A 121,896-nucleotide genomic window follows, 5' to 3' on the forward strand; every position below is an offset into this window, starting at 1 on the left:
TCCTTCACTGCTCATATAAACACTGTGGATAAAAACATAAAGGTCACCAGGGAAGACAAAGGATAACTGTAGCTGACCTGCATTGGCTACCCATAAAATACCGCATCCAATTTAAAATACTGCTGCTTACGTTTAAAATTACCAACAACACAGCACCGAGCTACCTTAAGGAACTCCTTAAATCGTATGTTCCTGCCAGAGCATTAAGATCATCTACTCAGTTACTCTTGGTGCAGCCTAGATCTCGGCTGAAGTCTAGAGGTGACCGGGCGTTTGCCCTGGCTGCACCAGAGTTGTGGAATAACCTTCCGATTGTGATCCGGGCGTCCGATTCCATCCAATCTTTTAAATCACGGTTAAAAACCTATTTGTTTAATCTCGCCTTTCCTGCTTGTTAATGCTCGCACCTGACTCTTAAACCTACTCTATTTTTCCTTATACATATTTTTTTATGGCTTGTGCTTTTATTATGTTTTTATTTTATATTACCCCTGTGTATTAGTGGCATTGACCTGTGAGTATATTTGATACTTTGCTAAGGCCTTATAATACTAATAATAATTACTTCTCTGTCTCTTATGTTAAGCACTTTGGTATACCGCTGGTTTTTAAATGTGCTCTATAAATAAAGTTTGTTGTTGTTGTTTGCCATTCCTGGACTGTGCCGTGGGCATTGAAGGGAATGGAAATGTCAACCCTGAAGTTTACTGGAACCCCACACACACGGATCACACACTAGTTTCAAAATGAGTTTACTCGAAACCTTGGCTGATTATGACCTACACCAGTTTTCACACCTTGGCTCATGTGATCAGGTAGAGGATCATTAGGACGTCCATTGTGCCTCTGTGGGGGTGGGGGGTGGGGGGGTACACTCGCATAGTTGACCCTTTACAACTGAAGAAGCTTCTCGGATGAGAGGTGAAACTTCAAGCAACTTAAAGAAGTCCGGACACTTTTCTTTCCAAGCTCCTTAGACAACGTGTCTAAATTAAAATTAGCTCAAGATCACTGCATTTTTCTTTGCCATTCTTCAAATTTGATCCTGTGTTTGTGGGAGCTATGAGATTTATTTATTTATTTTTTACGTTTTTCTAATCCATGTATTGCAGGGGTGGGTAACTCCAGGTCCCAAAGGCCTGTGTCCGGCAGGTATTAGTCATCACCCTGGGTCAACACACCTGAATCAAATGATTAGTTCATTACCAGGCCTCTGGAGAACTTCGAGACATGTTGAGGAGGTAATTTAGCCATTTAAAATCAGCTGTCTTGGAACAAGGACACATCTAAAACCTGCAGGACAGCGGCCCTTGAAGCCTGGAGTTGCCCATCCCTGACATCCTGGTTTCCAGAACCAGATCTTGTCTGTTTTAATTGCTGTGCTGCCTAAGCACCCAAAGATTGCACCTCTTCAATACCTTTATTTTTAAGGATTTTAACTAAAATAAATAGTTGAGAACTATTTATTTCATTGGTGAATTATTCACCTATGCAGTCTTCTACAGAGTAGGGGGCCTCTCCACATCTTTAGTCTGGAAAGACTGAGTCAGTTTATGTATTTATTTTTTAAATACCCAGTCATGTTACTAACAAATTTAACTAGTTGTTTGATATTTGGCCTTTCACCATATTTCATTAAATTAAAAACAACACTTTGTTGTCACACAAGGGGCAGGGATAGCTCAGTAGGTAGAGTGGTTGCCCCATGATCGGAAGGTCGGGGGTTCAACTCCACTGAACGGCTACCCTGAGGTACCCTTGAGCAAGGTACCGTCCCTACACACTGCTCCCCGGGCGCTGCATTGGTGTATACTATTATTATTATATTATTGTACTGTTCTCAAATAAAGATTCTTAAGGTTTTCAAATCATTTCATTTACATTTTATACAAGACAGCTACTTTTTTATTTGGATTATAGCTGCAGATAAGAAGTCTAATATTGCAGTAGAGAAATGCAATATCATACGTGGTTTACCTCAGATCTCTCTACTCACTTTACAGACACCATGAGAAAAAGCATTTCTTGCCTAAATGTAGAGGGGAAACTTGGTTTTGTTGATTCACAGGCAGGTTTCTCGGAAATGGCAACAAATGAGCCAGATAAAGCTTTCTTAGTAATTTTCAAGAGAATGCAGATAACTTGCTTACCAAGCTGCCACATAGACAATTTCAATGCAACCAATTTTTGACAGGCACGATAATGTGCATATCAAAATGAATCTTTGAAGACACGTCAAATTTTGATGTGCTATCAAACCACATGGAAAGTACAGAGTTTCAGCATCATATTTGGAGTCAATTTAGCTACCATCACCTTCATCTTGGTAAGGTTCAGGTGTGTGGAGGCTAATACGGCAGACTGAGTAAGGGACAGGTAACCTTACACATTGAATTTAAAATAAACTGTGGAGGAAAGAAAAACAAACTTGCTTTGAGAGTGTGATATAGGACTTACCTCTATAAATTTCACTTAAATGTTAAATTTCCAAAAATATACTGCACAAAATATCCTTTAAGTGAGTCAACCAGTTTAAGCATGCTGAGTAATGCTTCCACGAGTGACATTTAATGTGACCAACACAGATCCGAACCTGAAGTCTTTAGACAATAAAAATGATACTGAGATATAAAACTGAGTTAAGTTTCACTTTTTTTAAGCATCCAAAGCAAAAAGTGTAGCAGCCTAGCCTATAGGGTTTGGGATCTGACCCTACAATAGTCTTTTAGGATGGAATCGTGGTCCATAGCCTGAATAACGATTCACATTATAGACTTAGTTGAATCTATATGATCACATTATTAGTAGCATATATCACTGACTGAACACAAAGTTAGTGACTTCAACTCGAAAGGCAAACATCTGCATCCTGTTTTTATGCTTAATCTTAACTCTGACAAGAAGTGATTTTGCATTTTGCTAAGTTTGTGTGGCGTATTTATCTATTAATCACAAATGTGATCTGTACGATTTATTTGCATAACCCATGACATGTCAGATTGAGACTGTTCATAATTTAAGGTGATCAAAATGCTGGACTCACCAGAGCATGGTCAAAGCTGAAGGTGCTTATGTAATAGGCAGAGATGTCACTGTCGGCGAGAGGCTGCGATATCTGGGCAACTATACCACATTCATCTATAAAACATAACGAGAGAAGGAGAATAAGTAGCACAATCATAATCAAACGAAATAAAAAATAAATAAATAATGAGGGTTCAGTTGTTTGTAAATTTAATGAGCATTTTAATTTAACAGTTTCCACATCAACTGGCAAGACTGGATATTATTTAGTATGAAACAGAAAAAACACAGTGTTGCCTGCCCATTTCATTCTCCTGTTGACAGAACAAGTTTTTGGTGACAAAGATTATGGTAAATCCAATCAATCATAAGTCTGTTAAGCATTTAAAAACCTGATAATTAAAGTGGCTTCGACCATCAGCTACGCTAATTTGGTCAGCACAGTAAAACATCCGTTTGGGGACAATTAAAGGCAGGGGGTTTTTTCCCCATAGGTATAATGTATATTATATTATATTTATCTACTACAAGTCGCTGTGAAAGTGTGATAGCATAGTAGTCTTTACTTCCACCAATCACCAAGTTCCTAATTACTTACCTGCCAAATCGGAAGTGGACTAGATCTGCGGTTGTCGAGATAAGTGAAGACGGATACAGCCAAATGCACAGACTTACCTCTTAATAACACATATGGCTGATTTTGAAACATTTGAGGAATGAGTAAAATATCGTACCGAAACCCAGCGGTTGTCCTCCTATGCGAACCATTCTCCACAGCTCCCCGGAAGAGCTGGTAAAGAGAAGATCGGCCGGAAACCTGGAGCACACAAATCAAACGCTGATTTGTTACGTCAGAAATGTAGCGGGGAAAAACATCCTGTAGAAATCACCAGATAAAATACTGCAAAAGCAGCAATGCAGTGAGCTGAGAAAACATCAAAACAACTGCTGTTCAGTTTGACATTCATTATTTTTCGGACTCAATGCGGTTAAATTGTCCACACTTGGCTTAAAACGCCTGCATTAAAATGATCAAATAGAGCAGCGTCAAACAACATAAGCTGTGTTGTGCCTGAGACATTAAGAAGACAGAAAACCTGCTATGAACTCAAAGCAGCCTTCAGTGCACTCAGTCAAGTAAGCAAACTTTTTATGTGGCACCTATTCATGTGCAGCTCAAAGTGCTTCAGACATGAAGCAACTTAAGCAACTTATAAGCCAGAATAAGACTCAGTTCGAAATGTCTGGATTCATCAAGCATGAGTTTACTTGTGGGGGTTTACTTATGTGGGGGACTGAACCATGAACTAAGCTTTGTCTCTTGCCAGAGAACGCTCTGGCTGCCACCCGAAGATTAAACAACAAAAATATACTAAAATAAGGATTTTTCTTTTTAAAGGGCTCTAAAATATATTTTGCCTTCATGATCTGTAATGAAATTATTTAGACAATTTGTAAAATGAAACCTAAAACCTCTGAACTTAATCCTAAAGACTTTGGAAAATCATAATAGATTTAACAATTCAAACACTTTATAAAGGCAGGTGGACTTAAGAGTCATGAACACATCAGCAAGCACTAATAAATGTTCACAAAGGCTCCTCAGGCAGGCCATGTTGGCAGATTTATCCAGACTGACAGTAACTAAAACTAAGGTCAATTCCTGTCTATTTTTATTTTATTTTGTCTGGCAAGTTCATAAAAGCATTTTAGTTAGTTGTAACATTTTCTTAAGTGTATTTTTATTTCAGCTAGCTAAAACGGTTTTGATTTCACTTTAGTTTTATTCAACTTTAATAACCTCGGCTCTCAAGTCCTCTGACTGTTCAGTGGCAAAAACATATGACTTAAAGATTTAATCCAGAACTTTGGAATAACTCGTGCCAGAGGACCTGAGGGGTTATACCTGTTCATACATCGTAAGCAAGAAAGTCATAGATGCCAGCAAAGAACCATGAAGTAAATTAAAATCAAGTGAGGGAAATTTAGATTGCTTACTGTCTCTGAGCCTCAGTGTCCATCACCAGTGAGATGTATCCATCGATGAGGGAGAAGGAGAAGAATTTAACACAATCCTGGCTTGGACTTGGCTGGGGGTCCTCTTTAGGACTGAAAAGGAGGAAACACATTAAACGTAACACTAGAGACAGAAAGACAGTAGCATTTTTTAAATTTTTAATAAGGACACCATAATAACAAACTGCGTCAGCCACACATTTATTACAGTTGTCAAGCACAGAGCAAAAAAGCAAGTCATAAATAAAAATGTTGGTCTTACTTTAAGAGAATTAGACGTGAAAACATGTTAAACAAAAATATGTATGCAGAATAAAAGCAGTCTTTATCAGCTTAGATTTAGTATAAAATATGCTATAAGTGTCTTCGTTTCAAGCGTGTCCTAAAATTAATAAGAATACTTTATAAATTTTCACTTTAATGGTAATCTAAACACAATCAAAGCAATGCTGCAAAGAAAAAAATGAAATAAATTCATACTACCATCAATAAAACAAAAACAACTGAACTCTACTTTGAGTCTTCTGCTGCCACCTTGTGCTTTAAAACAGGTATTGCAGTGAAGTGATTAAAAACAAAAACTAAACGTCACCTGCTGGAATAAAAGAGAACATCGATGAGTGTAGTGGCAATGGACGGCAGTGTATCGGGATCCAGGGACATGACACAAAACTGGTTCTTTGGGATCAGAACCGGGTGAACTGTAGGCTGAATGGCTGCAAGAACAAGCACAGTGTTAACCTATTTATAAGGCCGTAAAAATGGGAAGGATTGGAATGGAACTACTACAAATGGGCATTGCACACAGGTTTTTCTAATTTTTCTAGACAATAAATTGTCTTTTAAGACAAAAATCCTTTTTTCAGTGGATCTTTGTTGATCTATGGATCTACTCTGTTACTGTTCTCTATTGTTAAAAACAAAAGTTAAAAAAAATAAATAAATGTGGTAGCTTTTCAGCTTCTACGTGTATATTGACCTTCAAGCTCATTCGTATTGTACAAACTCTGTTTTTGCCTAAAATGCTGTGCATGTTTTAATAAATCACTGCACATACTTCACATTTTCCTAGCAAAATATAAGGAAATGAGGGTTAGTCAAGGCTTTTGCACAGCGCTGTATGTCCCAGTTGGTTGCTGTCTTTTCAATCATGACTTCGCTTCTCTCTGTAGCATTTTCTCTTTCTTCAGTACAGCATCGTGGCAGCACTGCTGAGTTATAAAATATCAAAGAACAGCAGTGATGCCAGCGCTGACACGGATGCATCAATAATGACTTTGCATGGGCTCACATGGCTGCCTTACATTCAAATTGAGTTGTGTAAGGTTGCACAAATGTTAGTCTGACCCAGAGGTGGAAAGAGTACTAAAATATTTTACTCAAGTAAAAGTACTATTACTTTGCTGAAATTTTACTCAAGTACAAGTAAAATTACCTGTCTAAAAATGTACTCAAGTAAAAAGTAGCTCATTTAAAATGTACTCAGAGTAAAAGTTACATAGTTACTTTTCTGTCAGCAGGAGGACAGCCGCTTCTGAGTAGTGCAAAATCTCAAAGTAGTTCTTTTTTAGTGAAAAGAAAAACTTTACAAATTAAAGTGCAGTGGCAGTTAAACTGCAAGTCTATACATGAAAATGGATAATGGTCACCAAACCAATCAACCAAACTGTCAGGTATCACAGTGTTTTCAATACAAAACCATGTCATTCTTTCACATGAGAATGTGTTCTAAACTGTCAAATAAGAGAACAAGTCCTGAACTGAACGGCAGCTGCTTTAAAAATGTTTTTTAATTTTTTAAACTTGGCCCTGCCCTACTGTACCTCTAGAATAAAGTTCCTTTGTATCCATCCTAGAGTGTTACTCTCTGAACTTCCTGTTAATTTTAAGGAGCAGTTGATTTTCAAAGTTAGTAGAGTTCATCCTTGCTCACTTTGCAGTGAACAGTAGTCCAGCACAGCTAAAGAGACGCTCGAAGGCAGCTGAGGCAGGCAGGCAGTGTTAAGTTTGAGAGAAAGTTTTTTGACGTCCCTAATAAGACATCAATGCATTACATAGCTACCGCTGGTAAATTATACCAATATACCTCGTGTTTTTTTTTTTTATTGGACAGTAACAGGCTAGTTAACGGGAGGTTGCAAGTGCTAATTAACAAGTAACAGAAGTCAGCTGTCTTTGACTAATCTAAGGTAAGTGAGCGCTCTGTTATTCTTTTGCCTGCAGTGTGAACATATGTGGGTTAAGTAAGAAAGTAGCCGCTTCTGTCTTTAATTTAACTATTTTTTTAAAATAAATTATTATTATTAACAAACAGGAAAAACGTAGGTAAACACATTTTCTTTTAGCAATTTACCAACCCAGTAAAAAAAATGTAAGTTGCGTGGACAACAACGTGCCCGATTACAGCAAGTTGCTAGTACCAACCAACGTTATCTGTGTTCTTCACAGATGTCTTAACTTAATGTGATTAATTTGAACACAGCCTTTTTGCTACCATAACGGTACGAGTTGTATTTAACTTACCTCTACATGCTTGCGCAGGTTTGATGTGGAATTTTTAAAAGCTGCTAACTCGGTCTCTCTGGGCAAACACAGCTTACACTGCATAATAAAGCTGTTGCCTTTCTTGCACTTGAAGCCGAAATGGTCCCTTAAATACGGCCAGGGGTTCACATCGGTTTCTTCGAATTCAGGGTCAGCAGAATTCGACGGGGCTTCTTTTTTCGCTGGATCCGTAACACCGATGTCAGACTCCATCTTTAACGTGACCTTAGCGCCAATTTGTTCTACTACCCATCATTCCCAGCAGTATTTCCGAAGCGCAATGTTTTTTATTTTTATTTTAATTTACTCAGTAACGGGTGTGATTGAAAACGTAGCGAACTACAATACTTTTTAAAAAATATACTTAAGTAAAAGTAAAATTACAGACTTGAAAAATGACTTTAAAAAGTACAAATACACAAAAAAACTACTCAATTACAGTAACGCAAGTAAATGTAATTCGTTACTTTCCACCTCTGGTCTGACCTTAGTCGAGAGAATGCAAGACCGCTCACAGCAGAAGCTGCTACAATATTTGCAGTGTACTCACTACTGCATGTGTTAGACTTTTCTAAAATAAGATGCTTGTGGAATGAAAAAAACAACTGCTTTTAAGTACTTTTCCATAGATAAAATCATTCTTCAGTTGTCGTTTAATGATTTGTGACCTGGACTGTAAAACAGTCACCTGATGACACCGGCCTTAATGAAGGTGGTGCTCTGGCATTTTAATGTCCGTACTTCCTCTGAGACAAATTGGATCAATGAATAAATCCATACTAAATAGCCCTGTGACCTGTACCTTCTCTGCCGTTCTTGTGGAGGCCGTTGGAAACATCCTGACAATGCACAGGAACAGACTCTCCTCCCTCCTCCTTATAGATATTGAACTCCTCCTCTAGTGTGCTGATGACCACAGACAGGTCTTTCTCTTTCACCTACACAACAAAGAAATTGTTGAAAATAAACATCACTAGTAAGACAGCTTATCGATTAAATATATGCAACACCTCCTCCATAAGCATTTCATTTATGTCTATAATGTCATGCTGTTTCAGGATACTACACTCGCTCACTTTAAGGAAATACCTGAGCTCAAGCAGCATGTGAGACATTAATATACTTGCTGACACAAACATCTGTCAAGGTGTTATGTATTTGTGCCCACTTCACACTTTTCACATCTAATATGTAACTTTTTAGTGTCCTCAGCACTGTTGAGGATTAATTCCTTAACTGCCGAATTGGTGAATGGACAAAATGCAAACACAGGCTTCTTTTATCTGGCAAAACTCAGTAGTAGCAAAAGGTTTCAGTGCATAATTGCAGGATGACTTTTTTTTAAAAATGCATTTAAAATTGCATTTAGAATATAAAAAATTTATCCAAATTATACAACCGTGAATAGTTTAGAGCGGCTAATTAAACAAGATGTGGAAGCTAATAAGACTGGAGTGTAATCAAGCAGAATAAAAATGGATAAAAAAATGTTTGCAGATTTAAATAGATGGTGCTTACCAGGATAAAGTCAGTCTGATAAGTGGAGAGCATGAAAACAGAGACATGCTGCTGGGCAAGGGGTGCAATGACCGACTTGGCAATCTTAGTCACGCCAACAGCCTGAGAGCTGCTGGAGGCACTGCCATTAGAGACCACGTTGAGTGGCAGCCAGATGGCGCTCTCTACCTGGAGGTGCTCAGAGGGCCGCAGCTCTAAGGGTACAAATAAGAGTAAAGATGATTGGTAAGCAAAAAACAAAAAGGATGCATAGATTAAAAAAGAAAACAAAAAAGGCTAATATTAATTGAATACCCTTGGCTAGTGTTTATTTCAATGTCCAGCAGGACCCAACTACATATTAATACTGTTAAAATGCTGCTGATGTACTACTCAGGCTGTGAAAATGTTGCATGTTTCAGTATTCCCTTCATGGCGAGTCTGGGGGGGGTTCTGTAGATTGAGAAATCAGATTGAGAAATGGTCAGGATGAACTGATAGGATGCAGTGTTGGAACTTTTAAGCAGAGATATTTCAAAACTCAGGACTGCCTTGGTGCCATAGATTTTAATAATTCACTTTTTAAGAAAATCTGTCCTACTTTTGTGGAAGTGCTTTGACTTAAGAGGCCTAGATGCTGTTTAAAAATTGCCAACATGGTGGCTTCCATTTACATTTGTTGCCATGTTTTTGTTTTACCAAAAAAAAAAAGAAAAAAAAAAAGAAAAGAACTTATCTATAAGAAAATAATAATGATGCCACTGTCACACTAATAGGAAACCAAGCAAATTTTCTCATAAAGCTCAATCTGCAAAAAAGTGCAAAACTTTCAGAAGTTGCAGCTGGCAGCATAGCCGTTGAAAACACACTGAGCGTACATGTTGTGTAAATATTTTACATTTGATAAATATTCAAAATTCGAATAGAGCAACCGCACAGCTTCTCAGAGGATCAGTCATGAGTTCCACAAACAGTAGCAGTTTAATCTACTTTAGGATCAAGTGCAGCAAAGTGGATTCTTAAAATGTTGCTGCTGTTGATGTATCTGTATCTTTGTGAGGCTGCAAACGAGGCGGTGTTAAAAAATTACTTCCTGTTGCTTTTGCTGCTCTGTACACTGAACCCACACTTTCTCTCTCCCACCTGCTCTCTCTTCCTTTGCCACAGAGACCTAACATGTCCCCGCTATTTACACCGCAAACGGCCAGCAGTGAAATAAGATGTGAGCACCACTACAGCAAGTGCTTGATCATAGAGTGGGACTTGCTACCAGTGCTTTTATGGGGCAAAGCTAAAATAGATGATCCCTCGCAACGCATGTCTGTAATTTAACTCTCTGGATCAAAATGGAAAGGTGGTATATATTGTCCTGAAATAAGACCCAAGTGGACACTGACTGGTAGTGGCAACCACTGGGGCTAATGTGGAAGTGCCGAAAACTGTAGTAGCCACTTGAGGCGGGGCCCACACAATTTTTACAGCCCAAAAGTTTTACTCTCTAAAGCTACTTTTGCAATTATGCAATTATATCAAAATTAATATGGCTTGCCGTATGATCAGCTGTCTAACAGACAATCTAATAAGTGTTTGCTCCAGTGGAAAACTGTATTTCCTTTCATTTGTATGTTACTTAATGCTAAAAAGCAGGCATCTGTTTGCGCAACGCACCCATCCAGGCTTACTAGCTCATAAGGAATTCATCCTGTTGTTCAAATATGATTACAACCCCCTGCAAAAAACAAAAAGAAGGTGGAGGCGATTATGCAAAGGGATTCAACAGTGAGAATAAAAAAACAAAACAAAAACAACAACAACAAAAAAAAGCCCACCTTCAACCATCTTTTATATACAGTCTAGATTTTTCACAAATTCACACTACTCCTGAAATTTTCTCAACATTATCACAATGAGCTTTATGCAAGATCACATATATCCAATGCAGTTCGATCATACGCTACGTAGTCTTTACTTTCAGTCCATGCAACGTTCTGCCCACGTAATAGCAACATTAAATGTCAGAAGAATTCACAGCAACTCTGTGGGCACGCCTTACCCAGGCAGCACTCTTACATAAACCTGCTTTGTGACAAAAAGCAACTGAATACAATGTCTTGACTGCCCAGAGTTCAAGACATTGAACTCTGTGCAATAACAGCTTAGGCAGAGATACTCAGGTTACAAGTTTGGGAATTGCATGTTGTAACTTTTCATCTTTTATGCCAAACCCTTCATAAACTATTTATAAACATTTAAAAAACAAAAACACATCCATGAATACTTTTCGAAATGCACGTTGATTTGAACTTCGGGAAACCTTCACAACGTAAAACATAATTAAATGTTGTCTACCTCCTGCAGTGAATATTCCCCTTTCTGTTTCTTTATACCCTTCAAAAGAAGCAATGTTCTGGTCGCCATAATTTGTCACAGGAAGCCCCTTGCGGCTTCACTACACCAGCTTTAACCTCTTAAAATAGGTTTTCCGTCAGAAGGAGAGCAAGAGAGGAGAGTAATGGAGAACCCCGAGGCAGTACATGCCTTTAACAACTACATTTGTGTTAAAGGACGAGACAAAAATGGCAGCAAAAGCACTGGATGGGATCAGAAAGTTGTTTTTTCCAAATGAACTTCAACAATGTTGCGATAATCGGGTCCAGGCATTGTCTAAAGTTGGATTTTCTCACAAATAGAACACAATGGGAGATTTTGTTTTCACTACTTGAAACACTTCACATGGTTTAGCTGAGAGGTGGTGCCTAGGTAGAGCATGTAAGAGGCAGGACACATGACGTCCATTCGCTTGCACTGAACTCTCTGGACAACTGGTCTATTCACAGATTCACACGGGCTCTTTTTGACATTACAAAGACTTTGTACCAGGGAGATGGCAGCAGGTGCTGTCACACACACCTTCTCTGCGTGGTGTCTGGAAAAGTTCAGTGCTGCGTTTCCTTTTTTAATTGCTCTAACAATTTATTTTACACAAGATTCTACTTCTTCTACAAAGTTCAGCAAAATAAACTGAACTTTTTTTCCCCCGCAAAGTCACATTAGACCACTGTAGGTTATGTGGTGCTGTGTATTTCATCATCAGATGGTAAGTGTGAGGCTCTGTGCAGGCATCTAGGCAAACCAAACGACGACTCGTCCATGGACTACCTGTCTGTGTATGCAACAGATTATACTCCTCGATTAGATGAACTGCACAAAGACAACAGCCTTATGTGGTGGAGTGGTTAGCACTGTCGCCTCACATCAAGAAAGTCTCTGGTTTGAACCCTGGCTGGGTTCCTTTGTGGGTTTTCCTCTGGGTACTCCTGCTTCCTTCCACATCCTAAAGACATGCATGTAAGGTTCACTGGTAAATCTAAATTGGCCGTGGCTGTCGGGTTGATAAAGTGCTTAAAGTGAGTAGAATAAAGTGCTATATGAATGTATTGTTAAGATGTGGCAGGGAGTTTAAAGCACTTTAGTGATGCTTTATACTGTCAGTCCTTCTTTCATTCACTGATATCAGTGATAAATTAGATCATCTCCTGTGAAACTGGAAGTACGGCAAAGTTGCATAAGCTCTTTGGGAGGGCATGAAAAACACTTTTTTTGCTCGATTGACATCATTTAAGTTTACAAGACTTGTTTTCTTCTCATTGTATCTCCACAGTTTTAAGTCTACAACCATTCTACCGCGTGATATCTGTGAGGCTGAACAAGAAAGGAAGGAAGCAACATTAGACCGCTAAAACAACACAGCCCTATGTTGTGGACCAATTCAAGAATACATACTAATTCCAAATCGTGTTTTTACTGGAATCAGCAGTAGCTTCCTTACATTGTTTATCAGACCGTGTCTGTGCGTTTTGCCTCTTTTTCTCCTAAATTTTTACATTATTGGTAGATTATTTTTCTTCTGATAAGGCGGGCTGACAAACAGATATGCTACAAAGATTAGACATAGCACACATTTATCGATATCTGCACACAGTGTTCAGTTGGTACTAAAATGTGGAAACATAACCCCCTGCCAAATAGAAATGCAAATGAACAAGGGTATTATACCTTTGAATCCTTCCTCGTCAAGGACAACTGTGTAGTTCTCTGGAGTCTCAGTCAGACTAAAGAACTTGCATCTGAAACAGGAGAGGAGGCACAAAATTAGAAAAAATGAAAAGTAGGAGATGAGAAGAGGGGAAAGAGAAACAGGAAAAAAGGCCATGTTATTCATTTGCAACCAACAAAAGGAGGTTCAATATATTCCTTTAACAAGTAAATGGAATTTTTCACCAATATGTACATGGGGTTCAGGACCGGATGTCCTTTAATTATCACAAGCCTAAAGGTCTATATTATGCTTCTATCACTCCATTGTCTATAGCAAATGGAGGGGAAACATACCAAACTGGGGCACTGCTTTGGCTGACAAACGCTCCTTTCAAATAATGTCTGGGCAGCACAGTTTAAAAGGAGATATGTGAGCTTAAAAGTCACTAGATTGTTTATACACATCTATAATTAAATTTGTTTTTCAAAACTGGATGAACCATGGGCAACAGTTTACATCTTTATGGTCTTCTTGAAGCTTGTTTTAAAAAAAAGTGTCAGTTTCATTAAATGTTTGAAAACGGTGTCGTTTTGCCTGCTGATACAGCCCAACAGGGTTAACAATTTATGAAGAAAAGAGCAGCTGGTATGAAACAAGACAGAACATTGATGACAATTTAAGTAATCTCTTCACCAAGCTTTGAGCTATTTGTTGTAAAAAGGCAGACTCAGTGGCTCATGTTCAGTCCTACTGAATGGTGTCTCTGTGAAAAAAAAACACTAGGCCAATAGGATTTTGTGTGGTTTGACAGAGGAAAAAAACCTCAACAATCTGGTACGTTCTCAAAGAACAAACAAGTAAAGAATTCAAAGGGAAGCAGAACTGATCTGTGCATAACTCTTTCTATTGTCTACTTAAACATTAATATGAACTTTGACAAAACAAAGCAGGGTTTAGTTTTTCACTGGCCAGGCTAGACTTAAGATTTGCACTTCTTTAAAAAGAAAAACAGCCACAGTTCACACTTGTGATGTGTTGAGTTTAAACTGTTGTCATTTTGTTTCATATCTGGTGCCATTCTGGACTGGAGGGCTTCTAACACTTACAATCAAACATTTCTGAAGTCAAGCTTGACTTGGGGTGGAAACACAGGTAGCCTGGCTCTGTCCTTCAAAGCTCAGCTGATGATGTTTGTCTCACAGAATGTAATGTGATAGTAAACACTGTCTTCTAGGCTGCTATAGATAAACTTGAAACTTCATACTGAAGAGCCAAATCTTGGCATATATATTTACCAACCATTTTATTAGGTACACCTTTTCAATTGCTAATCAACACAAATGTCTAATTAGCCAATAATTTGGTAGTAAGTGTATGCATTTAGCAATGTCATCAAGTTCAAACAGAGCATAAGATTGGTGATTTATGGGATTTTAAATGTGAATATTTCAGAAACTGCTGATCTACAGGAATTTTCCCACAACGCTCTCTCCCAGAAAAAAAAAAAAAAAGAAAATATCAAGCGAGTGTAGTTCTTTGGATGAATAATGCCATAATTTGGTGTAAACAACATGAAAGCATGGATTCATCCTGCCTTTTATCAACAATTCAGGCTCATGATGTTGGTGTAATGGTGTGGAGAGTGTTTTCTTGGCACCCTTTGGGCCCCTCTACTACCAACTGAACATCATTTAAAAACCACAGCCTACCTAAATATTGTTGCTCATCATGTCCATCCTTCTATGACCACCAAAGCTCAAATAATTTCAGACTCGTTTCTTGAAAACTGAGGTCACTGTGCTCAAATGGCCTCCACGTTCACCAGATCTCAATGCAACAGAGTGCTCTGGAATGTGGTAGAACAGGAAGTTCACATCATGGATGTACAGCTAGCAAATCTGCAGCAACTGTATGATGTTATCATGTCACAATATGGACAGAAATCTCTGAGGAATGCTTCCAGCAGTTCTGAAGGCAAAAGGGACAAAGAGGTATACCCAATGAAGTGCCCTATGAGTATACAAAGCAACAAAGGATTAGGGGTTGATATTTCTGGAATTTCATTAAACACCAATATTATTACTGATTCTTCTTCATAAGTCAATATTTGGTCCCTATTTAATGTCCTGTGTTGAAAAAACAAAAACAAAACAACAAAAGCAAATGGCAGACCAAAGCAACTGATCAATGACCTAAAAACCAAAAACTTCAGGTGTGCAAATTCCACTGCCACAGGTCAGATGTCATTATTTTGTGCTCCTCTGCAAGTGTCAGAAAAGCAGCACTGAAAGGATTTGATAAGCTTGAAAGCATATGATTTAGATGGCCTGGCAATTATGGAACCAGATTTTAGCTAGAACTAGTTAATACTTATACCCTTGAGAGGAGATATCTGCTAATAACTGGTGGATTAACAATGGGGGATAATAAATGTTTTGCCAGAAAGAAGTCAGGCTATAGCAGGGGCCTCATTAGCGAGTGTTTTTATTTTTAGTGATGGAGAACCTAAAAGCAGTTTCTAAATCGAAGATCTCTTTGTTTCATTTGAAACCCTAACAAGGAAGTGCGATATTCCTGTATTCTTACAATGTCGCTGAAGATACATTCCTCTTCCTCTGCTTATCAGTCAGCTTAGACTACTACAGCCAAAACCTGAGAGAGACAGTCTAACTCCTGAGTCAGCAAAAAGTAATCCCTGGCATGAAATGGGACAATCACGCCACATAGACAAAGAGAGAGGCAGAGAGAATGCTGTTAACAGTAACTACCGGCTTTGCTAGCAAGCTCAGCCAGCCAATTGTGTTACAATACATCTCTCATTTCCTGTTGACCCCTCACCTTCCCTAGCAAGCAGTTTCCTGCAGCTAGTGTATGTCAAGCAGCTTTCCTGCAAGTAAAAACGGCAACGTTTAGTGCACAAATGAATGTGCTGTGTCGTTTGGAGCAGAGGGTGAAGACTGACTTTGTACATCCAAGTAAGCCACAGCTCAGCAACATTCTGACAGTTTGAGGGAACGATCTGTGAAACAAGTGTGCATATTTGGTTTCCTGTTTGCAAAGTACATGCAAGACAGATGTTTCACCTATACATCTATGCAATATAATGCACTAAGAAGAAAGCTGGAAAACCATTTGCACTGCATTGTTTTTGCGGTCACATGAAGACTGCAGAACTGCAGTCAGTACAGCCAAGGACCTCTTATGAAGTCAAAAGGAAGATCCAATTTGACGTCTACTGTTGTAGAAAAAGTAAGAAGTATATTTTCTTTCAGCTTCCTTCAAAGAATAAATCTACTCAACAAAAAGAGTTATTGCTGTTCATAACTTGGTGGACACCAGTGGCACAGATGCATTTGCAGGCTTGCCACTGTAGATTCAGGCAAAGAATCTACAGTGGCAAAGCAAAGTCAGTGCCCCAAACATGTTTTGTACAGCATCCAGTAACATGGGTCGGAAAAATAAGCTTCTGTTGAAGTAGAAGGAACACTGAGAGAAGGAGATGAAAATAACTAGAAGAGATGAGGAAGCAACGGGTAGCGAGGGAGCGTCCAAGTGGGGAAGATGAAAACCAAGCACACAAGAGGTTGGACTTTGATCCAGCTGCACAAAACAACGGGTGGTAGCAGCACTTAGGGAGTGAGGGCTGGTGACGGCACTGGGCCTGCAACTGATGCTCCAGCTGAGAAAACATGATAAGCACACAGAAAACTGATGCTCAAGGGCGAGGAATGAGCCTCAAGCGACTCAAGTCCTATGATCACAGCACGACAAGTTGTCTACTACCTTAGCAACTTATGAAAACAAGATTCTTAGTTTTCTCTCGGGCTTCCTCCCCCCCCGTTTCATAAAGGCGGGTGGGTACGGGGTGTGGGAAGTCCTCTGTAAACAGGAGGAGTGGGAGCCCCAACCTTGACAGATCACTGAAGCAGACAAGTGGAAAACTCCCAACCGGGTTTCTGGCTCGGCTGAAGTATTGTTCCAACCCATGCTCTTGTTAGTTAGCCGCCAAAGAGAAGAAAGGAGGACTGTGTGGAGCCTACGGGGCTACATCCACAATTCAGGAAGAACAATATATTGAGCTGATGCTGAGTTTTGTTTATTACTCTACCTACAAAGTGTAAACAACTACTAAAGACAAAACCAGAATACTAATAAGACTAGAATGGCTTAGAAGCCCAAGGTGCACATTTTTTCAGCCATTCTAGGAGAATTCACTGATAACTTAGATATTTTATATTCTGCAAAACAGAGTATTTGACATTTATGTTTAAGTTGGTAATGACACTGACATTTACAGAGTAATATTGTAGCTAATAGTGCAAACTTTATTCCATCATATGAATATTTCTTTGTAGACAAGGCAAAAGTGTTCCTTTCGCTACTTTTAGCCTCTGCACTATAGGCATAGTAAGTTCCAGCGCTAATGGACGCTGAAGAAAAATCCACTATGCCACATGTGATTACCTCCTTAAAATTCTGCTCAGAGCTGCGTTCAAATCGCTTTGCGCAGGGAGTTGTTCACAAATGAATAGCAGAGGCCTGAAAAAGGGAGATGGCTAAAAGTGTCCCGGAGCAATCAGGCTTGTTTTTGCTCCCTGATTGAAATCAAGCAACTAAAAACAAACTTCACCACCACTCCCCATTCCGCATCACCTAGTATTTGACCAAAAGGTGGAAAAAATAAAAAAAATCCCTCTTGCTCATGGAAAAAGAAACAGGAAAAACAATGGTGACATAACTCCAAAGCATGATCAAAATGCCCTTTCTGGTTTATTCAGTGCTTCGCCTACTTTTTAAACATATACTGAATGCTTCACTAAACCTGTTCAAAAAATGTTTATACCTCTCAAGTGAGTTTTTAAAAGTAACTATATATTTATATGGATTTTCTTGTTAACCGGTTGCCCAATGCCTTCCTCACACAAATCCCACACATCTATGATTATTCACAGAGACATGTTATTTACTTTCTACAGTACTATAGAATAAGTCATCATGACACAGTGTGTCTAGTTTGAACATGTCAAACTTATTAAATTACCCAATACTCAACCGAGTACTGATGAAATCAATCGAGCATGTACAGAGATGAATTTGACATATGGATTTATGTTAGATGTAACTTCTCTATGGTCTTGTAAGAATGCACTTTTACTGCCCATCTGCCCCAAATAATGAAAAAGTTGCCCTCTTTTTAAGAGGAAGCCAAAATAAGGTACATCATAAGAACCTTTCAGAGTATGGTGTGATATACAGATTTCAGAATCCAGAAAGGCGATGACATAAGGAAGCGCTTTCTAGACAGTCGTTTACAGGTTCTTTGTTACTCAACACGAGAGCTGCAGCTGAACCCCGCACGGCCTATATCATGGTGGTCTGAAGACAGATGCCGATCTCTTCTTTTGGTCATTTATACGTGGGCCAGCCGCAAGAATAAACAATTGCATAACAATGGAGGGATATCCAGGGATTAGCAGAAAAATGGTACTAATGCCTGGGTGAGATCAGAAAAATTTGCAGACTGAACGTTGGTTTCGAGCGCAGGATGTCATGTATTAAGTTTGTTTCGGAGAGACGGGATCCAACCAAAATACACAACGGTACTGCACGCTTCTGAAGTAGTTTGATTAAAGCTGATTTTGTGCTCACTGGAAGAATCGCGTATTAAAGGTATGCAGGGCACAAAAATTCAGTTTAAATGCTGCAGATTTTTGTGCAAATGCAACTATAAAACAGAATGTCTAAAAACAAAAGCTACTGCAATTCTTTGCATCTACATGCACTGTTGTGAATGATTCATGGAGGCAAAGCATGTGCAGGCAAATCGCCCAGTAATAGCTCGGCCACCCAGTGAATGAAGAGGCGCTGTAGGTTATCTCATATATCCGTACTGGATTACCAAAGCTGATTCGTAAAGCAAAGCGACATGACCATCTGGCCCGATCAATGAATCTCCTTACCGTGTCCTGTTCCGGAGAAATATCAGCTTTATCAGTGGGTGTGTGAAATTCACCAGACCATTCTTGGATATACTGGTGACCCTCAGCCTGTGGTCCAATATGTGCAGGTCCATATTTCTGGTTGCGAGCAGTTCCTCTCCACTGCTCTGTTTCTGCATGCGGCGGAGAAGACGCCTTCCTAGCTGGATGATATCATTCAAATGTTAAAGAGACATAGGTCATGAGTATTTCCGCCGACTAAAAAACCCACGTCACGCTGGTGCTTCTCTCAGAAAAGAGAAAAACATGCGACGCAACCAGACGCCAGCCCCGCTTAACTACTGTATATTCAAATAAAGGGACAGCCCTAGAAAAGACACGCCCCCTCCTCTTAAAGCTACAGGTTTATGCCGATGCTTTGCACATGCACGCAGGGTGTGTGTGAAACGAGCTGTGACAACTTCCGGTTTTGTTTTCAAAAATAAAAGCCATCAAATATTGTCATATTGTCGGATTTGAATGCACAACTAAAACAAAAGATCACAATAATTATAACTATTACTATTATTACAATTATTTACATTTTCTTCATAAGAGTGTAAACAAAACAATATCAGTATCATTTTAAATATAATTACTTGCTGCTTTCCCCCCTCCATCAACTACTCATGCTGAAATCTACCAAAGTTCTCTAATGACTCTGCCATAGCAGGCCTCATCAACGTTGAGGATGACCCAGAGTACAGACAGTGGCCTGGTGCCAGCAGAATCATCTACTGATCAATGTAGTGAAAACCAAGGAGCTGATGATGGGTTTCAGATCAACCACACCAACACTAGTGAACATCCAGGGAACTAGCATTGAGATAATGGACTCTTATAAGTACCTGGGTGTACCCCTACCTGAACAATAATCTGGACTGGTGTCACAACGCTGATACTCTTTACTGGAAAAGTCAGAGCAGACTACCTGCTGAGAAAACTGAGATCTCTTAGAGTGCAGGGTGTGCTCCTGAAGAGCTTTTTTTGACTCTTTGGTGGCATCATCCATCTTCTGTGGTGTTGTCTGTTGGAACAGCAACTTATCTACAGCTGGGAGGAAGTGGTTGGATAAGCTCATCAGGAAGGCCAGCTCTGTTCTAGGATGCCCCCTTGACCCAGTGCAGGTGGTAGGAGGCAGAAGAACTCTGGCCAAAATAAATCAATCTTGGGCAGTGTCTCCCACCCCATGTATGAATCTGTTGCAGAACTGGAGAGCTCCTTCAGTGACAGACTGCTGCATCCTAGCTGCACAAAGGAGCGTTATCACAGATCCTTCCTCCCAGCAGCTGTTAGACTTTGTATCCATCACTGATCCCAATGAACACAATAAGTTGTTTGCATCACTGCTGTTATTTGCACAGTTTTTCAATTTCCTGTAAATAGCCTCTCTTTGTTGTTTTTAAGCACTTTTCACAGCACTTTTTGTAAAAAAACTTTTTGTAAAAAAAGTAAAAAAAAAACAAAAACAAAACATCCTACTCAGCTGCACATTTCTTTGAGCCTGAGTATATTTTTAATAACTATACAGTATTTTTTTTCTTACGTTGTAAATTTGCCCTGTGCTTTCCATTTCTTGTTTTTTATTTTATATTCTTTACTTTTGTGAGAATCTGTATCTGCCTGTCACTTTGGTGCTGAAACATGTGAATTTCCCCAATTAGGGACAATAAAGGATATTTCTATTTCTGTAACATTGCCCAAAGGTCAATAAAGAAATGCTTGTTGAACCTGACCTCTGAGTAAAATTCTTGCGACCTTAATGGCCATAGACTACAGGTGAACTCACTGACTAGTTTCTTGATTGATCTTATCTTCATATTTTATTGATTTGATCTTATATGATAAAGTTTTCATTTATCAAATAATTGCAGCTGTTACTTTCATAAACAGAAAAAAGTCAGTCATAAACTCGCATTTCAGGATTAATCCAGTATGTAGAGAAGAATTACTCAAGATAAAGAGATGCAACTCTAATTAATGATGTTGCTCAGGGTGACATGGTTTTTATGACACTTACATAGCTAGGCTATGAAAAAAAAAAAGACTACAGTATGGTTTTGCATACTTTTGTTTTCCATCATTCTAATGTTGATTCTAAATATTACAAGAACCATATTTTGTGTAGGTCACCTATTATTTAAAAAAAAATTCCCAGATTAATGTATTAATTTATGTAACATCTTTACACATTGACTTTAAATTCTAATTGATTCTGCAAAATTGAAATGTACTTAATTTTCAAGTACAATCAGTGAGGCAGGCTTTTGTTTTTATTTATTTTTTTATCAAACGGTTGTTTTACATTCACTGTTGCAACTTAGCATGATCTCATTCATTAAGTCATTCATGTACATTTAATAGTACTATCATAAAACATTTTATTGTGGAAAAGAAAACAAACAAAAACCCCAATATGTGTTCTGTTACATCAATTAATGATCAAAACAGAGCAAACACACCTCACTTCACTCCACTAAATCAGAAGGTAAAAATTCCTCAATAACACCGTGACGCACAAACACTTTTTCTCTTGTGTTTTCCCCCCTTCACGTGTTTTATCTAAACCCCTGTAAATCTTGGTTTTTCATGTTCTTTATACTGAATGTGCTTGAAAATTGTACATCTACTTTTGACTTTGGCAATATCACAAACATGGAATCAGAAGTTTTACTTCAATGCTTTTAGTAACAACACAGATCATACAAAAGAAATGGAAACTACAATTAGTAAGACCAAAAAGTTAAGTAAAATTTGGTCATTGAATTATTTGCAGTCTCAGTCACTTTCTCATTGTAAAGGTGAACTCTTAGTTGGAATCATTATTCTTGACTCCATACTTTGCAACAAAGGCACTGAGGACAGACAGAAAGACACATGTTAGAAAATGATATACCGAAAATTACAATTGTAATAATAAACAAACAGGAAAGCAAACAACAAACATACAGCTCTTAAAATTCTTCAAGCTGGGCAGTATCATTTTATAATTTGATGCTCACACTGCTTAAGTCTCATATTACCATGGATGGCCAATAAATTACGATTTTTAAAAAAAATTATTATTATTATTACTGCAAACCTGTCATCTCCATCACTAACAACAATGGGGGAGGGGAGGCAGCATTATATAATTTACTGATTTTGTGGCAAACATTTAAAGAAAACATTCAAGGTTTATTTTAGCCCTACTTCAAAGAAATACAGATTTCAGATCCAGTACACAGACCACATTACACATTTCAGCAGAAAATTGTTGGGAGGCATCTATGATTAAAAGAGTTTTGTGATCTACGAGTCTCAACTTTGCTGAATATAACTGCAGGTAAAAATAATCAGCGAGGTATAAAGCCCTGACAAAATCATTGGGTTTTTAAGGCACCTGGGTGAAGCATTTCTTTCTTACCTGTATAATACACATTTACGTCCCATCCTTCTTTCCGCCAGGCAGAGTTTCTTGTCTCCTCTCGGGACTGGAGGCTCTCATAAGCTATGAAAAGACGGCAAAGAAAAAAAAATTCCAACGAAAAAAGCAAAGCAAAAAACCCCACCACACACACATATTACATCGCATTATGTGTGGATAAAATTTATAGTCACTGGCAACTTCATTAGTTACACCTTGCTAACACCAGGCCGAATCTCTTTTGCCATCAAAACTCAATTCTTAACTACACAGATTCAACCAGGTGCTGGAAACATTCCGATCCATTTTCACATAATAGGATCGCACTGTTACTGCAAATTCATCAGCTGCACATGCAGTACATGATGTGAATCTCCTGTTCTACCACATTTCAGGTACGAACATGTAGTTCGTGGGTCACATATGGGTCAATTTGATCATAAATGTCAGACCACAATTGAATGATAACGTAAAAAAAGCCACCCAAATATTTCTTCCCGTGTGTTTTGAATTTCAAGTATTAGTGCATTCTGTCGATCAGTGAATAAAACAGCCAAACATGTCATATGGAAAATATTTGCAATACAACAATATGTCTCAGTATTTCCTCATGCTATTGTCATTTTAAAGAAACACACTGACATAGCTCTTTGTCTGAATGCCCTTACTTCATTGAGATAATACAGGCTTCAAAAATTTGTGAAATTTATGATTCTAGCCCAGAGGCTTGATATTTTTAATATCATCTGAACCAGAGTTCAGATGATATTAAAAATATGGACAACCACTCTTAAAACACCTTTAATAATTTGATTGACTCGCAATATAATGCTTCCTGTTCCACGATGCAATCAAAAGTCCAAATGTTATGTCGAGTGTAAAATCATCCTTTGTTGATGTTTGACACACCCGGGCTTATGTTGGAACCGTCACACTGAACTTTAGTGATTCATTAGAATACAGAATGTATGCAGGAGCATTCAGTTAGCTGAAATTCAGCCAGACCAAACTTGTCAGACATTTTAACATACAGCAGTCAATCACCTCATCTTACTGGCATGTTCTAAGTGTAGAGTGCTTAATTACTCACCCCACAAGTGATGAACAACATAGAGTTGGCCAATCTGTGTGAAGAAACCGCCTACTGCCTCATTGTTTTCTTGTCTATGTTTGATTGCCCTCGCCCTGTTGCAAAACATTATCTTATTTAGTATAAAGATCACTGAAACACTTTTGATATTGTCACTTCCACTGAAAGAGATTCAGACAAATGACATATATTTAAATAAATTCAACGTATCTCACCAGCGATTGCCCCATTCAATCATGGTTCCTGGCTGAAGCACAAGTATAATATTAATTAGAATAGGTTTGAAACTAGATTATGACATTACCACCATCATATTTCCATAGAAATGAAAGACTGAAAGCACTATTTATCTATTATTCATAGCTACGTTTTTTGTTTTTTTAACCGATCAGAGAACTCTGGGTGTCACAAGCCTGCATGCAAGAAGAACTGGAGCATTGAGTAAACAGATTTTTATCATAGCTGTTTTTGAACTTCTCTCCACTTGTGACACTCTTCAATTCAGTGAGTCAGGTCTGAATAAGTGAGCTGAAATTACGCAGGAAACCTTGGAAGGGCAAAATTGTAGAATAGGCCAGAGGTGAAAAAAATATGACTACTTCAAACAGATGAGAATTGGATTACTTGTTCAAGACAAGCAGCTGAAAAACATGGAAAGAAAACATTGAGAATAAGAACTATGCTAGTTATGTAACAAATTTATAAAAACTGCACTGACAGTTATACAGGATTACCAAAGTTATATTATTACTGTTTGAACAGCACATGAACAGTACACTAGTACATCTAGATTTTGCTAAATGTGGACCCTGCCATGCACTTAAAAATAGTATACAACATGCAGATGTGTATATTTTTTGTAATTTTGCCTTTGTAAATCACCACAGGAGATTTCAAATCAAGTAATCAGGATATATCTAAAGAGCAGATGTCATGTTCTGCCAGGCCTTTCCTGCTGTCACCTTCATTTGCTTCTTGTTTCTGGGTCTCTCCGTCTTCAGTTCTATCTTCAGTAGATAAAAAGCATGCTTTAGCAGGCCTACATGCCCATATGCAAAATTGCCTCCACCATATTTGACAGACAACGTGGGATGATTTGGATGGTGAGCTGTGTCTTTCCTTTTCTCCAATTTTATCCTCCCATTATTTTGGGGTAAAATGGGAACAGGCCTCACCTGGTCATAAAACTGCTCGTCAATGAACTGTCCAATTACTTTTGAGCTTCTGAAATGGAAGACTACGTATAAAAATAAAATTGAAGAGGCTCACTTGCTTACTGAAGATAAAAGTGACGTTAGGGAAACCCAGAAACAGACTGCTTTGTTAGTTTTCCTACAAATCAAACAGTATTTATGTTGTATTGGTCACACATGTTCAAGCTATGCATTTTAAAAATGTGCAGCATAAATAGATACCTTAAGGTAATAGGTGCGCATTTCATAGAGGTTTGGTCCTTGTCTGGGAAGGGGTTCATTCCAGAAACTGAACTCCCGAAGAAGTTCATTTCGTCTTGAAAGCAACATTTTGGCCCTTTCCTTCCGAAACTCTAAGTACTCCTAAAAAGGGATAAAATGTTTGTTTATAACGCTAAAAAGTGAATATTAATATCATATCTTAAAAATCAAACAAACAAAAAACAGCACCTCTGAAATGCCTTTTCTCCACAGAAACAACACATTAACATTTAAAGAAAATTCTTACTTAAAAAAAAAAAACAAGCAAACAAAAAAAACCAACAAATTAAAACAACAAAATAAGCAATTTTCCCCTGGAAAATCAAAGGCCTTGTATGTATTGTATGCAATGTTGACTGAATAAGAGACGTTTAAAAAGGTCACAGCATGCCTTGTTAGCTCTCAACTTCTGCAGACAATCAGTCAAAGCTGGGTAGCCTCCTCTGTATCGCCACAGATGCACTGCAGATAAACAACAGCAGATGTCACTGTAGCACTGCATAAGGTCTGATGCCACCCACACAACTAAGAGATAAAGAACCTCCATCACCATGCAATTACTTTTTATAGTTACCGACTGCTTTTTATGTATACGATACACTGAAATTATCACGTTAATTTATCATATATGCAGAAGGTGAAGTGCTGGTTGTGAGTCATCAGGTAGCATCTGTGTGTCTGCAAAGCTCTGCAAAAAGTCAGCCACTGAAATTGTGTTTTATGGGAACTTGATACAGGAAAGAAAAATATGTCCAACAATCTACATGCAGCAGCAGTGATCAGTCAAAGGTGTCTTTTTGCATTTACTGCTTACCAGCCTGATCTTGTTCTCCATACCAGGTATTCCAGCTTCCAACTACATCACACGGGTAGTCCTGGTCCTCGTGAAGTCTTTTCTGCACTTCAGCCCTAAAGCCAGCAAAAAATTAATACAATAAAATACAAGTTAATGAAGGTGTATGCTGTTTGGAAATGCTCTCACTTTAGCTTAAAAACCAACTAGAAGCATAAAAATCCATCCAAGATATAAACTCAGCTGTATCTTCACTTCATTTTTTAAATACATTTATATCATGAAGCTCATCTGATTTTAACTTTGTTCAGACCATATCTTGATTAATTAGTCCAGCACACTGTCTATTGCACTACTGAAAGAAATCCAAAGAAAGTAAAGCACTGAAAACGTAACTTGACTGACAGAGATGCAGGAAATATTTCAAATGTATCAGTACATACTCCAGACTGTTGTATGCTTCTAGGCATTCTGGTTTGACGTCATGAACTGAAAAAGAAAAAAGGCAGAGAGAAACCTATCAGAAATGGATGCATTTAAAAAAATAAAAAATAAAAGCAACATTCAAATTCTTCAACAAAGTAATTTCACACTCCGATTCAGCAAAGACTTGATATACAAAACTGATTCACTTGCAATAGATTATAGGCAACGGCTGATAGAGTGTTCACATTGAAATCCCTGTGCGGTGTGATGTACGCAACACAAAAGATCAAAGCCCTGAGAGAATGATAGATTGCTGCTCGAGAGACAGAAACGGTTACCTCTGCAGACTAAAAGAAAACCAGACAAATTGTTCAGATGTCACTAAAGTTTACAGGCATGAGACATCATCTTATCTTAGAATTACTTGTTGCTGTCAGTGTTTTGTGTATGCATAAGCTGTTGCAGAGGATTCCCATTTTCATCTCTCATGTTGTTTTCAGTTTTCTCTGAGGTCATATGGCCTTCCATTTAAATAATTTATTTCACTTTTGAGACATATACAGGTTCCATGTCACAATAATGTGATGTAAGTGTATCGCAGGCACTTGTCTTTGGCCTTCTGTAACCCAACACTTAAAGAAACTAAACCCTTGCTTTTATGTAAGTAAAAAGGTGTAGGCCTACATTGAATCTTATACAAGTTGCTGGTCTCCTTCTTTGAAAGCAGGTTGGAGTGAGCATCTTTCCTGGCATCGACTTTGTGCACAAATAAGGATCGGAACCAGCCTTTGTCGCTGCTCTCTGAAAACCTCCTACACAGAAACAAGATGAAAGAAAGTTTCACAAAAGCTCGGAGCAAAAACATAAAAATCCAGAAGTTGTCAATATAAAAAAGAAAAACTTAAAAAGGAACATGGAGATGTGCATGACATATGGGCTAAAAGATAGTCATGCTAATATTCTTTGATATGAAAAATATGCATACTGTATGAGTGAGTGGGCTGAATGCCACAGCTTGTGTCTTCAACCATAAAACTTTTTTATTTCACCCACTCTGGAGTGAATAAAGGGGGAATATTATTCACTTTACAACTATTGGAACTATCCAAGAGGCTCCAAATGGTAATTGAATATTAACCTAGCCGTTTCTTGCCCCACATAGCAGAGAAGTAAAACTTCAATCCGTCATGTGTTACAGCTGTACTTTTAGAAGGTGTTCCAATGAAAAGAAGAGAAGTACAGGTGATATGAATTATTCCAAACAGTAAAACAGCAGTTTCATTACGAAAAGTGACAGTAAAATTGACAAACATACTTAAACTCAGCTACATTTGAAATTCAGGGACCTTTGTAATTCTTTATAAAACTCACAATTTTAATACAATGTCACATTAACCTCAAATCCTGGATTTGCCTCATACTGTATAGCTGGTGTATCCCCACTAATGGATTAGGAAGCCATATTATGTTTCAAGTTAGTACTTGCAAAGTCATCTGCTGAGTCTTTTGCTTTGTTTTGTCATTCTAAAGTCCTAAAACTTTCAAGGTCAGTGGGACGTTTCTTTTAATAACCCCATGGGCCAATGGCTTTAATTGGAAGCTATAATTAAAAATGCATTTCCCATGGCACCCTATCAACAATAACAAAGCATATAATAAGCCAAAGACTTGTTTTCTGAATAACATTTCAGTCAGTGACAGAGCAAATGCGTACTGGATGGAGGCACAAAAAAATATGGTAACCCGTTGACCCACTTTGTGTGGAACTGCACAACATTTTCATCCCTTGTTCCCCATCCCACATAGTGAGACAACATTTTCATTGGCTCTAAAATCAATACCGCAGGACAGATCATTTCTAAAATCTGGCTGTTACTGAATGGTTCTGATGAAAGGCCGTCATCATGGGTCTTGTGGAGGTGTGTTACCTAAGGTAGAAACTTGTTAGTAGCCACAAAGTTTTGGTGTATAAGGCTGAAAAATGGCCAAGAATAAAAAGAAATCCAATTATAATATTAAATGAAATATTTAAATCATATGCTAAAGATAAGTTGACCAATCCCACAAAACTACATGAGGTAAAACCATTGTGTTTGTGTGAGACAATGTGGGGCATGCCAGCAATGTTGGGGAAACTTAAACAATTTAAACATGCAATCAAGTGTGTAGGTTACCAGCTTAGCTTTTAGCATGTATACGCTGAATAAATTATATTTAAATGCAAACTTTCCTACTTCGTTCTAAGTAAATACAATAGAGGATTAAAGCTGAAGTTTGTTCTTACGTCTCATGCTTTATATACTCGTGTGTTCTCTTTTATTTCAATAGCTATTTAGCTGCTGTTCTATCTGGTAATGATCATTGGATTTCAATAGGGATGATATCCATAGGTTAGCTTAAGTTTTTGAGCAATATCTGACCATTTTAGCCAATTATGACACACAGACGCTGTGTCACAACACGCTATATTTTCCCTTGTTTAAAAAAAAAAAAAAAAATCCAAAATTGCATCCAGACAAAAACTGTATTTACCAGAATAAACTGTCACTTTATTTTCTTTGAGGTACTTTCCACCATATTTACCAAAATCAGCAAAGCTTAGGATTTCTCAGTGGAGCACTGGCTCAATATGTGGGACAATGGATTAAAAAGAAAAAGAAAAGAAAAGGGGAGAGCTGTGCTGTCCAACATAAACAGACATCTGATCATCCTACTCTCAGATGAGTAGGTGTCATACACAATATGCTATCGGCCCCATGTTCAGTTTGTTGGGACCCAGTTATCCTAGTGGTGGTTACGTAACCCTATAGAGGCAAAAAAGTTCAGACAGGACAAAGTTCAGAGGTCCTCCAAGTGATCAAACCATGTTTGAAAAACATAAACGTATCATAGGAACATAATGCAGAGATACAATATATCCATATGCAATATGCCTGAAAACATAAAAGATATTGAATTGCGAAAAATAATGTTTAACCGTTTGCCATTTGCTGCTTTAACAATTCATTTATTTAAATGGGTCCACATGTTTTCCTACATCTGCAAAAACTGGTTTACCTACTGGTTCCGTGCAGATTGACAGAAATAGCTTACCTGTACAGCAAATATCCTTTAGCCTGAACAGACCTAGTTGTCGCCATGTTCTTCTTTCCAGCAAAAAGTTTCTTTAACACGCAAACAACTTGTGCTGGTTAATGTTTACCTGTGTGTGTGTGTGTCTGTGATGTGACCGCTAGTCACGTTAAAGCTACTGAGTCAGCTAGCCACAGATTGAAAAACGCACGTGAAAGAGCGAGCCAGTGCACATGCACAATCGATCAGACACAATTAGTTGATCCTACGTCACACGCTACGTTTTTAATCCAAAAGGTCAGTGTTTTATCTAACATCCAGTAGATCAGCGTATGTTGTGCTTTAAGTGATATATGCGCTTAAATGAAGAACTAAACGCATACAATAAAACTATAGTCACTAGACAGCCTGAAGTTAATAATTATCGAGGTACTTATCTTCCCTGTATTTCAGGATTATTAAAAATGAAATATACATTACACCAGCCACTTTGTTTGGTACACCTTGACGGTATCACACAGTTGCTGCAGATTTATCGGCTGCACATGGGTAATGTGGACCTACTGATCCCCCAAGTCTCAAAAGTGCTCTGGATTGAGATGTGGTGATTGTAGAAGCATTTTGAGTACAGTGAAGTCACTGTCATGTTCAAGAAACCAGTTTGAGATTATATAAAGTTTGTAATATTTTACATTGTTCTGCTGGAAGCAGCCATCAGAAGATGAGTACACTGTGGTCATAAATTAGGATGACCAACCCTCTACTTTTTTTTGCACTTGTTGACTTGTAAAAGCCTATATGACATTTTTTATTTCACCATTCACATAACAGCACAGAGAAGGCATTGTTTAAATATGTTAAAGGTTTCTTTAAGCAAACAGTATTCTTAAAGTTCTTCGTGACTGGGCCAAGTGTCCTCTTTTTTGGAAATCAAAATATGGTCACCCTACATAAATGCATGAACATGGTCAGCAACAATAGCCTGTGTGGTTTTTGGGAGTCTTTACCACCTGCTGGTGCTCATTTGGAAATAAGGGGTCCAAATCTTCCACAACACTGCCACCAGCCTGAACCGTTGATATAAGGCAGGATTGCTTTCATGTTGCATATGCCACACTCTCAGATCAGACAATGTTTTTCTGATCTTTAGTTCAATTTTGGTGTTTAGTTTTGTGTTTTCAGGAGTGGCATCTGGTGAGGTCATCTGCTGCTGTAGTCCATAAGGTTTAACTTGTTATGCAATTCTTAGACGCTCCTCTGCATAGCTCAGTTTTATGGTTTTTTCCCCAAGAGAACTGATGCTCATGAGACGTTTTCTCTTTTTCCTGACCATTCTTTCTGAAATCTTTAGGTTATACCGGAAAGTTCCAGTGTAGTTTCTAAAAAAAAAAAAGAATTCAGACCAGTCTGTCTGGCACCAACAACCATACCACGTTCAAAAACACTTAAATCCCCATTCTTTTTCATCCTGTTGGTTGGTTTGATCCTCACCAGGTCATCTTGACCATGTCTACATAGCTAAGTGTTGCCATGTAGTTGGTGTATGCATTAAGAGCAACTGAACAGGTGCACCTAACAAACTGTAAAGAGGTTGAAACTCCTGTAGCAACTTGTTGTATGAAGAACAACTTTATTATTTATGGGTTTCTGTCTGTGACCCCCAACGAAAGCTTCAATCTCTAGACTATTGCTCCTCTCCATGTACTTTGGAAGGAGGTGAAGTTGTGCCAATAAGTGTTTATCACATCTGCAATAGTTCTACTGATTTCAAAATCATTTTATGTTGTATGGAAGAGATGCATGCAGCCAAATGATCAGAGGGTTTAATGCATTCTATGATACAGTACATATGTAACTAAAGTAGTAATAGTAATAAGTATTGATTATTTGTTAATGAAAAAATATGCAAATGTAGTCGTAAGATGACCCAAATCCCTACAAGCTATTAAAAAGCCCCAAAATAAACCAATTAGTTGTAAAATGTATTCAAATGCATATACATTACATATTACATACAGTGTTCTGGAATAAAATAACTTGGCTTAAGATCATTTAGTGGTGTGTGGGAGAGATACATGCATACAAATGACAGCTCACTGTATGTATCTAACACAGCTCGAGTTGTCCTGCCTCAGTAAACAGGTCTCTTATCTAATAGTGGACTGTTCTTTCAAAGCTGGTTTTTCTATTAGACTAGTCATGCAGTACTTAAATCCTTTTTGTGCAACCCACTTTCACTTCTTTTCATACACAATACAGTGCTCTCTGATCCTCTCCATCATTCTACCCACTGACATTATATAACATCAAATCAGATCATAGCTAAAAAGAATCATACTCAATACCTCTATTTTATGCCTATTTTGTATGACTTCATCAAATAAATTTGTTTTAAACACTACACACATGGTGTTTCTACTGGAAAATGAGCATCTGAATTGCCTTTATTTTCAATTGATTGGGTATTTAAGAAGTTTTATTTATTCACAGTGCATTTTATTCAGAAGGATATGCTCTCATGGCTCTTTAACAACAAAAAAAGACATCTTTTTAAAAGTTATATTTTTGCAGGCATGCATCCTTTGGTTTATCTGTTGATGAAAACGTCCATAGGGCTTTGACAAGATTTCTTCCATCTTTGCTGGCATAAAAGTACAGCAATTACAGTAACACTTTTCAAGCTTTTGCTTTGCTGAATGTGCCAAAGCGGCCCCCATGATTTACTCTAAGCGCAGGGAATATTTCTTTCACTGCTGTATACAAGTCTTCAAAATCCCGGCTTACTGTGATGTCCTAGAGAAAGTGATACACAGAGGAACTAGTGAATAAGAGAACACTTGGAAAAATGTCAAGTACCTAAGACGTGTGACTTACTGAAAAATCTAAAGTCTCCAAGGCTGAATCTGGGTTGTCCTGTACAGATTTAAGGATCCCATAGCATCCAGCATTCAGGATGGGGTTCCTACCAATCTGGTTACACACAGTACACAAGAAAAAACAGCAAAAATTGTTATGTTCTGGATAGGCAAGTGATGAAGAACCTTCCTATTATTGACTTTAAAAAAATATTTCTACCCTTCATATCATCATATCTCCTCAGTGAAGCTATGTACAAAAAATAGTTCATCATGTTTTCTCATTCTGGTGGAGATTTAAATGACAAAATCAGTACACTTCTCACATCTGTTCAGCGCCCATGAAGTTAGCCAATTAACTTAGCGTGGTTCTGCTCAGTAGCATCAAAGTCCAGCCAAGAGCACTTATGAAATTCAATAATTAACTAGTTGAATGCAATTTTTTTTTTGTAAAAATGATAATTAGCTGTTTATGTGGGTTCTGGGAAGGAACCAATAACTTCCTGGAGTCTTTGCTGTTATAACGCTTAATGCCAAGAAAGCTGTACTTGTAAGTCCCATAAAACTGGAAACTGTTTTTCCTTACGCTTTAGTTTTTCTACAGATTAGACAAACTACAACACGTCAGACAGTGTTAGGCAGACTGTGTAATCACAGAGCCACTATTTTTCAGTGTTTATGCTCCACTAAACTAACCAGCTGGTAGAGGTAGACATTCATTTATATCTATGGCATGTCCCCAAATGCCAGCTTATTCCTTTATTCCTGGGATGGTTTTGGGCTATTATTATTTAAATTCAAAATTTGCATTATGTAATTCTCCAGAGTCAATCTAAACAATATACAAGGAAAAATACAGCTGAAATAATAGAAGCAGATACAAATTCACCTTCTTAACACCACACACACACACACACGCACACGCACACACACCTCTTTTTAAATGATGACTAAAAGTTTGGAGTCAGTTCGCTCATGAGAAACCAGCATTTCAAATAATGAAGTCAGTATAGGTGCAAACACAATTCCAAACTGAAAATGTTAACAGAAACAAAATAAAACAGAAAGCAAAAAAATGTAATGAAATGTAAAAACGTCATAAACTCATATTTTACTCACAGTAGAAGATAGAAAACAATTCAAATGCTTAAACCAAGACATTTTACTATTTCATGAAGAATATTATGCCATTTTTAATTTAGCAACATGTCTCCAAAGAGGAGTAACAAAAGGCTACAAAAAGCTAACTAAAAAGAAACATCTGGAAAAACTGAGTACAGGTCAGGAAAATGATTAGGTATGAAAAGAGTATCTTAGAGCAGCACTGCCTTTAAAAACAGATAGGGTATCTATCAGAGAAACTGAACTAAGGAACACTTCCAGAATTCTGTGACCACAGTTTGCCGTGCCATCCACAAATGCAGGTTAAAGCTCTGTGATGCAAAGATATGTGAACATTATCCAGAAATGCCATCTTCTGTCAGCCAAAGCTAATTTAAAATGGACTGACGCAAAGTGGAAAACTTCTGTGGTTAGACAAGTCAAAATTTGAAACTCATTGTGGAAACCATGGGCCCTGCATCCTCCAGATTAAAGAGGAGAGGGACTGTCTGACTTATTATCAAAACTTAGTTTAAAATCCTGCATACCTCTGATGGTATGGGGGTATATCAATGCCTATGGAAATTGCAGCTCGTGCCTCTGGAAAGGAATCATCAAGACTGAAACAGATTTTATATATTGGGCAAAATATGCTGCCATCCAAACAACATCTTTTTTAAGAAGGTCTGAAAAAGACAATGCTAAAAACAATATACTGCAGCTATCAAAACAATTGCTTCTTAGAAAGAGAGTAAAAGTGCTTAAATGTCCTGCCTGCAGCACAGACTTTTCACTGCCTGAAAGCATTATAAGCTGAAAAAAACAAAAAATAAAAAACAATGACAAAGACCACCCAGGACTACTATTTCAGCTATATTCAGAATTGGGTTAGTGTGCTATCATATTAAAAGAAGCAACTGCTGCTATTGTTGCTTAGTCTGAGTTTCTCACAATGATTTTATTATTTTATTGTGAAGCTTTATGCTTTCACACAAAGTATAATTTGTTTCAGGAATATTTGGATGCTTCTCATATCAAAAAATTTTCAATTGATTAATCTTCAAGGATTGTTCATTAGTTTGCGTACATTTTAAAACTTGCATATGCTATGAAAAATTTCGAACACAGGAGCGCACAAGCAGTCAGTATCCGACTGGCAGAATTTAACCCAATTTAGCATGTTCTCTATAACTTTTTCAGTCAGCTGAGCTGAGCACCTGACAATTCAGCTTGAGCATTTACATTAAAATGAAGTACACTGATCCATTTATTTATCCTATTTTATCCACTGATGCCCCCCATTGCTCGTGAAGCTAGAACCAATCTCTTTTCAGCAGCTTACATTCAGGGATTTGATTGTCTTGTTTACTTTGAGGCCCATGGCGAGGTGGATTGCTCCTTCAGGGGGTATTCGGTTGTTACTGTGGCGAGAAACAAAAACAGAAAACAAGAGTGTGTGTTGGAGTGTGAGGGAAGCAATCATAAAGTGTTACTTTTTTAAAAGGCATTATTCATCCAAGTGAATTTGTAAAGCAAGCTCTGTTTTACTAAAAAAGTTAAGCAAACGGCAGAGGAAACTGGATTATTTGATTTCTTTCTTTAAGAAAAAGGGTAATCACCATTTAAGATCTATTAGAATCAGTCTGGAAGAGTAGTTTGAACTCGCCAGGAAGTTTATAAACAATGTCAAAGATAAGATTTTGAATTCTAATTTGTGAAAATGATCGTGGCTTGAGCTCTCAATTTCTACTCACTAATCTGATCATTCGATAGTAACACAACAAAGACACATACCTGATATTTAACTCTTCTAAAACATTGTTCTCTTTAAGAGCCTGTCCTAAAGCACTGGCTCCTTCTTTCCCAAAGCCATTAAATGACAGATCCAGTATTCTAAGAAAAACATTTTCCTGAAACACAGAAAAGAATGTATCAATACTTAAAGGGACAACTTGAACAAGTTCTCTAACAAGATTAAATCTCAACAAAAGAAATATCTTACTTTAAAAATGACAGTGAAGTATAGATTCTGAATTAAAAATCCCTGCCAGGGTGTGAATCAATCACACCTGCCAGTGATCAGGGTCCACTCAGCCATGTTGGTCAATAAGATAGGGAAAGGAAAACTACTGTATAGCTTCTCTTGCAGTGAGATGCTTGATGAATACCTGCCTGGGGGGCTGCTTCACAAAGCAGGATAAGGGAGTCAGCCAAGATATGAGATGTCGTCTGCAATTAGCAATTACCATATTATTAATCTTAATAGGTTTTGATGTCAGTGTAGCATCATTATGATGTTGTTATAATTCTTTTACCAGCTAAGTATCCCTGGTTTGGGAGTTTCCACTCCACTTAGCCAAAATTTCAGTCATTATCAATTCAGATAAATAGATTGCTTTATGTATAATATATTGCCAAAGGTGGGTGGCCAAAGGTACAGTTCACAAACGTTTTTTTGTACTTTCCTTTTATTGGATTCCCATTTTTCAGTTCAAGGCCATTTTAAAGAGGGACTTACTTTCACGTTTTTTGTTTTTTTTTACTGGTTTCATTGGTTACAAATGCAGATATGAGGAAGTTATATAAAGCCTTTCATAGCTTTAGGGAAAGTTGTGCAAAATCTGATGTAATGTGGATGTGGAGTTAGAAAATGGAGGGTTACTAGATTCAAGTATACATTTTTTGGTTATGCACATGAAGTTAAATATTTTTACTTGACTGGTAAATTATTTATGCCTAACAGCAGCTGTGATATTTTTAGGCACTTTCATTTGACATACCGCTATTTTAACTTAGGATAATTTGTTATTTGATGGCTTCAACTAATCAATGTACTTTAATCTTATTTTTCACTGTACCATTAGATCTTCTTTGTCTTGCATAAGGTCAGAAAGCTAATCTAGGCTTTACACATTCATGTCCAAGTGTATTACCCCAAGACCATTGGCCAGCATTGCTGCTCCTTTTTGTCGAATGCAATTCCATGCCAGGTTTAGCGATCTCAGCCCGGTGTTCTCAGACAGAGCATCTCCCAGGTGTTCCCCTTGTGAAAATAGAAAATGAACATAAGAATAATTCAGGGCAATCTGATAAAATAAATAGTTGCATTATTGCATTTTTAAAACAATGAAATGTACTCAGCCTCATATAAAGGCTTGTTTAGAAATAGTGAGTCTGTTTATTAATTATTCATGAATAATTATAATGTGTATCTAATGTAATATATTAGATACACATTATATAATATAATGTAATGTGTAAAAATGGTAACAAGATAGTTTAGACATGTTTATGAATTATTATACATAACAGAAAAACTTTTTTAAACTCTGCTCTTCAAAACACTGTATGATCTCCAGTATATTCCCTTAATGCTTTACTGAGTGACGACTATAGAGGTAACTATCCTGGACAAAAATATATACCCTTCATCATGTCACTGACATTTTCCATAAATATAAAAAACTGCATGACACTCGGTGGTTCATAATCACTCAAGATAATGTGCTCAGCTGGAAAAGCCATAATGCCATAGCATGAATGTCAGTGTGTTTGACTGCTACACTTTTGGTACATGCTAGAGTGCGCTTAAAACACATAAAAATGTACTTTGACATATCAGCAGAAGCAATGAGGAATACAGAATACAGCATGTGGGAATGAATCATAGCGATAAGATATGGTGGTGTCCCCTTTCCCTCATGTAGATTTATTTTCAATTATCTATATCAGATGCTCAGTGCTCTGGTCTGCCATTCTTCCACAAGGTGCCTGTCACAAAGCTCATCCGCATGATAATTGAAAGAGGTTTTAATGAAGGCGAAATGTGCTTGACCTTTGAATGCCACAATCTGCTGCTGCATGCTGTCTTATGACTGCTTGGAGATAAGGCTGCACCATTATGGCAAAATCTTTTATGACAGCAGAACCCCCTCTCCCACCCCCCTTCTGCTTACATGCTTACATACAGTATAGTCCTAATGTTAAATAAATCTGCACTCTTAACAGTAATAGTCACTTCACAGGCCTTTATTGTACATTAATTATAAATGGAAAAGAGAGCAAAAATAGCATATACAATGACTTCAGCAGCTATTGGCATATTGAAAATAATCATTCATAGTATCCGACCAATTTATGGGTGGGCTGATACAAAGGCCGATATTACTACTTGCTGATCTACAGATATCAGTATTTATAACGTGTGATTAAAAAAAAGTAAGTAAGTAGTGGGAGAAACATTCTTTAGCCATGTTATGAGTATTGGCATTACATAGTTTGTCCAACAGAGGGCACTCTAGACAAATAACTATAGATAACAAATGCTAGGAAATCTGTTTATGTTTTGTGTGTCTGAAAGAAAAACGAATACTGGCTAATATGTATATACAATTTTCTGTATTGTTATCTCTTGGCCTTAAAAATCCTATTTCAGTTTTGTTCTACTCATTTATGTACAGATAAAAAAGAAAAGTAAACACAGAATAACGTTGATTTTAGACAATAAAATCCTTAAATAAATTATTTTGCTACTCTTAAAAATATCTTCAAAAGATGGAAAGGGAAACTATTCACCAATGAGTGTATTTAAATAGTTGTGTGCCTTATATTTTCAATGGTTTTATCTACACTGCAAGTGAAATTACAGGACAATAATATAGGAAATTATAGTAGTCTACACTAATATTTCGGACTGTGCTCTCCAGTTTGCCCAGTTAACCCTTTAATCCTATCTGGATAACCAAAATTAAAACTAGCAGCTACACCTTAGGCCAACATTAGCAATGGATCTTGTCTGTGCCTTCTAATCTCTGCTGCTGGTTTCTCGTGGAAATCAGGAAATCAGAGGGCAGATTTTTTTTAAAGGCCCAAATTAAGATGAAAAGCAAAGAAAAAGAATTTACATCCTATTCCCCACACTGCCTTAATGTCTTTTGCGATTTATTGATGCAACATATAATTTCTGGGTCCTGAAGTTCAGTTATCTGGTGCTGTTAATGGAAAATATGTGAAAAACTGTATCTCTTGCACAAATCTTTAATATCATCTTAATAAAAACTGGAGTCATGGGTACTGTTTCAATCTTTGAAAGGCTACAGCCTTATAGAAACTATGAGACCTTTACAAAACTAATTACTTTGCTACCTGCACTCTCCCCCAGAGCATTGTAGCTGAGGTCGAGGTGCTGTAGTTTGGTGTTGGTGATCAGCGCTGGGCAGAGGTGTTCAGTGGACCGGTCTGTGAAATGGTTTCCTGACAGAATGAGGCTCACCAGGGTGCTGTTCTCTTTAAGCATACCAGCTATGGCTTTGGCTCCATAAACCTCTAGATTGTTATTGGACAGGTCCACCTCTGGGATTGACACACAAATTGAAATATCATGCAAGGTGAAAAGAGACCAATAAAAGTGGCAAGTAAACTAAACACAAGAAGGTTCCAAAAAGACCAAATAGCACTCTCAAAATGTTTTTGAGCATTTGGTAATTGTCATTATTACAGTACAGTATTTCACAAAAAAAGATGAATCATTTCCTCTGCTTTATTTTTTCTGTATTTCACATATTTCTCACATACTGTCTCTATTTTTGGAGTAAATTTCCTTTGGGAGGAGGTAGAGGAAAATTCAGTTTAAATGCGAAAGGTTTAGCTGGGGAGTGCATTTGATAAAGCTTTTGAATCTGAAAAATAAATCACTGTTTTTAGATACTGTCACTACTACAGCAATGTGTCTGAAATGACCTTCCTAGCTATTGCATGCTATTTAAGTTAATCAACTAATTTTAAAATTAAAAATTAATTAAGTTGGATTTTTTGATGGCTTATCACCATCTGAAAATGCATTTGGAAAGACAAATACTACTTAAAGTTATTTACACAAAAGTAACTGAGAAATAATGCATTCAGTATATAGTGACAATGTGCATTTCAACTGCAGCAAATCAACTGGACCAGCAATTTGGTTCAAGATTACAGGCATTCCTATCCCCCCCGAGACTGAATTATAACTACTTCTCCTGATCCCTAATATTTTATCTAGCACCAGCAGCAGCTGCAACATGCTTTGGCTTTTACTGAAACAGACTGGATAGACTGCTCTAATGATGAATCCCAATAAGCTAGTTTTCTTCAAGCACCACCTTTAGGTCAACATTTATGTCTCTCAGTAAAACATTTTGTAAGTGTGCACATTTACAGACATTCACGCCGACCTCCACCATTATCTTGTATTCAGTGATCCCTTCACTTTCTATAAGTCATCAGGTCAAATGTTCTGTTTAAACCAGTTTTATACTTACAATAATTCTGTCAGCCTCAACAGAAAAAGATTATCTTTATCATTCACATAAACATGATAGAGTGGTCAATGGAGCTTGATAGCCTCCTGATGATAACAGCATGGTATCACTGGCTTCAGTGTTTTTCAGTAAACATGACTCATTTACTTTTCATATCCATCTAAAGATTAATTGGGCTTGTTTTTTGTTTTAATCTTGTGAACACATGACTATTAAACCTCCAAACTATAGTACATCCATGTAGTCCTGCTCCCATTCAATCCAGGCCTGGAGAAGGTCCTTAGGAAGGTTGGGGTCATCCCAGTCAGTCCGTGAAGCCCACATCTGCTGAACGATAATCTTAGCTCTTGTGGTGTATGGCACAATGTAGCCAAGTCAGTCGTACTGACTCGCTAAAACCTTGTAGACTGTGCGCAGGGTCACTTGAGGATGGTCAACAGTGTGGAGCTTGTAGTACAGCCTGTCTGATGAGCAGTGCCAATGGAGCCCCAGTGCAGCTTCTTTCTGATCAGGTTTGCCATGTGTGATCCAGAGCTCAGCGCTGTCTGATCTAAGCTCTGGGGGCAGGTGGCTGATGATTGAGGGCTGGTTACTGGCCCATTGTCTTAACTCAAAACCTCCATCAGCCAGAAGCTTCTGTAGTTTCTCCACAAGTACTTTAGCTTCTACCTCTGTCGCCAAGCTCCGAAGGCAGTTGTCGACATAGAATGATTGCATCACAGTCTCACGGACGTCTTCCCCTGGGTTGCTGTGATCTAGCACGTGCTTTTGGAGGGCAAAGATAGCGCAGCAGGGGCTACATGTGGTGCCGAAAGGGAGTACTCTCCACTCGTAGACAGAAGGGGGGTCGTCACGTTTACAGTCCCGCCAGAGGAATCAGAGGAGTGGCTGGTCTTCTTTTAGTAGGCGGACCTGATGGAACATCCTACGGATGTCGCTGCTGAAGGCGACGGGGTGCTGTCGAAACCTCAAAAGCACTGCTAGGAGGGTTGGCCCCAAACTAGGTCCAGGGAGGAGATGGTCATTGAGACTCTGCCCCTGGAACTGGAATGAGCAATTGAACACAACTCGATTCTTGCCGTTATGCTGCACCATGTGGTGTGGGATATACCAGCTAGCAGGAGTGTTGTCAGCTCCAGGCTCAAGCTTGACAATAAAACCTTCACGTTGTAGTCTCTGAATCTCAGTTGTGTAGCAAAGGACCTTCTCTGATGACTTTAACAACCTCCGCTCTGTGCTGCGGAGCAGAGGGAGTACTGCCTCCTTTGGCGCAGACAGGGTAGGCATGTCAGGAGCTCGTAGGAGTGGTGTTGCATACCGTTGAACTCCCCCGATCTCTACCCTCTCTGTTTTAGTCTCGAGAAGCTTAATAGCGTCTTGGTCTTGTCGTGACCTGGTGCTGACTTTGGTACTGCGCCAGGCTAGCACATCCATTTGCCAAAGTCTTTCTACATCTCGCAGCAGGTCTACACCTGGGGACTGACAGGTGGTGAAGTAGCACTGCTGCTCTCTCAACTGCTGCACTACACCTTGAGTTGGCCCACGTAAAGTCCAGCCAAGGCGTGTCTTGATAGCTGCAGGCCCACCTGGGGGGCCGAGTCGGACTGGCTCCACTGGGGTGATCAAATGCGGGTGGTCTGATCCTATTAGCAACACTGGTTTAGCATTGTCAATTCTTGCAGCGCCAGACCCCTGAGATGATGATACTTCCGCTTAAGGGCATCCACTGGGTGAGTATGCTCTGCTAACCCAAGTGTCTTGGCTGTGAAAGCTCGGTTGATTTTGAAGGTCCGTCTCGGCTGGGAAGCAGGAGAAATGCTGAAGGAGACAGCCTCCCCTTGGAGGACATGGATATCTTGTCTCACGGTTCTCAGCGGTAATTCTTCAGGCTGCCCCTAACCCTAACTGCTGAAAAACGGTGCTGAGAAGGATGGTCCGCTCAGACCCGTCATCCAAGACAGCATAAGTCTCTAGGACTCGATCGCCATTCCTCAGTAAAACTTTGCTGATTTTTAATAGGACTTTACATCCTCCTAGTGGTTTGTCAATGTACAACACTTCCTCTCCCACTCATGTAGTACCTGAGCCTGTTGTTGCAGAAGAGGCCTGGGCGGCTTGCACATTTTTAGCGGACCTGTCATTGAGTTTGTGGAGGACAAGGAGATGTCGTTGGTTGCATGTCTTACAGCGCATCTTTAGATCGCATTCTGCAGCACGGTGGATCCTCCCACAGCGCCAGCACTGGTTGTTACTCTTGATCCAGTGCTGCCTTTGTGCTTTGTGTAGCTGTCTGAAATTTGAGCAGTTGTTTAAAGAGTGATCGACGCTGTTGCAATAAGGACAATACTTCTTCCCATTGTGTTTGGCTGCTGCCACTGTTGGAGCGGCACCAGATTCTTGGGGCTCAGTGTTCAAGAGTATTGTGTTTGACTTCCTCCTGTCCTCTCCCCTCGGAAACACTGCTCTCTTTGAGCTGAACCGTGCCGTGTCAACTTGCACCTGCAGCTCATATTCGAGCCAGTGTGAGAAGTCAGTCAGTGTAGGAATGGGGATGGTTTGAAGATGAATATATCGACGGAAGCTGATGCGGCTGTCCATACTCCTGGTTGAGGGCATCCATTGTGTTGGTATAAGGGTGCCTAGAATGGCTATAGGAGTCAGCAATAAGCAGGGCCTCCTCCAGCTTAAGATGGTCTACCAGTATTTGGAATTTAAACCGTTCTGTTGCGTCGGCTGGGAGGATATTTTCCAATGCGATCCTCAGCCTTGCAAACTCTTGTGGATTTGGGTGTACAAAATCTGGGATTGTAGGTGCTGGCCCCCTATAATAGCGCTCCTGACCCCCCACCGGGCTCGGCTGTCGGGATCTAGAGTACGAATAGTACTCCGAGTGCGCGGGTCTTGGAGGGGCCTGGTAATGCGACCCATACTCTCGATGGGGGCCATCCCAACCTCCAGTTGGCAGCTCTGCTGCATGCTGTTTTCTCTCTGACAAGGTGAAACCCTCAGGTGAGTAATCACAACTTCTTTGTCGAGAGTGCTGGGTGTCCAATACCGATGCTGCCATCCTCTCCGAGGGACGGGTAAGATGTCTGGAATAAAGAGCGTACCTTTCGGGAGAATGCCGGCGTGTTGCTGTATGTTCTAAAGGGTGCTGACAAGCTGAATCTGGCTGCCCAACAGATTCCCGCAGAGCCCCCTCATATGGCATTGTCATATCAAGTCCTGGGAGAACGTGTCCCTTAACTCCTTGGATTGAAGCTACATGCAGTTTCTTGCCACCATCAGACTCTGCTCCACTGTGATGGCCAGGACTGGCCTGCCGATCCAGCTTGGCAGACTGGTCCCTTCGCTCGAACTGTTGAGGAGGTCGTGTATCACATGCACTCTGCAACTGAGTAATAACACTGCTGAGGTGGTTGAGTTGCTCACGTAACTGCTCTCTCATTTGTAGCCTGGGGGTGAAGCTGGCCCATTCTCTGGTCACTTTTCTTAGCCAGCTCTGCATTCTACAGTCGCAACTGGTCCAATGCCTCCAGCAAGGCTTCCTGCTCGCTTCTCAATCTATTATTCTCCTGCTGCAACATTTCGGTGTCCTCTTCCCATCGATCCCCAATGTCCCATCCTGACTGGAAACTATACTGAGTGACCGGAGATTCAGACCGAGGAGATCCATGAGCCCCACCAGGCTCCTCATGTCTCCGACGCGGCGGGGGAGTGTGTGCTGATCTGGGAAGTGATGATCTCCCCTGGGGGAGATAGTCACTTAAGTCATATCCTCGAAGAGCCTGGTGTCTCCTGGCACGCTGTTCTTCCATGCTTTTATTACAGGGATCAGATCCGGCTCGAAGGACCACTTGTTATAGCGGACGCCCTGGACCACTATCTCTGAAACGTGATTCGGTACTGTTCCCTGGTAATAACATCCGGTCAGAGACGGGGAATGATGTCAGAGTGGAAGAACTTTATTTGCCACGAGCCCACATCGAACACACACTCTCTCTGGCAAGTAAGGATGTGGTTACTTGCCCGCCTTAGTCCGATTCAACTCAAGTCCATAACTTGCCTGCAGAAGAGTTACTCTCCGACTACACTTTTAATTGCCACAGCAAGGAGAGAACGGGTGAGCACTCTGATTGGCTGTTGGCCCCTGGACAATCATGCTCCTCCCATGCAGGTAATGCATGCCCTGGCCCAAGGACTTTTTAACAGAGGCCATAAGAAGATAATTTGTAACATTCACTAAAGCTGTTTCTGTACTGTGATGAGCTCTGAAGCCCGACTAAAACTCTTTCAATTAACCATTCCTCAACCGATGATCAGTTAGCTCTTTTACAACTACTCTTTCATGAATTTCTGAGATAATAAGAATGATGGAGCTTGGCCTATAATTAGCTTTTTAAATAGTGGTTTAACTACTGCCATCTAAAAGGCCTGTGATATGTAGCTTAATAGAGACATATTTAAGATTGAAGCATTAAAGGTTAATGGTAGGACTTCTTTGAACACTCTTGTAGGAATGGGATCTAAAAAAAAAACACATAGATGATTTGGAGGAAGTACTGAAGCCAACTCAAATGTTCTTATTTTTTCAATCAGTGATGAAGATGTTCTAGCTTTGTGGATTTTTTATTTATTTATTTTTATAGAGCAACAAACTATTTGCTAAATGATGATCTTCTAAATTGGTGAGACAATTTCCACTCCAGCTTACATGTTATCTCTTTTATGGTGCATTTTTGAGAGTTATACCAGAGAAGCAAATACTTGTGATTTGATGCTTTTTCATTTTCTACTGTATCTGGAATCATATACAGCGAAGATGTAAATTTATTAATGAGATAATCAACCTTTGTGGGGGTAAAGTTCAGGTAGCTGGTCTGCAGTATGTTGACACATAGCATTGAAGAAGATAACAATGGAGGAATATTCGTAAACTAGTTACTGCACTTTCAGTAAGACATCTACTGTGATGAAATATATTCCCCACTGCGGTGTGATCCATTATTGTAAATTTAAATGTTGTTAGGAACTGGTCAGACAAAATGTGGAAATTATCAGACAAATATATAATATATAATGTAAAAAATGCATAAAAACAACATGACATTCCTGAGTTAAAACTTGATTAGCTGTGTTGTCTCTAATATGTGACTGTGTGCATCTGAAGTTGTTTGCACAAGTTATTATTATAAATTGCAACAAAGTAACATGTTCCTACAGGAAATTGAAATTTCTTGCACAGTATAATGATTTGTTCTTACAATTATCTTGTGTATAGGATAAATTTCACCTTATGGGACTTTAAGGCTTCGGTATAATGATATGTAGAGGAACCATATAGGTGTTCTTCTCCTTAGAGTGTTCTCATGTTCCAAACTGCACATACAACTAGTGCAATATGAGAAAGAACAGATATAAAAGGGAAACTTGAGATGGTAAGTGTTTTATATTTATTGGCGGAAAATGTTGAATATGTTGATGTTGGGGTCCCACCTTTGCCATTAAGAAGTATAAAGAAAAAAAGAACACAACGTGTTGAGTCCACAGTAAATCACAGTAAAACCACCTGTAATGTAGCAATTTCCTTTTAACATCTCAGCTATAGCAGCTCCACCCATGCCTTCCATCCAATTATCTCGCAGGTTCAGCCGCAGTATTGAAGTGTTGGTTACCAGGGGAACCGCCAGTGCTTTGGTGCCCTGAAAATACACAACCATACCCCCCCAACCCATCCTCAAAGTGAATTTCTTCTGTTTGTTCACAGCAGTATATATTCTTATCTGCATTCCTGTTAAAATATGTACTCACACAGGTGGGCAGAGAGAGAGAGGGGAATATTAAACCTGTACAAGACAAATGAAGCAGAAGGGAGCGACGTGGAGGCGTAGGTCAGAAATGAAACTCACAGCACATGAAAATTATTGTTTCTAGCATGGCTAATGAGAAAGTTGAGTGCATGAAGCCTTAACTGAGTCGACTTGATGATAAATAGGACAGAATCTGCCTCATCGGAGTATAGCACGTTTAAATGCAAGCGAAGTAAATTTCTGTAAGATTTAAAAAGCGTATCAATTTCCTAGACATAAAACAGATAACCTTTGGAAGTCACACTTTGTGATTTTACCCTTTGTGTTTGACAGATAAAGACATATTTAAAATCCAATTTAATCTGTCTGAATGATGTTCCTGGTGCTGGAACCTACGGAATGAGCTGGTTAAGGAATGAATTTATCTTTTATAACTTTCATTTACACCATTATAGAGCAGTGCAAGCCTGTAAAAATGTCAAACTGTGCAGCAGCTGAAAGCCCCTGCCTGACCAGTTTCAGTTTTGGAAAGAATGTACTCGTCCCTCAGTCGGATATGTAAAACCAAAGAGGTATTTTACACTGATTACTATAAAAAAAGACAGTAATTATTATCGATTACTAGGGATAGATAGGGGTCACAATTGACAAAAATACAATTTTAAATTTTGTTTTGTTTTAATCTTTTGTGCTTCTTCTTTTTTTAAATGAGTATATTGTAAGAATAATAAAGAAACCTTAATGATGTGTATATGTATGGAAATGTTAATGTTTAATACTAAATGTAGTGCAAATCTGTTTATTTCAGGTTGTGACACTATAATAATCTTGTCTCTAATGTTTAGCAGGACCATGTAATTAAATAGGTTTTCTCTATCAGCATAGATCAATAGAATGAAAATAGAAGAACAGAAGCTTGTTTTCTTAAGAGGTGAAATACTGGAGTAAGTATTGGTGAGGTCTATATAACAGACTAGAGCATCAAAGCTATGTATCCACAAAATGAAAACAACTGACAGGTAAGTCATAACATTGATTATCTTGTTACAAACGGAACTGTCAAATGTTGTCAACAAGTACTGTAGACGGGATGCAGGAAAAGCGTAATGGGGCTTTAGGATAAAATGTGACAATTAACAATACCGCTTGCTGCATAAATCAAATGTATGGAGATCTTGTAGGAAAAGCAATATTAGCGTTAATGTGTTTTGAGTAGATTTGGTACATGTTTTAAGGTAAAAATCCTGATAGCATACTTTATTATCTCATCTAAAAGTCCATTACTGCAACTTTAATGGTCATTACCACTAGCTAAGACAAGAAAAACATCACAGTGAAATGCAAATCGTGCTTGTTTGATAAGTATCTGTTAGCTGCAAAGAACTTTACCACAAATTTGACCAAGGACGCTTGCAAACTTTGCACATTAGGTTTACAAAATAGTGGAGAGAAGAAAAATCAACAATACCTAGCTTTAAGGCTGGCTAAAGCTCTTACTCTTCAAATTAATAAGCTCGTTGCTTGCATTTGTTAGATGAGATGCTACCAACATCTAAATCATCTATAATAATAATAATAATAATGGATTGCATTTATATAGCGCTTTTCGGGGACCTCAAAGCGCTTTACAATTCCACTATTCATTCACTCTCACATTCACACACTGGTGGAGGCAGCTACAGTTGTAGCCACAGCTGCCTTGGGACAGACTGACAGAAGCGAGGCTGCCATATCGCGCCATCGGCCCCTCTGGCCATCACATCTACAGCTACATCATCTTGTTCAAAAAATCTAAGCTGCAGTCAGTGCATGGAAATGAAAATGATCTAAACAATGCAATGGTGTTCATTTGTTTGTGTTTTTCTCACCAAGAAGCAATAGCTTACTTTATTAATAAATCTTACAATGTAGCATCACTACTACTGCTACCGCAGTGAACTTTTGAAGTCTTGATTGCTTTGGTTGGTTTAAAGTATTTTGTTGGGAGGAGGATCAGCACAATAGGAGACAGATGATTAAGTGTTGGGGATGATCCATTTATGTTCCGTGTCCTTGGAAAAGAACTGAAATCTTTGAATCTCGGATGCGCTGGACTTGGACACAGAACTGACTACTAGTGATCTCATGATCATCTATCCTGAACGAGCCATGTGACTTTGAATTAGCATATCATTCACTGAGTAAAAGCCTGGATTAATCTAAAGTACTGTTACAAGATAATCATTTTGAACATGCCTAGCTGGTACTCAGTTTCACACGCATGTGAGGACCTTTGCACAGTTGGTTCATTTCAAATATCCTCCATCAGGTGAAACTGATCTGATGAGTGAGCCAGGGAGAGAAAAGGGAGATATTCTTCCATTCTACACAAAAAGAGAAGGGTTGTGGGGGTTGGCCTGAACCTTCTGTATCAGTTTTTAATACAGCATGACCGCGGTTTTATAATGGTGTCATCATTTTCTTTGGTACCTAACCCCCAATAGCTTGAAAATCATCTCTTTAAAGTCTGTTTAAAGCCAGAAAGAAATATGTTGAATGATGTGTTGACTTTTTAACACCAGATAAAAATGTTTTCAGTGACCCTGCTAAGGTTAAAAACTGTGAAAAAAATTAGCTGTATTGTCTGTGTAGCACTTACGTGGAATTACATAAAGTACCAATGGATAATTACCAAGGTAATAAGTAATTTGGGCTAGTATCAGAAGACTGAGAACGACTCTTAGAGCTCTGGTACACGAATGGCAGAGAAACCAGACAAACACAGTTGTGTGGCTTTAAAAGTACTTTAGTGATGTTAAGCCTTGTAAAATAAATTTGTAAACAACACAGTATTTCAACAGGTTTTAACAGAATGTCAAGTATAAAAATTTCCCCCAAAGTAGCAAAAAAATAGAATTAAATAAAATTGTGCACAAGTAAAAGAATTAGTCTTTTTTAAGTCCAAATGGTACCGGTGGGGCCCATGACAAACAGGTGTATTCCAATAGAATTCGTCCGACAAGGAGTGTGTGTGTGATTGTCTGTCCTACCGTACTACTTGTACAGTAGAGGATTGTAGTCCATCAATGTGCGCATGAGTGTGCATGTATATGTATATCGTCTCCTAGGATCTTGGGTTGGCTCGCCATCCAGTGAACACTGGAACACTCTGGGTTCTGGAATCGCTGACCTGGTCTTTGGATTCGTCCCATATAAAAACCTGACCTATAAACAATGGCCAAATATATGTCACGTCCCCTTTAAGGATAACTCTCACAAATTAAACTAAAGTAGTGTCACAGTGCAGTAACTACTATTCAGATCAGCTATCATCAATTCAATCATCATCAGTTCAGTCATGTTGTACAACATTAAAATATCAAGTTTCAAAGTTCAAAGTATCAATATCCAAAATTTCACAGTATCAAGGTTCAATTATTTGTAACCTGCAGTAACATTAAAGATTATCTACAAGGTTTTAAACATTCAGGAATTATAGTCACCATATAATTCACTTTCATTGTAAACAATTAATTACATCCATCAAAATAAACTCACTGTACATATATATCTAATCACAAATAAATAAGTATATTACCCCTTTTAAGAAATGGAATAATATGCAAATGCTTATCAGAAAATGAACAAAGTGCAAATAATCAATTTCAATAACACGTAAACACAAGGACTCAGTCCACAAATAGGAGTATTAAAATAGACGTGCTTAATCCCGCTTGTACCATAGGCCTACTAGTACAAGTGGAAATACACTAAAAATTACCTCCAAGTGTTCAATACTGAGTATTGTAAAACAACTGATTGACATCAAAATTTAAACAGGAAGCAGGATAAAGTCTGCTTACAATTATCTCTCATAAAGTTATTTTTAGCTGCTTTAACCATTTACAGCTTTTCACATGTTAATGACTTAGTTAATGATCTAACTAACATAACAACAGTGCGTTTCAGAGACATCCAACAACTGTACCCACACTCCGCACATCACGTGTCTGATTAGCCACATTTAGCTTACCGCCGTCGAGTGGATGCTCAGCGTTTACGTGGAGCCACAGCTCAGTAAACCTTCTGGTTTCGCTCTGCCCTTGACGACAACAAGTGCAAATACATAGTTTGTGAAAAATATCAGTTTAGATGGTATTTTTTTTAACTCGTTAGAGGTTAATTTCTCCAGCTTACCGATAACAAAGTTTTAGTCCGTCTGCTCTGTTCGGCTGTAGGAGCAAGAGACTGAAAACTTGGGAGCTGGTACTAAGGAGGGACAAGAGCTGCCTAGAGCTTCACCGATTGGCTGACATGCGAGGAGTGGAGTAAAACAATAGGCTCTCATCAGAGCTCATCAACCCTCTGAGAAAACTTAACCCTTGTTTGACCAGAGCATATCATATATAATCTGCGTCCCTTCTATGTTTAAATAAATATTTTGATCTCATTTCACTTTCATTAACAGGGACAGTAAGAACAGAACAATGAACATTAAATGTTTTAATTTTTCTTCTCTTTTTGCTTGAGATGATTTTAGGAACTGGGTTACACCCTCCCCTCTTGAATTCATGCAAGTCCCTTTGCATGTCTACTGTGAACTGCATCATCTAAGAACAATAATTCAGCTTTAGCATTTAAAGAGTCAATGAAAGCTGTGGTTAAACCCTGAAATAATGATTTGACCACAGTGACAAGGGGATTTCCCAATTCAGCATAGTCTAGCCTTTTTGGTGGCTGGCGACTTCTTTCAGATCGTCGGACAGGAATTTCTTTGCTTATTTGTTCATCTCTCTCCTTGTTTACTGTTTCCCTGTCAAATATCAAGTCCTCTCCTTCCTCATCACTCCCTAACATGTCTGAGAGAAGTAGGATTTGTTCATCCCTCATGTCAGGGTGATCCGTAGAAGGTAAGTCTCTTTCCTTTTCAGGTTCGTCATTTCCAGGTAAGTCTCTTTCCTTTTCAGGTAAGTCTTCCTCATACGAGGCTTCTCCATAACTTGCGATCTGATTGTCATAAGGTTGGTTATGGTCAGCATGACTGGCTGGAACAACATCGGAGATGGTGTCTGCACAAGCTGGAGTATTACCAGCCAACTTGTCTTGATCTGCAGTCACATCATCTTGACCAAGACTTGATTTATGAGTCAGCAGAACATCTCGCTTGACAATGTACGCCGAGTCATTTGGCACTGATCTATCTGCAAACCAGTGGACTGAAACAATATCATCCTCGTCCGAGGGGTGATCTGCTCTTTCATTGTCTTTGTGAGTGGTCTGTCGCGTTCTGGGCCTTTTCTTTGGTTCTGGTTGTTCACGTTTCACTTCCTTGGCTGCAGAGAGGAACCCACAAGGGAGTAAGAGGTCTCTGTGTAGGGTGCGTATGGGGCCATCCCCGCCCTCTGGTTTAACGGTGTAGACGGGGAGGTCTCCAGCTCGTTTCACCACCACATAGACGGTCTGCTCCCATTTATCGGCGAGTTTGTGTTTTCCTCGAATGCGTATGTTCCTGACCAGCACTCGGTCCCCGATTTCCAAGGTAGATGTGGTCACATGTTTGTCAAATCTGGTTTTGTTCCTTTCGGCTACCTTTGCAGCACTCTGTGTAGCTATTCTATAGCTCTCCTCAAGATGGGATTTGAGGTCCTTAACATATTGGGAGTGTGACTTGTTTTGTTGTTCTCTCACAGGTAAACCGAAAGCCAAATCGACAGGCAACCGTGGCTGACGCCCAAACATCAGCTCATACGGTGTGAATCCAGTTACCTCGTTCTTGGTACAGTTGTACGCATGAACTAAAGGCTTTACAAAATCCTTCCAATGTGACTTGTCTTTGTTCTCCAGAGTTCCAAGCATACTTAAGAGTGTTCGGTTAAAACGCTCCACCGGGTTGCCCCTGGGATGGTACGGCGTAGTCCGAATCTTCTGTATGCCTGCTACTTCACACAGCCCCTTGATCAGCTGAGACTCAAAATCAGGCCCTTGATCGCTGTGTAATTTTTCAGGAATGCCATAGTGTACTATGAAATGGTCCCACAGACACTTTGCGACAGTCCGAGCTTTTTGGTTCGATGCTGGGATAGCGACTGCATATTTAGTAAAATGATCTGTGATGACAAGAACATCTTTCACATTACTGCTGTCTGGTTCAATGGATAGGAAATCCATGCAGACTAACTCGAGGGGTCTTGTCGTCATGATATTCACCAAAGGTGCAGCCTTCTCAGGTAACGTTTTCCTGCGCACACACCTGTGGCAGGTCTTTATCTTTTTCTCCACATCTGAGGACATTCTCGGCCAATAGAACCTGGCTCTGACCAGATCGAGTGTGCGCTCTATTCCCATATGACCCATGTTGTCATGTAGGCTTGTCAACACAGACTCTCGCAGGTCTTCAGGTAAGACCAACTGGTAATGTTTATTACCGCCTTCATGGCGTGTTCTGTAGAGAATGTCATTGCACAGCTCGAACCTGTTCAACTCTCTCAGCAATAGGACTATGTCTGGAAGTTCTTTCCTCAATGTGGGAGGGGGTTTCTCCCCACTCTCCATCTGGGTGATAATATGTCTGATGCACCGATCAGATCTCTGGCTGTCTCTGAGATCTGCCTGTGAGAGTTTGGGAATGATGTCTAGGCCTCCCAACGTCTCTTCGTGCTCAAAGCTGTCAGGTACAGCACCTTCAGAAATGGCAAGACTTTCGACAAGGGACATACCTGCATCATCACCCAAAGTTTCAGAGGTGGTTGAGTGATAAACAAACTGTCTCTCACAGATAGCATGAACAATGTCCTGATCAACTGAGTCAATATTGTCTGGATCTGACAGATGTTGTTTTGCGAACTGGCATATCCGGTCTCTCTCCTTTTGAGATGTAAGGTCATCAGGTAGCTTGCCATGAGGACGACGCGAGAGTCCATCGGCATCTCCATTTTGTTTTCCAGAACGATACTGGAGTCTGAAATTGAAGGTAGAGAGGGCCGCCAACCACCTGTAGCTGGTTGCATCGAGTTTTGCTGAGGTGAGAATGTAGGTCAGAGGGTTTGAGTCTGTGACAACGGTGAACTCAGCTCAGTCACTCAGCTTCTCTGTTACAGCCCACTTTAAAGCCAAAAACTCGAGCTTATGTGCTGGATAGCGGGACTCACTACACGACAAACCTCTACTCGCGTAGGCGATAACCCGCAGCTGTCCCTCCTGCTCCTGGTATAAGGCTGCTCCAAGGCCCGTAGTGCTCGCATCTGTATGAAGGATGTAAGGCAGCTTTGGGTCAGCAAAGGCCAGGACTGGAGGCGACGTTAGCTTGTCAATGATAGCCTCAAATGCTTTCTGGCATGCAGGGGTACACAGTCCATAAAACGGCTCCTTTGGATCATGATACTGATTACTCCTCCCTTTTGATTTGCAATGCTTCCTCAGTGGTGGATAACTGGACGTTAGATCGTTCAGCGGTTTCACAATACTTGAGTAGCCTTTAACAAACCGTCTGTAATACCCACAGAACCCAAGGAAGGATCTCAGCTCCTTAAGGTTCTGAGGGACTGGCCAAGTTTTAAGTGTGGCCGTCTTTTCTGGGTCAGTTTCCACTCCGTCCTGTGAAACAACATGCCCCAAGTACCGAACTGAGGACTGGAAGAACTTGCACTTTTCGGGAGACAGCTTTAACCCATACTCCTTTAAGCGTTCCAGGACTTTCATGAGTCTGGCTTCATGCTCCTCAAGGGTTTTCGAGAAAACTATGAGATCATCCAGGAAAACAACAACTTCCTTCAGATTTATGTCTCCCATGCATCTCTCCATAAGCCTCTGAAAAGTACTTGGCGCGTTTGTCACTCCCTGTGGCATACGGTTGAACTCCCAGAAACCTAGTGGACAGACAAAGGCAGTCTTGGGCTTATCACTCTCTGCAACTTCGATCTGATAATAGCCGGACTTAAGATCGAGTGTACTGAACCACTTGGACCCTGAGAGTGCGGTGAAGGTGTCATCCAGTCTTGGGAGGGCGTATGCATCTTTCACTGTTTGTAAGTTTAACTTACGGTAGTCAACACACAGACGTACCTGGCCGTTCTTCTTCCTGACCACAACAATTGGCGAGGAGAATGGGGACTCGCTCTCGCGGATTACTCCAGTTGCGAGAAGCTCTTGCAGATGCTTTCGAACAGCCTCTATGTCGTGCGGGTGAATCGGTCGGGCTCTGTGTTTGAATGGTGTCTCATCTGATAGCTTAATGTGGTGTTTGACCTTGTCCGTCCTTCCAAAATCCAGATCAGTCTGGGCAAAGACCTCTGGCATGCTGCTCAGCTTTTGAGTAATGCGGTCTTTCCAGTCAGAAGGGATGGGAGAGTCGGCAAAGTCAAATGTCACAGTAGAGGTCTTGGATGGTTCACGCTCTGATGATTCGCTCACACTTTGCTTGTGAGGTAGGACAGTCTGTATTGCACTGAGTTCGGCAATCACGCTCTTAGCTGGGATGGTAATGTCATGCTCTGACTCATTGGAAACTACTACAGGTAGTTTGCACAACTGGTTACTTGGCAAGTCAAGGAGACAGGTTTGCACTAAAAGCCCCCCAGGCAGGGAAGATACTGAAGGATATTCCAACAGGGCAGATCTCTCAGTGTAAAATTCTTTGATTGATACTGTCCCCTCTAGAACGACTGTTTTCCCAGCTGGGACGATCACTTCATCCTTGCCACGCATCCTCACTAATCCAACGTTTTCATCTGAACCTTGCTTTTGCCGCAACTCCAGTACTTTGAGTACGGTTCTGTACCCATGAGGAATGGGATGGTAGCCCTCTGGGTTTGTCTCTCTGTACATTTCATACACTACATCAAGAGTGTTTGTTCCAATCAATACACAAGACTTCGTTAATGTCCCGGTGTCTGGGACTACTAGAGCTAGCGTTTTGACTTCTAGTTCAGCACCAAGAAAGTCTTTAGGAAAGGTGATTCCAATCTCAACATAACCCAGGTAAGGTACAAGCTGCCCATTGGCCCCTTCAACCTCCAGAAGGTCATGTAGTGGCTCTATCTGTTGCTCAGACAAATACTGGTCATAGTAGGACTTGGTGACAGTGGTCACTTGAGAACCTGTGTCAAGGAGACAACTGCACACCTTACCTTTGATCGTGACTTGACCTGTACTCTTTGTGCCTATGAGCCTCTTAGGTAGTCTGAAAGGTTGTTCTCCAACATGGGATTGCCTCAAAGTGGCCTGTGCTCTTGGTTTAGCTTGACTTCCAGATTTAGCGGGACGATGTTGACCTGCTTCAGTCCCAGTTTGCCCCACAACTGAGACTGCGTCTAAAAATCCTGGTCAGCAGATGGAGTGTTTTGCATCTCCCAAATGCGACGCTTCTCTCTCAATTGCTTCCTCTTATCAGCGACAAGAGTAGGGTCTGGGTCATTACTGCAACTTGCTGAGATGTGGCCATCCTGACCACACTTGAAGCAGTACCAGGGTTTTGGCTGGGTGCTCAGCCGCAAGTTGGCAGGCTTCGCACTTGTGACCTTGGTGCTAGGTGTTGCCATAGCCATCTCACGTAAATCACACTCAGCCTTGTCCTTAGGCTTGGAGCTTTTCTTCTGTTTCTTTGCCATCAAATTAGTAAGCTGACTCTGTAGGGATGCAACTTGCTTCCTCAGATCTGTCAACGGGTCAGAATCAGATTGAGTCACTGCCTGTAGCTCACTACAGGTGCAAGTCTTTTGACAGTGTGCCACAACCCGCTGCCGGGTTGAGCCAAGGTGTTTCTTCATCCGTGTAGCTTTAGCTGCCAGTCTATCTTCTTCTGTTCGGAGCATTAATAGAAGTTCTGAGAATGTTGGAGGTTGGCTTTTCTTGTTTTCAAGATTAAGATCCGAGAGCAAGGTGTGGTCCCAACATCCACGACAAAACTGCTTGAGAATGTGTTTATCGGCATCCCCAGCAGAGACTCCTCCCCTCTTCAGAGTAAGGTTCAATGCGCCCTGAAGACGGCAGAGGTACGCAGAGGCCTTTTCACCAGGATCCTGAAGAGTGTTCATGAATTGGGCGAAAAGCTCCTCTCCATCTTCCACTGTTCCAAAAGCTGCATCCAACAACTGAAGGTAAGTTTCAGGTGCAGCTTCTGGGTTCAGTCTGTTGACAATGTCAGCTGCAGGGGACAACAAGCTCTCAAAGATCTTTCTAGATTTTTGAAGTTCAGACATGGCGGGGTCTTTCCTGAGAAGTTCAACATGTGAACGCCATGTGTCATAATCTGTCTCACCGCTGGGTCTGGGGATCCTGCCAGAGAATGAGCGGAGTCTCATTGGAGAATATGAATGTGCAATCAAGTCATCTTTCTTCACGATGTGTTCCACAATGACTTTCTGAATTTCGGGTGGGTTGAAACTGTTTGCCGCACTAAATGGGCTCTTTTTGAAATCAACAGGTAGGTGTGGCTCCGTACCACCTTGAATCAATCCTACCTGTGGTGGAACTTCAGACAACTGCTGGCATGCAATCTCAGAAGTTTCAAGAGAGGGGTGAAGCTGGTTCTCCCTGTTTGGATCATCAACTTGCATGGAGGAGAGCATACATTCATCATCGGTCTCTGAACTCCCAATGATTTCACTGATCTCTGTCATCATCGACTTAAGTACCTCTTCAAAACTTTTGCCACTCAGTTTTGCCACCTGCTTTATTTCATCTAAGTAGGATTTAGTAGCACTGCCACCCACCTTGGCAGTGTAAACGCTGGAGAGAGCTCTTACATGGTATTTTACACCAGATTTCCCTTCAACTTCATATGTTTATGGCAAAAGATCAGTTAAGGCATCAATGGAGTTACCACTTCGGTACTCAACGATCAGGTTTTTGAAAAATTCTGAGTTTGGATCTACAACTGGGACGGCTCTAAAGGTACCATACTGCTTCAAAAAGTCAAGAACCTCTTCATCATCCGATGAATTGAGTGTACCACTAACAATTACTGCATTGGGGACTTTGATACCTGAGCTCAATACAAAATCCATCTTGTGGCAATAGCAAAAGATGTTTCAATGAAAATACTAGGGCTGCCACAAACGATTATTTTGATAGTCGACTAGTCACCGATTATTTTTGTGATTAGTCGACTAATCAGATCGTGCATCCATTGGACGTAAAACGTACAGCTTATTGCACCAGCAGCATCTGCTCTTATATAACTATCATTAGCTTACAGCTTTAAGTGTTTAAGGTATGTGCTAACTAAAAATAAAGACAAGATGACAGTTTATTACATTTTAATGAAATTTGCAGATTGTTTCAGTGAAGCTTAAACTCAGGCGTCTGCTCCTTGCTATCTAAAATATAACAGGACTCCAGAGTATATTCTCGAGCATCTCACACTTCTAATAATCAGCTGTCTGCTTGATGTTTATTCAGCTGTGTAAAAACTATAACTTTAATCTCAGCCGAAACAATTTACTCAGGAACAAATAAAATACTGAAAAAAAGCCAAACAATAACATATTTAAGTTATTTAAGTGACTTATATATCATGTTTAACCTGAGTAGCGAAAGACAGCAGTGGGTTTGAAAACGATTTGCCGGGAGTCCGGTGTTCTCACGGCTCTAGTGAGCGTTAAACCCCGGCTAGCTATCTAGCTAGTGGGTAACAGACGTCTCCGAAAACGTCGGAGCGCTTTTGAAAATATGTGGTGTCTTGATAAACTGAGCAGATATTTGAGGTTTACACAGCTACATTCTCGCCTGAAAATATGTTAAATGTTTATTTTGTGACCCAGAAAGAGTAATAAGAGAAATATTAAAACTAACTAGCTGCCGCCATTGTTGGAAACTGAGCTGCGCCGCGCTATGAATTCTGGGACACAGCTTCTTCTTCTTCGGGGTTTAACGGCAGCTGGCATCCTTGTACATGCAGTGCTGCCATCTTCTGTTTCAGTCCGTTATTACACTCTTAAATCCTACTACTTATTCCTGCGTCTTTTGGGATCTTACAAAGCTTCAAACGACGCGTCGACTATTAAATTAGTCGTCGACGATTTTGATAGTCGACGTAATCGTGACTAGTCGACTAATCGTGGCAGCCCTAGAAAATACACACTTTAAGGAGGTTTCACTGCTGATATTCATGCACCAAAGAGCTCCTGGCTGGCTCGCCACTTTTGTAGCACTTACGTGGAATTACATAAAGTACCAATGGATAATTACCAAGGTAATAAGTAATTTGGGCTAGTATCAGAAGACTGAGAACGACTCTTAGAGCTCTGGTACACGAATGGCAGAGAAACCAGACAAACACAGTTGTGTGGCTTTAAAAGTACTTTAGTGATGTTAAGCCTTGTAAAATAAATTTGTAAACAACACAGTATTTCAACAGGTTTTAACAGAATGTCAAGTATAAAAATTTCCCCCAAAGTAGCAAAAAAATAGAATTAAATAAAATTGTGCACAAGTAAAAGAATTAGTCTTTTTTAAGTCCAAATGGTACCGGTGGGGCCCATGACAAACAGGTGTATTCCAATAGAATTCGTCCGACAAGGAGTGTGTGTGTGATTGTCTGTCCTACCGTACTACTTGTACAGTAGAGGATTGTAGTCCATCAATGTGCGCATGAGTGTGCATGTATATGTATATCGTCTCCTAGGATCTTGGGTTGGCTCGCCATCCAGTGAACACTGGAACACTCTGGGTTCTGGAATCGCTGACCTGGTCTTTGGATTCGTCCCATATAAAAACCTGACCTATAAACAATGGCCAAATATATGTCACGTCCCCTTTAAGGATAACTCTCACAAATTAAACTAAAGTAGTGTCACAGTGCAGTAACTACTATTCAGATCAGCTATCATCAATTCAATCATCATCAGTTCAGTCATGTTGTACAACATTAAAATATCAAGTTTCAAAGTTCAAAGTATCAATATCCAAAATTTCACAGTATCAAGGTTCAATTATTTGTAACCTGCAGTAACATTAAAGATTATCTACAAGGTTTTAAACATTCAGGAATTATAGTCACCATATAATTCACTTTCATTGTAAACAATTAATTACATCCATCAAAATAAACTCACTGTACATATATATCTAATCACAAATAAATAAGTATATTACCCCTTTTAAGAAATGGAATAATATGCAAATGCTTATCAGAAATTGAACAAAGTGCAAATAATCAATTTCAATAACACGTAAACACAAGGACTCAGTCCACAAATAGGAGTATTAAAATAGACGTGCTTAATCCCGCTTGTACCATAGGCCTACTAGTACAAGTGGAAATACACTAAAAATTACCTCCAAGTGTTCAATACTGAGTATTGTAAAACAACTGATTGACATCAAAATTTAAACAGGAAGCAGGATAAAGTCTGCTTACAATTATCTCTCATAAAGTTATTTTTAGCTGCTTTAACCATTTACAGCTTTTCACATGTTAATGACTTAGTTAATGATCTAACTAACATAACAACAGTGCGTTTCAGAGACATCCAACAACTGTACCCACACTCCGCACATCACGTGTCTGATTAGCCACATTTAGCTTACCGCCGTCGAGTGGATGCTCAGCGTTTACGTGGAGCCACAGCTCAGTAAACCTTCTGGTTTCGCTCTGCCCTTGACGACAACAAGTGCAAATACATAGTTTGTGAAAAATATCAGTTTAGATGGTATTTTTTTTTAACTCGTTAGAGGTTAATTTCTCCAGCTTACCGATAACAAAGTTTTAGTCCGTCTGCTCTGTTCGGCTGTAGGAGCAAGAGACTGAAAACTTGGGAGCTGGTACTAAGGAGGGACAAGAGCTGCCTAGAGCTTCACCGATTGGCTGACATGCGAGGAGTGGAGTAAAACAATAGGCTCTCATCAGAGCTCATCAACCCTCTGAGAAAACTTAACCCTTGTTTGACCAGAGCATAGCATATATAATCTGTGTCCCTTCTATGTTTAAATAAATATTTTGATCTCATTTCACTTTCATTAACAGGGACAGTAAGAACAGAACAATGAACATTAAATGTTTTAATTTTTCTTCTCTTTTTGTTTGAGATGATTTTAGGAACTGGGTTACATCTGCTTTGAAATGTTCTAGGGATATCTGCTGAGGGTGTAGATTGACAGGTCTAATAAATGAAATGCACTAAGGGAGAAATCATAAAGTGCTGCAAAGACTATATTAAACACAGTGTGGCTGTTTCTCTGGTGCGGTCTGTTTGGAACAAAACTCCAAAACTACTTGAATTTATTAAATTTAATTTTAAATGTCTACTTAGATTACTCAATTATTGAAATACCCCCCCCCCCCCCCCTTTTTTTTTATAAGGTTTGGTTTCAGTCTCCAGTTTAACTTGTGGTTTCTTAGCTGGGGTAATAACACTCCACAGCTATTGTGAGAACCACTGATATTAATATAGTTTGATTACTGTAAATCCCAAATTGCACAGAATATAATGAATACAAAGCTGATGGAAAGCAGTTAAAATTTTTACCTTCAGTATACTATTTCTTTTATGTAGACTTAAATACCTTAAAATCGCAATATCTGATTTTACTGTTAAGGTAGAACTAAATTGCAACACGAAGCAGGGCAGAATGTTGTTAGGTCAGAGGACATCTTTGTATTCCTGGCCACCTGGCAAATGTAAATTCAGCTTTTTCTTCTCTTGGTACTGCTTTTTGGTTTGAGGGAAATGCTGGGCCTCGGTAGTGTCTAGTGGCCAGTTGACTACTTTCTATCACTGAAAATAACAGCCAGCTGCAGCCAAACTACCAGTTTAGTTTTATGCTAACACTTTTTTTCTGGCTCTTTCCTGATTTATTTTCTCTCTCTCTGTTTTTTTTTCTGCATATTTGTCCACGTAGATACAAAATGCAGTTTTTATGTGATGATTATCCAAAACTACCTGGCCCCAAGTGAGAAAGTAATTGCCCCCATTTATAACTCATGAATAAAGTGTGAATAAACAGATTTTTTTGAAAAGCTAAGTCTAATTTCTTTAGCCATACCTTTGCCTAATTACTGCTACACCTGTCAAATCAATAAATCGCTTAAATAGAAAAAACAACAAATCATGCAGTGACTTAAAGAAAGTCAAGAACAGCTGGGAAACAAAATCATTGACATTTATTTGTCCAAAAAGAATTACAAAGCCTTAGAGTGAAAGTCATTATCAACAAATGGAGGAAACTCATTCCATTACATTTAAGTTCACGTGTCTGTCTTGCTCTCGGTGTGTGTGTTACTTCCTGTCTTATTTTGACAGTCTCCTGTGCTGTATATGCGATGTTCAGTTTTCCTTCTCTTGTTTCGTTAGCTAGATTCTGTTCAGCTGTGTTCCCTGGTGTTTCCAGTAATCCTAATTACCTGACATAGATGTACTTATTAATAACATGTATTAATGTTTTTGTTGGTAATATTATTATTATCATTATTGCATTATTATTACTTATAATACTAACAATAAACATATTTCTTAAAACAATAATAAAATAGGAACATTTAGGGAGAAAAAGAGCTACAGAATAAAGAAATTAATCATCTTCCCCTGCACTACTGACAATCTTTTCTTTTGTCACCAGAAACTCAAACTCCCAAGCCTTCCATGAAAGTATCAGCTTTTTTGTCTTTCTAATCATTTTAATAATTTTGCCTTATTTTTTACTATACCTGAGGCCCCAGGCCACGATGCATCATAACCAGCGTGCTATTTTGCATATGCTGCAGGAAATAAGAGGCAGGGACCACCCGGAACTTTTTACACGCTGTCATGTAGCATGTCTGCCCCGTCAGATCGTATGCCGCCTCCTTACCTGCAACATAAAGACAGCACTCTGTCTCAGTCGTTCACGCTCCGTACCTTTTGTGTAAAAAGGAGTGATATTGCACATTTTCCCATTGAAGGACCTTTTGAGTGGGACATTGAAATATCCCTTGTTGTTGATTTTGCCCTGTCAGGAAAGCTCATTCATACCAGATGGTTTTCATTTCTGGTGAAAAGGAAGCCTGACACAAAGACTGAGATGAAATCATTAACATGCAGAATAGGACTCCACATATGTGGGTGGGTGCATGTAGGAGTGTCTTTTTTTTTAAAGTCATTTGGTGTTTGAGAAAATGGAAAGGCAGATAGGAAAAAAACAGATGGGTGACAAGAGGGCTTTGCCTTATCTTACATGGTGTGAACAAGAGCAAATTAAGACTTGCTATCAAAACATGATAAAATATTGTAACATTCCCACCCAATTGATCTCCTTTTGGTTGCCAAAATTAAATTATACCTTCGAGCTCCAAATCTGTATCATAGTCCTCATCAGAGCTCAGGCACTCCTGTACTTCAGGCTCCTTTTCTTCGTCTTCCTCATGTCTTGTGCCTCCGTCTAGCACGTTCCTGTCAGGGCTTGAGTGTTGGTCTTTTGGCCCACGCATATCAACCTCTGTCTGGCTCATTCTTGGCTACATGGAAAATGAGAAAGCAAGACATCGTGACTCGTCAAACCTGTCTGTTGTATGCTGCCTGTGTGAGCAGAGTTGATTGATTTTACTGCCAGGAGAATAAAACCAATACCTACAGTGTTTAGTTCATCAGTGTGGGCTTGTGTCTTTAAGATCGTATCCTTCTGTTTTTATAATCTTTGAAAGTACTTCCCTATCCTCCCACTCCATTCTTCCCACCTCTCTTTAACCTCTTGAACCACAAGCTATTTTTGCTCTCTTTCACTCCTTTTATTTCTAAGCTTATGGTACATTCACATATGTCTCAGTCAGTGATGCTTTATATTGTTATTTCCAGAATACATAAGTAGAATTAGTTAGCATAGCAGAACAGGTCCTGCACATGTTCGGGCACAGCTCTGATAGTGAATTTCTCATACAGTGGGACCCAAAAGTGTAATTAAAACACAAGGACATGACTTTGAGGCCCTCCTTTTAAATACATTCATGTGAGTACACAGGTCAAAAGAGCAGTCTATAAAAGGAAACAGCAGGTCTTTAGTCTGTACGTTTGAGGCTGTGTTTCCTTGCCCAGGGCAAGGAAAGTGCTTAGACGTGCCTAGAGATTTGGTTAAGATCTCAATTTCTAAAACCTATTATGCTCTTTTATGCTCTTACAGGTCTATAACATGCTTTCAGTTCTCACCCAAAGTCCGTCTCCTATATCTTATTTAATCTTGAGCTTTTTGAAATTCTGCCTTTGAACAGTCTCAAGAATCTAATCTTACCTACCTGGTCGTTCACACTTCCCTTGCTCAAGAGTTTGCAAACTTGGCTGCATAGTCGGTTTCCTACCTCCCCCAGCTGCAGCTTCCCACTTTCTGTTTCTGCGTCATCGTCTTCCAGCACAGACGGCAGCAGCACCTGCTTGGCCAACTTCTTCCCATGAAGCATGACACTGATAATAGCTGTAATATTGATACTAAGACAACTATTTTGCTACCTTTATGCAGAAATTCCTTAGTAATTTCTTTCTTTTTTCCTTCTGTCCTTTTTTTGTGCTTTTAAATCCAAACGGCAAGTAAAATATTTGCGTTGTGAGCTCAATCACTGCACTGAATTTCAGCAGGATTTGGTGCACTATGTCTTCTCGCAACCGAGCTTACTTAAAGGTCTTGGCAAACTCTGCTATGGTAATTAAAAAGGCTAGGGCTTCACTACCTGACTGTAAGTCACCAATCAGAGTTCTTTTGTCATGTTTGGATGGCTTGATTTGTTGACAGGTTGTCATGGCACTCTCAGTACTCTGAGTGCCGACTCTTTCAACCATGACAACCAACATTTACAGGAGGAGGAAAAGGAGGAGGGGAAAGTAAATGGATTGTTTGCTTCATAAACTGAGCACCTCACCCCCGAACTAAAATGCCTCAACCTTAAACACTTTCTACTGGCTGAATAAACCTTTCCACTCTGGTTTCTTTCTTATATAAACAAGAAAAACAAACCAAGCAAATGTGTTTACATATTCTGTAAATGTTTCTCTTTATTTGTAAGTAAATGCAAAGTCCTTGCAGCTGATGCATTAAATGGAATACCCTCAATTAAGTACACAACAAAGGTCATTATAGCAGAGGCTGATTGGATCAGAGTTGTTCATAGCAGCAGCGATACGCAAACACCGAAAAATAAGAACCTCTCAACAAAGTTGTTACAGTCCAGGGCCCTGTGAGACAGGCCAGACAAGCTCAAAACAGTCTCACTAACTGACACAGTGCTGGTAAAGAGACAGAGCTTTTTAAATATGAACAGGAGACAAAGTATCATGCATTTGTTTAATGCTGATGTTTTACCCTCATACCTAAAGGATATGACAGACACGACAAAGAATAGGCCTTTTTTTGTTCCTTTTAAATCAAGCAGAATCAAAGTGCTCATTTACATAATCAAAATACATTCTTAGAAAAGATTGTAGTGGTAGTTTTTATAGTTTATACTTTGTCTTTTGATATTTATATATATGTATAGAAGCTATATATAATATTCTTTTCTGTTTGCACATTTTACATAACAGACATTTTCTTGACAGCTTTCATTCCAGTTCAACTAAATGTGTTTAAATAAATCAGAGCAGACATTCATCCAAAATGAACAACAGCAGGGAAAATAGGACCCACCCATTATCTCCCAACTATAACATAGCAAAATCAGAAAAACAAAAAACTACTCTCAGCAACTGGAAGGGACATTTAAAAATCACAATGAAATCAATTAGTCATGCTGACACCTATCTTTAATTTGAAATAAAGACAAAGAAAGGGAATAAACAAGACACATAAGCTGACAAGAAAAAGCCACAGGTTAATGCAAAGTGGGTGATCAAAAAAACAATGTGGCCCCTGCACATACATTTTCAAATTACAACCCTGACTCGTTGGAAAGCAGCAAATGACCACAGTGGCAGTGTGATTGCCTCTTGTCTCTGGATGAAACTTCGCTGGAACTTAAAACAATAGAACCGAACTGCTGCGATCAAAACTAAAAGCCATGTGGGCAGCTTTCTGTTACCAAAACACCATCTGTAACATTAAATCTGCAGGCTTGTGTGACTCAGAGCAGGGTACTCATGCTTATTTTAAAAATCGGAGCAGTTTGACAAGGTAACAGACAAGTAGAATAATCATGTAAAAACACACACCTGAGATCATGCATGTTTTACACCCACTCGTATATAGAGATGCGCACACTTATGATAATTTCAAGGGCACACATATGCATGCATACACACATGCGTGCTGATGCCGTTGAGCAGGTGTCAGGTCACAGTGAAGGGGTGGCGCGTGAGCCACAAGGTAGCACAAACATGCAGAGAAAAAAACTGAAAGGATGAATGCATAAACGTAGGCAAAGTGTTAATGTAAGGCAAGAGGCAGAGGAGATATGATGCTGTTAAAAAGATATTTTAAAGGCTCAATAGGTGATAAGTGGAGCAAGTTGACAGCTGTCGGATACGAACTGGGCAGCATCTTTTCCCCTTCAGTAACAACATTTGTTACGGATTACTTGAGTTTTAAGGAAAAGGCTCTTTCTATTTTACTGAGAATAAAATGAACAGATCAATACCAATATTGTGTTTTTACAGCAAATACAAAGCTACAGCCAAGAACCATTTAGTGTAGCTTAGCATACAGACTGGAAACAGGCTCTCTACAAAGGTCGCAAATACGGCACGATTAAAGCTCACTGAGTAACATGTTATATTTAATTAGTTTATTCTGTACAAAAACCAAAGTGTAAAAATAGTAAACTTGATTTATGGGCAATTAGGGGTAAGAAGACCTGGAAATGGGGGAAACAGCCTTGCTAGACCAATCTGTTGATATCAGCAGCATTTTAATTCTGGACATCAGGTACCCATAAATACGTTTCTTCTTCAGACTTGTGTTTTAGTTGGACAACCTTTGCTGCAATGAAACACAACAAAATCTAGGACACAAGTTTTAAACAGCTGTCACTGAGATAGCCTATTGGAGTGAATAAATGTATTTTCCATGATATCGAACAATTCCTTTAAGTTGTTACTTATTCATTTACTCACTGATTAGTCATTTACTCTATAGCTTATTCCAAACAGCTGATGAAAAATAAAAAAATCCTCCGCGACATTTATAATTTAACACATTATAACACGTTATACCACACTGAACATAGTATGATTTAGATATTAAATTAAAAAGCCCTCAAGACCTATATTTTTGTTAATAGTTTATCATTGAAGTTTATTTTTAAGATATATCGACTCACGTTTGGTCTTTAGTGGCTGCCCTGCACATTAGTGCTGCAGTTTCAGCAAACACCACCTGGGACCCAAAAGATTATGATGTTATGGCAGAATGAGCACACTAAGAAAAATGGCACTCGCACAGAGGCTGATGCATTTTGAAGAATTGCCAATGAAGAGCAAGGTAATCTGTTTATGGAGGCAGTGGCAGAATTTATGTTTTCATTATTCAGGGATACCTGTCAATACGTTAAATTTGTCCACAGCACGTGTCCTTCAGTTTCTCTGTCTGCATGCCTATACATCTTTTCTTTTTCTTAGTCAAGGACTAAAGAGATTGATATTGATAATGAAAAACAGTCCAAATATATTTGAGCAGTCCTTATACTTTCCCAACAAGTAAAGTTGACTTAATCCACACAGAAATGAAAGTTTACTATCTATGCCACACATTTCCTTGCAAATATAAAACCTCAATAAAAGCCTTTTAACAGTAACAATAACACAGAGTATATTATATTTCTTGAATATATTGTCTTGGTCATGCATTCACAATGAGGCAGGTCATTACACTAGATCATTTTTGGAAGTATCATCAACAAGCAAAACAGATTCTCAAAGAACAGAACATTTCCAACTTGCTACAGACAAGATCGCAGAGCCCAACAGAAACATTAAAATGGTATATAAAAAAAAAAGAACACAAACAAACCCATTTTTTACAGTACAAAAATTGGCACAGTATTAGTAAACCAGCGGTGCTGTGTCTTGTTGTTTTCAGAAAGCCTGTCGATTCATCGACCTACGAGCAGAAAACCCTGAAGAGAAAAAAAGTCCGAAGGACAGACAGACAGGCAGGCAGACAGACAGGCAGACAGACAGACAGACAGACAGAAAGAGCAACAGGGACATGGAAATAGAGATGTTACAGTCATTACTCATCCAGCAAGCAGGGGCTTTGATGGCCGAATGTGAAATTCAAGTGACAATCCACACAGGAACCATCATCTGTGATGCATTTTGTTGGTGGTTAATGAGCCATAGTGGCTATGTAGGGCCCTTGTTTTGCTCTTATGGCGAGGGTATATGAAGTGTCTAATCTTGAATATGCACAAATAACGCTGGAAACAAAAACAGAAATGGAGCAGAGCCACTCGCTTTCACTCTAATCCTGTTAGTTTAAATGCTCTTCTCCACAGGTTTCTATGGTTACCTGCTCTGTTTTCATCTGAAGCTAGTGATGACAACACATTGTTGTTGCCAGCAACTACAGGTTGCAGATTGAAGTTGACTTACAAATGTTTCTGAGATATAGCTGCTCTTGTAGTTGCAATATTGACATAAATATGAATGGGCTTTTCCACAGTGGTAATTGGTCCTGATTTTATTGTACGGATGTGAATGAGTGAATGATCAATAGAAAAATAGTTTATATGAATCCTTATCTGTTTTTTTTATTTGTTTGTTTTTTGATGATGTAATACATTTTCTATATTTTCTTAATATTAAATAAAGAACTGATTTTCACAAAGCCTTTCCTCATGATTAATTAGAAGTTAGCATGAATTCACAGTGAATCATCAGTCATTTATTTTACCCATGAAAAATATTTTACCAAAGAAAAGATTCTTCTGACTTTTACTGACATTTCAGAACAGTTTTGTAACATACTAAATATGAAAAGAAACAAAAAAAATACTGGAAATGTAGAACACTTACTCATCTGAGTCTTTTTTGCTCTCCTCAATGTAGGCTATGGACTCTGAACGAATACGGTTGGTGACCTCGTAGGTGCGCAGGGTGACACCAAAGATGTCCTCGTGATAGCGATTCTCATCCTAACGACAACAGATTGGTAGCGAGACAAAGCTGAGTAACTGTTTACCAGATGTGTGTGTGTGTTTGGTAGCATAATAATACGTTTTCTCTAGCAGGCTGTAGATATACCTTTTAAAATGGGATTCTATGGGAAATGACCATGACAAGCAAGCTAGCCAAAGACGCTGGCTACCATGATGTCATCCATCGATTTCTGAAGTCATGTTTTGAAATATAAAGATGAGTAATTTGAAGCCAGGTGTGACGAGAGATGGGCTGGTCTGAATGTGAAACTGCATACACACTGGTTAATCACTTGTCAATCACAGGTCATTAGCCAATGGGCAAACATCAGATAACCCTTCTTTCTGATCATAGTATGACCAATATTGACAAAATGGACCTGCAGTGGCAAAAACACCAATGTGAGCCAAAACAACATGATAACATATGGCTACACTTTAGAGCCAAAATGCTAAAAAAAAAGAGGTAAGGTTTCAAAACAGGACCTCACATTACCAGTGGGTGATCGGGCTTATGTCCATATACAGTCCTTAAACAACATTACCATTGCAATGATGGATAGGATCTTACATTTAGTATTTTCACAGCTGATCAGGTATTTTAACTAACTGACAGAAAACTAGAATCTCCCTTACATTAAGTTTACTTCACGGTTCAGTAGGGTAGAATGGAGTATGAACATGAACATAACAGGGATGATATTGCAGAGAGAACTCCACCACTCTTACCCGAAGCTTACTGATAAAGAAGCCAGCATCCTCCAGGCTCATGTTGCCCTGCTGCTTGATGATTTGCTGGACAGTCTTGAGAACATCTCCTGCCATTGTCACATCCCCACACACGTAGATGTGTCCACCCTCCTGCCTCAGGCACTGGTACACCGTCTCTGACAGATGCTCGCGCAGTACATCCTGTACATATTTCTGACAGAGAGGCAGTGAAGAAATGATGAGTGTGCATGGAGAAATGAAGCGTGAAAAAAGCAGAAAAGGAAACAATGTGAAAAACTGAGTCAGGACACTACACACAAAGTAAAATTTGCAAACTGCCACCTAAAGACTGATATGCGCAGGAACAAAGCAACCTCAGAGTAAGAAAAATTATGCTCTGTGGATTTTGTTCTTCTTTTCAAATCCGTGTATTGACTGTCACAGCTAAAAGTAACAGAACTGTAAACAAAACAAGAATAAATCACAACAACAAAGGAAGCATAGAGCTTAAAGAGAACAAAGACAAATATATATAAGAAAATGTATCAGCAGAATAACATTGGTAAGTAAAAATACACTATATCTACAGAAGTATTTATCCAGCCATCTCAAATTTGTGAATTTATTTCTACCTAAACAAGCCAGAGACAGATGTTACAAGCGACTTCCTTCGTGTTTAGTGCTTGTACCTTTGGTTTGCCAGGCTCTCTGGAATAGGCTGTGTAGAGCTCCTTAAACACCCCTTTATTCTTGGCCTGTATGGTCTCCTCCTTGTAGATGTGATCCATCTCAGACTGCCGACAACCAAACACCAGTATCATTGGGCAGGATTTCATCCCTTGAAGATAAGACGTAAGAGTTACTTTATTGCTCTGGATGGAAACGCAGAAGTGATATCCAGAGTACAAGTGTCAAAATTACATTATCACTTTAATTTGAAGAATAAATCTATAAGCACTGAAAATACATTGCAAAGTCTTTTTATAAGTTGGTCAAAAGTAACTCTCTAAGGATTGAGGGAGAAGAAAATTCCAACCGTTTTGTTCAAGGTCATATAGTCTTTGTTGCCAGAAGCTTCTAAATGGGGCAATCCCTGTTCCTGGACCCACAAGGATGCAAGGTGCTTGGTTGTCCTTGGGAAGCTGGAATGATGGTGCACTAAAATAATGCCACACACACAAACAACATCCAACAAATTACCATGGAGCCTATAAAATGTAATAAAGGAATAATAGAGTATTTTAATAATAATAATAATAATAATAATGGATTGCATTTATATAGCGCTTTTCAAGACCCTCAAAGCACTTTACAATTCCACTATTCATTCACTCTCACATTCACACACTGGTGGAGGCAAGCTACAGTTGTAGCCACAGCTGCCCTGGGGAAGACTGACAGAAGCGAGGCTGCCGTATCGTGCCATCGGCCCCTCTGGCCATGGCGCAGAGGTGAAGTGTCTTGCCCAAGGACACAACGACCGAGACTGTCCGAGCCGGGGCTCGAACCAGCAACCTTCCGATTACAAGACTGCCAACTCTTGAGCCACGGTCGGGGGACATCAAGCTATATGGGTAAGTATAGCTTGATGTCAAGATTCCCCTAATCCTTTCATTGCCTCTAAAACTCACTAATTGGCACATTTATTTTGTTTATTCACTGTAAACTTATAAATTTGACAAAGAACACTCCTGGTAAGATAAAAATGAGTTGTTTTATATAAAAAGATAAAAGGTACTAATTAGAGAACTTTAACAGCAAATATTTTTATTTCCACTTTTAGTCTTAAGGAATGAATTGATAATCATATTAGCTCTATATCATGCATGCAGACAAGAGAGTGGTACCTATCTTGGCAAATCAGCTTACTTTGTCAAACATCACCTTTTCACGTGTCATGAAATGTTTCCAAGGAGCCAGACTTTCTTGTATTTTTTAATGTGGCCTTGAACAACAGTTCTCCAGGATTTCTAAAGGTCTTTTAAAGCCTTTCTTTAAACACTGGCTGCCTAAAATTGTACCTTTGTACGAAAAAGATGATTCTCAAAGAGCTCCTAGACAAAAAATTGGCATATCTCTGCAGGAAATAGTGTGTGTCCATAAACATTTAGAGGAAGTAGAGGACAAAAGAAGATCAAAATCTCATAAACAGTATTTATAAGAAATAAGAAATGCAATAAGAAATGCATTTCAGCCAGTGTTGTTGGGGATCTTGTAAAAATTAATGGAATTATAAATGTAGAAATGTACTGTGAGGTTTACCATCTGGAAAAATGTCTGGATCTATTGTCATGTTGAAAAATGAAACTGTTACCAATCAAGTGAACTGTCAATGCAGTAAAAACACACCTGGATAGAAAAAACACTCAAAACACACCACCAGTCATGGACTGGCCTCCCCAAAGAACGGACCTCAGCATTCTTGAAGCAGTATGGGATCATCTTGACAGACATTATCACAAAAAGTGGGTAACATCCAAAGAAGAGCTTTGAATGTCCTTCAGGAAGTCAGCGGAACTATTCCAGAAGAATATTTGAAGAAATGACAAGAAGGCTTACTTAAAAAAAGACTTGTTGGGATTCTTACCAAACACTGACTTTTAAGCTCTTTAGAATTGTACCTGATATACCAGCTTTTGTTTGCCTGTGTATGTTTGCATGCTTCAGTAAATTGCTGCACCTACTTCCCATTCTCGTAGAAAATATAACAAAATAAAGGGTTGGCTAAAGACTTTTGCAAATTACTATAGATTAGATTGCATTGCCTTAACATTTCTTGTAAAAACACTTTGATATTTACCCTCGGACAAAGCACGGCACCATCTCCCCCTTCTCTATCCTGTTAAGCCACGATGAACACACTCCATGATGGATTGGTCCCTCTCCATCTGAAAGAGATGATTACCGAGCAAGCAGTTTACCTTTTTCTCTCCCCTCTGCCTCCCACTCTTTTTAAGCGTACAAACTAACAGGAAAAGAGTGGTCCTAACATGTGTTCAAGGCTATAGCCATCTTCCCCTCTTCCTCACGCTCTTTCTCTAAAGGGAAATTACAGTAATTCAGCTGTTGCTTATACAATCATAGTAATATGTTCACATAAGTGCACATTACAGGTGGGAGAAGATAGCAGTTAAAAGGTATAGTAATGCTTACTGACTACTTTACAGGCTGAGATTATATACTGCCACAGTGGTGCTAAAAACAACACTTAAATCGTGCCCTAAATAATGCCTCATGCCTAAATAATGCAGTGAAGTAGACTGAAATATACTGTTTGTGCTTGTGGCCATATTTATAAACAGAATATGTAAAGTCTTTCTCCCAGTGCGTGTTTCTGGTTTTTACAGTTTTGTTTTGGCTGCCTTGTAAAGCAGACTTACATTCTAAGATAACTTCCAATCAATTTTCTTGTAGCTTCGGAAGGTTTTCAGAGAGTCTGAGTCATTTTTCTTTTTTAATCCTTGCAGTAGCCTTGAAGGAGTTATGGCACAGTGCCTTTTATCCATGGCAAAGACTTAACTTAACCAAAATATATACCAGGCCTGCACTGGTTTGAGAAATGTCTAGTATGTCTAATACTTTAAAATACATGATCACTGAAAAAGATGTTTAAATATCAGAATACTTTCTAGTTAAATGAAGAAAAAATAAACCAATAACTGCAATATATTAATTACCCTGATATCGGTATAATTTACATTCTTGACATGTTGATAAAACCCACATGCATAATACTTCAGACTATCAAAAGTCTTCTGAGTAGACTAAAATTAACCTCTCCAGGCAGCTGAGAAGACCTAAGCATCTGAAGCTACGCCTACACAGCTTTTAAATTCTTGGATAGGAATTAGAGCAGTTCAAGTACAAGGGCCTTACCTCTGGCGCGATAGGAGACCACAGCCACTGTGAGATGGATCTCCCCTGGGTGCAGGTCTGGAGAGGAGCTGATAGAATAGTAGCGAGGCTGCAGAAGAGGCAGCTGGGTTAGCAGCAAAGTGGAGGGCATCTGGATAGAAGGAAACTCTTCTAGCACCTCCACCAGTGTGGGATTGTTGTACCACTTCCACTCCTCATACTCCTGCAAGCCCTGGAGTGTCACAGAGAAAGACAATGTGGTACAAAGGTATAGGCTGACATTTCTTTGATATAGTTTTAGTCATGGTAAGTTATTGAATTATTGTCGTTCAGACTAAGAAATCAATGCAACTCCCACAGCAACTGAAAAGAAGAGGATAGTTTCCTCTTTTGAATCTGTAAACATTTCTCACTCAGGAGCAGGAGGCAGCCACAAGCAGAGCTATTCGCCATTCACTGCCCAACTGTTTCTGTGTGTCATCGCTGACATTTGGATGTGAGGAAAGTAGAGCACTGCCATCAGGCTAAAAAACCTTTGATATGTTACCAACTTTTGCTTTGTTCTCAAGTTGCTAATGAGCGACAAAATGCCCATTGAGAACCCACTGGTGTGGTCCACAATATGAGCTTAAAAGACAGTTTGAAGCACCTAATGCATAATTAGCAAAACTCTAACACCATAAGCACTTTGGGGCCTGGGCTTTTTAACCTTGATAAACAGAAGGGGGCGTGGGACTGTACAGATATGAGAAGCTGATAGATTTGTTTAATTAACTTTTTTTTAAAGAAGAGAATAAGCCAGTCGTGGCAACATGTCTGCTTTGTATTGCTTGGAAAAACAAGAAGAGAAATGTTAAAAAACGAAACAAAAAACAAAACAATTATTCCTGTAAGGAATGAACTTGAGATTTAACTCATTATAACATGTTCTGCAGTGCTGTTTCTACTGTACAATTTCTTCTTTCTGAATTCAGAAGCCTGCCATCTTTCCCTCTTGCTTTGGTGACAATAATTCTGTGTATGAGCATATGAGTCACTGCTTGGCCTCATCCAGCCTTTTCCACACATTGACAAAAATGGAGAGTGAATAGTGGGAGGCACTGCAAGGGGGGATGGCTCTGGGTTAGAACGATCAACGGCTTTAATTTGGCACCAGCTAACTCCTACTGTACGTACTCTTGGTGCAAAGAGTACCAAATCAGCTATGAGACACATAAAACTATCTGCCATATTCTCTTATTTTGAAACACAGGGAATGTGTTGGTTACTGTTGAAGCTTAAGCACATGGTGACTTTTTATAGAACAGTTCTTGGAAAAGTGATCTAAAAATATGCATACATTTTCATCTCAGATTGGAAATGGGAGAACATATCTTTGGATACAGCCCACATGCACACATCGGAAATCCCTTATGTGTTTGGTCACAAAACAAGTTCAAGCACTCAGCGCTGCTGCAGCTCAGCCATTTGAAAGGTCAGTGTAAATCAAAGTAAATATGCATTTACACGTGAAACACTTTTCAGACGAAAACACTTGGTCGCATATTTGTACGTTTTATCAAAATCGTAAACTAACGTTCAGTTAGTTCGTCTAATGGATTCTTCTGGTGTCCAACTTTGGGTTCCTTGAAAAGCGCTATATAAATGCAATCCATTATTATTATTATTATTAAATGGTAACATTGAAAACTAAGTGAATTTACCTTACTGAGGATCTCTAGTTTCTTTCTTTGTTTGTCATTGGTTGCTAGAGCAGCAAATTGCTGGAGCAGCACAGGGCTCGGTGGAGTCGTGATATCCATGAAATACTGGAAAGCCTGGTAGATGGTGCAGGGAGGGATACGGGTCTCATTTGTCCAGTTACTGATTACACCTGCAGAAAATTATAAGGATAAAGTTGAGTTAATTCATATGATGTACTAGTTTTTTATATGTGTAACATGAAAGAAAAAAATGAGGTAACAAACTATAAGAGCAGTCTGTGTGTGTGCAGTTTTTTTGCTGGCTTGTTTTTTGGGAGGTTTTTGCTGCAAAAGGTCTTAGCAATGCTGTTTTCCTGCTACTTGATCTAACGCTAGACAATGTGGAATTTGTTGACTGAAAATGAACTAGCTTGAGAATCAGTATCAAACCAGTCAGAAGATCAGAAGCATTTCTCTGTGTGATAAGCATTTGCTAACACGTTATACACAACACCCTTGGATATGCTGTCTAGTTGTCTGTAATTAGCAAAGTACAACCAAAATGCAAGCAGCAGTATGGAACATGTGATCCTCGAATTGAAAGAAAATTAGATACAGTGAGAGTTGTTAACAACAAGGGCTTGAATTGTGGAGATGAATTTTGAATAAGCACTAATCCTGTGTTTAGCAAATGTCTTGCATCACAGTCACAGAGAAAATCACAGTTAAGTCACCCGGTGTCACCACAACTGTTTGCCAATATGCAGTTCACTGAAAAATTTCTGGGCATGGATATCCTGCTAAAGTGTGACTTCATGATGTCTGCTGTGACTCCTTATTTACATTTGGATTTTGACAACCTGCCCAGATTTTAAAATGCCATTCTCGTGATTGCATGCCTACTGTTTTCGCAAAGTAGCATGACTTTGCTAATACCCACCTAGGGCAGTGTTTCTCTCCTCCAAGAACTCCACTTTGACGATTTGATTGACAGGTGGAGCATCCTCCAGTTTTTCTATGAGAGCTGTTACCAGGTCCTCATGGTTGCCAGGGAAGATGCCCAGATGGTCGCCAGGCTTGTAGCGCAGGCTGTCGTGGTTGTTTGTGTGTAACCGCACAAATATGGTGGAGCGACTATGAAAGGGATCAGAGATTTAGGAAATAACATTGCACCATTTTCAGTCTGTTCCATTTAGTTAAAATGTCACTGTAAACAATGAATGAGTTGGACACCAGAAGAATCCATTAGACAAACTGAACGTCAGTTTACGATTTTGATAAAACGTACAAATATGCGACAAAGTGTATTCGTCTGAAAAGTGTTTCACGTGTAAATGCATACTTACTTTGATTTTGGACTTTGTAAATTTTGAGATTCAAGCATCTTTGCTCCATAAACTTTCTTCTTGTGAATGCTGTATAATGCTGTTGGCAGACACAAATAATACATGATTTATGGATTGATCAATAGACATGTTCTTCTTGGAAAAAAATACTTCTTTGATTTCTTTCTGGGAGAGATCGATAAGAAGCTTTATGTACAGACACGGAAGTGTCTGTATATAAAGGGTAAAGGTAAGGGTACATAAAGGGTTTTAGCCCAGCCCTATATCCACAGGCACTCCCATGTCTGTACATATAGTTCAGAGAGTCAGGATCCAAACTTAACATAATGGCATAATGTAAACAACTGTCACATTATGAGATTCAAGCATCTTTGCTCCATAAACCTTCTTCTTGTGAATGCTGTATAATGCTGTTAGCAGACACAAATAATACATGATTTATGGATTGATCAACAGACCTGTTCTTCTTGGAAAAAAATACTTCTTTGATTTCTTTCTGGGAGAGATTGATAAGAAGCTTTATGTACAGATACGGGAGTGTCTGTACATAAAGGGTAAAGATAAGGGCACAAAAAGGGTATCAGCCCAGCCCTATATAGTTCAGAGAGTCAGGATACAAACTTAACATGATGGCATAATGTAAACAACTCTCTACTTTGGCAAAGACAATGAATTTGTAGCAAAGTTGCTGCACAGACATATTATGTTGAATACTATGTATTCATGGATAAATACATGGATTCTTTTTCAAATACTATTATATTCCACAGCACTAATAAACCAAATCAAACTACATAAAAAATTCTAACTGAAGAACTTCACAAACATTAACATCATTAATAACATCAAAGACACAGCTTGCCAAATTGTGTAAAATTGTTGTAATATCAAAAAAAGAATCAGAACAAATTTATGGATATTTCTCACTTTATACTGAAATATTTGCCATTTCGTTTCAGATCCCAACCTTTTAATCTCTCTCAACAAGGAAGGGAATATCCTCTGATATCCTCTGACCAAGCCATAAGTCCTGGAATGCTACCCTTTGGTCCCAGGGTTAATGAGCAGACTAGTCAATGGGTCCCAGTCTGCCCACCCCCAAGCTTACGTCACAATCTGTGTCAGTTTGAAGGTGCCGAAGTACCAAATGAATTTATGGAAATTAAGTAACAGAGCCACTTCAAATCTGGTCCAGTACTTTGAACTCGAGACCTCTAGGGAAAAGTTCTCAAAATCCCATTATAATCTCATTTTGATTTTCTCACACCAGGGCCACAAATCTCAGCTTCAGATCACGTAAAGGCTGAGTGACTCATCTTTATCAATAACCGCACTACCACACTGCTGATCAATTACAGGTATTTTGTACAAATGAACTTTCCCCTTTAATATTAAGTTGCCACAAGCATTTTGTAACTAAGGACCAAGAGGAACTTTCACCTTCTGTGAGGGCTGGGGCCTCGGCCGTGTAAGTCAAGCGGAACTTGCTCTTCTTCCAGCTGCGATCATTGCTGATTAAGGAGTCATTGGCCTTCTCAATGTTCACGTCATCACCAACACAGAATACATCGCAGGCAGCCTTCACGAGCAGCCACAGAGAAGATAAACAAAAGAGTTGGGAACCCTCCAAGATTATACGTGTCATCGCAATGTCGAGGTCATATATAAGCACAATATTTTAAATGCTAGCTTGACTGTTGCAGCGGTTTTAAAGGAGTGGGAAGACAGTTTGATCTGATCTGTTGCACTGTTTGCAGAAATAAAAATTCACTAGCTGGGCCCACGTCCTCATTTTAGATTTGACAGCGTTTTAGTAGGTAAAGGTGAATGCTTTGACATGAATTGAGCTGCGGTTTGGGGACTGGCGATGGCTCCTGGGCCTGGCAGATCCCCATGCACTAAATAGAAATGAAGAAGTTAAAGAATTGAGAACAAGGACGGAGGGAGGGTGGAGCACGTAAACGAGAATGAACAGCTTGCAGAAGTGGGGGAACCTATATAGATGACACCTGTAATGAGCGTGTTTGGAGGCGTGGTCCCACTCCTGAAATTCTGATACATAATCTCCAAGAAAAAAAAAAACAGAAAGAGGATTGTACTGGGATGAACAGCTACTTGACAAGTAACTAACATACCGGTCTTGAGATAAAGCTTAGCTCTAGGTTCATAATGTACACTTTCCAAATACACCACCTTTAACCACGCCCAAAGGGTCTCAGCCCAGGAAACCAACCTTAAAAACTTTCTTGGCCCATGTTCTGAATGACTCCTCCTGGCCACACAGCTCATCTCCCTCTCCCATGCGTAGGATGCGCTCACCCCCCAGCTCTTCAAACAGTGTGTCCACAGCGTGGGCAAAGGCGCAGAAGTGTGGGTAGGCCCTGGAGCCAAGGCCAAACACCGAGAACCTAAACAGAGACACACATATATGAAGAAAACACAGAGACTGAGAGACAGGTAGTGTTTAAAAAAAAAAACAAGAAATAAAACACAAACATACACAACTGCAAACCACCACCACTGTGTCCACGTTAGAAACTTGCCCTTTCCTTCCTCTCAGAATATGTCAAACAGTTGAAAACAGCTGATGTATTTATAAATACGTGTCCTGTCTGAGTTTAGATGGACATAAACATGAAACAGATCACTTTGTTTTTTGAAGGCAGACAACATCTCTTTCCACTTCTTTGCCGTGAGGAAGTCAGCTCACATCTGATCCAAGTTTGAGCAAAATCTCTGTTGTCTTTTCTTCCTTAGCTGATCAGCAAACTGTCAGCTGCAATAAGATTTTTATCCGAAAGGAGTTTTATAGCCATCCTCATGTGGAGTATGCACTGAGGAAACGCTACAAGGAAAACACTCCATTTAGACATAAATGGAGGAAGAACTCAACTTAATTCAGTTCAATTTTATTTTATATATATATATAGTGCCAAATCAAAACAACAGTTGCCTCAAGGCGCTTTATATTGTAAGGTAAAGACCCTACAATACAAAGAAAACAGACCCCAACAGTCATATGACCCCCTGTGAGCAAGCACTGCTGACAGTGGGAAGGAAAAGCTCCCTTTTAACAGGAAGAAACCTCCTGCAGAACCTGGCTCAACTGGTTGGGGGGTGAGGGGAGGAAGACGGGACAAAGACACATTGTGAAACAGAGCAAGAGATTGATAATAACTAATAATTTACAGCAAGCACAGATGATGACCACCATTTACCATCACCACCACCACCATTACCATCACCAATCCCTCCAGGAAAAAAGGAAAGAAAAAAATCTTCCTTCACCGGGTCATACTTCTTGGTGCACCCTTCCAGGACATAAGCTCCATATAACAGACCTGCACTTAATAAAAAGTATTTTACAGTGTATTACACAGTTAACTGAATATCTACTGGGGGTTTTAATATATTGATTAAAAAAATTAAGTTGTGTATTATCAAAACAGCTCACTAAACTTTGTGCATTCAGACAACCACATGATTTCTTATACATGTTAATCTGATATTGCTGGTGGAGCCTCCACCCATTCAGCTTGCTAATTTTATTAAACCAGGCATGGTGACAGTTGACATCATTTATCTCCATTAAAGGGTTTCCTTGCTAACTTGCTAAAGGAGCTATTCATTTCTTTACACTGCAGTCTAATTCCCTACCACCAGTACTGGTTGGACGAAGTTCAAAAGTAATACATTACTGTAAACATTTTTATTTAATGTGTTACATTACATTGTTTTAGTAACGCAATAATGTAACACATTACTGTAATAAATTCAGTAATCACATTACAGTTACAATTATGCTGCTACCTGCATTACAAAGGCTCTACTGTTATCTGCGCAAGAGGTGAACAGAAAGAACTAAAACTAATCAAACATTCAAAGATTTTTTACTGATTAGATGATAAATCCATATTTATGTATTATGTATCCCATTTGATGTTTCAAAGTGAATGTGCCTGGATATTAAGCCAACATTTAACCATTCTTTTTGCAGCATTTCATTGACTATGAGCATAGCATGTGCCTATCCTATTTAGCATAAGCATTATTTGTAGTTTTCCTTCCAGATTTCCTTGCTTTCCTGTTTGATAATTTAGGATAGATTTGCACATAAACACCTGTTATGTTTGTTTAGTTTGCTTTGTTTACCTGACATTAGCAAGTGGTCCGGTGCTCTCAAAGTTAATTTTGGTTTCTGGTTCATCGCTGGATGACTTCCGAGTGTCAGAGTAAGAGGAAACACTGTTAAAACGGACCTTGTAGCTCCTAGAAAATAAGAAAAAAGCAGAGGCACGCACAGGCTTTTAACTCAAGAGACAAAAAATAATTAGTCAAGTCAAGTCATCTTTATTTATATAGCACATTTAAAAGACATCAAGTGTCGGCCAAAGTGCTGAACAGAGGGATAATATAATAAAAGAATTAAAATAGAAAGAAAACATTTTAAAAAGAATTGTAAGACAAGACTTAATTACTTAAGTAAACATTAAAAGCTGGATTGAGATATCAAACTCACTTCCTATCTTCTGTGTTTGTTGTTGGGTGGCACATTTCCATTAAGGCAGCTCCAAATTTCTACGGCAAAAAAGAGCAAACACATACAATTAGAAGTGTCTGCTGAGCTCCTAATAACTGACAAGTATTAAGTATTCATAAATACCTCTCCATTCTCAGGTGGGTCACCATTCCCAAATGTGCTGGTCACCACTAAAACCAGTGTTTCATGCTCCAGGTCCACAACATCATATTCATCCATAGACATAACCTGCAGGGAAAAAAAGAGCGTTGTACTGATGGAAGCTTAGCGACTTACATGGTGTAGTGTTTATCTCACTCTTGTTTCCTAGACACAGACTCCAAATGACAGCTGACTTGAGCGTGTAAATTAAGGCTGAACACATAGCCGCTGGCAGAGGAGGAGGTTGTAATGACCACTCTGTCCTCGCCTCTAACGAGATGATAATATGCTGCTGCCACACATTGAGCATCCATGATGCATACCACTCAGCATGATGGTGTTTGTCTGCCACGGGCCGCACTTGCATTTCACATGCATATACGCCTCAAAGACACACAACCAAAAGCGTGAAGAGAAAGAAGCCTTTAGCCCCACAACAACCAAGATTCCCCCTAAGCGTTTGCATCTGCCCTGCGATCCATCAGCACACGCCCACTCACAGTGACACACACATGCACAAATCTTCATGCATGAATCTCCTTGTGTGATTGATCACACTGGGAAAACAGGAAGAGCAAATAAAGATAGGACCGGAAGGAAAAATCCCATAGTGTGTGTTTGAGAGAAGCTTCTTTCTCTTTTTTCTGTTTGGTTTTTGTATACAGATTTGCACACCCAGCGGCACTGAAGGATTTTATCTTAAAACTACTACCCTGTTCTATGCTTTAGTGGATAAATCTTGCCTCCAACCTGCGGCACTTCACTGCATGAGACAAGAGCAAAATGTAACAAAAGATTGGCTTTTCTTTCTTCAGACCTTTTGTCATCTATACTCAGCTGGCATCTGCTCAGCTTTATCAACCAGAGACTGGGGTTCGGGGGAGGGGTGTCTTTCAGTTCCTCCTTTTTCAATTAGATATTAGAGCAGCGATACATAAGCTAGTTCTCAACCTTTGTAAATGATGATGCAAGGTGGGAGCAAGGGGTACCTTTGCATCAAAGGCGTGCTTGAAGATTTCACAGAGCGTTTTGGCATAATCTTGCGACTTGCCCGTCTCTGTAGCAAACAGTATAGTGGCTTTAACCCTCTTGGCCATAGCTTGGCCCATGAGTTTCGCTGAAAACTTCACAGCCCTGCAGAGGTGAAGAGAAAGACAATGCAAATGAGATGCAGCAAAGATGAAGACCAACTGAATAATAGAAAGAAAAAAAAAGTTTCTTATTGAGCCTCTGAAATTAGTAATAGGCTGGTTCACTGTAGCAGACAGCTACGGATGGATGACAGTTGTGATTACCTAGCTTGTCATCTCCTCAAGGCAATTATAATAATAGCAGAACACGCGCACAAGTGCATGTATACACAAACAAAACACTGACAAAATTCTGATTACTCCTTAAGGGGTTGATTGGATGAATTTCACTGCTGAGCATGCCAGCGTCTTTGTCATGTGTCTAACTTTTGTTTGCAAAGTGAATACCTGCTTAGCCTTAAATTAACAAATACATTTGTGATCTTTCACATTTAGAGTTGCAATTTGACTCTTACAGTGCAAAGACAAAAAAAGAAATTAATGATTAAGTAAAACCAAGCACACTTACTTTGCAAGCTTCTTGAATCCAATGGCTCTTTTCTTTGTGGGTGTCCCATTGACCCCTTTCCACACGTGTGTATTCCATGGATCGGGCTTTTGCATAGGAGAAGAAAAATCAGGTAATCTTAAATCAAAGAGATCTCATGGTGTGTGGTATGTGGAAGGATTTACTCACCTGGTACTCAAAAGAAGGGCTGAGGTGGTAGTTAAGCATTTCTTGATGGAAAACTGGCGTGATGCTTCCTGACATCGGAGGCACAATCCACACCCAGTCCCCAGGACAGCCACCTCGCACCCGAAACTCATTCTCCATGTGCTTCATGAAGGACTCTGTGGCTGAATGATGGTCTACTATGGTCACTTTGCATGTCTAAGAATAGGTAGCATAGATGGATAGATATGAATTATGTCACAACCAAATAAGTGTTTTATTATTATTCATGAGTGCATTAAAATGGATACACTGAATGCTTACAATGGTCAAGTGCTATTAACAAACAAACAGCTGCACATCTTGTAATAAACCAGTGGAGTATCAAGCTATAATTTGATCACAAATATCTAGTAATTTTGACACCAACAAATTGTTATAAACATGGCTTAACACACCATGGAATTTGCTCAGCAGTAGCCACTTTCACTCCAAGATAACTGTAGGCACTGTTGTTCCAAGGAGCTGTCTAAAAACTTTAAGAAGTTAAAAATCTACTTACTTCAAATCACAGATTTCAATACCTGGTAGCTGTGAAGGACAGCAATATTGATCTCCACGAGTGCCTGATCTTTCCAAAGGGAGGATGTCTTTCTGGTGTCTAAGGCCATTTTGTTTGCCACCTCCTATATAATAGAGAAAAAAAAATGCCTGACATACCTGAGACTGAAAATTTTAGTGACATAAACTTTAGCATTTCATTTCTGTGTAGAGTTGCTGTGCTGTGGTCATGCTGTACTGAAGCAAATGGCCCTCGTCATCACTGCAAGCACAGACAAATCCAAAGCTGGCACCCATGTGCCCTGAAGTGCTCTTCATAATTGGACGACTCTGACTGAAATTTTCTTCACTTGTCAGAATAATGTGATACATGCAAAAATAGCAAACACTCTGGTCTCCCTAATTATATGCTATGTCACATATATATTTATACTGCATGCCCTAAAATAATTTGGAGATCTGATTGTTAAATATTACAAAATAGGTTACAATTCAATTTGCCCATCTATAGAAAAATATATTGGTAAACATATTTTGCACAATATCAAAAGTACCACAGTTTTTTTTTTATATATTAAAGGATTTGCAACAAAACATGGAGGAAGAAGAACTGCATTCTGACTGGCTCATTTAGTGACACAATACATGCTTTCATCTCTGCACATGGCTTCAGTCAATCTGTGCCTGAAATTCTTTTCTCTTCTTCCAATGGAACATGACTGTATTTTGGCACAACACTGTACCTCCAGAATGTTGTAGCGTGAGCTGTCACAGAAGTCTCTCACACCAATCTCTGTGCCCATGTACCAGCCACTGAAGGGGCAGCCCGTGAACTCCAGACCGCCAATTTCCAGCAGCATGTTGGAAACCGCCGGGAGGCCGTACCACTTCAGACCCAGATCTTTAAACCACTCATACCTGAGCAAACAGGGACATGATAGCTAAGGGCTGCTATTTCACATAATTCTACTCATTATAATCCCTACTGAATTTAGGATATTGTCCATTGCTTCATTAGTGATGTGAATGGTCTCTAAAATCCTCAAGAGCGTGAGTAATTACTCCTGAGACACATAATTTAAAAAGGGACGACAGCCAAAACAAGCATTAACACAAAGAACGCTACTGTCAGTGCAGGACAGAGCAAGCTGGACCTCAATCTACCTCCCACCACTCACTCCCTGCAATCTCTAAGGGGATTGATAACACTGCTCGCAGTGCATTATTTCCAGAGCTGGGTCTAATCTTGTGTAATGATGAGACACCGTTGGTGGTCCTGGCCTGTGCCAAGCTGCTGCCAGGCTCAAGGCCAGCTGATGCAGAGTATGGAGCAAGAGATGCCAATTTTAGGGGAGTCTAACAGTGAGAATTGTACATCAAGGGATTCTGAAATATTCTCGGTAGCATGCAGTGATGCACTGATAACCTGTTGTATAGCTTTTTGAAGGTGTGAAAACTTCTGTAGATGTAATATCTAATTCTTCACTGTGATTGCACATGTTATAGGACTGCAGCAGCTTAACACTTTAAATATCAATGGCTTTTATGGCATGTGTACAGTGGCTATTGTTGAAAAAGTTTTCTTAAAAGTAATAGAACACATAAGAATAAAAAACAGGAGGAAAGTTAAAATTTCACTAACAAGCCCCATGGTTACCACAAAAGCTGGCATAGCAACAGATAAAGCACAGGCAGCAGTGTTTTCTTGGAATAATCAGCACAGTCGGAAACTGACGATAACCCAATCATAGTTCTTGGCTTAAAAGCACCCTATTGTTTTAGAAGTATTGTTAAAAGATGTTGAGTGGGTGGATCTTTTAATGCAGCCCCCTCTCTTCTTATTTTTGCTAGATTCTGTATGTTTTTTCTTTTTCTTTCTTTTCTTTTCTTTTTTTGCATTTTCAAGATGAAAGACATAACTCACTTTGGATGTGTGATTGGCACCTCAAGAATGAGGTCTTCAGGGATCTCAAACAGCTCAGGGTCATTCCCATTGGCTTGCAGCAGAAGGGGCAGAACATCAAAACGACCCTTTGGAGCTTTCCATCCAAGCTGCATGCAAATCTAATGACCAAACACTACATGTAAGTTTAGAACAAATAGGATAATAAAAGAAAAAAAAACATTATAGAATTGCTTTACTCATTTAATAGCACAACTCCTCATGTGTACCTCTGTGAATTCAACATTAGCAGGATCTCCCAGGATCCGTCCATCAGGCTGTTTGTAGCCAGCATAGCGAATCAGCTGACTGTTCCACACTCGAAAATCATGTTTGCCATCTGTCCTCTGAGGAAATATGGTGATAGCTGACCTGCAAAAAACAAACAGAAAAAGCTAATACAAAACATGTTATTAATATGCAATATAGGCACAACATTTTTTTTTATTATTCTATGGTTCTGTCCATATTGAAGTCAAGGGGAAAAAGTTCCAAATTTATTAATATTTGGAAATTTCTCAACATTTTCAACATTCCAAACAGATGGTTAGCACTGTGTCAGTAATCAACTTGAAGGAAATGAATTTCAATATCTCAAAAGACTCAGAGAAGTGCCAAAGCTTAGCTACCTTTGGCCTGCTCCACATGATACTGTTACCATTTAATACTGTGACCAGGTCAAAGTGTTAATACTACTAAGCTGGTTGTAAGTCGTGTGGGGGGAGAATACTAAGCAGCTGGTGTCAATCTGTGCCAGTTGTGTTAATAATCATCATCTGTAGAACATTAAGCCTTGTACAGCCTTGTAAGGTGTCAGCTGTATTGTTAAAGTAACATATAGAGACAAAATATTATTATCTCCCAGTGACCCCCAATGTTTTACTTGTTCATTTTTCAAGTTTAGCTGCCTACCTGACTTCTTTTAACAGGAGTTGCTTTATTGTTGAAAAAGAGGTGATATAAATTAAATAATCAGGAGTAAATTCTGCATTCTTGAGATTTTGCTTCCTCCGTCACCTCAGTCTTCCACCTTGTTTGTTTTGTTGACTTGGATAATGATTTCTATTGCTTTTTTTGTCGTACAACTGGGGTCTTGTCAGGACAGAAACCTGATTTATTCATTGATTTTACCATCTGTACACCTTTGTTCCAGTCTTGGTCTAATCAAAGGATGCAATCATTAAATAATAATTAATAATATAAAGTCTGCATTTTTAATTTCCAATTACTTTAATTATATAGTGTAGAACTAAATAAAGCCAGAGTTGTATAAGAAAAGTTAACATATATAGGCTAATTTTTTACGGTATGGGCAATGTTTTCCTGTGTTAAGTCATTTTGGCACAGATCCATTTGACATCTGCATTTCATAAGTAATGATACATTTTAAAATGGTCTCTTTCTTTATAAAGTTATCACTATTATGTAAAGGAGTTATTACAGTTATTAATAAGTATTTCTAAACAGCTGATAAATTCCTTACTAATGAATAATTGACAGGTTTAAGGCCAGTAATTAAAATGTGTGAGCTCTCTTCCTCTTCTAATATTGAAAGGATTAATAAATAGTTTATGACTATATAGAGTTTTTAGAAAAATGGTAGATATTCAGAAACATGAAATGTTTGTTTATTTGCAACCTTTTTAAACCTTGTTACCTTGTACAGTGCTACTTTTTATATAATATCATCAGTATGTAGACCGAGGGTATCATACAAGAGCACAGTATTTTTTATAAAAAAAAATAAGATACTATTATATGATAGTTTATTTGGAGTTATTTAGAATCAAGTTATTTTTTTTAATTCACCATGTGATAATTATATTCATATTTCTGAATCTGTGGCCATTTATATTAAAGCCAGCCATCCAGAGAGCTGTGGACTGGATATTATATTGGTTCTTTTCAGCATGTATATCTGAGTTGACTTCCTTAGGCCAGGCTAAGTGTAGTAATGAGTCAGAAGCTATCCATCATCCAAGAAGTAAATATGAGGTGTCACATGTGATTAGGACTTGGCAGAAAGTGAGTGAGACTTTGCAGGTCTGACAAATGACTGCTTGTTAGTAAGGTCTGGCACTTTACCAAGAGGGCAATGATTGGTGCTGAGATGCTGACAAATAGATAGACAGGCTGCAGATAGTGTCAGATACAGCGTTAAGAGAGAATGCTGACAGATGGGACAGTGGGTCAAGTTAGGGTAGTCAGAGAAAGAGTGGCGTGATGGGGGCAACACATGGAGAGAGGAACAAGTGCAGTGGAAAGAATACATGGCGAGCAGTACCAAATCAAAGAAAAGACAATAAAGGAAAACAAGACTTGAGAAAAGAGCTGAGCACTTTGCACTATATGTATGTGTTTACCTCAGATTCCCTTTGTTGGTGGCGTACTTAATGTGGTTACAAATGTAGTTGTACATTCCATGGGCTGTTGTGCAGTCTCTGGCATCAAAAACCTGAAAAGCAAATATAAAAACAAGAAGTCTGAAGTATTATAAGTGCTTCATAATAGGAAAACATCTAAATGTTGGCAGAGATGTATCCATCTATATAACTGTCTACATTAATTGACAAGCTGTCAGAAAAAAACATTAACAGCACAAATCTTAGACAACAGCATTCATGGATTTCAGGCATTCTGAAATTACCTGTAGTTTGGACCACTGAATCCTTCCCACACATCTGGCAGCATTTCTCCAGGCATGCTTGGCTCCATAGATCAGTTCAGTATCTTTGAGTTGATAAGTTCCTGAAGCTTCTATCTCCTTGGTCACCTCCTCCAGCCTGTCCACGTGGGCTTTAGATCCATACCTGTTGACAGGGCAGGGCATAATAAAATAAAAGATCAGGTACATATCTTCTTTTGGCCTAACCCCTTGGGGGTCACCGCAACAGATGATGTGTCTCTGTCTAGGTTTCAGTCAGTCCTGTATGGAATTACTCTGTTCTGCATATTGTTTTGACTAGAATAAAGAATACACTGTATAGTACTATAAGAATAAAAAGACACAAATAACCTAAACAGCACAACATCATAAGAAATTGCTATTATTTCTCCTGTTTCACAGAATTTTGTTTGCGTTGGTACATGCTCTGAGACTTAGTCTCTGTCTAGGTATCACACAGTTTGCTTGCCTTTTGATAGAGGTATAGTACTGGTCTATGAAATCGGTGGCCAGTGGAAGAAGCTCTTCTTTAGTTCGGACTTCATCTGGTTTGCGGATGTGCTGGTTGGGCATCACCACAGAGCCAAGGCACACATTTTCGGAACAGATTGGCATCTGAAAAGAAAAGTAACATGCACAGATTAGAGAGGGATTTGGATGAATGCATTATTATTTTTAATTTAACCTCCTTTAATTTGTCAACATACAAAGCATGAGTGTGGAGAGAATAACAACTGGCTTCATTTTCTGGTTTTGTATATCAATATATCTTACTTTCCAAAACTGATAAACAAGAACCTAGCAAGAGCTAGTCTTGTTTTTAATGGCTTAAATCATCTTGATTGTGTGCGTAACCAGGTGGTTATTTTATTTTACTTCTTTTCTTTCACTCTCCTCGAAACATTCCGCTCACTCGCAAAACATGTTCAGCATCGATCTTTGTTTTGTGTTTGTATGCAAATTAAGAACATCATTAAAAGGCAGAATTCTGTGTTACTTGATATGAAACAGAACTAAAGAACTGTAATTTTGCACGCACATTTAAAATTCTTTTCTTGGTCTTTTAACTTTGGCTTTGTGTAAAACAGTCGTAATTTCAGTTATAATAACTCAAGACAGTAACACCATAAAACATGCTAATTCTGTTGACAGGCACATTTACCTCAAAACTTTCTTACCAATAATTGCCATTAGATTATAGTTATTATTTTAATTATTATTAAGACCTACTCCTAACCTTTTAATATACAAAGCAACATGGCTTTGGTAAATTACATCCACTCACCAGGTATTTGTTATATCATGATTATGATCATATTCTACTTGATTCAAATAAAGATCATTTCTTCACAATTCCTGGACTCTTAATGCATAGAAAGATTGTAACTGTTACATTTCTTTCACAATATCACTCACACATGGCTGGCACGCATGTTAATGAATGAGTAAGTCGGTGAGTCATAGATTGGTATCGTTCCACTAAGCTGAGACAGGAAGACAGAATAAGGAGGAAAGATTAAAAAAAAGAACGAAAGACAGTGAAACAGGCAGATGCAAGGAGAAAATTGCTCATAGCAACCTTGTTTGGTAACTTTAATGTGATTAAAGTTGAAGTCAGCTGTCACTTTGGTTTGCCGTCACCAGCTTAGAGAGAAAACGAATGAGTGAGCAAAAGCTCACGACAGAAATGATAGCACAGGCGTGCAGTTGAAGAGGAAATTTGACAGTGACCCTTGCAGTGCTAAAATTGGCTTGTTACACTGAGCCACCCACTTACACTGTCCAAACACTCAGACATGCACTGACAGTGTACCCCCCAAAAACTTTGACCCTTCCAACTAACCTAAGACGTCACTCAGCAAGAGCAGAAAAAGGAAAAAAAATTCTGTTGAACTGAACAAACAACATCACAGTAAATCAAGAAAAGGGAAAATGTGAAAAGGAGTTGAGAGAGAAACTCAGGAAGAGCTATAAAAAAAAGCAATGTACGTATAATTATAAGGAGGTTGAAGAAAAGATAATTAACAAAACAAAAAGACAACAGAAATAAGACTAAAAAACAAAAAAGGTGGTGGTTAAAGTACGGTGATGGATGTGGAAGGTAAGAGGAGAATAAGAAAACTGATGATTAAAACACAGAATGTTAAAAATAAAACAAAGGAATCACTTGTGCTCCAGCACGTCCGCTCCTCATCCTGCTTTAGGCATTCATGCCAGCCAGCTGTCCTTTTCGAAAAAGACGGATCATCCACGAATACAGCAGAGTCTGTGATATACAATAAATCTGAAAATGCTATTACAGACCATTCATTGGGATGCATGTGACAGCCTGTTCGATAAGTCACCAAAGTAATTAGGCTGCCGGTTGCTGTTTACAAATGGCTGCAGTGTTTTAAAGGGTGAATACTTAAACAGCACAGCTCACCTTGTGTTTGGTAGACTGGCTTACTAACTACAGGAGGAAACTTTAGCTGCATGACAAAATAGAAAACAAAATAGGTGGACTGAGCAGTTTAGGAAAATGCATAGCAAGAAATACTTTTTACATAGTCTTTGCATAGCCGAGGCTTTCTGAGGTATTATCCTCAAACTATTTAGAGGTTATCTTATTTACCAATTAGAGCCACCCTACCACCTCACTGTTTTAGGTCCTAAAGTCCAAGAACACCAGTAAAGATAATGTGTTGCATTAGGTTTGCAGCACAGTTTTTCATTAATAACAATATCAGCTTTGTGACACATTGAATCACTGAAAGATACACATGAATCTCAAGTCTTATGGCATTAAGTATGCCTATCTTTTACATCCCCCTTTTATCTCAATGTTTATTGTCTTGGACTATAGCACAGTGGCTTTGCATGATTCAGAATTCAAAATACTCTTTATTTATCATATACAGGACCTTGTTGTACTATTCCCTAGTATTGTTTGATTATGACAAGAACCAAAGTAAATATTACTTCAATAAATATTGAAATTTCAATTTTAACAAAAAAACCCAAGAAAAGTATTTATTTTTTTCTTGGTCACACTGAGGGATGTCTGTAGTGGCAGATGGACAACAAAAGGCCCAGGAAGGAGTGAACTTGAGAATTTGAAAGAACTGGTGTGGATGGTATTCATGGAGACAGAGCTAGAGAGTCAACAACAAACCAACACATCAGTTGAGCACTACCTAAAGCTGCAATTAATGAGCTTTCTGGAGATTCACCTAAAATGTTTACTTCTTCAAGACAGATTTTGGTGATCAAATCTTCTCTTTATGTCTCATGGCTAGATCTGAGGTTAGAAATTAGTCTGTTTGGGTATTTTTTTTAAGACAGACGAAAGCACACAGTTGAAAAGGAAATGTTATGGTTCATTTACATTGCATAAAACCTGAGAACTTTGTTGGAAAAATGAATGGAAAAAGTAATACCTTTATCCATCCTGTTTTGTTTTTTGGAAACCAAAACTTCAAAAGTTAAAATTCAATTAATATCCTGTCCTGAGCCATAGTTTATTCCCATGAAGCAACAACAAGTGCCTGCTGTTTGCAATTAGATAGTTTGACCAACAGTATGACATTTGAATGAAATCATGCAGATGTCATACAGAGGGGATAAGAAAGTGATTTTTTGCAAAAACACTGACATTGTTATTTGAAACGGTATAAAGCTATATTTAGCAGTAAGTACACTGGCAGAAAACAAGGGAAACCATCATAGGACCTCAGTAAAGACATGATACACTGAATCTGGTACAGGCTTTCTCTCAGTCTTTAAATACCCCTGTAAATGGTAAAGTACATGATAGTCAGCACTTCCAGGTCTTCATTGTCCTTTGTACTCTAACAAAGCTTTTTATGTGTGTTTGGGCTTATTATCCTGCTGCTGTATGAATCATTCTCCACAAAGATGCAAAAATGCGGGAAGCATGTCGCTCAAGAATGGAGAGCTTCTTCTTCGTCAGGGTGCATTCATTTTGGTGATTTTGTCCAACTGTGTTTGATACACCGTGAGCGTTTCAAATTCTGTATCTGGAATGAAGCATGTATTGAAATGCTGATACTGTGGTCAGTTTGGTCTGCATGCTTTATATACAGCTGGTGCAGCTTCCACAGTCTTTTTGAGTTCACTGCTCCCTCGAAACATGACAGTCACAGTTAGGAAATCATTAGGCATTAGGAAAGCCCAACATGAATTTGAGCACTTGTGCTTAGATGTTTTATTGTGATGCAATATTCAGCTACTTAGTAAACAATGTTCTGATGGAAATGTAAGGGAAAGCAATAGTTATAAAAGATGCACAATGGCTTCAGACTAACTTGAATAAGCCTCCATGGAGGCTCAAATCCCTTACATTGACAAATGAAAACATGGTTCACTGGAAGCAAACACGCCAGTAAAATAGCAGTCAGTTTAATCATGTTGTTCCTATTTTAATAAAAAGCATTTTTGTTTCAGTTTTACTGTTATGATTTGAATTTCATTTTTTATCTTTGCAGAATCATCCTAAATAGTATTTCCGACTGACTGTAATGTGGTCCTACTTGTCCAGCTGGTAAGACAATACTTCATCTGACAGAAAAACCATAACACTCGTGTACACCTCTGAGCCCTTTGTAGTTAAATCACTCCTAATATATTTAAAATGGACTCCATTCACATTTTTTGAAAACTTGTGCTTTAAATGTAAGCAGTGAATCTGTTATAACACCTAGTTTTTTAAATATTGTCTTCTCCCTCCTACAGTTAGATTGAATTTGTCTGATAAACTGATAAACTGAAACTGATAAACTGTCTGGAGAAAAATAACCACATATTTTTTACTGACTTCCTGTAGTCACAGAAATCTACCCATGTGCATTATTTTAAAATGTGTTTGCCTCGTTTCTGATTTCAGGATTTTGTGACACTTAATAAATGAAACAATCATTTGAAAACTGTACTGAAAACTGCCATGTAAAAAAACAACAACAACAACAACAAACCTAAAAAAACTGAAAACAAAAAGAAGATAAAATGTCAAAAGGGGCACTTTTTAATGACATGTTAACTGTATCATCAGCACACGTGTGGGAAGTAGATGGACAAATGTCAGTTTATCATCATGAACATAAAAACTAAACAACAGAGAACCCTAACTTGAACCTTGAGGAACTCCAAATTTATCATTAACTATTTGTGAAGTTTTGTTATTATTTTCTTTCAATTTGTAACAAAATATTTTATTCATTCATTTACATAAGATGGAACGTTAATCTTTGAAAACTTGATGATTAATTGTATTTAAAGACTTCATCAAATCAAGGTCACAGCCATGGTTCACTTGCCCAATTCGGCATTAATATTTTTGAATGCAAACCAAAGACACCAAATTGCAACGAGTGAGAAGTAAGAAAAGATGATCTGTTCAAAGATCAATTGCAGTGTTAATTTTTATACTACAGGAAAGATAATTACTGATTTGAAATTACTAGTAGTCATGTGATCACCAAAATTAAACACAGGTTTTATTGCTGCAGTTTTCCAAACACTCCATTATTGACAGACCCAATTAACATTTTTATAATGAGAGAATTAGTGCCTCATTATGAGTTTTGATAAATATTATATTGAATATGTGCACAGCTTTTGTCCTTGAACAATTAAGAGAATTTCTGAATTTATTACTTCTCAAAAATGATTAATTATTTCTTATTTGGGAGACGAAAAGAAGAGTGCAATGTTATCACAGAGCTCCAGAGTCTATGTAGAGAGGGAATCAGAGCAGATTGATGGAGCAAGAAAAGATTAGCCATTAATAGTGCAGACTTTTGTTTTGTTTTTTTGTTTTCAACCAATAATCAGCATTAATTTCTTGATAACAAAACCACAAAAATAATCTCCAGTTTCGATTTTATAGCATTTATAGTAGCTTTTTTAAATGTAACACATTATTTTTTGTGGTGTTAGCAAATTAATATAAATAAATATGGGTTGTAGATATTGTTTATGTATATAAACTGAAGATATATAATTTTTGTCAGTTATTGTGGTTCGCCTGTGATGCTCAAGCTCTGTTCTACTATACAAATGTTTTGTAGTCCAGTTGTGGGGTTTTGCTGGGAAAAGTGATGGTGTCATAATATATCATGTGTAATTCAAGTTTCGTGGTTCTGAATGTGATGCTATTGTTGTCAAATAAAAAAAAGTTTTTCTGATATGTTACAGGTGAATAGAAATGGTTAATCTTAGCCCTTTGCTATAGGCTTTCTAGGCAACTTGAGTATATGATATAGATAAGAACCTTCACAGGCCTAAGATCCACCTGTTTGCCAAGTTTGTTTTACTTTACAAGTTTCTTTTCTTTTTTATTTTATTCCTTGAATTTTTAAAACTTGTTGTGGCTGAGGGTGAACTCTCTGTTGTACCACTGGATTTGCCGCATGTTTGCCTTCAAGTTAGCCTACTGATCACATCACACCTGTGAAAATGTTATATGAAATGATCACACCTGGAAAACTACTGACACACTTTGTGATCATGCCATTTAATCAGTGCTGTATGATACACTGCATTAAACTCGCTTCAACAATGGCTTTCCGAGTCAGTTATCATGCTGAGGTTAGGCATTAGCTCAAAGCAGAAATCATCATTTTCTGTTCAATATTCACATCTCATGATGAGTATTAAAGGTACATCTACTGATTTTATGAATCCTAATGTATCACTTAATGCCATTCATTAGTAATGTTTATTAAAGCAGCTGCAGATGGTTGATAAAGGGATGAATGAAATGGTTTTCTTGAGCCACTCATGTTACTGATTCATGAATGTATCAGCATTTTGGACAAAAATATCCACTAAACATTACGTATTTAATTTCCCAGCATTCTCTTCTGAAAATGCTGAGTCATCGAGTCATGACTACGTGAGTCACTATCTGACCATGTGAGCTGTCCCAATACGGTAGGCTGTGCCAGTGATATGTTGTTTTTCGGTCTGAAGAATTAATTGTTTCATAAGCTTCACCTAGATTTACCTAACCCCCCTGATTTCTGGCTTAATTCTAATGAGTTGAATCACCAACAGTTCAGACAGGATTCTACTAATGTATGAATAGTTAGCGAAAAGCAGCGAAAAGGCAGACGCCATGCTGTGCTATTGTTTTCCAATCTACTTGACTTGCAGATTATGTGTTGGTAAGTCTGCAGGCTAAATGCATATTCAGTCAACCAAGACACTGTACTTTATGTTCATCAGTGCCTTCAAGATCACCATTTAAGTCACAGACATCTGTCAACTTTGCTAATCAGCTTACAGTATAAAAGCTGTGCTCATACCTTAATGTACAAACTGACACAAAGGGTTTCAGCATGTAAAACCTGTTTCCCCCTTTTGTGATATGTCAACAAATGCAAAATCACAACTATATTTCTTGTTATAGCTGATAAAATTATTAAATCTTGTATTAACCTTTGTATTTACAGAATCTTGTCACACACTCTCTTTTTAAACTTGTTATCAGTATTCACCATATTTTGTGACAATGAAAACCCCCAGTACATTGTGATTCAATTCAATAATGAATACACTCTTTATTAAACTCTGTGGTTGTTTCGGGAGAATTAAGCAGTTTGTTTTGTGAGACAGAACTCCATTTGATTGCACAGAGTCTCAAAACATTTTTCAAGCATAAAAGCCAAACACTTTTTCATGTTTCAGCTTTTAGGAGTTTGCTTTTGCTCTTTTGCTTAAGAGATGTCAGCCATAAAGCGAATATAGTTTATTTGTCTAAAAGTACAACAGGCTGAAGATTATGGGAAGATGTAATTTAGAAAAATTGTACTATATGCATCATTACTTGCAGGTTTCAACACTAAAAAAAAATAAAATAAAGAATATAAACACAATATTGCATTGCATTAAGATTGCATCATACAGGTCTTTCTTTTTGCCACTAGTTCTAATCTTTCTTATTCAGTAAAGGGATTTAGAACGTGAAGAAACAGCATACTACATAATTGAATCATCCAAATCTTTCTCACCCTTGCTAGGATGGTTTTCTGTGACAAACACAGATGCTATAGCAGGTTCCTTGATCTCCGTGATCCTAAGGATCTTTTCTTCAGGTGAGTTTTAATTGTCTTACCTTGCTGGAGCTGTGGTGGAGTGTGTCACTGTAGATGGTGCCAGTCTCCCAGTTCTTAATCTTTATAAAGCGGGGGCATTTGGAAGGGCTGCCATTCTGCAGTGACTTAATGGGTGAGGTCCTGCCCTCAGCTGGAGGCTGTAAAAAACACAGAGACATTCACACATGACTCATTTCTTCAGACCCTTGTACTTTAACTGTCTAATATGTTCTGGCCTCGGTAATACTTTTGGTGGAAACTGGATAGATTGTTTATAACTGGGAGTCATACCGAAGTAAGTTGAAAAGTGACGCAGACCTCCCACTGCCAGGAAATGGATTTGAGTGCATAAAGTTGGACATGAGAGTTTGACGTAAGAATACTATGTGAAATATCTGAAAGCATTTCAACTGGCTGCCTCGGTGAACCTCAGCCCTTTGTTCTCAAGGAATATTGATTTGTGATTGTGCTTATGTCTCTCTCACTCAGGCCTATGCACAGAAACCATCTGCATTCTTTCCTTTCTCCATTTCTCTCCAGAATAAAGGCAATCAGCATTTAACAGCAGGTTGATGGCAAGCTAACTCTAGGCTCACACAGTTTTCCAGTACTGTAGCTATTGACTGATGAATGGCTGCAATTTAACCCCAAAGCCAACTGTAAGAGCTCCTAGAGAAGGCGGCAAATGATTGCCAAAGATCAGAGTAATCAATTGCACACCTTGGAAGCTCTTTCATCATCTTCCACAGCATTGTTAGTCAAACAGTGGTGCAGCTTTTGAAATACTTGCTTGCATGCTTGCTGGAGCAATGAATTCCGACAGTGTCACACTTGTGGGGTCTCACTGTCATTTGATGTCCTCTCAAACTGTAGGAAGGAGTGAGCAATTTGAATAGAATCTGATTTTACACGCACAAGTAGTGTGTTTAATGCTCGAACAACAATAACCCCCAGCTGAGCACCTCAGATATGACGTGAGGTTGTGGATAAGATGAAAGATCATTGTACCATAAGGAGAATGCACATCAAACAGGCAAAGTATTTCAGATGTGGAAAAATTAAGCCTTTCTGACTTAAAAAAGAAATAAAAGTTGTGTATCATTTGAATGTAAGGCTTGTTGCTCACTGGCTGGAAGATAGCTTTGGCATTTACATTTATTTCATTTTATTTTTATTTTTTATTGCCATCTGCAAGTTTCAGAGAACCGCATTTCTGTGAACAATCGCTAAATGTCACTTTTTTTTTTTTTTAATTCATTTATATATCTGCGCTGTTGCAGATTTTAAATGTTTAACTGACAAAAAAATGAATTTCTTTCATTATCTGAAAAATTAAACTTTGTGGTGGATTAGTTGTTGCCTCACAGCAGACAGGTCCTGGGTTCAAACCTAGAGCCCCCACAATGTGGGTTTTTTCTGCCATCAAGATCCTTTTAGAATAATTCTCCCTACATGTTTAACTTCCAGGTAAAATGAATTATTTTATGCGTTTGTTTATTTGATTGTAACAGCTCAAGATAGGTAAGGGGAAAAAGTGATTGCCTAAGACTAGCCCATTGTCACCCTTGTTATGACCCAATGTACTGTACAAAGATGGTCACTGTTTACAAATGCAAAGATAATACAACCTAAAATATAATCACACCATAGCCAGTGGTCTTAAGACACTTAAGGGATGGTGTTTCCTTTTGCTCTTCCCATAATCTGGTTGCAAGTTTTGCTATCTGTTAATTTAAACATAGTTTGGAGCGAGAATCTCAAACCACATCATGAAAGTGCATTTTTGCCCAGTTTGGTGTGGGAACATGTGAAACGGGCCACTTTCATGAATAAATCAGCACTCTAAGTCTGATAAGACATAAACATTTCTCATCGGAGGGAATAGAAGAAAGGTTTAATCTTGTTTTGTTTTAATCCAGTGAAGGTCTGCCTAAGTCTTTGTTAGACTTGAGGGTGATAAGCAGCAAAACACAATAAAGAAGAATAAAACAAAAAAAATAAGGAAAACTGGATTTCCATCCAAAGTCTGCAGTTTATTGATAAAATCTGCTAGCAACAGCTGCTATTACAGTCTTCAACTGATAATATTGTTGGAACCACAAGTATTTTGAATGGCAAAACTGCATAAATAATATGTTCCAGTGCCTAATGTCAAAAAAGCATTTGCTGGTGCATGTATCATGCTTTATCTGTTTAAATGACCCAGTCCTCCCCAAGATATTACACACAGACTTATCTCTTATTTTAAATCCCATTATCCATCATGAGCCCTCAATATCAAGAATAAGGTGTGGTTATGTCAGAAGGGAGGATCCATGGTGCTAGAAATTAAGATAATTGAAGCTAATTAGATGAAAATGATTTCATAATGGGGCATAATCATTTTCTGGTAAATGTGGTTATGCAGTAAAGTTCCCCACCCACCCAAACAAAACCCTCTGATGGGAAATCAAGATGAAGCGCACAGGACAGATGTAGATATGAATAGAGAAATGAATGAAATTGAGAGTTTGAGAGAAGAGATATTTTCTATATTTTAGATTTTGAAGACAAATACATTTCTGATTTGACAACTGATGCCTTCTTCAGTGATGATTAAGGCATAATGTGCAAAAAAAAGGAAGCACAGAGGCATATTTTCTGTTTTCAGTGGAGTATCAGAGTTGGTGACTCCATAAATCACTAGACGGTTGAATATGAGAGAACATCCCACCACCTTGCCTTTTCAGTCAGCTTATTACACATTAAATTATGCAGAAGCTTAAGTGAGAGACACATGGAAAATCCTTCACCAAAGTGAGAAAACTAATTTGCAGGGCATCAATGTGTCACTTAAAATCTTTGTAGTCAAAAAGGGGAAAAAAATCATCCCCATTTTCTGAAACTATTTAACTTTTGTGTTTTTAATGAACTTAGTGTTGGACTTGAGTCTGTCACATTAAGTACTAAGCAGGGAGCCATCAAAGTTAGAATCAGTGTCTAGCAAAACGCCTGCAGGGGAGGTTCCTGCTGCATGAGTCAGTGCACATATACTGGACACACATTGATTCCAGTTCCCAAACACACATTCTCACAGGCAGATAGGCTTCCGCAACTTTAGCAACTACACACGACAATGAAAGACATATGGCTTCTTACTCCATTAAACATTTCCACTCTGCTATCAAGCACCATCCATATCTCCCCTCCCTCCCACTTTCTAACCCTCTCGTACATATATTCTCTCAAGCATCCACATTAACACTCTCTCTTGTGGAGGTCTGAGAGGATGGATCAATTTAAGAGGGGTCACATTTGATGGTGCGAGACAGATCAGCAGCTGCACGCATTCATTAGGCCATCCTGTCTCATTGATGGGGCCTTGAAGTGGGGTAACCATGTGCAGATTACTATCCCTATCGCTGACATTTAGACCTGTGGCCAGATCCTTCTGTGTAGAAGGCATAAGCTGGGTTTAATGCTGCACAATCTTGCTGATGGTTGGATCTAATGTCTAGGTGATAGGATCTTAAGCAAAGGCTTTGCCCAATGTAAAAAGAACATGGATGTGCATGCTCAGTTTGTGAATGCATGGGACCATAGAACACTGTGGATGATTGTTTTAAGGGCACAGAACCATAAAGGCAGTCACAGATTTACATGCATTACACAGCTGAACTAACCAAGCCTGCACAGGAAGACTCGAACACACGTACACACAGGGAACAAAAAAAGGTTTATTTTCCAAATTCTTGATCTATCAAAGTATAGATGAAAAACTTATGCTTACACCTGCTTTCTTTCACTCTAAATCATTTCAAGGGCTGGGAATTTGTTTCACTTTACCTTGTCAGTGTCAGCATTGTTAAGCACCACCGGCATGTTTTCCAGCATTCTGTCATTATCTGGCACCAGCTGTGGGGATGTGCCATTTCCCACGCCAAGGTCCCTAGAAGTCAGATACAATTTTCTGTCAGGTGTATAAACTCGCATCTGGTGCAAACTAATCTTTCATTTTAATTTAAAACCTCATCCAAGACATGCATACACATACACATCAAACAAGCATTCCGTTTTGCAAAGAACGAACAAAAAAAAGAAGATCTGTAGACACTCTAAAATACTGTTAAATAAGGAAACCCTGTACAATTTTTAAAAGCTCTGCACACCCACGAAGGAATTTCTCTGTTCAGAACATAGTGGGTGCACAAAGACAGGCATAGCTCACCGCTTCAGTCAGACACATTTATGTGACTACACTTTTACACTGAAAACACAGATTTTAAGTTCATTTCAAAAGTGTTTCCGCTACTTTTAAGTTGTTAATTTGATCTGAAAATACTTTGCAAGTTCATGCAAATAAGTTTAGCATCAGTTTAGCATCTCTTGCCTATGTGGTCTTTGTTTAGAAATTCATGTGTTTATTACTAGTTCCATTCTACAGCCTAAACTGTTTGTGTGTGTAATAGTAAGAAAATACAGATTTAAGTGTTTTCCTGAATCGAAAATCAGACACAGAGATACATAAACAGATGGTGAATCAAGGTGACTGACCGCAGATCTGTTTTTCTTTCAGTAAATAGCCCTACAGTATGAACGGCTGTTATTCATCAGAGATAAAAGAAAAAAACATATGAACAGTGAGAGCTCTCTCTGAGCTGTAACTATCTAATCCTAAGAGATTGAATGAGAAAGGGGGGAAGGGATATCCCTGAGCTGCCGCTCTTGCAAACCATATGAGACCAAAATCGTCTTTGTGTGATTTCAAGTTTGCGTTCCTCCAATCGAAAGCGCCCACGCACATTGTGCCTCCTACTTTCTTTCACACTCCCCCTCCCCATCCCCATAAGCATGCGTGCATGCTAATTGTAAATTCTCACAGGCATCCTTTCTCCCTTTCACACCCCCTGTCACACTGTATCTCTTTATTGCCGCAATTTGCGAGATCATATTCATCCCCACAAATCGGAGGTGGAGTTCAAACATGCAGAAACAATGAGAGAAGTTGCATGTGTCATTTGTCATTAGCTCTGACTCAACCTCATGCTTAATTGTGAAACTGTAATTGCTTCTCCTCTGAAAACAAGCAACACGGGCTATAATGTGAGTTTATTTTCTGTGCAAATAGGTATAATTTGAAAAGAAAAAATGACCAGAGATTAAAAAAATATTGATATTAAAAAATATATTAGTATTATTCATCACTTTAACCTTTCTCTCCTCAGCATCTCTTTAGAAATAATTTTCCGACAGCAAAATAGAATTAAGTTAACTGACTCTTACCAGTGCTGAACAAATCTCAGCATGCACAATCAAATGTATTTAAATCCCTATTTGTGGGAGCACAGGTGGCAGCATTAGGTACGGTTGTTTAACCATACACTTTGCTGTTTTTGCATTGAGGTTTTTCCTTTTGTTGTGTTCTGTTTTTTCAGAGCACGTGTTTCTCAAGAAGGCAATGAATCACTCAAAGGGTATTTATGAAAGAGAGGAGGATGCGCATGGATTGGTCAAGAATGAGATATTGATTCAAGGAGACTGCAGCCTCAATTTGATTTCAATTGGTCGTGGGAGTACAATGGTAGATAACTGAGACGCCGATAACAGTACACTGTGCAGAGCATGTAGACTGAATCGAGGATGTTATATTATCCCTGACTTAGAAGCCTTGTGAAAAACTCATCTAGAGGGAAAGCTTAAACAAACTGCAAGAAATCCAAGTCTTCCTCAATAAATCATAAAATAAAAGTGAAATGTGTAAAATAAACAGAATTGTTACCAGTTTTGCACTTTTTCAAAACTACTGTTATGCATAAATACCGCAGGACCTGAACTCTATATCCAAGAGGGGCTGTTCATAAGAAGCGCAGCTCTCTTACAAACTGATAGACAATACATTTTTTTTTTTCTGTAAAGCTTTATGTTACAGAAAACTAATTAATTATCCATGATTAATGTAGGAAGTCGCATCCATTACTTATAAAGCACTTGCCTACTGGGAAATGCTCACATGCTGTGTATTTTAATCCTGGTTAAACAGCCTCAATGCATACAGAGTGCAACAAGCAAAAAGAAAAAAAAAGTAAAAAGTAAAAAGAAAAGTAGCTTTACATCTATAAAAAAGACTTAAGTTAAAAAAAGCAAAAGTTTGACAAACTGCCAAACTGTTTAAAAGATGTATTTGTAAGCCTACATAAAGCAGCTGGTTCAGCAGTCGAAGAATACCAACTGAATTGGTCCTGAGAAATGTTGTGAGCAGTTTTATTTTAAGTGAGGCTTGCTAGAGACCAGCAGGCAGACGATAATTACTTGGCACTGTAAGCTGAGTCATATTAGTTGAATGAGAGACTGTCTATTACAGCTAATTAACACAGATGCGTCAGGTAGTTCAGAATCTGCGGGGTGGCAGAGTGAACAGGGATACTTTCAATCACAAGACCAGGTGCAAGTTCTTGTGTCAGCCAATAGCCACCATCTTTAAGAGTCCTTGAACTGCATCCTGAGTCTAATTCTATCTGGTCTCTGACGGCAACCCTCACTGTGAAGAGGATGGTGGACAAAGACACTTTAACTAAGGGATCAATAAGGTTGTATCACATCACAAATTACCAGGCCACTTGAATCTCGGCATCTCTTCTCCCAGCATTCCTCTGGCCTTCTCCATTGATCTCCTTTTTGCTGTTTTTGATGAGGCGCAGCACTGGTTCAATCTCCTTGAGCAGTTCATTGTTTTCCTCTAGCCCGTTGCACAGGAGAGCTCCACGGCCCCCATCCCTCATCAGCAGGGGGTCCTGGCCTTGCATGCCTCCCCTCTGTAGGAGGGACTGGGTGATGGATGGAGAGGAGAGGTTCTCAATGGCTCTTAGCTGGTTATCCTTGTTGACCTGCTGCTGTTGCCCAGGGCTCAATGCGTTGAGAGGGGACCACTGCTCGTAGGACTTTGATGATGGTAACACAGGGCGTGTGACCCTCACTGTACGCTGGCGCCCATCTCCAGACAGCGTGGTCTCCAGGTGTGTGGTGAAGCCCTCAGGCCCACGGAGAATCAGCACGGCATGGCTCTCAGGCATCACATTCTTCAGTGTCTCCAGGGCCCGTTCATATGACAGATCCACCAGGGGCTTGTTATTGACTGCCAGTACAATGTCGCCCACTTGCACCAGGCCACACTCCTCAGCTGCTCCACCACGGATGAGGTCTGACACAATGACAGGTGGCTTGGAAACTCTTTGCTTCACCAGGAAGCCCAGACCGCCAACCTTCCTCTTAAAAAGGCGCACTGAGATGATGTTGGGCTGGAGCTGGCACACTGTAGGCTCCGACTCCTGCATGGTGCCTGTGTATTGTTGTGTGTAATTGTGTGTGCTTGTCTGTGTGTGTATAAGTGTGTCCTCAGGAAGATTTCTGGAAAGCAACAGAAGGAGAAAGAGGAGGAGGGAAATAAAAGTTCTATTAGTTTTGAATGAAATTACATTGACAGCATGATTTGTTTACAGTGTGTTAATTTAACATCAGTCAGAGAGGGGTATATGAGTCATTAAAGCAGAGTGCTTTCACAAGGTAATGTTACACAGATCATTAAGTCCTGTTGAGCTACAGATGCAAAATACTGTCATAAACATGAAAAGCATATTAGCCAACTTATCACATGGCCATGTTCTGTAATGTTTAAAAAAAAAGCAAATATTGAGTATATAAAAACTGAAAGATTAATTGCACTTTGGAATGTCAATATTTGATTTCTCTAGTGGAAAAATTTCCTGCTGCATTTGAACAAGAACCTGGTACAATTTGGACTTATTTATTTTTCTTAATACATCATACTCTGGAATTGAGTTGATGCACCAGTGACAGTGATCTAATAATATTTTCTCTGATCTCTATGATTTCCTGGGGGTACTTGATATAATGAATCATTTACATATACTTTGCATGCTTGAGCACAGGATTGGTGTACTTATATATGGTAGGATTGCTGCTCTTACCATTAGAAACACAGGTAAGGTAATAACTAAGGTTTTACTTTTGTTTGAGGTTTCAGTAATTAACACACACACAAAACACACACACACAAGTCTGGAGTGCATTGTGTTCACCACATGCTTAAGCCTCTGCACTTCCAATGAACTTTACAGATGATTAAAAAAAACGTGCCAGTCTTCACGACGCTACAATAATGCGTTTACCTCTTTAATTCAACGCCACTACATTTGTTCTTTGAAATCGTTACATCTGGTCGCGTGGGTGATCGCGCCTGCAAATGTACAGTAGGCACTCAAGTAAAGCTGCTCAGTGCGCCCGCTACGCAGACAGTAAAGAAGGGCAGGCATGCTGCTGCATAGCAGAAACAATTCAGCACCAAGGTCAGCGCCCCTCTGAACGCTGACGGTCTTCACGTTCCAGTTTTGGTTATTCCAAAAAAAAAAAAAAAGGTAAAAAAAATCTTTAAAAAAAATCTAGAGAGGGTTTTTTGAACTCTTGCCTACTTTTCAGAAATGCACTTGACTGAAAATCAACTTCTTCAAAGCTCTCATGACAATATGCACGTTTCCTAATATTTACTAAAGGCATGTAAACCTTTTAGTTGAATCAGTTCATCAAACAACCACTGCCGTACAAGTGAAATCACACATTCCGGGGGGCGGGGTCATGGCTTCAGTTCATAGCTTTGGGAAAAACTGCCACTAAACCATAAATATTAGCTTAGCTCTCCTGAGGTGCTGGAGCAACTTTTATAGGCTGGGCGGCCCTTTAATCCTCCTTTGTAGATGCACCCCACGAAGATAGGAAATTGCCAATAACAGACGTGGAAAGTGATGGAAATGTGCTCCGAATATGAGGATTAAAATCTTTTTTGAGATTGCCGCTCTGTCTGGTTTGGGTAGAACGATTATCTGTTAGGCAACATAGTGGTCATAGTCGTCTAAATGTTAACTAGGTTACAATGCTATTATCTAGAGTGGGCAAACAACTGTTTACTAAGCTGTATGCAATGTGGCATATAGCTTGCCCGTATTCGTTGACAAATGTGTACGTACATATATCTGACTCAAATCACGATCTACTGTAATAATCCAGAGTTATTAAGTACTTGTTAGGTATTCCTTAATTCTTAATGTTCTTGGTAACTCCTGGTTGAGTTTGTTTCTGCAAAGTTTGCATGTATGTTTTCATTTTTAATAACTCATTTCTAATAATTTACAGTTTGAAGTCATTTTTACACCAAAGTTTTCAATATGGCGTGAACCAATGGGAGAAAAGAGGGATCGGAGGTCGTCTCCTCTCAAGGAGCCAGTGACAGTATTAAAAACTTTACTAATGTTTATGTTGTGCTCACATGTTGCTCATAAAAGTTGCCACGAAGAAAATAAATGAACTGGGTACCAGGCAGCATTATTTTAACAGGTCGACCCCTTATACCTCAGTGCCATGTTGTTAAAGGGAACATCGAGGCTGCACATAATAAATAATGTTAGGGTGATAATATGGACCAAACAGAATTGTTTTAGCGGATTAAGAGATTATCCGGCAAAGCGTCAAACAAACACACAGGTGAGATTTATTTCGGGAACTGTCCCCACTCTGCTTGCAGAAGCAACAAAACGAACAAATGAGAAGTTTATTAAAAATACCTATACTAAGGTAAAATATTAATACATAAATAAAATTAACAAATAAAAACAAAAAACCGAGAACGAAATTACACATTTTTCCAATACCCCCTAGCTGTGAAAGCAAGAATGTCTGATTTCTGTTGTCAAGTCCAAAAGCGAAACTGCGTGTTGCTAAGAAAAACATTTGCCAATGCTCGGGAAACAAAGATTAACAGGGAAAGACGACCAAATGACATCGATTAAATATAGAGCAACATCTAGCTTAAAAATGCCCTTTATTACTTTTTGAAAAATCTAAGGGCGAATAAATTCAAAACTGTAGAATAATTTTATTTTGCACTGCTCCTCTCACTGAATACATTCGACAGAAAATCGTAAAATGTTCACATAGACCGCGGATATAGTGTTTATTTTTCTCAGCAACAAGTTCTGGTGACACTTTTGCTACCAGAAATAAAAATAAAATAAAATAAAAAACAGCAGCAAAGGGCTGACAAATCTACTGCTGTGCATGACAAATAATATTGAAATAAAACTGGTTTGCAGATTAGTTTAAGAGCGCTTCATTTATTCTTAAGCTCTTCGTCCACCAGCGGAATGCACAGCCCCATTTTCCACGGAGACAGAAGAAAAAATAAAGGGAGGACAGTGAAGTAAAACAAGAACTCACCCCTGAGTTAAGGTCGACGGCACAACGACCTGCTGCGGTGAACTTGGGCTAAAACTCCTGCGCTCCTGCTTCTCGGCTTCAGCAGCGGCTACCCAGCTCTTTCATCCAAAGACGTCTCCAAGTCGCTGAAACGCGCTCTGCCTCTCTAGAGACGAGGCACGCTTGTGCCTTTCTGCTCACCGGGGCTCTTTATAAATGCAGAGCAACGGGAGACACTGTGACGAGCTCGGAGAGAACCGTGCGCGGGCATTTAAATGAACTGTAGGTGGGTTTAGTTATCTCGGATATCGTCATCACTCAGCATGCAAGTGGTCATGTGCCAAAAAGTGATTCCCAGGGTTTCGTGCTTTTTTTCTTTCCTTTTTTCAGCATCTAATATCCTCTTTTTTGATAAATACACAGTGGTTAACAGGAATTTATATATAAAATAAAGAAATGATCTGTTTTGCAAATATACTTGTAACTCTGCATTATTGTACATGTGTGTCCTACTTGAAATGCCTTTATAGAGCTGTCCTGTTACATTTGTTGCAATTTCTGCTGCCATCTTGATCAGGTCTCTCTTGAAAAAGAGATATTTAATCTCAATGAGACACATAAATATAAAAATCAGTTTGCCATAAAATAATTGCAGCTTCTACCTTGTGATGGACATTTTCTTACTGGCTTTAAATGGCTTTATATTATTCATAAGAGATATGTTTGAAAGATAGATCAACAAACCATTGTCAACAGTTTAAATACCAGCAATCCACTCCTCAAAGAGCTGAGAAGAACAGTGGGCACTAAAAGAGAACAACAAGCTAAAACATGCAAATATCTATTCACTCGAATGCCGATTTATGCATTGGAAACAAAAGGGGTTCAGTATCTTGTCCAAGGATACTTTGGCATGTGGACTGTGGGAGTCAGAGATCAATCTACCAAAGTTCCAGTTGGTAGACCACTCACTTTACCACCTGAGCCACAGTCACCCTAAAATGAAAATGACATTAAAAACTCATGGCATATATCTGGCATTGCCTCGAGTATCATGACTCGTCATGATCCTGCAGAAACTCCCCAAAGTCCATGCTTCTCCAGGAACTACAGTGGCCACTGAAACACAAAAACTAAGCATGGTTATCGCTGAAATCTTGAACTTAACAGGTTTCAGCATCTGAAAAAAACATAGTCTACATGCTAATAAATGTATCATACATTGTCTTTGTGAGAAAAATCTGACTGGTTATAATTTACAAAAATTGTTTTATACCAAAATTAGCAATGATGGGGACTGAAACAGAAAAAAATTGCAACACCAACACACTGCATGTCATGGTCTCCGTGCCTGCCCGGCCGGCCCCACAAGGCTACATTTGCTGTTTCGGTTCTCTCCCTCTCTGCCTGGGCGGAGCTCACTGTGGGCTCCCGCCCTTGGCCCACACACCTGACAACAATCACCTGTCATCACCGGGAGCACTATTTGAGGCTGGAACACAGAGCCTCTCGTCGCTGGATGATTGTACTACTGACGTTAGTGTTCTCACAGCTCCTGTGATCTTGTGCTTCGTGATTTGTGATTAGTTTGTGACTTCCCTTCTCTTCTGCTTCAGACCTCCCCCCCCCTGCGACCTCCCTGCCGTGTGAACGTGTGTGAGTGTGACAGAGCTACCTTGTGATTCCCTGGAGTTTTGGATTCCCTTCACTGTATATATATTGTGCACTGGAGCCGTAAATAAACTGTTTTTTGGAGACATCTAACCGCTCTGCGCTTGAGTCCCTACAATCAGATCGTGACACTGCAGGCTTATCATTGAGACTTTTTTGAGACACTAATCTAAGCAGAGATTCCCAGATGCCATTCTTCCCAGCCACCTCTTCCAGCACTTTCAGGTAGACGCATTATGAAGCCAGCTGAGAGACATAAACTCTCCACCTCTCCTGAGGTCTCCTACCAAAAGAACTTGCCTGCACATTATCATGTTATCTTGTACTGTATTTCTGCACTTAAATCCATGTTAAAGCACCAAACTGGAAATATTATATATACAACATTATCTGCTTCCGGTTTATTTCATTTCTTTGAATTATCATTCATAATTGTATGCAATAATTCAGTTAGTTATATTGCGATCAACCAAACTCCTAAGTTCCCTGCAGAATTCCAAAATAAATTCTCCAATCGGAGAATTCAGCTCATTTAGTTCGGTGACTTTAACTTACACATTGACAATACTTCTTATTGTATTGCCACGGTTTTCCTTAAAATCGCAAAATCAGTTAATTTAATACAACATGGTAATGTTCTCACTATCAAACTGTCTAATTATTTATATTTTTTGTGGATTCAAAGAAATGGGAACGAATTAAATGTTTTTGTGACAACCTGCAAGTAACAAACTGTCTAAAGATGCAATTTAAAATTTGCTATGTTGTTTGTTTTGTGAAGACACAACACTGGTGCATCCCTTGGATGGCTTAATAAACAAACAAACAAACTTAAGTGGCTCAACAAATGCAGAAATCAAAAGAAAATTCCTGTGAAAATGGCCAATAACCAATGCTTGAAAGAAAAATAGAGCTGAGGAATTAATCAAATACTAATCAAAAGTGACATTCACAACTTATAAATGACATAAACCTGCTCATCTTAGTTATTTCTTGATTTTTTTTTTATCTCGTTAAATTCTGTCAATATTGTCCCCAATTTACGGTACAAGCCTTGTCAATCAAATATAAGGACAAGAGCCAAATGATGATAACAGTAATAATAATAATTGTTCATTAATTGTATCAAAGTAAAATGTTAAGTTAATCATGATTTTGATTTGAGGTCATATTGTCCAACCCTGAAAATGAGTGAAAAAGCAGTCAATGTCCACAGAAAAAATGACTTTCAGAAAGCCTGAAGAAGAGTTGCTCAAGACTGCTCAAGTCTAGCTCTCTGGAAGCAGAATCTAAAAGACGTGAGGGATGAGACTGTTGCACAGCACTGTATAGTGGGATTGATTATATTTAAAGGAAAGAGGTACTCTTGTGAAATTCCCTTTACAATCTGCCTGCTCAAAAAGCTCATTCAATGACTGAAGACGTTTGTATTGTGTCATCCACCTAACACAACTTTCACCTACAAGGGAGAGTATAATTTAAAATGAGTGAAAAGATAATTAAAATCTAATGACAGATAACTGACATTATCTCCAAAAGTTGATTCTGTTCACCTGGATGTAGCGTTTTGTGGGAGTCACTCATCCAAGCGACTTCTTCAGTCTCAGCTGACTGCAGGTTTCCCCAATCTTATAAACGGTGCATTTGCATAAATAATTTGCATAACTGACATTACCTGGGTTATTATCGTCTCTCATCATGTGTTGGCAGGCATTCCCATCTTCTAGAGTACTCAAAAATGCAAGAATAACAGTGGGCGTTAAAATTAATAAAGGTTTGTCACTGATATCCTTTGGCCTTTGAATGAATTATGATTGCATCACATAAGGAAACACCGTTTGCATGCAATGTCATAAATCATGTAACTGACAGGAATCAGTTACAAGTACCAAGCTGCTCCTTCAGCAGACCACATCTAAGTAGACTGCGTTCCATAGCCTCAGTGTTGGTCTTCCAGTTCAATCTGTTGTCAATGTGGATACCCAGGAGCCTCCATCACATGCTGTCCCATGATAGACGCAGGTTGTGTAGCTGCCATCTTCCTTCAAAAGTTAATCTCTTTGGTCTTATTCACATTCAGAAAGCAGATAATTTCTCCCAGACCACTTCACAAAACTATCCACTTGTGTCCTCCTCCTTCTGTTCATCATTACTACATGCAACCAGGGTGCCAACAGTAGCACAGTACAGCAGAGTACAGCAGCAGCAAACCTAGCCACCAGTTCAGGCCCAGGCTCCACCAGCAGACACTAGGCCAGGACCAGGCTCCACCATCAGCCATCAGGCTCAGCCACAAGGCTACGACAAGGCTCCAACACCAGCCACCAGACCCAACCAACAGACCCAGCCACCAGGCCAGGACCAGGCTCCAATAACCCAGGACCAGGCTTCTTCATTAGCTTCCAGGCGGAACAGCACACTGAAAAGTCAGTACATACGATACTGCACATACCATGTTGGCCCATACCATGAGGTGAAGTGTAAACTTCAGGGTGCACATACGCTGGTGTGTTTTTCTGCCACTGCTCCTTGTATGTGTGGGGTTTTTTTGTTTGGTTTTGTTTTATTTTCACTCTTGAGCACTGTCTTTGATACTTGAACTCCTCCTGCCCCAAGTGGAGGAGTTCAAGTATCTCGGGGTCTTGTTCGCGAGTGATGGGAGAAGGGAGCCGGAGATCGACAGACGGATTGGTACTGCGGCTGCAGTGATGCAGACGCTGCACCAGTCCGTCGTGGTGAAGAGGGAGCTGAGTGTAACAGCGAAGCTCTCAATTTACCGGTCGATCTACATCCCTACCCTCACCTATGGCCACGAGCTGTGGCTAGTGACCGAAAGAACGAGATCGGGGATACAAGCGGTGGAAATGAGCTTCCTCCGAAGGGTGGCTGGCCTCTCCCCTAGAGATAGGGTGAGAAGTTCAGCCAGGGGCTGTTCAGGAGGGGCTCAGAGTAGAGCCGCTGCTCCTCCACATCGAAAGGAGCCAGCTGAGGTGGTTCGGGCATCTGACAAGGATGCTTCCTGGGCGCCTCCTGGGTGAGGTGTCCCACCAGGAGGAGGCAGACCCAGGACACACTGGAGAGATTATATCTCTCGGCTGGCCTGGGAACACCTTGGTGTTCCCCCGGATAAGCTGGAGGAGTTGGCTGGGGAGAGGGAGGTCTAGGCTTCTCTGCTTAGGCTGCTGCCCCCGCGACCCGGCCCCGGATAAAGCGGATGAAGATGGATGGACGGATGCACTGTCTTTGATTTGACTATGGAAAACCTGGGCTTTATTGTTTTTGCCTCTGATTGACTCCTCTGGGGACTCACCATCCTAACATGAGCCCTTCTCCATGTTTTATTTTTTAGCTGGTTAACTTACTAAAAAAAAGGCAGATATTCAAGGTGTAGCTGCCTTTTCAAGTTGCTGACAGTATACACAGTGCCAGGTAGGTTACCACACCTACTTTTCTGGCACTGGGTTGTAAATGGTGGCCCTCTGGCTTGCTGGCTAACGTGGTTTAACCTGTGAACAAATGGAGAAAACTATGATTACCAACAATAAGGACTGCAACAGTTCTGGTTAAATCATTCCTCTTAGTAGAATTTCTGTGTTCAATAATTCGTTCTTTTAGAGGGTGGGATGTTTCTCCTATATATATTTTATTACATGGACACTGTATCATGTAGATGAGTTTTTAGTTTTGCAGGTGATAGAGCCTTTTATGTCAATGATATTGCCACTAATAGGGTCTTTAAATGATTTAAAAAATTTTGTGTATTGGCAATTGATGCAAAAACCCACATTTGAAATTACCTGGTAGATTATGAGTTATCAAGTTTTTTTCTGGAGTTTTAGGGTCCCAGAAAGCTCTAACAAACCTATCTCTAATGTTTTACGTCTCTTATAAGTTATCATTGGTGGTTCTTTAAAAATCCCTTGTAAATTTGGATCTCTTTGAAGTATTTGCCAATGTTTTCAAATAATTTCTTTAATGTTCCTGAGTTTTAGTGTAAAATAGGATTTGATTTAAGTTTTGGAGGTTTTTTAGTTTCTAAATATAAAATCCTGCTTTTTGAATCCACCTTCTTTTCTGCAGATCTTAGCCAAGCATCTTTACAAGGGAACATGTTCATATTACTTTTGCCACCTGTCATACATTTGACTTCAAAACGTATACAAAATGAGAGAAAAGAAGACTTAAACTTGTGAAAAATAACTGACATTATTCTTTTGTCATCATCAGTCATCATGTACTAACAGACATTCCCCACCATGCAGAGTCCTCCAAAGTCTTCCAAATGCCAAGAAGAACAGTGGGCACTCAGCCACCTCTTTCAACATTTGGAATAAAGTCATATTACTCAAAGAATATCCCAGCTTTAATTGCTGAGCATATTCACAGTACAACACTTGTCAATGAATTATGAGTGAAGATCCAAATAATAATAATAGTAACAAGAAGTACTCCAAGAGGGCAATTTTCTGCCAAGGCAGCTCACTTTCTGGGCAGTATTTACTTTTAAAGGAATGAAATTGTGTTTGGGATATTTTAATATAATTTTCTTTATTCTTTTTAAAGATATGTTAAGAAGTCTGTAGTGCAGCAAAAATTAGGGAAAAGGATGCAAAAATACGTCATTATTGACAAGCTGTGACAGGCTAATGAGATTGAGTAGCTTTCTGACATTGTTGTTATAATGCCAGCCTTTGATGAATCCTGTTGGTGATTATGAACGATTGAGGGGAGTACTGTTTCCTATCTAGATGCACGTGCCTTACCAATAATTTTAATGTCAGTATTAATTCATGGTGGAGGCAAGTAACTCTGTTATTAATGGAAGAGGAGGATCTTAATCTGGTTTTAGAAATAATTTTATTGCATCCATGCTCATATAGGAAGGAACTGGACCATTGTTTTTGATCTCTGTCACAGTTCTGAAGAATAGTGGTACCAGCATGGAGAGAAGTTTTTAGTAAATTCAGCAAAGGAGTCCATCTCCGCCTGTTGTCTTGCCATTAAGATTTTGGTTTAAGGCATAGTGTAACTCGTTAGTAGATAAAGATGAGACTATAGATGAATGAGATAAATGAAGTTTAAGTTATTTAAGTTGAATATCATCTGTATTGCATTTTTCAGTACTAGCTATAAATGATATGATTAATTTGTATCATTGTGATTGTGTGTGTGTTGCCCAGCCAAATCTCTTATTATTATAAGTCGTGTATGTATGTGGTAATTTGTGTTATGATCACTGCACAATCATTACTCAAGCCTTTGCCTTGCATCACCTATTAGTAGATAAGACACGCATACGACATGCAAAACAAAAAGTGCCTCGATGTTGCATGCATCTGCACAAGCGCACACAAGAACAGCAGGGTTTGAGTAAAGAAAAAGAGAGATGTCTTTGAATTCATTTTAAGGGTGTATCTTTAGAAACACACAGGCACGCATACACTTATTTAGTGCACGCATACACCCACATTCCATGCTCGGCCATGTCATTATGTCAATCACTTCCTGCTTGAGTGGTACCATCTGCCCTCTTATAAAGCCACACACCATGTGGATCACTGTACAAAGCCCCTGCTTAGCCCAGTTACATAGCACATTGCCCAGAGTTAAGACTCCCTGGTTAAAATTACATTTGTTGCTTTTTATATATCCCCCTCTGCTTATCCTCAGATGCTTAGCCTTTTACTTCACAAAGAAAGAATTCTATTCTTTGCATGTGTGTGTAAGATTTTGTAGATTTTTCAATATTTCTATGCTCAGATAAACATGTGTAACAATGTTCTTAGCATGCATAATCCTAAAGAACTGTAATTCACATCTCTTAGATTTTAATTCTGTTTTCCATGGGATGTTCTCCTTTCTTTAGGACTGTTGAAACAACAACCAGCCTTTTACTTGATTGAGAAATTATACAGCGGTGGATTCATCCCCTGAGCTGAGGATTTGAATCTATTTACTATATATTTAGAGGAAGTTGGAGTATTATCATGGAAGAGTGCAGCCACATTTGTCAATGTGTAGTGAGCATACAGTATGATGACTCAGTTAGATACACATGCACACAAAAAGCCTGCGGCAGTTTATGAAATAGTCACATAATTGAATCCATTGGTTTATGAACACAAGTATTCCATAATTTTAAACCCATTAATTAAGAAAGCTGGAATCATTTCATTTTAACACTTTTGTTTTAAATATGCGCTTTAATTAGGTTTTAAACAATCAAAATATTCAATTGGCCCCAGGCATCAAAACTACTTGGTAAAATTTACGAAATATAGTGTATTATGGGTTGCATCTAAAGCACACTGAGTGGTCAATAAGTCAAGAAAAACACTAGATAAATGCCAGTCATTAAACTACTTAGATATGTTTAGAAAAAGATTGTGGATAGTGGTTCAAATAGAATCTTACACAGCGTTTGTCACATAGAAAGCTATTTGAATGCCCGAGCGACATTTCCAGCCCAGCTGTTCTGAGTTGAATTATGTGGGATGTCTTGTAGTTTTTCTATAGTTCCTCCCAATCCTTTCAACATTTTGAATCTTGTTTAAAACAAGAACTCTGTCTTTTGCTTATATAGCAATATTTTTAGTAGTGTCTACTTCTTGCTGAGAAACACATTTTTGGAAGCTGCTTGATCACCAAACCTTACATTAATTAAAATATTTGTGTTTTCTATCAAGATATTCACAGTTCAATATCAAAGAGTCACTATGTAGAGTTCTTTATATTGATCCGTGGCCTGTATATACTGATCAACCAGAGCAAACCTGGTAATGTGAATAATATCTATCATCTTATAACAAAGCAGTGTTCAGCCTGTCATTAATGTGTAAGTTATTTTGACATGTCGTGCTCCTCTTACTGTTAGGCCTATGTCAAAAGACATATGGAAACATCACAGAGTTGTGTTTTTTCAGTTAAATTAAATTAAATTTTATTTATACAGCGCAAAATCACAACAACAGTCGCTTCAAGGCACTTTATATTGTAAGGTAGACCCTACAATAAAACATACAGAGAAAAACCCAACAATCATATGACCCCCTATGAGCGAGCACTTTGGTGACAGTGGGAAGGAAAAACTGCCTTTTAACAGGAAGAAACCACCAGCAGAACCAGGCTCAGGGAGGGGCGGCCATCTGCCGTGACCAGTTGGCGTAAGAGATGGAAGACAGGACAAAAGACATGCTGTGGAAGAGAGACAGGGATTAATAACAAGTATGATTTAATGCAGAGAGGCCTATCAACACAAATTACCACATACATACACGACTCATAATAATAAGAGATTTGGCTGGGTAACACACCCACAATCAATGGTACAAATTAATCATACCGTTTATAGATGACTGAGAAAGGTGACTGAGAAGAAAAACTCAAAGCATCGTGGGAATCCCCCAGCAGCCTATGCCTATTGCAGCATAACTAAGGAGGATTCAGGGTCACCTGATCCAGAAAGGAAAGTTTTAAGCCTAATCTTAAAAGTAGAGATAGTGTCCATCTCCTGATTCAAAACTGGAAGAGGAACCAAGTAATTTAGTTTAGTTTAAGTATTAAGTAAGTATTTTGTACTTTTTGTTATCTTGTTACTATACAGTAAATCTGTTTTTTGCAATGTATTCATGGAATCTCCACATGAACCAGTTGTCATTATGTTCCTTCTTGATACGCCTCGTGCGTTCTTGTAGCTCCTCATCTTGTTTCTTTTCATTTTTCCCTTTTTTCAATTTTCATGTTTAAATTTACACATAACTTTTTTGTGAAACACTAACACTACTAAAACACTACAAAAAGAACTCACAGAATATTTAATAATAACAGTTTTCAGGCTTCAGATTTAAAGGGGAGACTTCTTTAGACAGTGTGCATATACGCATTTTGAAATATACATCTCTGCGTGTTAATGTAATGAAAATCATGACTTTATTACCCCCCCTAGAATTACTATTTTTTTCTTGAGGCACATGTACTCCACTCTTTTTACACTTTGGCTCTGACTGCTTGTCAGTGTTACATTTCATTACAAACTGAAGAGACTGACAGGACAGATGGCATGTTTAATGTATATGTCTTTTCCAAGCAATTCACGATTTACCCTCAAGCTGCTTCTTCAGGAAGCACACTGGAGGTGTCTAGGTGTGGTCAAGGAAAAAGTGGACATGACTCTTAATGCTGTCCACCAATCTGGCATAAAAGAATGCGGCTTCACAAAATGAGAATCAATAAGGGGATATTTGTCCATTCTAAATGCAGTTTTATTAAATTACAGGGGAAATTAATAAAATGATGATCTTGTGTTATAAGAAGTGACAGACTTTAGAGTTGGTTTAAAAGCACTACACTGCAAAATCTGATATTTAAATGAATTTTAACCCTAAATTATGACAAAAATTACTAAACTAAACTTAAATCATGTAATGTAAAGTGATGCCCACTGAGAAGTCAAAATATCATGTATTTCTTTTACAAGATTCATTTAAAAAAAGACAAAAAACATTGTGGAAGCATATCACACTTCCTATCATAACAGACTCAATGTTTTATCTCTGAAAGATAATTAATCAAACCTGACACCTTGTTCCTTGAAGCTCAGCTTGCACTGTAATACAAGCATGACAAAAACTCTTTCTTGCTTGATTTGCTTGACTGCATTTTGTGTTGTTCTCTGAGGGTTATTGGAAACATAACCTCTTCAGCAAATATCAACTACACTATATGAATAATGACAGGCGACAGGCGAAAAAAATGATCATTATAATTAGACAGACAATCTGAGATGCTAATCTATAGCTTATGCTTGCTCAAAGCTTGAGATGTTATTACTTCAAATGTGCAAAATCCACGTTTCAAAAGAAAAAGAATTTAGTCAAACAGGTGGGAAATTATTTTTTGGCACTACATAATGGAAAACAATAAAATAAAAGGTTAGCAACATCAGGATCTGAGAGCTGATTAGGTTAAACCATGATATATTTCATATGTGACCATAAAAAGGTCTTCAGTACTGTGTCTCATTTTTGTTTGATTAGTTTTTTGTTTATTAGTGTGCTTTGCTTTTCCTGTTTTTTATAGGTTACTGAAAACCTACATTTGGAAGGGGGTAAAATAAAACTGAGGGGGCAAAACAAGATCTGACTTAAGGTGAATATTAGTAGTTCAGACGGTACCATTTTTGTGGCTTGTGCAGTGATGATAGAGAATTTAAAATGAAGTGGGCAGGGCAGGCATAATGGTGATCAAAATAAGAAGGCCTGAATATGTGAAAGGTAAGTCCAGGGTTTTCTTACTGGCTATGATGTGGAGAGTGCCTTCTTTTTGATGTGATCTGCAACATAAAATTCAGGTTGATTCCTCATAGCTCCTGGGTGAAAGTGAAAATATGTAAAGAGCAGTTGGCCAGTGTGAGGCAAAACCTCAGCTGCAACATTTCATGCAAAATATGTCACTTGAAAAGAAAACACCCACTCTTTTTGGGGATCGAGATTGCCTTGTAACCAACAAATTGAGCGCAGCTAAAAGGGTCAACACTATAGAGCCAAAGACAGAGGATTAAAAAGACCCAGGGCAACGTTGCACATGGAAATGGGCTGTTTGCAGTTTGTCAAGGTCATTGGGCAAAATCATTATCAACACAGATGAGCTCAACTTTCTTATTTTTCAGCTTCATATCAGAGTGTTGAGGATGTTAACAGTAGACTCACTTCTGAAAATGCTTGTAGGTGTTATGCAAAAGCTTGCAGTGTTTTATATGTGGGAAGTCTTTTATCCAAACCATATCATATTTTGCTGCTTTCCTCTTGACATTTAGAAATATTTTATTATATGGAGCATGGGTTTAAATCTGAAGCACTATTTCATTACTTTGATTTTTTTTCTTTCTGTATTTTACACCCATTTCAGATGTATTTAATGTACTTCCTGAAGCACAACATTCCAAAAACTTTGTTGGAAATGTATTCCTTATAACTTTTTCATGTATTTTTTAGTCTCTTCTTTAGCTAAAAGTAGAGAATAAAGATATTAAATATGACACCACATGATAAATTTACAGGGTTTTTTTTTACCATGAAAACAGAAGCATTCTACATGACCTTTCAAAGAAATGTGTTAAAAGAGTGAAGGGGCATTCATTAATCACACTGGCCTCTTGAACCCTTTAGAGTGCTTCTTTACAAATTCAAATGTAACACTTTGAGCAAAGACTGTGAAATGTTCTTATCTTTGACATGGCTGGACATGACGAAAATGTAGAAAGGAACCCTTTAGCTGTGGAAACTGTTGAGGTCAAGTTAATACTCTGGTTTTAAACATTTGTTTTTTTTAGACTGCCACAGTGAAAACAATATGGCCAGATACATTGTTGTCCACATGAGTATGCTTTCACCCATTACAAATCTAGAACTTCATTCAATTGTGGGTTGAAATTGTTTTCCAAAATTCCACAAAGGCATAATAGTGGGCTCTATGGGGGCGCCAATAATTTCAAATGCATAATCTATAAGTCAGAGCATGAGCCCACTGGTGCAATTGATCTTTGAAACTTTTAATTCCAAGAACATGTTCCAAATGAGCATGAGTGTGAATTCTGTTCTGTAGTGCAATGATGTTAAACAGTTGATGTAGTTGTGGCAAACAAGCATAATGGGTTCTGAATTTCTGTAAGAACATGGTGTAAAATGACATCCAGCTAATGCCATTATTTAGTTCATTTTTAACATTATCGTCATGTTTTAAAACCTCTGAAAACCACTTCCATTTTTATTTTAACATAACTGTTATAAGGATGATAGATAAATGTTTATTTGAAAATTTAAAAGCTGGGTTTATGTATAGTTTGTGTATTTTAGTGTGTTGCATCTGCTGCAAAACCCTGCACCTGAGGCTCTTTGTTGCTTTACCATTACTATTTATACACCCTCTGCAAAATAATTGCTGCAGGTATTAAACTCAGGCTAATCAGTAGTGAGCTATGGTCAATCAGAAAGTTTAGAAAAATTAACTTTGAAAATGCCACCACTATTTTGTTTTGGTTGTTTGCTAGTTTTTAGATTAGACATCACCACATTTAAAAGAGAAATTAACACACAACAGTTATCACCTAAGGTTAGCAGTGGATTGCTAGCTTGTTAGTAAGGCGTATCAATAATTCAGTATGATTTTAGTTGGGATGTTAAGCTAAAAATATATCTCCTCTCACTCCTGTTCCTCAGGCTTGGGTCCTCTACCAGAGGTCTGGGAGTTTGAGGGCTTATAGTAGCTGTTCCTAGGACTGTGGTCATCTGAATAGAGACTTCTGTTATGCCTGGAATTTACTGGAGCCACTTCAGGGTTACAGCTCCTAATCCTACTATACCACTGGGACCACTTTACCCTTCACATCTGCTCCAGTTATTCCTTCAGCTCTTAGTACTTTTGCATTTTCTCTGTCCTTCTTCCTGATGTCACTCTCTACTGCCACATATATCAAAACTGTGTTCTTCTGCTCCTTGGCTCAGCCACCACTATGTCTGGTTGAAACTCAAAGTCCTAAAGGACCTTAGCCCTGTTTTTCTCAACTACTTTTGGTGGTGTCTCTTATCAGTTTTGGGAGACTTCTAGTCCATATGCAGCACAGATGTTCCTGTTCACTATCCCAGCCACTTGGTTGGGCTTGTCAGTGTAGACAGTTCCAGTTTTCATCTTACATCTACACAGACCAAAAGACTATAGATGCATAGACGTGTTTCTGCTGTAAAGTCTTCATTTTGTACCGAGATCTCGCAAAAGTTTTACGTTTTGGGAGATCTCACAAAAGTAACTCGGGATCTTGCAAAAGTTGTGTGAGATCTCGCAAAAGTTCATCCTTATTTATTTATTTTTCTCCAATGTCCCTTGTTATGGACATTTTGACATGGGTGACTGTGGGGACTAACCTCTTGGAGAAAACTCCATGGGGTCATGTGAGAAACTCTTTGATTTAGATAGGTCAGTATTCTCTTTCCAGTTCATCATTTGTCATCAAATATTATTCATTAATTGAGTGGATAAATAACATACCTACTTTAAACAACTGCAATCCTCATCATTATATGGCTCAACAATGTTTTTCATGTTTGAAATCATCAGATTCTGCTGCACACTGTATATTTCATCTCTTTTTTCAGTATCAGATTTCAACTCTGTGGTTGCTGAGTTGATCGCACAACTTTAGAGACTTGCTACTTTTCCATCCAACAATCAAACCATCAGGGACTAATATACAAGAGGTGAATGCAAGGTGAACTCCAATAACTGCATTTAAATGTAATTAAGCATACTTACGCGGCATTAATCAGCTATCAGAAGCATGTTGTTCAACTCACAAACCCTAACAAAACATTTTGCACCGCAAAGGTAAACAGAGAAAAAAAGCACAAGACAGAGAGTTAAACTCTGTAGAACCTGATTTAGAGCTAAAAGATACCTCTTAGGAGAAGGATAAATATAATCAGTTCAATTTCATTTATATACCGGGAATTCAGAACAACAGTTACTTCAAGAAGCTTTATACAGTACGATAAAGACCATGCAATATTATAAAGAAACTCCAACAACTATACAATATCCTAGAAGTAAGCACTTGGTGACAGTGGGAACTGATAACTGCCTTTTTTACAGGAAGAAACTTCCAGCAGAACCAGACTCACAGGGGAGCAGACAAAAAACAAACTAGAGAGTTTAATAATTGATTTACTAATGATTAAATGCAGTAAACTCATCTCTTTTCACTCTATCAGAGAGTGAAAAGAGATGAGTAAAGAAGAAAAACGCTCACTGAATCATGAGAAGCTGCCACAACAGCATAAGCCTTTTGCAGCATAACAAAGCGATGGTTAAATGTTACCTGATCCAGAGAGCTTTATCAAGAAGGAAAGCTTTAAGCCAAATCTTAAAATGAGAGAGAGTGTTTGTCTCCAAAATCCAAACTTGGAGCTGGTTCCATAGTAAAGAGGCCTGAAAGCTCTGCTTCCCATTCAGACAACTGCAAAGAGGCATGTCGAACCAGATTCCCTATATTGCTTCCCAATAGTGTACAGTCCAGTACTTATCCAGCCAAACACAGTATAGACACTTCAGCACTAGTTCTCACAGAAGGTAAACTTTGGGATAAATAACGTCTTATCTTGTTTTATCTGTGAATTCCACATCCCTGTCCCACAATGTTATGATAGATCAACCATTAGCATCACAAATAGAAAGGTAAGCAGGAAACATTTATTAATAATAAAGGTAATTCTGATTAATAGCTGATGCATGTTCTCATGCTTCTACAACACAACAAAAACAGACTGATGAGCATCTTATCTCATCCCTTTATGTTGCTTCATGCAGTCATATTTAAATTAAACTAAGACATCCAGAAAATCCAGAACACAATTTAATTTTATTTTTTTTATACAGCGCCAAATCACAACAACAATCACCTCAAGGTGCTTTATGTTGTAAGGTAGACCCTACAATAATACATACAGGAAAAACCCAACAATCATATGATCCCCTATGAGCAAGGACTTTGGTGACAGTGGGAAGGAAAATCTGCCTTTTAACAGGAAGAAACCTCCAGCAGAACCAGGCTCAGGGAGGGGCGGGGCCATCTGCCGCAACTGGTTGGGGTGAAAGAAGAACACACTGCACGCAGCCAATCTCCAGTCTCAAAGTTTAGTGCCATTTGAACTAGGCTTCTGTTTTGGCTGCCATGACTGCCCTTCACCATCAGGTCTGTTTACTCTGATGTCAGCAACATGTTCACTGGAACCAGGTATGCTGTTTGTACCAGAGTAACCAAGACAACCACTTTGGCTTACTTGCAACAAACACTGGTTAAAGAATGGAATGCCATCCCACAGCAATGTGAGACCAAGTTGGAGACCAGCATGTGGAGGAGGTGCCAGGCTGTTGTGGCTGTGTATGATTCTTCCACATGCTACTGAGGCCCCTATTTGTTATGAATACATTTTTAAGTTGCCAATATGTCTTCTTTCTTCAGATTCCAATCATTCAGCAGGATTAGTTGTTTATTTACTGTCAGAGAACATTTGGCAAGTTTTCATGGGTGCAACCCAGATAGTCCACTGTGCTGCTTATACTACAAATGCATTTTAATTGTAAATGAGAGAGAATTTAAAGGGTAATAAACAGTCTCTCTAGTGGTATAAGACTTATTACCATGAAGCATTGTTACAACAAAGAAATAAACGACCAAACACACATTTCTTTACTTTCTGTGTAAAGTTTAGTTTTTTGGAGTTTTGTTGTATTTACATGCTTTCTGTGTGCAGCATCTTTTGTTTAAGTGAGTCAGGAGTAAAGTCTATTTTTACCATCTGGCCATCAGTTTTGTGTCAGCCATTGGGTCAGGACTAAGAACTTTGCCCTTAAGTTGACATAATTAGGTCATTCAGATGACAATTGGAATTTTAAGGGAGGTGAACAGCAGTGCAATATTCATGCAGCTCTTCTCAACAAGGGACTTCTTGTTGTGTTACTCTTTGTTTAAACATCCACTTTCTTACAGCAATGACTGACATGTGAAAGTGCACCTTAGACTCTTATGCATAACTCTTTGTTCCTTTATTTCTATTATGCAATAAAGAACAGATGAAAGGTTATAATGATAAAAGCATCATAATGTATAATTTTTTTTCATATCAAATCAACTAAACCATCAGTTTTTGGTGGTCTGAGAGAGAACGGATGTTTACCTATGGTAATATTAGGCTGGGCATGCATAAAGGCATGGAGGTAGTTTCAGCTTTTTCTTTTATGTCCAGTGACTTTCTTTTCCTCTTTGAAGTCTGAAATTACTGATCATATCCAATGTAGAGGCTCCTGAGTAAAAGCTCACCTCAAGCTGACAAACAATTTGTGCCATTCCCTTGAGTGTGATCACTGCATTCAATTCAGGGTCCGTTTTTTTTAAACTGAGGGGAAACATGACCCATATACCAGAGCTGTGATCAAACTGAAATCTGTAAAAAACAAATAAAAAATAAATAAATAAAAAGCTGGAATTTAAACACTGAAGATAGGGATAAAAGGATGTGACTCCTATCAAAGATTAACATTGTTACAAAAGCCAAAATACCAATGACTACTTATGTATGTTGTGTGCATTTGGCTGTGAGGAACAGAACAAAAGCTGTGCCTGTTCTGGATTCATTTGTCCAGTTCATATATCCATCCATCCATCTTCATCCGCTTTATCCGAGGCCGGGTCGCAGGGGCAGCAGCCTAAGCAAAGCAGTTCATATATTTTCATGGTAATTTTGC

The 121,896-nt window shown here is 38.8% G+C and overlaps 5 protein-coding genes across 6 annotated transcripts in view; all 5 read right to left on the minus strand.

The window, feature by feature from the left end:
• The window catches only part of castor1 (cytosolic arginine sensor for mTORC1 subunit 1), a 21,891-nt gene extending 2,467 nt beyond the window's left edge, over positions 1–19,424 (minus strand). The window contains exons 1-8 of the mRNA XM_084946998.1: positions 19,081–19,424; positions 13,138–13,208; positions 9,103–9,296; positions 8,387–8,522; positions 5,633–5,756; positions 5,023–5,133; positions 3,759–3,841; positions 3,044–3,138 (exon numbers count right to left, since the gene is read on the minus strand). Coding sequence (XP_084803124.1) covers positions 3,044–3,138; positions 3,759–3,841; positions 5,023–5,133; positions 5,633–5,756; positions 8,387–8,522; positions 9,103–9,296; positions 13,138–13,208; positions 19,081–19,238 — 972 coding nt within the window. The 5' untranslated portion in view covers positions 19,239–19,424. The remainder of the gene's footprint in view (positions 1–3,043; positions 3,139–3,758; positions 3,842–5,022; positions 5,134–5,632; positions 5,757–8,386; positions 8,523–9,102; positions 9,297–13,137; positions 13,209–19,080) is intronic.
• Positions 19,425–21,353: 1,929 nt separating this feature from the next.
• nipsnap1 (nipsnap homolog 1 (C. elegans)) lies at positions 21,354–29,591 on the minus strand. The gene is made up of 10 exons (XM_084947181.1): positions 29,361–29,591; positions 26,952–27,079; positions 26,285–26,330; positions 25,863–25,957; positions 25,440–25,510; positions 25,010–25,150; positions 23,810–23,841; positions 23,595–23,689; positions 22,505–22,588; positions 21,354–21,953 (listed from the first exon to the last, which is right to left on the minus strand). The coding sequence occupies exons 1-10, from the start codon at positions 29,405–29,407 to the stop codon at positions 21,889–21,891; spliced, it is 804 nt and encodes a 267-aa protein (XP_084803307.1). The 5' UTR covers positions 29,408–29,591; the 3' UTR covers positions 21,354–21,888.
• A 1,210-nt stretch (positions 29,592–30,801) lies between these two features.
• lrrc74b (leucine rich repeat containing 74B) lies at positions 30,802–63,205 on the minus strand. Its single transcript, XM_084945192.1, has 10 exons — positions 62,644–63,205; positions 61,635–61,809; positions 61,024–61,166; positions 45,161–45,293; positions 38,441–38,647; positions 36,229–36,338; positions 35,090–35,205; positions 34,638–34,716; positions 32,214–32,309; positions 30,802–32,132 (listed from the first exon to the last, which is right to left on the minus strand). Exons 1-10 carry the CDS (start codon positions 62,740–62,742, stop codon positions 32,016–32,018), a joined length of 1,275 nt encoding a protein of 424 aa, XP_084801318.1. The 5' UTR covers positions 62,743–63,205; the 3' UTR covers positions 30,802–32,015.
• LOC146376584 (protein NYNRIN-like) lies at positions 45,224–52,441 on the minus strand. Its single transcript, XM_084945191.1, has 2 exons — positions 49,578–52,441; positions 45,224–49,482 (listed from the first exon to the last, which is right to left on the minus strand). Exon 1 carries the CDS (start codon positions 52,092–52,094, stop codon positions 49,950–49,952), a length of 2,145 nt encoding a protein of 714 aa, XP_084801317.1. The 5' UTR covers positions 52,095–52,441; the 3' UTR covers positions 45,224–49,482; positions 49,578–49,949.
• Positions 63,206–63,301: 96 nt separating the features above from the next.
• Positions 63,302–105,207, minus strand: nos1 (nitric oxide synthase 1 (neuronal)). Of its 2 annotated transcripts, XM_084945189.1 has the most exons (29): positions 104,953–105,206; positions 101,278–102,072; positions 98,515–98,617; positions 94,710–94,847; positions 87,063–87,208; positions 86,576–86,738; positions 86,292–86,383; positions 84,159–84,300; positions 83,911–84,050; positions 82,730–82,904; positions 82,010–82,111; positions 81,450–81,644; positions 81,282–81,367; positions 80,672–80,816; positions 79,665–79,769; positions 79,521–79,579; positions 79,154–79,270; positions 77,235–77,409; positions 76,442–76,580; positions 75,002–75,080; positions 74,596–74,789; positions 73,677–73,846; positions 71,995–72,205; positions 70,919–71,006; positions 69,155–69,276; positions 68,808–68,956; positions 68,137–68,331; positions 67,286–67,404; positions 63,302–66,384 (listed from the first exon to the last, which is right to left on the minus strand). In XM_084945189.1, the coding sequence occupies exons 2-29, from the start codon at positions 101,997–101,999 to the stop codon at positions 66,369–66,371; spliced, it is 4,287 nt and encodes a 1,428-aa protein (XP_084801315.1). In that variant the 5' UTR covers positions 102,000–102,072; positions 104,953–105,206; the 3' UTR covers positions 63,302–66,368. The 2 variants fall into 2 exon arrangements, with proteins under 2 accessions (XP_084801315.1, XP_084801316.1); XM_084945190.1 differs by lacking the exon at positions 63,302–66,384 and having other exon boundaries at positions 67,282–67,404; positions 104,953–105,207.
• Positions 105,208–121,896: the final 16,689 nt, after the last annotated feature.

This window comes from Perissodus microlepis, chromosome 12, assembly GCF_051167445.1.
Source record: "Perissodus microlepis isolate ML-2025 ecotype Zambia chromosome 12, ASM5116744v1, whole genome shotgun sequence".
Lineage (NCBI taxonomy): Eukaryota > Metazoa > Chordata > Actinopteri > Cichliformes > Cichlidae > Perissodus > Perissodus microlepis.

Coding starts and splice junctions, on each gene's coding strand:
- nos1 (XM_084945189.1), bottom strand. CDS start 101,999: ATGCAGGAGTCGGAGCCTACAGTGTGCCAGCTCCAGCCCAACATCATC. Junction 84,301..86,291: donor ACCAACAAAGGGAATCTGAG/GTAAACACATAC, acceptor TGTTTTTTGCAG/GTCAGCTATCACCATATTTC. Junction 68,332..68,807: donor GAGAGCCTGGCAAACCAAAG/GTACAAGCACTA, acceptor CCTCTCTGTCAG/AAATATGTACAGGATGTACT.
- lrrc74b (XM_084945192.1), bottom strand. CDS start 62,742: ATGCTTCATGGGAAGAAGTTGGCCAAGCAGGTGCTGCTGCCGTCTGTG. Junction 38,648..45,160: donor AGGAAATTGCTACATTACAG/GTGGTTTTACTG, acceptor TGTCAATCCCAG/AGGTGGACCTGTCCAATAAC. Junction 32,310..34,637: donor AGACAATCAAATCCCTGAAT/GTAAGCTGCTGA, acceptor GTGTGTAACCAG/ATTGGTAGGAACCCCATCCT.
- nipsnap1 (XM_084947181.1), bottom strand. CDS start 29,407: ATGGCGACAACTAGGTCTGTTCAGGCTAAAGGATATTTGCTGTACAG. Junction 26,331..26,951: donor CAACTTGTATAAGATTCAAT/GTAGGCCTACAC, acceptor TTTCTTTTTCAG/TTCATGACGTCAAACCAGAA. Junction 25,958..26,284: donor GAAGCATACAACAGTCTGGA/GTATGTACTGAT, acceptor TGCTGGCTTTAG/GGCTGAAGTGCAGAAAAGAC.
- LOC146376584 (XM_084945191.1), bottom strand. CDS start 52,094: ATGTCCCTTGTCGAAAGTCTTGCCATTTCTGAAGGTGCTGTACCTGAC.